This window comes from Hemibagrus wyckioides, linkage group LG06, assembly GCF_019097595.1.
Source record: "Hemibagrus wyckioides isolate EC202008001 linkage group LG06, SWU_Hwy_1.0, whole genome shotgun sequence".
Taxonomy (NCBI): Eukaryota; Metazoa; Chordata; class Actinopteri; order Siluriformes; family Bagridae; genus Hemibagrus; species Hemibagrus wyckioides.
In genome coordinates, this window is record NC_080715.1 from 18,118,724 (window position 1) to 18,259,572 (window position 140,849).

Sequence of the window (140,849 nt, forward strand, 5' to 3'; positions counted from 1 at the left end):
AAGGTACGTATGGTTAGATATGGTTCAAATCGTTCACAGACACCACTTTGTAACTGGAACATTAATATGAAAAGGCCTACATTTCCTTTGGGTTAAACAAATAATTTCTCATTACAGACTCCCTGAATCTGCAAAAGACGGCAAAAACGAATGCATTTTGTTGACAGCATGGTGCACAGAAATACAGCTTACATAAGCTATTCTTCCTGCCAATGAACAAAAATAGTGTTTGCTGGACACCAAACCCAGACTGCAAGAATAGCACTTACTGCTCAGCTTCTTATTTCTTTCCTCTGTGACACACTAGCTTCTTAACTAACCCTGAAGCTGGAAAATGAACATTAAGCACATTCACGTTTTCCTTCCCCTGTTCATTTGGTTTGCCGTGCATGGAGGCCATTAAATGCGCCGAATATCTGTGGCTGACGGATGATGATGACCATCAAAATGCTAGCGCAGCAGGATGTTTACAAAGCTCTCACTGTGCAATTTCTTTCTTTTTCACTTTGAACCTATTTTTAGCAAGGCCTTCCAACATTGTACCTTGCCTTTCCTCTGAGAGCTACTTTCTCACTGGTCGTTATTTCTGTTGCGGGTGTTCCTGTCTCCATAGAAATTGGATACTAATGTGATGTAGGTAGGTATACTCCATCAAAGTTTCAGCTGACATTATGCATTAATGTACCATAGTTTGTCAAAAAAAAAAAAGTACACTAGTAAAATAGTGGCAGTAGCAAGAGCAGTACATTACATTATTTTATTTATTTCTTTTTTAATCTTTAGACACTTGCACAGCCTTTTATTTTTTTTAATAAAGATGAAAAGTCTGAGACATTCTTTTGGTCTGTCTGAGGAAGTCTATGGAAAGAGCTGAGTTTGTAAATGAGGTTTCCTGAAGTCATCTATAAATAAACCGGGTAGGAATGGGAATACAAGCAGCATGAGCTGTTTTAATCTCTCCTTCTGACAGTAGCTAACTAATTAACTCCAGATTTGTTTATGAATTGGGGAAAAACAAGCTTAGAGTATAGCTTATATCCTTCCTCTGTACAGTGACTTTCCTGCACTGTGCAATTATTTCTGCTACACTGTTAATCTGTATGTAAATTATTATTACTGCTCAACATCATCAAGACACTTAATATTGTGTGGTGGGAACTACAATATAAGGAAAATAATATAAGGAAAATAATGAACGTTTGAAGTACGACGTTCATTATAAGAGGTTAGTTTTATGACGTAAATGTTCTCCAAGGCTGTTCTAACTGCTTCAAACCTGTCTAGATAATCTGAACAGTGCCAGGACATTCAACTAGTCATTTTTAGGACATAACTAACAAAGCTTTTGGCAATATTTTATTTTTCATAAGAGTTTAACAAGTCCATCACAGCTCTTTTCATAAGGACTCAAAGGACCAAACAGAGCTGAAAATATAGGTCAGAGTTTTTATGGCTCTGAGTTTTTTTTTTTATGTGAAATGGAATTGAATAAACTAACAGATGTGTGGAGTTCAAGGTGGCACTACACACAACCTAGTTAACTTTGCGTATATTTTGTTGTTCTTTCGGCTGCTTCCTGTTCAGGGTCACCACAGCAGATCATCTTGTACACATATTTTGAAATTGGCACAGGTGCCCTTCCTGACACAACCCTCCCATTTTATCAGGGCTTGATACCGGCACAGAGTTAACCCATCGGTGGCTGGATTAGTTTCCTGCCAAGGAATTGAACCCAGGCCGCTGCAACGGGTTCACAAGATCACGAGATCCTAGGGGACCACTAGGGGACTTTAGTCAAAATGATTATGGCATTGTCTCAATAAATGAAACCATATGGAAGCTTATGTTCCATTTCTACAGATAAATGTGAATAGTCTCATCTATAAGGACTGAATAGTGAAGCTCGCAGCATAAGTGCTCAAATATCACACACACAAACTGGCCATTACTACAACAGCAAAAAGAGATTACATTGCTTTTAGCTAACCAGATGAAAAACCATTCAAAACAGCACATCACACAAGATTACTAGCAACGCAGGTAAAAATGCAGTACAGGCTAATGCTAAGAAAACTGTACAAGCCATTATAGTGAGTTTTAAGATATGAAAAGATGTTCTTTAAAGAGCTGTCTCTAAAGCTTGGTGAAATGGAATACATCTTCTCTGGACAAGTAAAGGCATGAAGAAAGCCTGGCTCTTTTATGTTAGAATAGCTAATGGAAATGCACCATGGTGGAGAAGGACATGCGGAGAGCAGGCTTGTTCAGAAACTCCATGCAGAGTTCACAGCAAGTGCACAGTCTGAAAATAGCTGCAGTCACAGGAGGGGTCAGAGCAACAGAAACCGACAGGGCAGCCTGAGTGTAACACAGCTTCAATCAGGACAACAGCAGAACACTCACCTCTGATATACTTACTGTACACATGCAAGTAATCGATATCAGCTACTGCATCTAAGCAGGGCTGGGCCAGGAGAGAAAAGCTGACAAAATCCATGCATCAGTGCTAGACTGTGAGGAAGGCAGAAGAAGGATGACAATTGTTTTGGTCTGTGATTTATATAGCAGCAATTTTACCTGGTGCTTGCATGCTCCCTGTTGAGACTGAATTTTTTTCCACGACATATTCATTCTGCTATTCATGGTCTAACTTTGGACACTCAAACAATTGCTTGTACATTCGGATTACCATTTTTTTCTTAGCACCTGTAAACATTTCCAAAGATGATGCTCACATACAATTATCCACTTACACTCACTATTATTAACCACAAGAGTTTATTCAGTATTATAAATAAAATTGTACAGGCATTATTCCGACTAGCTAAGCTTTGAGCACATTTGTACATGTCTTTTTACATTCATGGACTGATGTTTGTGAACAGACATATCAAACCTAGAGCATTTAAAATGCAGCTTCAGTACAAAGCAGCAGTAAATGTGAATGCTTCCTATCTACAACATAGGTCCTTCAACATGAAAGATCCAGGTCTGATGCCCGATTCAGATTGATGGAAGTTGAGGTTTTTGACTGACAAAACAGTGATGCAGAGTCCTCAGAGTTGACTGGTCAGAGCAGGTGAGCATGGATGAGAGGATCCTGGACGGTGAGCAGAACAAGTGGAGGAGAAACAACAGGCAGAGGTTGGAAATGAACAGAAAATGGCTGAGTGAATGGTGCTTTGAAGAACAGACAGCTAACTCCGATGGCCAGACTCAAGAAGATCTTTCGCTTCATTGATCTTCGCTGCCAAATATGGAGATCCACCTGCAGAAGAAGCATCAATTACCAGTCATGTTTTGTGTGTGGGGGTATTTTTTTTCCCCTTTCCTCCTCCACTTCATGTAGTAAAGCAGCTACAGCTGGAGCTTTACAAAGCATGCTCACATAAAGGACCTAATAATGTCTGTCTGAAAACACAGCGCTTAATTCATATTCACAATTACATGACGTACATTTGATAACATCTACCAAATGCATGGAACACTAACAGAAAGATGAATGTCTGGTGTAGATTAAATATAGATCAGCTGCAGCTTTCTGATTCATTATGTTTCCTGGGCTCAGGGTCCAGTTCAAACTAATTGCACTTTCCACTTGAACGTTCTGCTGCTACATATTACTTAGCTAATGGTTTCATTAACCCATAATAACTTCAAACACAGGCACTAGGCTCCATGAGGGCTCTGTAGCTTGAGTATCCCAAATACTTCAGATTTAAAGAATCTATATTTAGGCCTAATTTAAGAGCCATGTTAGATGTGCTTTGCAAAGAACATCTGCTAGACAGACAGTGACAGCCTCATTCTAACACTTGCCAATTTTGCTAGGAATAATCTTTATTTCTAGCTGGTATTTGTCTGATTTCTATTTAAGGGGCTCAAGACACCCACTTTTCAGTGGCATGATATTGGTGAACTGGGTAACTACATACATTCTATAGAAAACAGCCAACAGGAAACTTCAGTGAGTTGTGCTGCAGGAAGAAACACTATCATTTTCATCAAAACACCAGGATCACCTTTATACTTGGGCTGTACATTTAGCATGCTGCACATTTTTCTTCCAAAAAAAAAAAATAATAATAATAATTTTATACGAGTGTCATGTGCATAATCAGCATTAATTTACTTTGACATCTTCATCTTCAGAGTTGTGTAGAATGTGACATGACCTTGTCCACCCTTTAGGCTATTCATCATGGAAAATTTCACACACACACAGCCCGCTCTCACCAATGTGTCGGGAGCAGTGGCGGTTATAAATTGGAGAACACGCTGGAGAGCGAGCAGGTATCAGGGAGCACGGCCGCTAGCGGCTGCTAATCTGTCTGAGTGCCAGAGGGGGAGCGGCAAAAGCAACGCAGCTTGCAGTGACAGACTTAATTACACATGGCTCTTGCGAATGTACACGCACGTTCACACACACACACAAGGACAACTTAAATCTAAAAGTTTAAGCTCATCTTTAACTACCTCATCACAACACGGAAGTCATCAGTGCCTGGAGCTGCTATGACTTCCCAGGTACTTTAAAATTTAAAGAGATTTAAGACTTCAGTTAAACTAAACACAGACAGCCATCCAGACAATGCTCAAACATCCGCATGGATTCACTGATAGCAAGCTAATGAAGGCTAATTCAACAATCGTTCCATGTCATTACACTGGCTGTGAGAAATAGTCATCACTGCAGCACCAAGAGCGATTACTGGAAAACCGTACGAACAAATGACATGAATATTGATCTTGACCTCATCACCTGACTAAAGTGAAATTGTGACAAAAAAAATAAAAAAAATCATACAAAGAGCTGCATGCCATGTGTGCAGAGCAAAGTACAGAGAATCCAATCATCTAATCAATGTAACGGAGTAATTTCCCCATTTAAACCGGGTTTGACATCGGGTTAGCAGATTAAGATAAAAGATGGGATGTGATCACTCTTCATGATGATTTATGAAGCCTACAGTGTCACGTTCTGTCAACATCTCATGCCAGGAAATGTTGTAGACGCTCATAACTGGGGATCTGTTCTTTTCTGTGACAGGATTAGATACTCACTTTGCTTGCCTACGCCTTCCGCATAACAAAAAGGATGTTACTGCTACATGTGTATTTGTGGTAGCGCTTTAATGAGCAATATTTCTCTGCAGAACAGGTCTCTCCCTCTCTGCAGGGCATCTTCCTCATGGTTAAAGGCCTTATCTTTCAGCCACAGATAGGCATCACAAAGCACACTGCTCATTTCACACACTGTAACAGCGACCTGGAGAAGCAGAGGACCGCTGCACTGGCAGGCTTCAGACACACACACACATTTTAAGTCTGTGAAAAATGCAGGTGGTGGAAGGAAAAGCTAGCCATGAGGGGAGCCATTAACCTTGAGCAGGGAAACAAATTACTGGCCAGCTTTTTTAAAACTGGAGTTGATTGGGTTGGACAAGTCTAAATGACCACAGACGAATTCAGGGCACAAGAAAATTCACTGAGGAGAGACCATGGAATATTATACACACACCTCCAAATGTGCTTAATCTTTTTAGAGCACATAAATGTCAAAAATAACAAGGCAATTAACCTTACATTTGTGTGGCTAAATAAAACCAAAGGTAACACAGAAGAAAAATGAACACACAGAAACACACATGATTTTATACACACATATGTATATATGTGTATATGTATATGTATATATATATATATATATATATATATATATATATATATATATATATATATACACATATACATACACACACACACACACACACACACACATATACATAGTCTGGGAGAATAAGACACTGACCTTTATCTGGATGATTTAGGACCATGATTCTCCTATGGGCTTCTCGCACCTTTGTCTTGGTGGTTGTTGGACTGTGCAAAGGGAAACATGCATGAAACTATTACTGATAAATGACAGCACACCTCCATCTAGTGGTCATATAGCAAATACAATGCACACAAATTATTCTTCCTGCATTAGTATCTTGTGCAGTACTCTGATAAAACCAAATCATAAATTCATCCGCAAAATGAATTCTCCAGACAAGAAAATGTCTAATATAAAAGGTGTAAAGGCTGTTACACTCTCAGCTTCTCATTAGAGCTTTCCACTGAAATAATAATAATAATAATAATGATAATAATAATAATCACCGTCCCTAACTAGACTCATACTAAAGACATATCATAAGTTGTGACGGACAGCCAACACCCGAAAGAAGAGGTTAAAGAGTCTACTGAAAACAAAAGTCGCAAAAGAAATCTGTGGTCATTTACATACGTAGGAAGTGTACCATCAGGCCAGACTGCCTAAGTTTGATTCACAGCATCCTAGCTCATGAACTGAGTGCTCAGGTTGGCTACAGCACTCCAGATGGCTTTATAAGGCCAGACAGATGGGAGTGTAAATCAGTCCAATCGCTTACCCCCCCCCCCCCCTTTTTTTTTTACAGAGCTCTTTTTTAAGATGATACAGAAAAAGACAAACTGATGCAACTCTTTTGAGAGCAAAGAACAGATGTAGAGAGAGAGAGGGAAAAAAAAAATCATTAAGGAATAGCAGAGAGCTAGATACAAATTGGATGCAAAGACCTAAAAGGAAACAGTGGAATTGTAAATGTCTTGTAATGATAATTTTTCATCTCATTCACTAGAAGCAGCTTTCTCCCCTTACTGAATAGAAGTGCTGATTAAATGGTCTCTCAGGGGACATTAAAAGCGTGCCTCCAGCGGACGTTTTAGCTGTTGTCATGCACCATCTACATCACTGGATGCTGGACACCTTGTAATAACTATGAGGTGGTAAGAAAGCTAACCATAGAAAGACTTTCCATGTTATATACTTGCTAACAGAACATACAGATTGCTGGTTATTTTTAATGCTCAAATACCTAACAGACAAAATGAGAAAGTCCTTAAACTCCTGACTTGATTGTGCTTGTGCCCTTAAAAAACACAGGCAGTGCCTGTTCTGTACAAAGCAGGCAGTGTTTCGTTTCTCATCTTTTCTTTTAAGATATACATGTTTAAACACTGTAAAGTTATGGTTGCACTGTAGAGGTGGAAGTAACAGACGCCTGTGCATGAATTAAACTTCAATCCAGCTAACAAACTTTATCTGATAGTATACAATGGTTAAGTGAAATGAAGCAATACAGCCAAGCAATGCTGGTCATTGTGTGATACAGTCGAAAAACAACAGAGAAAAGGACAAAGTGAACAGCAAGCATATGATGCAAAGTCCACCACAGAGAGAGTAATAAAGCCAGGGTGAGTCACAGCTGATGTGAAACCCTGACGACACATCCTCACTCCTCCTGTACTAGAAAAATTTCGGGTGGTCCTTGACTGAGCAGATTACAAAGCTAAAGACAGGAATGTGGTTTACAGTCGTCACCCCCGCCAGGATCAAAGTTAAGACATGAAACCAAAAAGACAGTCTTTGAATAGGACCACAGGGCCTGCTGGGAAAACTAGTGAATCAGCGCATTCATGTGTTGTGAAAGAAATGGCATTTGTTCTTATAGACCAATGCACAAAGGAAGCATTAAAACAAGGAACTAATGTGAGAGAAGGATGTGAACCCCACACAGGAACTGCATTCTTACCTGATCCCGAGAATGAGACTGGCTTCCCGTTTAGTCATCTTCTGCTCAAATCCACCTTTGTAATATGCCGAGAATGCCTGATGAAATACATTAAAATAAACAATGTTCAGACAGAGGGAGATCCTTTACAATAACACAAAAACCCTTGAAGAAAAAGCAGAGGCTGTTTCCATGAGGGTTGATCAATAGTTAATAAGTTAGGGCCAGAAGGAACAAATGAATTCCTATACGAATGAATACCTAATTATTTGCCCAATTTAGGTAGAATATCCAGCAGTAAGATGCGGGGAAGTCAATAAAGATATACATTTGACAGGGCATCATATGAGAATTGGTGGGAGTTGTGGAACCAAACATAGCCAATAGAGAAGCAAAAGAATGACAGATAATCATGTATAAGTGGAGAAAGGTTTGCAATTGAAAAAGGTGCAATTGAGGTTTAGCATTTTGCAGAACCATAATTGGTCTCTACTTTAGTGGCTAGCTAGTGAATGAGTCTCACTCAACACCATTATTCTCATTTATGTATTTAGTGTGTATTATTTGAGTTCCACGCAACACAACTCTCTGTATGTGCCTCACTGCATTTAGAAAGGCAGAAATAAGTCTATGAGACCCTATGCACTATATATAGCCAAAAATATATGGACACCTGTCTCTTACAGCTATATGTGGGTCTTCCCCAAAGTGATGATGACAAAGATGGAAGCACACAATTGTAAGGAACACCTTTGTATGTTGTAGCATTACAATTTCCTTTCAACTGGAACAAATGGCCTACCCAAATGTGTTCCAGCATGACAATGCCTCTGTTCACAAAGTGAGAGAAGGCAAGGTTGGTGTGGAAGAAGTCGAGTGGCCTGCACAGAGATCTGACCTTAACTGCACTGAACACCTTTGGAATATATCAGAATGATGACTGCACCAGGTCTTCTAGGTTGACATTGATGGCTGACCACACCAAAGCTCTTGTGGCTGAATGAGCACAGATCCCCCAGTCACGTTCTTCACTGAAGAGTGGAGGCTGATATAGCGGTAAGATGGAATATAAGGTGGAACAGTTCAATATTACCCGGGGAACAACTTAGTATGGGATGTTCACCACTCAGGGGGCCATGCAGTGAATATGCTAAATGTGGTGCTTTAGTGTACTGCAATAGCTGCAACACATACACCGTGAATACAGAAGACTGTTGTGCATCAGTAGATTGCCACTTGACCTTGTGCTACCCTGATGTTTGGCATTTCTCCCCACATAAGGCAACAAAGCTGCCAAGAACAGGAAAGTGCTCTAACATTCAGCTGGTTGATGCATCCTAACTTTACAAACACACACCACTGTGAAACTCAGTTTATAAGAGATTAGTTAGCTGCTTTCACAGAGATCGGGTTCCTGTCTGTGTTGTTTGGGGACCAGCCCATTTCTGACATACCCAAAGCTCCAGCAAGTCTATAGGATGATATGAATACCATTATAGCATCCACTGATACCACATGTGGCAGACAGGCTGAATCTAATTGGCAGGTATAATAACATCAGCCACATACTGGGCTGGCTAGCATACTCCGTCTTGACTTCTGCAGACAAACTGTGCAGAACAAGTAACAAGTTTGCCAATATCCTGAAGCCAGAAGCTATAAGGGGGGAGACAAGTTGAATACAACACCCACAGTATTAGGAGAGGGCATAAGCAGGAATTTGAATTGGAAAGTCTTCCATCTGAATGCAATCGTTCTGGAGAGCATCACGGATGTGCACAGGTCCTGGGGCTGTACAGCACAAACTGTTACATCCACCAAGCTAAGCATGCAAAAGGGAAGAGTCTTTAGGGAGCAGTTCAACTCTCTGGAATCAAGGATTGGACAACAATCACCATCATTCTTATGGTCAAGAAAGCAAGTTGAATAGAACCCCTTCTTTTCATCTTAGCGTTGTGATTTAGAACCCTGCATGCTCCAATCTAGGTCTTTTATTTTATCTGAACTGTAAGTAAGCTCAGGATTGAACAGTGCATGTTATGCTGACAGAACACTGCTTAACTCTAACATCATATTACCCATATACCAAGGGTGGTGGTAAGGCTCTGGGTCGTTGACCGGAAGATCAGGGTTCAAGCCCCAGCACTGCCAAGCTGCCACCATTGGGCCCTTGAGCTAGGCCCCCAACCCACCCTGCTCCAGGGGCACTGTGTCATGGCTGACCCTGCGCTCTGACCCCAACCACCAAGGATGGGGAATGCAAAGAAAGAATTTCACTGTACAGTAATGTAAATGTGACAAAGACAACTCAACTTATACCCACATACAAAAGAAGATCTCCAAGTGTCATCACCCTACTACACTCACAATAGCAATCAACAAATCGACTTGCAACATGCACTGAGATTTTCTGGTAAATTAACAAATCTACTTAGTTTCCTAGATACAATTTGTTACCAGGTATAGTGTGATGTGAAAAATGAAAGAAAACCTTTTGAATTCTAACAGCTAATCATAAAGTAGTGGATTGTGGGTCAAATGAGATTTACAAGTATGGCACAACCCCACAGCATTAAAGAAAGTCAATATGAACTCAAGTCTGAGGTGAAACTGCAACTCCACAAGAGTAAAACCCCACAAGTGGAAGGTTAACATGCCAAAAATGCTTCTGGCTGTACAGCATGCAGCAGAATACTCGGAAAAACATCCCAAAACATTTAACAAATCATGATTTTGAAACTGTAGGATTTTATACACAAGATATTTGAAAAACAGTTGTTTTTTTTATTATTATTTTATAAACTACTGAGTTAACAAAAATCTTTCATTACTTACCGTAGAGGGAAACTTTTTGGCAGTTTCTGTGATGACTTGACCAAGAGGTTTCCACAAGTGGAAGGCATATCGACCTAAAAGTGTGTGTAAAGATTAAAGAGATTAATGGGTTAAATGAGATTGGCTGTTGGTTTAACCGTGTTCCATGGATCGAATAAAGTGAAGCATTAGAATAGCTGGCATGAAGGCAAAGCCAAATACAAAACCACATTTAGTCTAATGTGTTTTACAAATGGAAAAGTCTCCTTCAGTTTGCCTCTATATTTTGTGGTCACATTGCTGTTCACGGTGCTGACCATCATCTGTGTTTCTCTGCTGAACCAAATCAGCACCCAAAAAAATGTCAATGGGATTCTCAAGACTAGTTTGTTGTATGAAGAGGGAAAATGATCTAGAAATATAAATGGGCATGTAAATGTACATACGATTCCAGAAAGCTGTTCAAATACTGTATTTTAATCTCATTCAAAAATACATCATCCAAAACGAATGTGTTCACAGAACCAAGGCTGAAGGTACTGTGTGTCTGAATACCTGAAAAGAAAATCTAAATATTAAAATAAACTCCTTTTGAGTTATTTGTTTTTCCTAAAGTGAATATACTGCGGATAATTGTGAAATATTTTACGACATGCTGAAAGACCTTGTTAAGTGGGCAGAGTTATGTTACTTTCAACCTCAAAAAGGCTTGCTCCTCTCTGAGCCAAGGCCTTTCCCCTTAGCAGACCACACACTGCTTGGAAAGAGATTTTTGGCAAGAGAGCTGTGCTGGAAGAGGAATTAGGTAACTTCCTCAAAGCAACCACAAGTGCTGTTCCATGATGACCTCATACAAATCACAGTTGGATATCAAACCTATTAACGTCTATTACCTATTATATGAAGGCAGAGAGTCGGGCACAAACACCTAGAAGAAAAAAGAAAAAAAGAAAAAAAAGCGAACGCTCTGATGACGGGAGTTGAGATAATTTATCACCCAGGTTAAGGCTTTTTAAAGTTGAGGTCATTCATTTTATGGTAAAAAGGCTTTGGGGTTTTTTGTGCTAATGGCAGCCTTGACCATGTTAATCATCGTAAGGATCTTCTGAGGACTTGAACAAACTCAAAACGTTCAGGGGATTAAGCATCATTTTCTACTACACGTGTACAAATGTGGCCTGCTGCCACATTTCAATCGGCCAACATGGATTTGCCTAGAAATAATACTGAAAGTCCACGGTACCTACTATTTAACATTTACACTCTATCTAGAATTCACAGCACAGCTACAGCCAATCACTGGCATCTGTGAACTCAGGCATGCGTAAGCGAGCATGCATGAATATAGTTTTTCTTTAAACTTTTTCCATTTTCTAATAAAGCAATAAGATGGGAGAGGGAATGTGTTACAGTGATTTTACTAAATAGACATAACTGGTTTAAGTATAAAGTATTTTAAATCTGCTGCATTAATATATAATTCAATACTGCAGTCACAGGTGTATACATATACTGAGGACTTTATAAACATAATTACAGCGGTCTTAAAATTATTACTTGTCTCTCTATTATTTTACATATTTATTTATATTTTTCATTCATTATTATTATTTCATTTTCATTATTATAGTACCTATTTTAAATACATTTATTTTGTAATGATGACATATCAATTCATTGTACTGTAATAAAAGAGCAGGATTTATTATACCAAGTGCAATTTTCCCCAATTAATAACATTTTATTTTTAACCTTATTCAGTGTCATAAATTTACTTCATGGCAATGCTACTAATATAAAAAAAGGTTGTTTGGTACTAAATTGAGTTTTGAATAATTAAATAATATATTAGTGTCATCACAATACATAACTTGCTTCTGCATCATTTTTAGAGAGTAGTGTGATTTACACAGGTGTTCATTTTAAACCACACTTCAGAGTGAGGTCAAGCCAGCCTGTTATAAACTGGTCACTTGGTAAAAATACATAAAATTCTGTCCATGATTATGTTTAGGTGATGTTCTACCTTTGCTGCCACAGTATTTGCAGCGGTTCCATGTGTTTTACACAATCCAGTGCTTTCATCCTATGAGGGTTGTGTGTGTCCTATAGTGTAGCTCAGTGGTTAAGCATGTAGGCTACTGATCAGAAGGCCATGAGTTTAAATCCCAGCACTGGCAAGCTGCCACTGCTGAGCCCTTGAGCAAGGCCCTGAACCATCAACTGCTCAGCTGAATAAATTAGACAAATGTACGTTGCTCCAGAAAAGCTGTCGGCCAAGTGCCGCAAATGTAAATTGCATAACAGCGACCACTCTGTGAATTTACTAAAACATCTCTGACAGTACCAGAACTTCGTTGTTGGCTGTCTCTAGCTGCACTGGCACTAAACTAGCTGCTGGTGAGCACATCAAGTTCTCAGATATCTATTTACAAACAACAAACACTTTTACTATGTAATAGTTAAGCCAGTGATGGCAAAAATGGGCTGATCATCATACAATGTAACAAAATGGCATAACATTATGACCACCTGCTTAATATTGTTAGTCTCCCTTTTGCTGCTGACACTCTGACCAGTCATGCACTATGTATTCTGACACCTTTCTATCAGAACCAGCATTAACTTCTTCAGTAATCTGAGCAACAGTAGCTTGTTTGTTGAATCGGACCACACGGGCCAGCCTTCGCTCCCCACATGCATCAATTCTACTACGCCTTCTCTTTCATTTGTTGGTTTCATTCAATTAGTCTCCAAAATAAAACTTGTCTGCAGAACACAGTTAAGGTGTTTTCCAGAATAATTGGACTATCAGTCAGAGCTCTCGCCACCCTTTGTGAGCAGCAGACACTGACGTCAGCTGGCAGGATCTTACAGGACCCCTCTCATGTCAGGTTCCCTGCATTTGAGTGGCTCCCATCAGGACAACAGCTACAATGACCCAGCTGTAGGACTCAGAGAAGAAGAACAACCTTTGTTCCCAGGGCTGTTCGACTCCTCAACTCACAACTATCCTTGCCCCTCCTATCAACTCAGTAACCACCATTCTCCACATTATAACCCTCTTCCACCCCCAACCCACACTCCTTCAAATAGACTCATGGACTCTCATACTCACAACCTGTGAAAAACATTCATATAGAGATCTGGATTCTGCTGTGACAATTACTCTAATGTTGCTGCTACATACCAATGTTAACATACTGCACAACAATATTCTCACTAAGTTTAATTAATATATGCATCCATCTATTTCACCTTCTTCTACTTTCTTCTTCTTCCTCTTCTTTTGTTTCGGCTATTAAGCAGTACCTATTTTCACAGTTTCTATTTATTTACAGATATATTATACAGATGTTTACTCAAAGCTTTTTGCACTAACAGACTTATTCCATTTATCGTCATCATTACAACGGTTGTATTTTATTTGTTATTTATTTATTTTGAATCTGCTCTTATCTTTTCTATTTTTTAACTACTCTGCATGCCTTAAATTGCCCCTTGGGGATGAATAAAGTTTTGTGAATTGAATTGAAACAATGAGCCTTGGCCACCCATGACCCTGTCGCCAATTCACCATTGTTCTTTCTTTGGACCACCTTTGATAGATATTGGCCACTGCAGACCGGGAACACCCCACAAGAGCTGCAGTTTTGGAGATGCTCTGATCCAGTCATCTAGTCATCACAATTTGGTCCTTGTCAAACTCGCTCAAATCCTTACACTTGCTAATTTTTCCTGCTTCTAGCACATCAAATTTGAGGACTAAATGTTCACTTGCTGCCTAATATAGCCCACCCACTAACAGGTGTCATGATGAGGAGATCATCAGTGTTATTCATTTCACCTCTCACTGCTCATAATGTTATGCCTGATCGGTGTACATAAACTTTTTTTTTGTATTAAGAATTCTTTGTAGATATAACATTAATGTGCAAGACCAGAACAAACACTCCTGCGTTAAAGAATACAATGACTAAAGATTTTACTACTGAAACTGGCCAGACAAGTCATGATGATTTGAATAATATCTCAGATCTGTATGCTTGGATCAGAGATAATTAATAAATAAATAAATAAATAAATAAACAAACAAACAAACAAACAAACACATGTATACACACTTCCAAAAATTATTACCAGATCTGACTTTGCTTTGACCTTTATAACTCAGAGGCACTCTTGGTTCATTCATAGATGAGAAGTAAGTCAGTGAGAGACTAGTGAAGACAGAGAGATGTGAAAACTCTGTGAAACTTCATTTATCAGATTACCAAAGAATTTGTCACAACCAAAGAAATTCTGAATCTTTCTCTTCACATGAGTTTTGCTCACCTGCGAATCCTGCTGCAGCGACACCAAGTCCAACTGCAATCAGTGTGCTGCCCTGTGAATTACACAACACACACGCAGAGAGAGAGAGAGAGAGAGAGAGAGAGAGAAACAAATCAGCTTTTAACCAGGAAACAGAATTACAATGGACTGCCAATGTTAATGCTCAAAGTGTGTCCATGATTCAACAACTCTGCCCTTCAAAAGCTACTAGGTCCTGACATGACAACTTCTTCTAACTAAGACATGCAGTGAACCTTATTTATCTATTTACCTTATTTATTGAACTTGACTGATTAGTTAAGTTTCGTAAAGAAAACAGTTGCCAAACCCAAATCTAGACAAATCGCAGCTAATGTATATGGAGCTAGCTAGCTAAACACAGTCACATGCATAACAGTTGAATACCCGCTAGCCGGCTAGGTGCTACCAGGTGTTTCAGAGCTAACGTGGTGTAGTATGCCACTAACATGTTCTTTATGAAGACACTCTTTAAAGGCCACACAGGACAGCTTACTCACAATGCGTTTGTCAATATCTGTTTCACTCCGCTGGTTAGATGTGGATGTATATTCGGCGTATCTCAGAAGGTCACTATCCGGAGCTATATGACCGCCTGCACGCGCCATGTTTCACAAGCTGAAGAAATCTACGGGTCGCCAATTAGGACAAAAGAAACGCACGAACCCGAGAACGGGAAAACGGTGTCATTGTTATAGTGTAAAGTGTTATAATACTAGGTTACTACTAAACGTGGTAAAATTCTTTAACTGTGTAGTAAATACACCCCACTTACTGTCTTTAATCAGTCTGTTATCTAGCCTTCTTCATTAATGTACCTAAGAGTAGATAGATAGATATACTTTGTAGATCCCATAAAGGAAATTCTTGTGTTACAGCAGCTTAGACAGTTACAAGATACAACACACACAAAAATCTAAAATGTAAAATTATATATACATACATAAACACACACACACACACATATATGTGTACTCTGAAGGGGCCAAACCATCACTTCCAGGACTTCTTGTTCTTCTCTAAGCTGAAGATAATTCTTAATGACATTGGCTGTATGTTTGGGGTCGTTGTCCTGCTGCACAATAAATTTGGGGCCATTCAGATGCCTTCCCGATGGTACTGCATGATGGATAAGTCCTCCTACACAGCTCTTTCTGTTTTGGTTAATGGCTGTGTTTCATCCATATGTTTCATACATAAGAAACTGATGATCATTAGCACCTGCTTGGTATTATTGGTTAATCATACACCTGACTCAGAAACTCACACACAATTTTTATCTTGGGCACTCAAGACACACTGACTGAAAAAGCAATTTGCATACTACTGAATACTGCTCTAATATTCCTCAAATAGCATATATTAAATGATAATTATCATTTAGTATGTTACACATTTCATCTACATGTCTACATCTACACATCTCTCACGTTATGTGGATGTAATAAGCTGCTTTATTTTATCACCCAAGATGTCTTAATTATTGATGCTTAAAGCCAAAACAATTGAAAGTACCAGATAATGGAGTAATATAAAAAACACTCAATCAATCAAAAAAATTCAGGCTTAACTGAACAGATGTCTAACATAAATGCAGTAATGTCACAACTGGCATAATTAGCAAATGATCTGTTCTATGTTTTCATAGCAACAAATGACAATTCTTACCCTTAAATCTGCTCTAATTTGCATTTTCAGTAAAGTGGTAAAGCTGATGTGGTTTCTGTTGATTGCTTCCCTTCTGCTACAACAGAAATGTTAAAACATGTGACACTTTATTTATTGTCAGGCTATCATTGGTGCACCGCACTTCCCAGTACTTTCACTGAAAGTATGCCGATATTCATGCTTGATGTTGGCTGTTGGCTGTTTGATAAGCTCTTTGAAAGCAGCATTATATAATAGCGTGCAAACTAATAAACATTTGACCTAATAAATTACCATTTTTAAATATATATTTTAAAGAGTACATGTTTGACTTTATTCCAGTTTGGCCATGCAACCCTGTTACAGCTGTTCACAAGTACTTGATAATGTAATTTAATGTAAGTAACTGAGATAAATGATCTTGGGGAAAAGCTGTTTGATTAATATATGATGATGATTCTTGGGATTTGTGTCACTAATACAGGGCATTATCCAAATTGTGCTCTAGCTATCCAACACTGTATCGTTGTCCCTCACTATGCCACACTGTTTTGGGTTTATTGTATTTACATACACTATATTGCCAAAAGTTTTGGAGTTTTGGGACACCCCTCCAAATCACTGAATTCAGGTGTTGTTTTTCAGGGGTTGGGCTTGGCCCCTTAGTTCCAGTGAAAGGAACTCTTAATGCTTCAGCATACCAAGACATTTCGGACAATTTCATGCTCCCAACTACACAGAGTGCTGACCTCTACCCAATAGAACACCTTTGGGATTAATCAGAGTAGAAACTGTGAGCCATTGCAAAACTGAAACATCTGCCTTTACATGCACATCAATTTAATATTGAGTTGGCCTGCCCTTTGCAGCTATAACAGCTTCAACTCTTCTGGGAAGGCTTTCCACAAGGTTTAGTAGTGTGTTTATGGGAATTTTTTTACCATTCTACTAGAAGCGCATTTGTGAGGTCAGGCACTGATGCTGGACGGGAAGGTCTAGCTCGCAGTCTCTACTCTAATTCATCCCAAAGGTGTTCTATCGGGTTGAGGTCAGGACTCTGTCAAGTTCCTCCACACCAAACTCGCTCATCCATGTCTTTATGGACGTTGCTTTGTGTACTAGTGAGCAGTCATGTTGGAACAGGAAGGGGTCATCCCTAAACTGTTCCCACAAAGTTGGGAGCATGAAATTGTCCAAAATGTCTTGGTATGCTGAAGCATTAAGAGTTCCTTTCACTGGAACTAAGGGGTCAAGTTCAACACCTGAAAAACAAACAAACACCTGAATTCAATGATTTGGAGGGGTGTCCCAAAACTTTTGGCAATATAGTATAGGTTTTTATATCTGACGTTATATAACCATTATAGCTGAGGTGCTTTGAATTCCTCCACTTTGGGATAATTACCTGTCACAGCACAGATGACATTGCAAGTGGACACGCCTTATAGAGAGACTTACGAGCTACGGGTCTGTCTCTGCTGATTTAGTAGCAGTCAACGGAGGACTATCTGTCAAGGCGATCTTATTCCTTAATACATAACTTTGAATCAGTACCAAATTATGAATCCTAATAGGTGTGATGACATACGGAACACTGGAGCGGACCGCGGAGAGAACGAAACGCAAATGGATGGTAATGAGAATTACTCCAGAAACCAAAACATCCAACCTCAAGATTCTCGGAATCCGAGACAGTAAGTCTTTACCAGATAAATAAAATACCTTTTCCACATTAAAACTTAATAGTGTCAAGCTTTTTGGTGTTTTTTTTTTTTACATGTGGCGCCCCATAATTAAACTGTACGACAGTCCAGCGGACATGCTACATTGGGCTTGCTTAATAGACATTTGACAGATTAAACTGTTGCCTATAGCCTAATCGCTAGCTATATAATTGGAATTCATAAATACGCTAGAATTATGGGTTTTAAGTTTAATATTTTGTTGACAGATACCCGTTTCCTCAAAAATTATTGTCCGCTTAAGTTTTCGTTTCGTTTCCGATGGTGAGCAAGGGGAAATAGGAACTCTGTAAACAAACTGTTCACGCATGCGCAGAGCGGTAGCGCGCTCCAGAACAGGACTGAAGTAATTCAGTACCATCCCTCTCCTCTCTTGTAGCTGAGCTCAGAGAGATATATATATATAGCTGATATCACAGGAATCAAATGTATTACAGCAATTATAACCAGTGAGAGCCTGATATATACACAGTAGATTCAGGGCAAGTATGAATTATTGTCGTTAGACATGATGGCTTTTTGTATATGCAGCTGTCCATATCTACAGTAAATGTTGTTGTTGTTGATGTAGACGAAAACCTCAACAAAATTATATCCTGTATATGGACAGTAGACACACATACTATCCACATTAAAGGAAAAATCCCCTCTGACCAACTTGCATACTCAGAATTGTTTTCTGAAGCTTTAACTTTCATCATCATCATCATCATCATCATCATCAACATCAATAATCATCAGATAGATTGCTATCTGAGCGAGTGTCCGTAATTCAGCACTAATATGTCATATAGCTTTATTACTTTCTGGAACATGGAATCCAATAGATTCTCTCTCCTGTACTTCATTGTTGGCTTTTCAGTTAATCATAGCTGAAATATGGTGAGTCAGAACTCTTGCTCTTTTTTAGGAGCTAACAGTGATATCTGTCCATTATTCCCTATGTTTGAGATCACTGAAAATATTCAACCTACTGAAACACACTGTAACTGCACTAACAATGTCCATGTGTTGGTCGTCAACCAATAAATTCTCATCAGAATCACTGAATTTCAATCTAAAACTATTTAATGCGTTTCAGTGTTGAGTTTTTCTTTAACTCTTGAATTTGCTCCCATAATGTCACATGAAGTTAGATGACACTCAAAGTTCAAGTGGTCTAAACATAGAGTAGCTAATAGCTGGGGGTTTATGCTTTATGAAGCTGGTTACAAATGGATATATGTGTAAATCAATTGCATGAGCATTTACCGCACATGAAGACTAGCTAACCTAATCCTTGACTGATTCTGCTTTGAATTTTATAATTTGCAATATGTTAATGTATTTTTATGTATGGATTACACTGTCAAGTTCAAATCACTTATTTATTTATCATATACACCGATCCAGCATAACATTATAAGCAGTGACAGGTGAAGTGACACCTGTTAGTGGGTGGGATATATTAGGCAGAAAGTGAACAAGTGTAAGGAATTGAGTGAGTTTGACAAGGGCCAAATTGTGAAGGCTAGGCAGCTCTTGGGGGGTGTTCCCGGCCTGCAGTGGTCAGTATCTATCAAAAGTGGTCTAAGGAAGGAACAGTGGTGAACCGGCGACAGGGTCATGGACGGTTAAGGCACATTGATGCACGTGGAAAGCGAAGGCTGGCCCGTGTGCGTGTCTGATCCAACAGACGAGCTACTGTTGCTGAAATTGCTAAAGAATTTAATGCTGGTTCTGATAGAAAGGTGTCAGAATACACTGTACATGATGGGTCAGGGCTGTTTTGGCAGCAAAATGGGGTAAAGTCTGTATAAACATGGTAAACACTAACATATTTGAACACATCACATGCTTTTAGAAAATTCCAAGCCAGACAAAGATGGCTTTGGTTAATAACATGAAACAGGTGATCAGTTGAATCAGAAATGTTGAGCCACAGACTAGAGAGAATAAGGACTGTGGGTGAGCAAGGGAAACATCAGGAGGGGTACTACATGGCTAGCAATGTAGTAAATGACAATATACTGTATAGTATTATCCAAATTGTATGGGTATATTAACTATCTAGATGAGGGACATGATGGGAATATGTAATCATCAAAAAGTATTGAGATATCATAAGACACCTTTTAGACACATATTTAGAAGAAATTTTTATGTTAGTTTCACACTATCTGTTATATAACCTCCATGGTTATGGTGCCATGAATACTCTCCTATGGTGTAAGATTTTGTGTATTCTCCTGTGTGCCTCTGTAAACAAATTGTGCATGACTAGAAATTCTTTGACAAAATGACAACAAATTAATATAATTGATTTTGTGGCTAGTTCAAAGCCGTTTTTCAACACTGCTTTACATAAACCAAATTAGGTTATGAGTAAGTCTCCAGTGGGGATTATGTTTGAAATATCGTCAACATCTTATTTATCTGTGTAACTAAACACTAAATTCTATATTAAACACTGTACACAGAACACATAAGCAAAGCATGCATTAAAATATAAATGAGTAAGATGGCTGTAAACCAGCAGTGATGTTGATGTGTTCTTTATGGAGCTTATTACTGTGATTTTCTTTTCCCTTCAGTGTCTTTCTAGACAGACACATTTGGGTCAAAGCTCCTATGGTGGGTTTTTAAGGGAAGTTCCAGATGATAATTTGTGGGAATGTATTTGGACTTTGTTTACCATAAAACTACTCATGCCCCACCTTTGTTTGGGACATTCTTTGCAAATGAGCCAATGGAGTTTGTTAAGTTCAAGGCATGGATGGAGCTGGTGAGTAAAAGCTACCTGCTGTAACTAATTATGTTTATGCTCACTCAGCTCAGATGGATACACCATGATCCCACCGAATGAATCAAGACGGAGCAAACTGCTGAGAAGTAAGTCATGATGGGTTACTGATTTTTTCCATATCCTTGTTATCCACACATTTCCTCTCTTTATTTGTGTCTCACAGGTGCAATTTCAACATGCATACTGCTTGGCTATAAACACAAGCCTGCCACAAGTGTAATTTTACTCTCCATTACATTTTGAGCATGTCTTGGATTGAACTTGTACTGAACTCATTTATTCACAAGTAATATAAAATAATATCTATCTGTCCGTCCGTCCATCCATCCATCCATCCATCCATCCATCCACCTATCTATCTATCTATCTATCTATCTATCTATCTATCTATCTATCTATCTATCTATCCATCCTCCATCCATCCATCCATCCATCCATCCATCCATCCATCCATCCATATATCCATCTATCTGTCTACAGTATCTATCTGTGTGTGTGTGTGTGTGTGTGTGCATGTGTCTTTGTCAGGTCAGTAAGTGTTAAATCATATCTAGTTGTTATTCTGATATAGATTTCTTACTGAAATCTTACTGAAAATAAAAGTTTTTCATGTAAAGCATTTTAACTATAATTAAGTTTATTAGTCAGCAAGTGAAATATTTAATATGGTTAAATGCTTCTCACACCGCATATATGTTAACAGTAATAACCATAAAATTAAAGAAAAATACATGAGAATGAAAACTACCCAAACAAATGTTTTTTGTTTTACTTCATACATATAGTTAAGATTTAAGGAGATATCGGGAACCCACAGGGAAGTGTCTGTACTTTATCTTTCCTTCTGCAGTGTCACAGAAAGAACAGGATGATCTGCAGAGATGGAAGGAGGAACATCGTCCTGGCCCGATTCAACAGGCCCCAGAGAGGCTAGGTAATAGAGATATGCATAACAAATAAGTTCTGGATTATGGATAATTAATATAGACATAAAAGTATAATTGATGTTTTCTGTGTCCTAGGTGGTGCTGTATCATTGGAAGAGGTACGACAGAGACAGCAAGCAGGGAGCTACCGGTCTAAACTCCAAAAAAAGGTGCCGACTTTTTGTTTCAACTTTAAAATGAATTCTCCAACGATCAGGAATATTTAGGTGCATTGCATTTCTTTGTTATTTGATGGGGCCTTTTATAGCTCAAACAAGAGGACATGAACCGATGCAGGAGACAAGCAGAAGAAGAAGAGAATCAGAGGATGAAGGACAAGCAGAGAGAGAAGGTGTGACAGGATGACATTCATAAATTGGCATTTTCATATCATACATGTTTGATATGCTTACACTGTAGATTTTCTAAACTGAAATTTAGAAAGATTTTCTAAAACTAAAATTTTCTAAAGTCAATGAAATGAATGTTCTGTTTTAGATCTGCTTTTATTACACAGTTGCAGTGCTGCTTTAACACTCTAGAGGTCATTGCTGAGACCTAGTCATATAGACATCACTATATGCACTGCACTGAAATCTATAGACTTGTATACAGAAACTAGAACTTGCTAACTAATGTATTGGATCATGTTAACTGTCACAAACCACAATGTTCTAGACACCTATTAATTAATAATTATTACCAATTAAGGGCACATAGTTTGTGTGTCTTTATAATAACACTACTATTAACTATTTTTAACTATTTTTGCTTTGTGTTCCGGTTGAATCTAATTCTTTTCTTACCCAAAGATTTAGGTATATTATAAAATCATCTACAAAAGTCACCATAATGAGGTTATGCAATATTACAAATTGCTTTCCAGGCCAACAAACATGAATTGAAGAAAAAGCAGGAAGAGGAACAGAGAAAGGAGCTGTACCAACATGATCTTCTAATGTATGTTCACATATTTTCATTAGATGTTGTCACATCCCCATGGAGTTAAGAATGCAGTGTTCAGTCATTAAGAGGAAGCTGGTTGCTGTTGCTCTGCTGGCTTAAATCCAAAAATAACAAATCTGAGAATACGGTTTCAAAGAACTACAGCCTGTTTCCATTACTGTCTAGTAGTCACAGTAGTGCTAAAGCAGCAGCAGCAGGAGTTCCAGTCTGTTTGAGATGTGAGTCGATTAAAACAATAAAATGAGACGTCCACATTATCAGTGGCACCCAAAAGTGTAAATTATTCACAGTCATGGGAATGCTCCAAACTGGCAAAACAGGCCATTGCAGTTATCAAATAACAATGTTGAGTTTAGAGAGAGTTTGTGGGGCATGATTATTCTTTGTATTCTTACATAATTTTGTTACTTGGGACACACCAGTATCAAATTTGATTTAAAAGTGTGGTCATTAATTAGCAAAAAAAAAAAATCAATGTTCTTGTAGACCTATTAATATTTAATCTTGTGCCTTTCTGCTCTGCAGGAAAAGAGAAGCGCATCTTCAAAAGCTCGAAAGGTCCAACACGGTTCCTATGGCAGCGAGCAGCTCCACACCCACGTCATCTTGGGTAAGATGACAGCCAAAGAATGCACTGTGTGTTCCATAGGCCTGGGTTCAAATCTTTGCTGCATAGCTGTGGCACTGAGGTTACAGCCCAAGGCCCTGGAGTAGTTCACACCAACTGATCTGACTTTGATGCATGTTTTCAGAATAAACAGTCCCCTCTTGAGGGCTTTCATCAACATGGTGCATTCATCTGCAGACAAGAATCATTCTGCCAATGGGCTCGACTTCCTCTCTGAATTGTCTCCTCTATACCCGCACACTGGAGAGGGCTATCTGAGTCTGTCATCTGATTTTCTCTGAATATAAATACACAGACTTTCTCTTCATGGCCAGCCAATGTGAGGATACAAGTGCTGCTTCTGCACAATGAGATGAACAGAGTTGAAGGGACTTCCCAGAGTTCACAGAATGCAGAAGGAAGTGTGAGAGTGCAGGAAAAGGGCAGACTGGTGTGGTATAACCTGCATTGTTCTAGTGAAAGTACCTGGACTGTAGCCAGTGTTTCAGCCAATGACATAAGCAGTCTATGATGATGGAAGTGGGGCTATCACTACAGCATCATTGTCACTGCCTCAGTGTCATTTAATCTGATGAAACATGTCAATGTCCATTTCCAAATACATATATCACAATGGGCATAAAGGGAAACTGACAAGCACTGATTGTCTGTAGCTTCTGTGAGACAAGAATTTTTTGGGGTTGTTTCTTTATTAAAAAATTCTTCAGATTAACTAGATGATTGCTAGTGTATATTCCACAGTATCCATCCACGGTGGCAACTTATATGGTATGTAACTGCCATTCATGCAACACATTCAAAGTAACTCCTAATTCCTGTTGATTGATTGAGCAAATTGATCTCCCCTGCCTGCTCTTGCTCCTTTCTTCCTAGCTCCAGCCTAGAGAGTTTTCCTAGCCACTGTCACGCATGGTTTACTCACTTAGCTAAGCAGACAAGGCACAGCTGCTCTGGGATGGTGTGTATTTTTAAAAGGGCTCTAAAAATAATATTCTTTATAGTAAAATAGTATTCTATCTCAGTCCGTGCCTCAGCAGGCCAGGGATGATTCTGCAGACAGGAGACTGAGACATGAGAAGCGTGGGGCCTGTTTTACTGTACGAACCACTTGAATGTGGCATCTGACGACATTGCTTTTGCAGGTCCTGTGGTGAAGAAGAAAAAAAAAGTTTTTGTGTGGCTTACTGTATTGTTGTGCAAGCTTTTCTTCTGTGGACATCCATTTTTTTTTCTCCATGGAGGAACATCCTGCTAACGGACATATTAAAACATCAGGGGTTAGTTCTGTATAGGCATACAGTTTAAATCTGGTCCCATCAGTTTTCAAGAAGAGGAGGCTTTTTGAGTGTACTTCACATGATATTGATTCAAGTCTCTGGAAGCCCTCCAAGAAAAGTAATGGAATGCTCCAATCTAAATGTCGTAAGCCAGCTGATCAAAGTGTGTGTGGAAAGACGCCGCCTTGATGTGGTTTTGTGGCCACTGAGAAGACAAGACAGATTAATCTCCTCCATATCCTCTGTTTGTGCATATGATCATTTGAGTTGACTTCCCAGGGTGCCAGACCCAGGTCGTCCCACCTATTCCTCTTGCTCTCAAGCCATTCCAAACAGAACAGCCATTCCCTGGTGTCTCTATGCTATCTGACCAAACGCACAAAGGATCTCTTCATCTTTTAAGCACTCTTGCCTCACCCCTCCTCATAGCACCTCATTGTGTTAAGAATCCCACGATTATATCACATGATTATATCACAAAAGCCCATCTAATACTCCCTGTTCAGGGCTCTGCCCATCTGTGTGATTTTATCACCTTCGGTGGCCTGATTCATAATGAGGAGTTTCTTTACAGGCTCGAGGGCACGAATACAGGGAGGCCAGGAAGGTCCAGGAAGAAGTTAGCCTGCAGCAGAAGAAAGATGAGCAAAGGAAAAAGGTACCAGAAACAAACACATAAAACATAATTTGCATAACTGTTTCATGACTGTTTCATTTGGTAAAAAAAACATGGGCCTTGTCCAAGAAAAAAGCACCAGCTTATGTCCTTGATTAACTTACTAGCCTTTCGGGCATAATTTTTCCAGGATGCTTTACCATATTTGGTACTGGTTTCAGTGCAGGTAAACATAAATTGAGGTGAAAGATAAATGGTACTTGGACAACAAAGATAATGCCAATGTTCGTTCCCCTGACCTGCTGATTCAACGTAAACTGGGCAGAAACTTGCTATATTTGTGTTTTTCTGACATGTACAAACATACGTCTCCTGAACCCTAGAGTGTGAAAAGCATATTCTAATATACTCAAACCAGTGTGAGCTAATTCTCTAACTTTCACTGATATTAGTAATATTTGCTCCTGTGATAAACTTACTAACTTGACATTGAGGATCCGCTGCCCTTGTGTTTGTTGAAAATTAGGGCAGTTGAATATCAGTATGAATGAAAATGAATCTTCTTAATGAAGCACAGATGTGATAACACTGATAACAATCAGTCACATATTATACGCCAATAATCCAGTGAGAAGTCATATAAAAACATGAGAAGGATATAATGATTGATTTCTAGCATTTCTCTGTTCAAATTCTAAAAAAAAAAAAGTCTAAAAATAGAATTTTCGAATCAATGAAAATAATCAAGCACAGAAAGGACTGAATGAGTGTTACATGCTTGATATTGATTACGCTGTAGTGACAACTATAAGTAACTGAAAAATAACTGCTCTCTCATACAACTCACTCTGAAAAACAGACGAGTCATTACTATCAGGGATTACGATTCCATTAATTTATCATTTCCAGAGTCAACTTTTGGAAGAAAAACATAAACAAGAAGAGGAGGACAGGAAAAGACAAATGGAAAATGAACGGCTGCGGTAAGGACATCTCATTCTAAAAGAACTTTACAACCCCATGAATGTCACGCTTAATCAACTAGCCAGGGAAATATGAATGGCTTCAAAATAACTCTCTGATGTATGGGTCAGTCTGGAAGGTTGTTATAGGGTGGTGATATATTTCCTCCAGGGTGAACTCGGCCTTCCTAGACAGACTGGAGGCGAGAGGATCAGGTAGAGCGTCTGAGTCGCTCTCCTGCACCCCGGAGCTTGGTAATGTCTGGCAGACGGAGGAACCGCAGGACCCTGCCTCATCCCCTGTGTCCTTCCCATCACAGCTCCACACTGACAGCGCAGCGGAGGAGGGTAACTCAGATTTATGTGCCAGACATCGTGCGTGTTTAGTCTTAGGCGTTTCAAAGCATTTTTTGTGATTCTTTCCACTGCAACGTCACCTTGTATCAAAAGGCAATTTGTCTCAAGTGATTGATGTTGTGCAGTGCTCTGCCTCCCATTCCCAATATTATTTTTTGTCAAGCACCGCTAGGCAATGTAGCATATTATGTAAATAAAAAATAAGCCTCTAAATCCTCCTTGTGAGACAGAAATGTGGCGCTGAGACGCCGTTTTAGTGCGGCAGAATGCATGAGGTAGCAGTAAAGGCTACAGCTAATTAGGTGCACCCACTGAGCGAGGCCAATTCACTGACAGACATAATCATATTTGACGTTGGTTTGACTCACATCCAAAATGAATGCTGGAAAAATTGTTTGACAGCAGTCTGATTAGTATGATGTCTGAGAGTCAACACCAGAAAAACCGGCTAAGCGCTCTATATCTCGCTTCACAGCTGTGTCCTTACTTGTACACATGCTTCAGTTTTTGACAAGCTACAATCAGGGTTCATTCAGGTCTGAGTGATGTAAATAACTCATGATTTCAAACATAAACAATCAAACCTGCCTTCAGTATCTCAAGCTACATCCTAAACTTGAAATATGAAATCATCTCCTATACGCTTGCGTAGTTAATGTATTGAATGTTATTTACATATGTTGTTTATTTAGGTGAAGGTTCATTGGGAAATCCTCAACGTTGCTTCATAAAAACATTCAGATTTAGATGATTTATAGTTTGATTCATTGTCTGGCCACAGCCTTAAACCATCTCCACATTGAAAATTCCTCACTTTTTTGCCAAGAGGGGTGGCTGGAGCTGACTTTTCCGTGAGCTAGCACTGTTTATGGAGCACATGCCGCATGACAGTGCAGGATTAATGCGCTGTTCACCTTCTGTCTGTCTGCATGTATTCTAGGATACTTAATGATACATTACGCATGTACATTCTGCCTCATTTGAATCAGTGAAATGTGTTTAAATCCCTGGCAGGGTTCTGACCCTTAGCCAAGGTTTGGGATGAGCCAGGACCAATCCAAAAGCTCATGGCTCTGCCTCTGACTGCTAAAGACATTGAATGTCACTTATAGCTGTAGTTGTCTTCAGCTCTTCTGTGGTCCTTGTCAGTGTAATGCTAGACTCACAGGACATTTCCTAAAGGCCTGTGGACATCTGGTGTTTATACAGTATGGCTCATACATACTCCATAGCGTGCCTATGGTTCCCTGGCAACTTCTGTTGCAATCCGTCACCGCGTGACATTCATTCTATCCATCTTAATTAGCACAATGATTAAGCTCGGAGAATGTCACCACTTGCCTTACTCAATTTCGTCTGCGGCTCTATCCAAGCAGAGGCTGCAGAGGCAGCAAGAGTCTGTGACGCTGGGACTGGGGACTCATGGACAGGACGTGTGTGCAACAGAGCTTGTTTGCCCCATTAGCATGTGGTTAGAGGACTGGGATGACACTGTGTGTGGAATGGGCTGGCAGGAGCACTGCGGTGGAGCACTCCCACCCTGTCTGTCCTGCTGCATGAACTAGATGAACCAGCAAGAAGATTCAGTTAAACTGCTGAGCCTCAGGCTCAATCTGGAATGGGATGGATTAGGATGGAATAGGATGGCTTGTGGGATGGGATATAAAGTCTTCCCACACTAGCACGCTGCTCTACTTTTCATCGTGCTTCATTTTCACTGCCAGTACACGAGGACAGTAATTTAACTGATTTGTTCTTCTTTTCAGTTAGATTGAATTGAATGTAAATTGTATATTCTCTATTTTTTCCATTATAGATACTGACAGAGAACGGGTTGTAATGAAGCTGCAGTCCATGTTCTCTTATTGCGATCGAGAGTATCTGGAAGACATCGTCTCTCAGTGTAACGGCAATTACCAACAAGCTTATGACCTACTCAGTGCTTAAACGAGTATGTTATTGGCATAGACCTTTAGTGTTGGGGCATTACTAGCTTAACAATTTTTTCTCTTTTCTTGGCATGATTAAAATTGTTTTTCCAGTAACAAGCTACTTTTTCACCAATTAAAAAGCAGTGAAGTTGTTTGTCACGCAAAACCTTTTTCCCTTTTCCCTACTAGTTTAATGCTAGCCTTAAATCAAGCAAATTGCAAACCATGTAAACCATAGCATCTTTCAGAAATCAAGTTCAATATATGTAATTAGTGTAACTGTATGTTGAGGCACAGGCATCCTTTACCACTGACCTGTGTGGACACTAACAGGATCAAATAAGACTTTCAAGGCCATGTTCATCAATGATTATGTGTGTAAATGATTCAAATAGCAATGAGTGCCTCTATAGTAGCTTGTAGTAGCTGTTTTTTAGTAGCTAGCTTCTTTGTTAAATGGGTAGTAGCATAGCTATTTTGAATCATGAGCTGATTGTAGCTGAAAAGTTACCATTTTAAAATAGTGTTTCCAACACTGAAAAACTTACAAAGAAACATTAAATTCAAGAAGGCTGCTCAAAAAAGATTCACTGTTAAGACTTCCTTCTTCTATTGTTCGACTACAATAATAAACGTTCCTCTTAACATAGCCGAGCATGCCAGCCGTTTCATTCTTCCATCCCAGTTATGAAAGCTCACTTATGAGCTTTTTAAAAAAAAATACATGTCAGTAGTTTGAGTAACTCATTCAATCTAAGATCAAAAAATATCCTAAGGGCATTTCCTGGTTTGTGCTCACAAGTCTAAACAGTGATGTATAATTCACATGAGTGAATGTTAAAGAGGGAAATCGAATAAGACTAAAGCAGCACACAGATCACTGGCCACATGATTGTTTTGTTGTATCCTGTACTGTGCATGAACTTACCACTTCAGCTATTGCTCAATCCAGCACATGCAGTCATGAAAAACTGGAAATTGATGTTTCATCTCACACCAAGAAGGGAAGAGTGCAGGTGTGTGTCGATGTGTGTGGTCGGGATCCTGATCCAACTATTACATCCTGCAGGATCAGGCTTTCCAACAGCATCAAAGTTAATGGAATAGGAGCACTGAGGCCTTTTCACCCGGCTCAAAGGAACGCACAGTGCACTTTGCAATCACCAATAATTTTGGTACCGCATGTTGACATTGAATCACGATTAATCATATTCAAGTGCAGGAAGGGAAGAATTTTGCACTTATTATGTTAATCTATCCCCCTATTAAATAGGCCATTTCCTGTTATAGCCAGCTTGCCTTTTGATCCGTGTGTGTGTGTGTGTACATGCTAGACAAGAGTAGAGTTGAGTGAATGTTTAATAGGGGGTTTCCAATGTCTAAACCTACACAAATGAAATGAATCTGTTATCACTGAGGACTGAATCTACAAGCACGTTTGACACATGATAAAAATGGACCTGAGAAATGTTTTTCTAGGCCACACAAAAATCTGTGTTTAGTGAGAGATAGTGAGAGAACCATCGGCTCTGTCATGACGATACACAAGCCCAATTGCTCCCAGTAGCTCACATCTTTATTCTGTAAAAACCTGCAGGACCCTGATTACCTCAGCTGCAGTAAGGGGGATTTCCTGCGGTTCCTCCCCTGAATTAGGTCACAGCATTACCCATATCACAAAAGAATTCTGAGGAAAAATAATAACAACTATAGACTGTTTTAAACCACTGAATACACCCTGAAGATCTGGAGGTTATTATCCTTTAGAGTCAAAGACAAAATATACTGAAAAAAAATTACTTCATTGGATTTTGTTTTTGAATGCTATCCAAACTTCATGAAAAGGAAAGGTCACGTTTTAAACTATGAGTAACACTTGTTGCAGTTTTTCCAAAATCATCCGAAATGGAACAAATAGGGTAATGAAATACAGCCTAGCCCTTTACAACAAAAACATGATTGAAAAGATTACCTGAGTTTAGTTAAACCCTAAAGGATATGTGCTTTCACAAAGGTCATACAATTTTACATCTCTCAAGCCTAGATCAGTTGTAGATAACTTTCTTTATTGGAAGGGAAGGATATTTAAGGTCGGTGAAGGACCTTAATGTGAACTGGAAAAGCATGCCTTTTGCAGGGCTGTAACATGCAGAAATCTCCACAACAACCACAACTGAGTCACTCTGCTTCCTGGGGAAAAATCGGCTCCATGAAAGAGAGACCATGCAGGCACGCCTTGGCTGCTGATGAACAGTGCTGACAGTTTGCTGACTTTTTTTGCACTCACACACACTCTCTCACACATACACCCTCACAAGCAAAGAAATTAACAAAGGATGGAACAAACCCATTCACTAGTATATATATATATATATATATATATATATATATATATATATATATATTATGTGTTACAGTGAATGAAGTTATTCCTCTATAGGTATTCAAGCTTTATACCTTTACAGTAATCTAAACCATGTATGCATCATTAGGCATTGGCATGTTGTCGTAAAGAGTATCAAAGCATTTTTTGCAATGATCAAAGTAAGACTGTTTCGTTCCCTCACAATTAACCATCAGCTTCACTACATATACACCACAAATGGTCTGTATGGCAAAATAGACTACAGATGGGTTTCAGAGGGAAGACATGTTTTTGTATTTGTTTCACATCCATATATTACATATAAGACATTATATACTGCTAAAACAAAATCAGTGCAGCATTGGTTTAACTCAAATTCTAACAATAATTTCATGCATAACGAACAAAAAAAACAAAACAATAATCATAAATATTCAGTCTGTAAAAAGTCAGTCCTAAAGTAAGAAGGTCTCTATCTAGGGCTTTCTACAATTGCTCTTTGGGCAGGAGATGGTCATTATTTTAAGTGGTGATCTATTAACTCTTCTGAAACTCAGCAGAAGAGTTTCTTACTGTAGGATTCCTGGCAGCACTGACATATGACATGCCTGGTTACAGCTAATGGCCTTCTAATTTGAGACATTATGCAACACACAGGAAACTGATAAATTAGTTGGAAGACATTAGACGTGGATCCGCCTGGACCTCATTAAGTATGACTTTTATGTGTAGTGAGATGAGCTTTATTGCTGATCATATAGCTTACACTCCATGTCATTAGTGGTAAAAGGCCGGAGAGAGGCTTTAGTGTGATTTTATGACAGATTTTATGATATTTTATGATGTGTTTATATTACCATTGTGGTGTGAAGCAAAATCAGTACACTGGATGAAAATCTGTCATCAGTTTGGCCGGCAAAGAGAACATGTGAGGAAAAAGAGGTTATGAGATTCCTTGACTATAGTTCAGTAATGTCCTTTGGTGTTTAAAGAATCTCCCCTTTGCATGAAATCAGTCTTAGACCAGGGTGCTGATGCCACTCATAGTCCATCACAGTGTGATTTAACATTATAATTACAGACAATTTTATTTTGCTGGGAAAGTTATTTATCTCAACTGTTTTCCCACCAAGGGCTGGCTTCTTTCCAGCCTGAAGTCTACATGGGACCTGCACAGCTGCGAGACAAGCAAAATATTTGCCTTCTCTGGTCTGGCACTGGCACAAAATCCAAGGCTATAGCAAAAGCAATAAAACTGCCTGCTGATGCCCACACTTTGGTGCTTCAACAGCCTTTTCAGGAAAAAAAAATGCCTCCTCTGACAATCCGCTTGCTCTGGACTCTCATGGGGAATAGCGGACACAGCTACACCCTGACCTGATGAACTTCCTCTGCCCTAAGTCTCCTCAGAACTGAAAATTGACTGACTTTCCTTGCCAGCATGTTTGAGGCATCACACTAACCTTCCTCCCATAGAGCAGAGAGAAGCACCTCATGCTGAAAACCACTAACGCATGGCTATGTGGCCACTTTGTGATGGACCCAGCATGCTGCTAGTTTCCAAATTAAAGGCTATGACAGTGCTGGAGACCAAGCATCAACAGCTTGCCACTGATCTGAAGAGTGACGCTGTCATTACCTATGTCTTGTTCTGCCTGGAGTACTGGATGTTAGGATCGGATTTTTCATTGCACACAGAGGATTTAGGAAAACGATCAGCATTATCAACATTTTGACAGCAAAACACTGCTGGGTTATTTTTTAAGAAACAAAACTGAACAGAGAAGCGTCTCTTGCTATTTATATTCAGTATTTTGTTTACAGCTAACAAGACATTGTAAATTTAACTAATCTCTATTGGGCATTTCTATTGGTTGAAAACATTTGCATGAGGTTGTCAGAGTGAAAATAAGAATAATATAAACAACTGCAATGAACCCAAAAGCAGAGGTCAGTTCGGTTTTACAAAAACATTCCAGCAAATAAACTCAGTGACTTAATTTAGAAGTTGCACAGGACAAAGCCCTGACCATGCTGTGGTCTTCTGTCTCAGTAATATCCTCAATGATACATCTGAACTCCCAACAGTATCCCAGTTTATTCACAGCGTAATCAGTTCAGGAGCCTGGGGGAGGCCTTTGACCAGAAGACAGTCCGACCACTTTCACAACACTGTAGCGAGTTATTGTGTAAAGTCCAATTTCAGGCAATTGTGGTATTCTACAGAAGTGAGTCTCTGAAGACCAAAATGGTCCAGCTATACAATACAAAGAAAAAGAATGTTTTTTATTCCGCTAGATACCCACAATTAATTTGAAACAAATAAAAATATAGGAAAGCATAAACCTTTTGAATTTCCATACAAGTGGTACAGCAGTGGCTGGAAGAGATTAAAACTGATGTTGAATTAGGGATCAAAACAGTGTAAATGTAAAAAAAAATCCTCTTTACTATAGATTTTTTTTGGCAATGTGGTGATCCTCTTCAAGTCCTGCTGTTTTGTTGGACTGGGCAGTGATAAGCTTAACAAATCAGATAGTTCAAAGCAAGCACACAGAGCAACCCACAGATCCAGCAAAGATCACGTAGTCAAACCAAGCGGTTCATTTTCCAGTGACTTGTTATTCAGATTATTCACATGTAGACCCTTATCTGCCAAAATGCATCTCTTTTTCTCTCTTAGAACAAATGTTACATTATTTTAGGTGGGAAATTGTGTTCGCAGTGCTGTCTGTGTATTTTCAGATTAAATGTCTTTAAGAGTACTATTAGGGTATTTACTATATTCACAGTGTGTATCATATATACACGCCATGTGTTCATAAAAAAGTGACAATGACAACAAAAATCTTAGAAATCTGAAAATGTGTACCAGAAAGATACAGAAATGATAGTGGCAGTTAACGTATATTATTAGACCATGCGCTTCAACAAGATCTTGACATATGGTGGCCAGACATGCTATTCATCTAACTCACCACAGTTATGACTCTTTTTAAGCAGCAATAGCCACTCCCTAGAAAGTACGCAGTCACTGAACTAATGCAAAACAATGTTGTCATGTCTGTGTTTACAGTCTGCCTGCTGATTCCTAAAGCAATTACACCAATCATCAGATTAATACCTAATATGTCTTCTCAGAAGCCATGTTTCAGCCAACCACCTGTTCTCGCCAGTCACGTGATACATGGCAAATGACTTCTTATTATTCAAGATGATCTTTTAATCTGTCCAGTGTCCATGTCCAAGTCTGCTGTAAAGCTTTTTCCCTGTTTGAAAAACCGTTGTGCGTAATGAGCCACGGTGCTAGATCAAAAGCAGAAAGTCCTGTGCCCAGCCCCTTAGTAGTCTGGTGTATGGTGCCATGTGAAATTAGCATTGTCTAGAGATGAAGAGAGAGTAAAGATCAATTAGAGAGTTTAGTCAACCTTAACCAAAGCTTTAGAAGAACTGCCAGCTCACCTAGCATGATCATTCAGCATCTGGAGCACAGTGTGGTGAAACAGGCACCAAATCTTGACCAGTGTTTAGCCTGACGCTCTCCACTCTGTGATTTGTTGAGTCACATGGGAGAAGGACAGGACCACCACCGTGACTGAAATGAACATAGTCTTCTCACGCTATCTCTGCATATTCAGCATCATATTCTTGTTTATTTAAGAGCTGCAATGAATATGGCTTGTTTTGAAATTTGCCCATGCAATAACAAAAGAAAGCTTCGTACTGCATGGCCTGTGTTTGGACAAATATTCAAAGGTGTGTGAAGTACTACAGCCCTGACACGTTAAGATGCTAAGCTGTGTTACAATTATACAATGCAACAGTTGAGGTGACACAGATAAGTGCCATCTGTGGTTTCATCTTTCCTATGTATGTCAAGTTCTGTGTTTATCCGCCAGATAAACATCTTTATGCACAGTAAGCAGTGTAAGTGGAAAGCATGTGGTCACTTGTCAGTGTCTCTAAATAAGCATTGAGTCAATTATTTTTATAAACACCTGAGATGCAGCGTATGTACGGAAACTAAAATGCTTATGAGAGTGAAATTGAGCTTAGAGTAAAGCAACAAATCATGAAACGTGGAAGGAAAAAAAGACGGAAAGGGGTTTGTATTAAAGTTGTATTGAAATTTTTATTCAATTCAGTATGCATGCAAAAGCAATCAGTCAGTCTTTTTGAATTACAGGTATGCAGTAAAGATTATGGAAACTGAACTATCAATGTCTGTGCTGCTTGCATGTATCTATCCTATCTATTCTATTCTACAGTGTCTACACTGCTTGCATGTATGTGTATGTGGGGGACAATTGAAAGTGGAACATTCCAGTGGGCACAAAATTACAAGCATACCGGGATGTCTGTTGTCAAATTTCAAAGCTTTTGTTTAGATCTGTTCTATGCATGTTGTAAAAGGACTTAGGAAACTTAAGTCTACTTAGGTCTACTCTGAGGTTTTCTCGCTCTTGCATGTCTGCCAAGAACACCGGAGAAGGCCAGTGATCTGTTTATGGAGGATGCGTGTTTGTGTGACCTGCAAGTGCAAGGCAGTGAATCATCTCATTTCTGTTTACTCTTTCACTGATTAATTTGCTATAGCACAAGCCTGGACAGTAGTTCAGCTGCAAGGTGAATTTATTAATGTGCACATTCCAGTACAATAATGTTTCAATAGTAACAGCTCATTCACAGGAGCTTCTATCAATCCATCCATTTTCTGTACGGCTTATCCTACACAGGGTCGCAGGAAACTTGGAGCCTTTCCCAAGGGGTTCAGATCATAAGATGGAGGACACTCTGGATAGGGTGCCAGTACATCGCAAGGCAGAATTACACACACACACATGCACACACTGCAGACAATATAGAGATGTCAGTCACCCTACAGTGCATATCTTTGGACTGAGGGAAGAAACTGGCAGAGGTGGGAATCAAACCCCTAACCCCAGATGTGCAAGGTAAATGTGCTAACTACTAAACACCCCGCACAAGAACTTGTGGTGGAAAATCTACATAATCTCAGGTTGATAATAAATGGAATAAACTGCTAAGTATGTAACCATTGATATGGTGAAAGTTTTTTGTAAAGACATGTTTATTTAGCGTTTATGATGCAGGCTACTTTTTTGTTGTTTGTGACTTGTACTATTATGTTTAGATATATGTCTATAAAGAATAAAAAGAACTGAAAAGAAAACTGTCCTGTACATTTTGCAGTGTTTTGACCAAAACTTGTAATGTAGGACATTCAAAACAACAAATGATTTTCTATTTGAGTTTCCACACAAGACTGATATGTTTGTCAAACCATGCAGTACAAAGGGAAACCATCTGAGCAAACATCGTACAATGCTCCACTGTATGGAAACTTATTAGACTCAATACGAACCTTATGGTAAAATGAATGGAAGATCTTTAACAGTGTAGTTAGAGGCAAGGGCAAAGAAACGTTGGAGTTACTGTTAGAACTCAGGGTTTGTTTTCTGTTTATTGATTTACTGATATAAAAGACCATAACTGCCCTCTTTTTCTATATATTATGAATGAGATGGGATTATTATGCTACTGTTAACCCTACTGGTAATGTTAGCTCTAAAGCATTAAAATAGAGTGGGCTTTTTCATTAAGCATTTGCGTGTTTGAATGTTGCATGAGTCCAGCTGCTGTCACAGAGTTCATTACACACTCTGGGTAATGACAAACAGATGTCAGCATCTGCAGTTGTAACATACACCATAATGCACCATAATGATACAGAGCTGTTATTGCTCTACACCAGAGGGGCATTTCAGCTAAATGCTTATGCTAAAATCTGTAAAAACTGTATGTGTGTGTATATATATTCACAAGTTCTTGTGAGGGGGGCTTGCAACTCTTGGGTTGGGGGTTTCATTTTCACCAATTCACACCCATTAACACACTATGGACAATTCTGAGATACCAGTCGGCCTACAAAATTTTTTTGTGGGCTAGGGAGGAACCCAGAGTACCCAGAGGAAACCTCAGAAGCACAGGGAGAACATAGGGACAATTAGGGATCCAACACTGTGGAAAACTGCATTTATCTTTATCAGGCACTGAAAAGTCTCCATTAATGATAATAAACTGGTAGGAATATGTCAAGTAAGATGCAAATCATAAAACTGTATCTGTCTAAACCAGCTGTGTTTTCAAGCATGTCTATTACACTGTCAGGGTAAATAGTTTCGGATTTAGGTTTGCAAGTAATCCAAGATAACCACTCGGCCATTGACCACCTTCATCAGTGCTGATTCTGTACTTTGATGCTTTTGCAAACTAGCAGGAAAAAAACATTGTGCTTCTTGTAAAAGGGCAGTTGGGTAAAAGGTTCTCCAAAACGTAAGGAAGAAAATGTGGTTTCTTAAGGACAGATGGATAGCTTAAGAAGTAATTCAGAGGATATTAAGTCAAGCACGAATATGTTTGGTCTATAGAAAATAAATGTACAGAGCTCTGTATGCCCAGAGTGACAAATTATGATATATTAAATGGGATTATGATGCCTTTTGTCCTAATGCAAAATAAAAAGGTGGGATATAAGTATTCTTCCTGTACAGGAAATGAGTAAGCAAATTCAGGTTAAACTAAACTAAATTAAACCAGTATTTGTATCTTATTATCTTTGACTCAACATTTCTGTGTTCAACAAGCATGACAGACAATGTGCATCATGGAAGCCCTACTAACCTTTATAGTTTTTGCAACAAGCTGTAAACCAGATGTTATCAGTCCTGATGCATACAGTAGATAAAAAATAATGTTAAATGGGACACAACGTCTCTGTTTGATTCAGATATAGTTAAGATGTGCATAATGCAGGACTGACTGATAATTCTAGTGTTCGGTTCAATGATACACTCAAAGATCAAAGATACCATCAAAACTGAAACAGCTATAATGTATGTTAACTGTAAAGATATGTTCCCTGATAAAGATACAGATACAGATAAGATAACAAAGACACATACAAGTCATATTTCTACAGGCTAATCTGTTCCACAGAAATGAATTTAGGATTATGTTTAAAGATTTTGAGAAGATGGTATGAAGTGGCAAGTTAAGGTTCTGAGACCATACTTGTCTACAGAATATTGGGAGCTTGAATAAAATATGCTGCGTCTAAATCATACGGCAGTTTGATGAGTCTGGAGGCTTATGTGATTTACATTATATGACTAAAATCTGAGCATCACACAGATATGTTGGTGTTTGAGTTTCAAAAAGGAATGTCTCCCAGCATAGTGGAAATCGGGATTAATTAACATTAAAAATTCATTCATTAATAGGCTGTACCTGGTTGCTTAATTATCATATGCTGCAGGAGATTTCATTTTTATTTCATGTATTTATGTGCAAGATATTGCAAAAAATCTAAGAAGAAACCAACTTTCTTTTTTGTCGACTTGCTTTCTGTTACAGGTTAAACTTTGCATTTGTAAATTAATTGATCATTCATTCATTCATTCATTCATTCATTCATTCAGAAACTGCATTACTGCATCAAGATTGCAATGGCTGGATTCACCTCGAATGGAGTGCCAGTATATCACACTCATTCACTACTAGGGGCAGTTAAGAGTAGCCAGTCCATCTACTGGCATATTCTGTAAGATAGCAGGAAACTAGGGAGACATAGACAAGGAGAGAACGTGTGAAACTCCACACAAACATGACCCTGAACTCAGAATGGGACGCTGGAGCTGTGAGGTGGCAGTACTAACCACTGCACCACTGGACTTCCCATTTGTATAACATAGGCATAAATATATGACATGGCAACATATGAGCATTTTACCTGAAACAATTCGATTTCCTTAATGATAAACACGAGCCTACGTCTTTAAGTCAATCTGCAATTGTGAGGTAGCTTTTTATGCATTTGGAAACAGAAGCAAATGTAAAATATTAGTTGCTACACTATCACTAAGTTCATACTAAGCTGCTCGGCAGCTAGTGTGATTAAACATGCATATGCAGAGAGCTTTATCATAAGCCTGCAATAATCTCTCTTACTCTGAAGAAGGAGGCCCATCATTTCTGGATTATTTAAAGATAACATCATCATAGATGAATCATCAGGGGATTCCCTCTCTATAACCACAGCATCCCTTTTATTTGTTACTGAAATAACAATGAAGCATCACTTTTAATTACAGTAATTCCATGCAAATCTGTTTAATGATGCAACTGCATTTATTTTTAGAATACTGTCTATACAATTTTCCTTTATTCTCAACGCCCAGTATGCATCCGTTGCTCCAATTTATATGCATATTCTTCCCTCACGTAACTACATGCCTTGTCTATTTAATATGTTCATATTTTCTTTCTATACTCTCTCTCTCTCTCTCTCTCTCTTATGTATGTGTAATATACTGGGGATAAAATCTTAATACAACGAATTTTAGTAAAAAGAAGTTGTTAGTGGAAGCTTACAGACTGCTCTCAGGGTGACAGTAAAGGAAAATGTAGATGTCTGTTATTTAGATTACTAGGAAAACAGCAAAATATCACAGAAGGTTACTCTAATTTAGCATAACAATGAAAGTAAATGATGTGGTGAAACCTACAACCAACCAATGTGGCTTGTCTGAGACGCTTAGTTATTTCATTGTGGTATACGGGTGCTGGCAATAATAAACCTAACCATTAAAGCATGACATGAAAGTTTACACAGCAAGCTAACCAGCAGGGTATTTAGCATCCTGGTTAGTCAGACTGGCTTTTTAATATGCTTTCATCTTATTGTTAATTATTCATTTTAAAATATATTATTCAGTAATTACTATGAATTATTCAGTAATGACTATGAATTATTCAGTAATTAAAGTGAAACTAATAAGATTTGTAGCATGTCCGGACGAATCGGACATCCTGGGAGTTTAATGGTTTAAAGTAGCTCGTGAATGGATTTACACTGAATGACTGTAGATCACAAACAGATGCTGTCACTACTGATGACATCATGGGCAAGACATAAACACCTTATAACAAATAAACACAAAAGAAACAACACTGGTAAAACAGCTTCACATACTACAGTTGCTTTACATTAAGAAATAAAGAATAGCAATGGGGTACAGCCAAGAATGTTTCAGAGGTGCCAGAAATAGTGGGTGAAAATTTGTTAAACAAGAATAGAAAAACTGCTTGCTGGCTACAGAAGGAATTTGCAAGCTGTGGTATCTGACAAAGAGGTTGTTAATAAGTACTTAGTAATGTCTCCAAACCTTTTCCTAGGCCACAACTGCTATTTATTTCCGATTTCTAAAATCCATCAAATATAAACTGTGCATTAACATTTACAGAACAATGATTTTTTTGTGTTTGGTTAGTTGGTTGATTGTTTTGTGACTTTGTGAAAACACAAAATATAGTACTTTTAAAAGCCCAAACTTTTGCATACATTATAAATGATGTACAACATTAATTGTAATTTTCTCTTTGTAATTTATTTGCATGCTTTACCTCTACTAATTTTGAAAATAAACACTGCTCAAACACTATATGGCCCAAAGTTTGTGGACACCTGGCCATCACATCCAAATTAGACCTTCACCAAACTGTGACCACAATGTTTTAATGTCTTGATTGTCTAGAATGTCCTTGTACACTGAAGCTTTATGATTTCCCATCAGTGGAACTAGGAGACCCAATCCTGTTTCATTATGACAATGTGCCTGTGTACAAAGTGAGCCCCATAAAGACATGGTTGCAAAGGCTAGTGTGGATGATCTCAAGTGTCCTGCACAGAGTCCTGACCTCAACCACCTGAACACCTTTGAGATGATAATTCTAACTGCGTGCCTGATTCATCAGACTCCTCAATGCTTGACCTCACTAATGCTCTCCTGTCTGAATGGGCAGAAATCCCCATAGTGATGGAAATCTCTGAAGACTAGAGATTATTATAACAGCAAAGGCAGACTGAGCATCTGGAATGGGATAAACAGACATATATGGGCGTGAGTGGTCAGGTCCACATCCTTTTGGCAATATAGTCTATTATTGCATATAAAACCATTAACAACAATTAGCTAAAATAACGTAAAATTGCCATTTAGCAACTACTGCCTATGCTTGTTGGCCTTTAACTTCACCGATACTTACCATTAGTTACAAAAATTGTGGTTTATTAGCCTGAAACCACAAAGGACCAGAAATGTAACTAATCAAAACATAACTAGTCAATAACTTATCACCCAGTCTTGGTCTCAGCCTTGATGGATCACACAGATTGGAACTGTGCTGTCCAAGGTCCTGAAGCCTGTGGGCACACAAGCCGAGGTCAGTACAGGGGCCCGTTATTTTGTTGTTGTTGTTGTTGCCAGTTAGAGTTCTTTTTAAAATGTGGCACAGAACAAAAATAACCATTGCTTAGTCAGCAAAGGAGGAATGTGTGAGCGTGCAAACTTCTAAGTAAACTTAATGTCCATAACAAGCTCACAGCTGCACCATAAATCCTACCTTAAAGCCATTTGCATCCCACCACAGAATCCCATAAAAAAGCTCACTAATCGTATAATGTATCAATGCTCCATGTTCTGCTGACAAAAGCACCATTTGCTTATAAAACATGGCTTCATTTCAGTCAGTGCCCTCACCCCCACCCTACTTCTGAACACTTTCTGGCAAATTGTTATAGTGAAATAGTCTATGTGGGAAATTCACCTCTCGTGACTGAAATCCAGCAGGGAAATATGGAAAGCATCACTTGGTGGATGTACTTGGGATAGTAAATCAGTGTTTATAAGCCTGAAACAGCTGGGTGTTATTACTGATATGACACATGCATTTCACATGTAAAAAAACACTGGAAAAAAAAGAACTCTAACAGCTCCAGCAAACCATATCCCTAATGACTTTAAGAGAAAAGGGAAAGAGGCTTTAAACTAGAGATCTGCATTGAGGGCCTGTAAGGTCTCATTCAATTAACAAAAGGAAATAGGAAATCTTTTTATTACAGAATTATATTTTTACTTACTTCATAAACACTTTTCATCAACATTGGCACAATAGAGGTTGAGTGTAAAGTTGACCATTGAAGTAGCATTGCTTGAAGACCAAGCAGTGACACTCTCACTAATCAGGGTTTAAAATGAAACATCCTTATGTACTGACCTACTGGAGGACTAAATTTATCATTTAGTGAAAGAGATGGATAACTGAACACGTTATTATTACTGAACAAAACAAGCTAAGCATCTAATTTTCTGCTTTCAGATCAAAACAAAACGAGAAATATAGCATTTTAGGCATATTTAGAAAAGTATTTTTATTAGTTAGAATGATATAAATAAACAATACTATTAAACAAAACATTTGTTGATATGAAAAATCCTTAAATTTTTAAGTTTGAAATTTAACTTGTATGTTGAACAGCAATAAATGCTGCTTTGAATGAGAAATTTGTGCACAGAATTGTCAAATACAAGATACATAAATACAAAGTTTCTTTACTGAGAAACCACTCAAAATAAGGTTTAAAAGGAGCCCTGTGCTTCCCCCATTTGCAAAAAAAAAGCGCATTTACAACTGACCTACAGTCAATGCGTGTCATCCAAAACCTGTGGAAAGAATGGAGCTTAGGCAGACCTACACACTGTACAAGAGTTTTAGAATAAGACAGAACATTTTACAAATGTCCATCTTTTTCATCATAAAAAATAAATAAATACATTTAGTGCATTTTCTCATCTCCTCCAAAAAGAGTGAAATGAAAAAGAACTCTTTAAATTAGCATGTACCAAACTCAGTTTGGTTCACTGTATTCATGTCAATCTTTTCTGCTCTCACAATGACTAAAAGACAGTCCAGCTATCTTTGATTTTGTTTCGCTTTGTTTAAAGAAATTTCGCATTAACCAACAAAAATCCCATTTATATAACTAACTAAGGCATGAAGCGGACCTTCGACTGCCCTTTCGTTCGTTTTTTTTTTTAACATTGTATTAATTGGGAGTTGCAAAATCAGTGCCAAATCTGCTCTAGGACTTCGACTTGCTAAACAGAACATAAGAAATATTTAGGTGAAAGTTTTAAGCAGTGGTTCTAAATCATGCAGATCTGAGAGGACTGTATAACATGTGTTTTACCTGCTTAATACACCTGCTTCAGCTCTGAAAAGGTTGATGGTTATCATACAGACACTGTTTATGTAGTGGCTGAACTGAGACTAAAACCATTATTTCAGCAATGCCAAACTCTGACCAGCCACTTACAGCAATTCCTCGAAGTTCCCCATATGTAACTACCCCAAGTGATTATCCGGTTACATATATTCAGAAGTGTGTTCCTAGATTTAATACTCACAAACAGATTTTTCACTCGGTTTGTTACTGCAAGTTTTGTACATAAGTATGGAAAGCAAGTGAAGTCCGTAATGAAGTAGCAATGCCATCTTAACCAACTGTGGCAGTTAATGTTAACATGCCAAAACTTTTATGACAAAAGTTAACAGTCTGATGTGCCCTTAATGATGTACAATATAAATCAATATTGAAAACAACGTCAGAAGTCAGTGATCTAAAATATAAGTGCTCAGTGGTTCTTGGTCATGTTGAAATTGTTCATAAGGTTGTAAAATGTGCATAAACCAGTTCAGTAGCAAAAATAAACAAAAGTCAGGTGCTCATTTTAAAAACACCAAAGTAAGTCCCCTCTGGCTCTGGATCCAACAACCATGAATTGGACACGTTGACAAAAAGGCCGTCGCTTTGTCCCAACCGGACACTTCTTCCTTGTTGCACACAGTACATGTTGTAGTTTGGGTCACTCCAGTTGAACGTCCCGCCGCTCTTTGAAAGCAGCACAGGTTTGAGTTTCGACTGGGTGTGACTCTCATGGAAAATATACTGAATCAGTTGGACGTTGCTAACATCCTGCTTCTTAGAGGCATGGTCAGGGGCATACCGGAAACAGGTCTTGGCATACACGTAATACAATCCTTGTTCCTCCATCACGAATCGTCCATCGTGGTATTTGACCTTCGTCAGCGTGCCATGAAACTGGTTCCAATGGATAGTCGTCACAACCTTGGAGTCGGCTGCGAATTCAATTTATGAACAGGTTAAAAATTTACATCAGTGCAACAGACGATAAGATCTAGCTGAAATGTAGTGTTTACTTACTGCTTGCAAAGTCCATGGGGGTCTTGACAGGGAGGTGTGCTACGGGTGTTTGATCTTTTTTTCGGGACCTTTCCTTTTTCTTGATGTCTCTGAACGCATCAGCGATTATGGGTTCAGAATGAACTTCCTAAAGAAGAACAGAATAAAAATGCATGGAACTTTTGGAAAAAACGCAGGAAGAATATGAGAGCAATCTGACATGGAGCCTGGTTTTAGACATTTCATAAGCATGAAGAGCAGAACTATAATTAAGACAGAGAACTGGAATCAGAATCACCATTATTGAAAAACAGCAGAAATAAGCTTTAGATGGAATCTACAGAACCACTGAAGACATTCCCATCTGTACGTATATAAATGTTCATGGTGCTTGATGGTCAAGATCATTATAAACATCAAGCATAATGTTAACTGGGATTACTGTAAAACTAAAGCCTCGTTTGTTGCAGTGTTAATATGCAAATTCTGTAGTTATTTCTACACATGGCAAGTACCGGTTAAGTAAGTACTGTGGAATAAAAACTTGCTTTTCACACAGCAGGGCCAAAAAAACTGCAGGAATGATAATAGATAAGTTTAGAGTGTTATTTAGATAAAAAAAAAAAGTTTTATCCAAATAATTGATTGAGATAGAAATTATATGATTATTCAATCAAACCAGAAATTTTACAATGTCTAGTTTCTCTCAGTTCTAGCAGTGATTTCAATTCACTGATTTCTACAACACAACCCAGATTTGACTAATACCATGATTGTGAATTTAGTATAAATAAATGACACTGTGAAAAAAATCTAATTGCAGAAGACAAATGCAATTAGTAATATTTCATATATACAAAGGTTACGGGCTAAATGCCGATTTAGCTACAGCGAGTGTTGTGTGTGTGTGTGTGATGGAAAAGGATAGTATGCGGTCCCATTTGGCTTGTGACTGAATTGTAATCATTTCCTGTAAGTTTGCGTGTTAATGAGGCTGGCTCTGGCCTTTGTTATGATGTCTCTTGGAGAAAACAAATGTCAAAAAGCACCAAAGCGTACGTGAAAACATGCAGAGCGTGTGCTTGGTGTTTACCATGGAAGACGGCTAATAGTGCGCCTTTGCCTTTACAAATATGGAAACAATGTTGAGATTTTCCGCATGAATGACTTTATTAAACATCAGATGGCAGGGAGGGATGAAAGAAATCTTGTTTTCTGTGAGTCCTAAAGTTTAGAGTGCAATCTAAACCATTTTGAAAGTTTGTTTTAATTCACGACCACTACCTACATCATCTGTTGTCTATGTGTGATTTCTGTAGACAGATATTTCAACATGGTTCCCTGCGCTGAGAGGACTGAAAACCCTGTTTACGCAAAATGCATTTATAACCGAAGTTCAAGAGCAGCTGTTAGGACACTCTGTCTTTTTCTGAGCACGGAATTTGTATTTGCATTACCAACAAATGCAGCTTAAAAGGAACGTTAAAAGTATATATATATTATAAGGTAACTTAAAAGTAACCTTAGTTTCTGCTTTAATCATCCATAGACCTAAAGAACCAACTAACTGGACTTGGATGTAGAACGGTTGCAGTTTTGTAATTTCAAACTCTACATTAATACATTTCAAATGTTTAGAAATGTAATCCATCAACTGTCCTAGGCTTTCATTAAGTTTCGACTAAACAGGTTTCCTTTTTTTGGAAACGTGTTAGATCACCAGTGTGATCTAGGTGAGATAAAGATGGCACATTCCTGTAACTTAATCTTAGAAGGGTGTTTAGCTAAGGAATGCTACAGTTTTTTTGGCTTGGGTGTTTGGCACATAGCCAAAGTTCAGTGTCACATACACTCTCTTAAAACAAGGTTGAAACTGAGAATAGTTGAACTGAGAATAGTTTATATAGAAAGATTAAGAAAATTGTGCATCCATATCTGTGTAAAAAATAGGTTTTTAAATTCAGGAAAGACACTTACACGGCTAAGCAGGATATATATATATATGTGCATTTCAAATATGATTATACTTGTTGAATTTGTTGTTTTGCATTTATTAGACAGCTATGATGAAAACTGGTACGTTAACATCAAATGTATTCAACATTTTTTTTTGTTGCTTAGAAGACAAAGATAAAGCTCAAGAAAATTTCATAAAATTTTATACATAGATTATTACATTATAAATCATATATATCTTATTGGCTTGGTTTTTTTTATAGCGTTAGCTTCATTTTTGGTCTTAAATTAATAAACCATGTGTATCAGCTACTACTGGGTTAAAACCGCCAGATGCACTAATGCACTGCTAATTACTTTGGATTACTGCATTTATTTTAAAAGTAACATGATTTGGTTTTCCCAGGGGCTGCAGTTTTCTGCATAAAATGTTTCATTTATTATTAAAATGTATTTCTGCATATGTTGTGCCCATTTATATTATATAGTTTATGAAAACAGTACAAAGCCTTAGAGTACACATCTTATAGAACTTGTATGTCCAGATCGACTTTGTTCATGCTGAAATGTTCTTCAGTGGCCACTTTTTCCATGTATGGATTCATAGATGTTTGATTTCTAGACTTTGTATGGTGAAACAAATAGAAAAAATTCAAATGAGAATATTTCAATTCAATATGTTTTTTATATGAATGACAGTGTGTGCAAAAGAAAAACAAACCAAAATAATCCCTTCTTTTCACATTTTCTTTTCAAAAATGAAAACAGAATGAAGTTTTAGTTCAAGTGTTTCCAGTGAAACCTGTTGGAAGTGAATGGTACTGCACTAAAGCAGACCTGCCAGGAAATTATTCAGATTTCAGTAAATACCACCTTTAACGATGTTGACTGTTGTAAAACATTACAGTCAGTTTTGCTGTTAATAAACTGATGGGGTGATGAATGAAATTTGGAAAAGCTGCACCAAAATCCACAGCTACAGTATCAAACATCAGCCATTCACAACTGAGTTCAAATACTCTTCTATTCCTCTACAGAAGAGTACAAGATGCCAAATGGTTCTGAAGTATAATACTATGTTTTTTTTCCAAATAGTAAAGCTATCATTCCACAGTAAACACGACAACTTCAATGGTGATTAAAAGCTTTGATTAGCCATCTTCTCTGCAGCGTTCTGGATGCTGTTCAGCTATGACCGTAAGAGTTTGGGCGGCCCACAAACAAAAAGCAGGCCACTATATACAACTTTGGACCGCACTTGAGAAACAAAAAACAGAATGAGACGTTGAGGAGTTAAACACTGGCTTTTTAGTTTTTCTTAGAAGAAACGTCGGAGACTATGCAAACTCTCAAGCTGACAGTTCATAGTGAAAAGAGCATGACCAAGAAACTCATTGCTCAAATGCTTATAAACATAATGAGATAATAAACTACTATTCCCAGGCCGTGTGGGTGGTTTGAGTCAGTGCTACTACGGGCCAAAAATCTATCAAATTATATCGAGAGTGTCATAAATACAAACTACAAAAAAAGTAACCTCTAACATTTTTACTGTTGGCCATGCTGCACCTGCACTGACGATTAGTGTTAGTGATTATGAGGTCCATTACCAAAGCCACATGCAACGCATTACATTTCATCCCATCAGTCATTGAGAAGGAATGAGAAGCAGCAGCGAGGACAGAAGCACTGACATGCACCTCATAAGTTCCTGTTTCGAAACCAACCCCAGGTTATGTAAACATACCCCATGTTATAAATCTGCATGAGGAGACGGATGACATGCGTGTTAATTCCTCATGGTGGTTATCCTGACAGACAGCAGGCCCAAGCTCTCTGGCTTGACCTTTACACAGGCAGCCCCAACCACCACAGTTAAGGAAATGGTTTACAGCAGCTGCGGTATGTAGCTCAATGTTTATCTTCTGCTTTAAACAAATTATGAGAAAACAGTGGCTCCGAGCCCGTGCGAGAGCAGCAAGAATATCCTTGATGTCAACAAAAGAGGAGCATTATTTCTACCAAGTTAAATACCATTATATGATCATTTTAAGTTTACTTGGAATTCAAGAGCACTAGAGTTACATGGAATTGACTCGTAAGCAGACTCGAGGAGAACTTAACACCGAAGCTGCAGAGCACCAAATAAAGATAAGAGCCCCTTTTGTGTAAGAAGTAACTCTTCCGTGGCGTAATCAGTAACACAGCAGTTAAATCTCAACACACAGACACTCACCTCTATAGGCTGAGCTGAAGGAAGGTCGACCTGAAAAATAACAAACAAGATTCAGTCCTGCATCTGTATTCAATCACTTGCTTGTAAAATGGCTTATAAAATGACTCAATACGGGGCAGTTGCATACTTCGTAATTTGTATGAACTTATAAAGCAGACGTTTTGTTTACAGGGTAAACCTGAGACAGATGTGTAGATATCTGAAAGTATGCACTGATGGATCTCAGGATATTTAACCAAACAATTACATTTCTAATGGAAGCACAGGTTATTTTCCCGTCTATTCTGAGAAAGCAACATGACTACAAATTCGTTTTCACACCAGGGCGCATTTAATTGCTGTGATTAAAAATATGCGAGCCAAAGCATGCTCACTATACAGGTGACAGTGTCCGTGACTCATTCCATTATACGTGCAGGTGAAACTGCAATTTGACTAACATAAGAGTGATGTATGCAGATTAGTATTTGTTATGATACAACTGATCAAATTCAACATTTTCTTGTGCCACTGACTCTCCCATTTCCTGGATATTACAAGAATGGAGAGAAGTAACTTCTATCCATAGAAAGAAAAAAGGAAAAAAAAAATCAGCAGTTTTCTTCATCTGATTTTCTCCCTGCATCCGTTTTTTCCAAAGCCAATCTGAACTTTTTTTTGCCAAGTACAACTGAAATTCATCTTGTGTCTGTTCTTTGGGCTCTACCACAGGACATAAAAGCCTCTCACACACTTACACACTAGTATTCATGCCAAAGCCTCACAACACAGGATTCACAGTAAAGACTCATAAACAAGGGAATCTGGCTTCGATGAAGATTTCTATCATGTTGTGATGCCTGTGTTTGTGTGTGTTAAATGAATGATCAGTTCAACCTTAAACCCCTAAATAAGCAAATGAGAGCTGGGAAGATCTCGAACATGTTTACTTTACAAATCCTGCTTTCTGTCCGGGGATGAAAAGCTCAATGCAAACAAAAGAGCTTTTGTCCAGATTTATGCATGTTAGGTTTAAGGGTCAATTAAGTCATCCTCAAGCATGAAATTCTCTCTTTCTCTCTCTCTCTCTCTCTCTGTATGTGTGTGTGTGTAAGCAGACTGTTTAAAGCAATGTGATTTCCCAACCTTTCCTATCTTACACCAGCATCCTTTAGCACTATGAAAGCACAGCAGCCTCCAAGCATGAGAAATCAGAGCGGAGAGACACCTCTGGCTTTTTAAAATCACACAGAAACCTTTGAACAGCTCCGAGCTGTGAGCTAGCACACTGAGAAACACCGCTAAACACCGCCAGATGCGATTATCGAGTCGGAAAATCAAGCTCGTGCTCTTGTGCGCGTGCCAAAACACAAACCAGTGAGGCGACATGCTGCGGGATCTAGCGTTGTGAAAGTTGTTGTTGTTGTTTTTTTTTTGGTGTTTTTTCTTTTCGAAGAACTTTAACAGCGCGAACACGTTGCTTGAAGATGAACTTCAAAAAAGGGCGTCTAAAAGCGACACATACAGGCTGAGATAAGCCCCAACCGCCATTTCCAGCTCTGCAGTCACGCGCTGCGATTTACAGCGGACACGCAGGTAAAGAAAAGAAGAAGAAGAAAAAACCGAAACCGCGCGCGCAGTGAAACTTACAGCACTTGTGCACTAATCTCGAACTTTTTCTAGCAGTTCGTACTTTTGAAGAAAAAACACACACACACACACACACAGAAACAACTTCAAGGTCGCACTGAGCTCACGCGCGTCACGGGCATGCTCGTGCTGTAATCGTGCCAGTGTGTAGCAGAGAAAGTGTGCTTTCGCATGGCTCACCTCGCGGAGATAACCGGTCAAGTGCAGCAAAATGGTGACACTGGACGCGACCTGCAGCAGTCCCATCACGGCCAGCGTGCCGAAAATCAGGGGCTTATGGGCGCTTTGGGTCGGTTGCTGGAAGCGCGATCCCCCGTGCTCCATGTCCATATGGTTCCGCAGGTAACCGCGATAATCATTAGCTGCCATGAGCGCGCACTTCTAATAGTCTCCTCGGTGCAGGAAGTCAGTAATGTGCGCGGATTGCTATATAAACGGTGGGTGGGCAAAGCGGCCGCGCTGCCGTTCAGAGACTCAGCCAATCAGATAATAGCGGACTAGGGAACCGTCTCGCGCACCAGCGGCAGAGCAGTCACTTTACAGCCCAGGGACTTCTTAATGGACTTTTGCACTTAGAACGACACCAAAATATATAACTCTCCTTGACACTGCAATGGTACCCACAAGAACACATCTATTCTACCTGTAGTGTGTATATTATTTTCTATGTAACTTTAAACTGACTTGAAGGGCCACTGATGTATATTTAATTAGCTTTCACTTGGTAAGGTACTCTTTATGCATCATGGCAGGTAGAAGATACACTCTAAAGGTACCAAATATATAACCATGAGGATACAAAGAAGGGTACCTTCAAGGGTTTCTCAAGTTTTCTCCGTAAAAGATACACTCTATAAGGGTACATTTAATAGTTCCATCTCAGAGATGTTGAATGGTTCGGTTTAGTACTCTTTCTCTCAGATTGTAGAGTTGCAATATTAAATACTGTTTATTACAATAAATGCAAATGACACTGTCTTTGTTATGCGTTTTGCAGGTTTTAGTATGTATTAGTGTTAACAGTTAATAAAATGAACACCCCTAATGTTAGGGCTGTTAAGAAAAAAAAAGGAACTAAACTGTAGCATTCCCTGTCTCTCTCAAATGGACACCTTTCAATCCTCTAGTATATATCGTTTACAGAGAAAGTGCATATTGTGAATCTTGAAATGTTACAATAAGAATGTAATTACAGTCCAAGTACGGACCTTAAGTCTTAATCTAAATATAAACTATATCAGCATTTCCAGCTGAAAGACATATATATTACAGTTACAAAAGGTAATGGTACCAAACCAAAAAGAAGGGAAGATTTTAAGAGTATGATTTGACGGCACAATTATTTTGTGTGGCATCACTAAAGCTACATTCACACTGCAAGCCTAGGTGTTCAATTGTGATTTACTGAACTGGCATCCTATTTAGTGTGTAATTCTGCTTTACAGCCATTGAATAGACCCCTGATCCATTGTGAAACTGACCATTAAAGGCCCCCACCCCTAATAAAAACATGTCAGAAGGTGAAATGGCTACTGTAAATTGTCTCTTGACATAAATGTGTGTGTGAACTGACATACCATCTGGGGTGAATTCCCAGGACAGGCTCTAGATCCGCTGTGACACTGACCAGGATGAAACCGTTAATGAGGATTAATGAATGAATCAAATCAATGACGATCAATTTCATTTTGTCTATATTATCTTTTTTTAAAGTGGCCTTCATCCAGCGCAGCTTTGAATACTGGCACATAATACACATTTTGGTATTAATTAACACAAATCGATTTAAATGAACACAGGTGAATCTTCATATGTCTGTTCGTATTGAAAGTGCTCAGTGATTGCACATATGGAAAGAGTCAGCGAGATAACCTGTCTTGTTTTACTCTGTTTTGTGGGTACTGCCAGAAATCACAACAATGAAAATCAAAAGAAACACTGTGATCGACTGGCGTCTGATTCAGGGTGTGTCCCTGCCTCAGGCCTGGTGTAGCTGGAATAGGCTCTGGATCCAGGACTAATTCTGACCGGGATAATGCAGTTACTGAAGATGAGTGAATAACTGAGAAACACAGATACCATTTTCTTTTTCCCATTTTACAAATAATTTAATCAGATTCAGCATTTCCAATGTAAAGTATCGGTCAGTATTGTGTTTGTGTGTTCACGCTGTCATAAAGAAAAAAATATACATTGGAAACAAATATCTGATTTTGATCCACTTGTGAATGAAACTTCCCTGAATGATGCTGGATTTAGAGGCTTGCGGGATATCTTCATTTCTCTGTGTGGGGCAGAATGATTAAGCAGGTGTTGCAATGGTGCAGCGTTAATTGCAATTCAGTTGCCTTTGGACAAATGATGAGACATGATGAAGTCATTTGAACAAACCCTGGGGGTGGACACAGTAACGGAAATACCTAACAACATATTGCTTTATAAGGAGTGGGGTCACTCAGTGCCTTCATCCTGCCTACCGCTTTACTTGTTTTTCCTTTAAGAAGATAAACCCCCAGGTCTTTGAGGCATCAAGGAAGTATGTTAGAGTCTATTGCAAAACATACAGTAAAGGTAATACATTGTGCAGATCTGGTGATTAGAGAGTCTCTGGAAGATATACGAGTCCATTAACCGTGTTCAGACATCCAGGTTTGAATTTTTTTGCAGCGTCTATTTGGGAATTTCCTTCTTTGTACACAATATCATTAAGAAACTGTTGCATAAAGTGCACCTGGCCTTGTAAATTGCCTCATATCCTTTGGCTGTCATAAAGCCAGGCTGAGAAATTACTTGAGCTAATGACTCCCAAAAGATGGCTATCCATACAATTATACAACCCCCAACCTGTTAAACATTTAGCAACAAACATTGTGGATTTGGTTTTCTTGAAATGTAAACACATCTGAAAGTAGGAAAATTGGTGAAAGTCAACTCATCAGACCATATTCCATTTTTCCATTGCTCAGGGGTCCAGGTTTTGTGCTGCTTACACCAAGTTCTGTGTGTTTGTGTGTGGGCCTTGGATACCAAGCAGTTTCCGAATGGCAGCTCAGTCATAAATCTCAGTTTTGTGAAGCTCACCACATAGTTGTTCTTTAATTGTTTCAACAAAGTGCTGATCCAATCCTATGGTAATTACGCTCTGTTGCATTTTCATTGTGTTTCACAACTATCACATTGTCATTAAGCTTCAGTTCCACTGAGCTGCAGTATGTTTCTGCTTGGCTTACCTTGGAGTGAATTTTGGCATAGTTCCTTTTAACACATTGCATGATTTGGTGCAAGATGTGATGAACAGAGGCGCTCTGACGCAATTCGAGCACAAGCTTTTCGGGCACTTTGCATTTTTAGTTGCCTCATGATGTTTTTTTTTTTTTTGTTTTTTTTAAGTCCCTATTTTATGTGGCGTTAGTTATTTTGTCCACCCCACCCTGCAGTGGTGTGTCTTATTTGGAGTGTTAAATGGCATTATGAATTTTTTTCCTCTAAAATCATGTGTGTGTTTTACTAACGTGTTACAGTTGACATTCCTGCCAAGGAAAATAAAGTCTGATTGTAGTCTATGCCTCCAATCTTTTGTGGCAACAGTAATATTTCCACAGGAAATGCATTTATCCATTATCCAAAAATAGAACCATATGAGCATGTTCGAGTAAGATGCTGTAGGACGGAGTGCAGTTCATGTCTAAATGATAATCATTTACAGATGTTGGTCATATAGTTGATGTGCATCAAGTGAGCAGCTGAGGTTAATATCACAAATTCATGTTAAATATCACACACTGGCTTTGCTGTCACAGCTCATGTGTTTCGTAGTGGTAACTCAAATGTATTTCAAAATTCAGATTTTTATAAAGTTCCTCTAGTGACAGCAGAGTCAAAGTGCATTTGCGTAATTTCGAAGTGTCAAAAGAGTTCATGGGTAAAACTTGGCCTTTATGTTTTCATTCTAAATCCTGCAACCTCACTGCTCTGAAATCATTTAGTTTGCAGCCATTAAATTAGCTTCTTTCCCCCCCCCAGAACCACAACTCTCACTCTGGTTACACACTCTGTCATATTAGGCTACATTTGTAATTGCATTTTGGCAAAGCAGATCCGTGTTGACTGTCAGTTCACCTGCATTCTTTTAAAGGACGAAGTCTTCGCTCGAGACCAGCACTCTCTCTGACCTTTTGAACTCATCTGGGCAGCCAGGCGCTGTGGTGCTGTTATCCCACAATGCTCCACATTCACTCTGGAGTCATTAATATACCGTGAGAACCCCTTTTTTTTTGCAGTGGCTTTCTCGTGCCTTCAGCGATTTTCCGCAGAGTGCAGGCGCTAGGGCTGCGGCAGGAAGGTTTGGGTGGTATTTATACCCTTTTGTTTTGCCATGTGAGCTGTTCTTGCCCAAGCCAGGAGGTAGTTGAACAAGCTGAACCCAATGCTCCATCAGAATATGAACGGCAGCCAAAACCATACAGTGTCAAGAGCAAAGCAGCCGAAACCACTGGCAGGCACTTTTCTGCGTGCTGAGCCGGCCACGGGAGGGTATTATTAGCTCTCCTGTGAGCACAGAACTGTACGCACAGGATGAGAGCGAGCAAGTGCCAGAGCCCTCTGCATGTTTCACAGACTGTGGAGTCACCATGAGAGTGTTTTTTCTGCCTCTAGACTCCATGTGGCTGCCCTGCTGTATTTCAAGCCAACCACGTTTTTTGCATAAGTTTCATGATATTTCAGCACTTCGTGATGGACAGGAAGTAGGCCATGAATTATTAACACCCCTGGCTTCAACTAAACCTCAGTAAGGGAATATGTCTGTTGTAATAATGCCCAAAGAGATTTGTCTTTCAGACTTGTAAAGTTCTAGATTTCACTCTCCCATGCGCAATAACACTTGTGGTTATAGCTAACAATCCTGGTTATAACCATGTTACGAACTGGTAATGAATGTCAAATGGAATACTGTTACAGTTTAGAAAGCAAGACAGGGACATAAAAGAGCACACTGTTGTCTTTCCCTTCTCTCCCACATCCTGTGTGGCGCTTCCATCCCAGAGCAGGAAAAGAGCTTCTCCATCGTTCCTCCTCCTACCGCCCTCTCATTCACACACCAAAACACAAGAGGTCTTGAGGAGAACACGTATGGGTGTGTGTGTGTGTGTGTGTGTGTGTAAAGCACAACTCCTTGTGCTGGCCTTTGTACTTTAGACCTTTGCGAACTTATTACATAGCAACTCACATAGCAACAAGTGTGTTTACAAAGAACCCCATCTGCTTAGATGTTGCTCATGCGACACACAAAGGGGAGTCTGTGGTTTTAGCCTAAGCCCAAATTTTAAGAGATCATTTATGAGCTAGGTTTTGACCACACAATGCCCAAAGATCAGGATAAGCGTAGAACTAGGCTGAGACTGAGATGACCAAAAAAAAAAAAAATTAATGATTACAACAGGCATTAATATTTTGCGCGATGACGGATGAGCTGCAGCCGAAAATTTCTCCAACCCCACTTCCTGATAGGAATTCCTAACGCATGCATTACGAAACACAAACTTGTGTCAGCATGCTAAGGACCAGCCCACTTTCACTGTCAACAAGCTAAAAAAGGCACAAACAGTCCCCTGCACAACCTTTTACTTTGATATGTGATCCATTTGTTTATGACCTGAAGTATGCAGATCAAATAAATACTTGGCTGCGAAAGCTCTAACATGTAGAAAGTGTTTTTAATCTGCTCTTAGGAATGTGTCGTGGATTCCAGCAGTGCTCTGAACCACTGTGTGAAACCTGATCAATTACTGAACTGGGTAAGAATCAAAAGTAAATGCAGTATTGCAATTGTGCTAAACAATGGTGTTCGACTTTTTTTTTTTTTTTTTTTAATTTTATTGATTTCCTTCCACTTTAAACAAAGACAGAATACAGACTATGCTTGCTCTATCATTATAGTCATGTGAGCTTCAGAGGAACAATGCATAGTAGGGGCTGAAACACTGGTTTAAAACCCATAGTCTCTAATTATCCGTACATAAACTGTAACTGGCCCTCTTAGTTTGTGCGAAGCCATATCCACAACTCATCTTGATGGCTTGCTGTCTATCCACAAGGACCAAACATGCAATATGTCACTGCTTTAACAGCTCTTCCTCTGCTATCCGCAGACAGCTTCCTGCTTGTCTTTCCATCAGTTAAGACCTAATTAGAGAAGCCACACTGCTGCTCTGTTCAATCTGGCCTTCATTCAGCCTTCACTCTCCCACCGGACCTCTGAGTGAACTGCACAGGCTGGAGGTTTCCAGTTCCCAAAGAGAAATGCGCTACCGCACTAAGCAAGCTGCTCCTGGTTCCAGTTCCAGTAAAGGTGATACTGTACAATCATTTCTCCCGCTTCTGCTAACCACAAACAGGAAAAATAGTCCTGAGCTACAATCCAACAGACAGTCAGGGGAAACCTTGTGATTCATCGACAAATCCCCGAATCTAATCTCAGTTTCCTTCTTTCTGTGTCTCCATGTAAATAAGGAGGTGCTTGTACTTGGGAATTGAAACTGGATGAGTTAGAGGGAGGACTGATGTCATGGAAGGAGATGAAGGAGTGTTTGTGCTATCGTCATGACATGAAACATATGAGCTCATGAGTTTAAATCATCACAACATAAGATGCAAATATATCAAAGAGGCAAAGGCAATAAACTTGTGAGAAATTAGGTGTGACCTTATTGTCAATAATTGGATTGTGGTCAGAACAATTCTGTCAGTGTGTCATGAACAACACGGCCAGCGTCTCTCTTCCGCGGCCTCTTTGCCTGTTTTCAATCACATTAGTCAAAACATTTTCAGAAGGGGAAATATTGAACTCGGTTGCTGAGATGTTGTTGAATGTCTGTAAGGTCTTCATCCCCCCCCCACCACCATTTAATACAGCTATTTTGAAATGACTCAACTGCCTGAATAAGTGAAGGATCTTACAGATGTCTGAGCTTGAGCTCTCCCACGGTGGGACTTTTCCATGATAAACAGGGTCAGGCTGATCTGGCTCAAGGCTGTGGGAGAGCCCAAGCCGTGCACCCAGCCCACAAACACAACAAGGCCAACTGCCATGTGCGCCGTCATGTTGTCTAAGATATCCTGGATACGGCTACTCAATACTCCATGCGCCGAGGTAGAACAATGATCTGCGGTGGAATGGACGCGAACAGCTCATCCACTCAGCCGTGATGGGCACCGCCGCTCTAATCACGTCAGCTAACGACTGTCCCGCCAGGCTGTTGAATAAGGTGTTTGGTGACGCTTGTGGTGCAACAGCCAAATGTCAGTGAGTTCACGATCCAACAGATTGAAGCAAATTGGATGGTTAGTGGTCGGTGTTAGACATCACCAGCTCTCCATTATAAATGCCATTTTACTGTAATGAAAAAAAAAAAAATGGACTCAATTCTGTGGGATGTGAAAAACATTAAGAAAACGATTTTCTGTGGCAGAAATATTTTTTTATTTTATTTATGTTTAAATGAAGTGCTAAGTATGAGAGGAAATTTTGTGTGTTTCTGCACATTATGGACATTCAGGAAACTCTCTCAAGAATACTTCATAAAAACTTGCCCATTTATTCACACAAACAAGAACTTACTCAGCCAACGATTTGTCGAACTCATTTGTCAACAGTAAACCTGTTGCTTGGCTTCTCACTGAGCATGGCTTACAACAAAATGTTAAATAAATAGTTCATCGGATTAAACAAGTCCAGTATAAACGACGTAGGTGGAGATCCTTCTTCACATAAAATGCTCTCCACGCTGTAGGTCATGAATACCAAGGCCCTGATTCAAGCTTCTGTGTTTAGGGAAGTGGATTCACCCAGCAACACTGGCGTTTTGTTGGCGCTAGGAAGGGTATGATATCATGGTCTGGGCTGAATCATGGCAGTCCTGGGGTTGGAGGGGGGGATTCCAGTCCAAGACTGAGCCTGTCTGCTGTCACACCAACATGGGAGTCAGCCTTGTGAAGTCAACAGGGCCACGACATGCACAGGCTCCAAACAGCTGAGTGTTACGTTGTTTAACAGCACAGAGGGGCTGGCCAGCATGAATGATATCTCTGAGAGCTTCATCATCAACACAGTAATGAGCTTTGTTTAATGAGCTGTGTTAGAAGTGCCCGTTTTGTGAGACGCCATCCTTTTGCATTCTTTAGTCTTTGTGTCATTACTAAAGCCTGCAATTATCTCTTTCTGTTCTGCTTCTATTCATGTCTCACTGAATCCCCTCCAGACTCGAGCAGCTCTTTGAGGAGGATGTTGACAGGAACTGCACATATCAGCAAAAACACAGCAAAGATTATACCGCATCATGGCATGCTTCATTGGGCAAAGACAACATACAAGTTAATGAGAAGCTGTCGAAAAGTATCACAGAAAAACAGCTTTGCAACCGATGGTTGCTAAGTTGCAGGCTCTGCTAATTTGTACTCGTGTGTGAGCCACAAAACCACAAGTTGCATCAATCGTTAGAACATCATTATTACAATATGAAGGCATTCTCGTATTCTGTATGCAGCCAGTCTTCTCAGGTTCTTAACTCAGGAACTGTAAGAGCACAAGCCCTTATTGTTCTACACTTCACTTCCTTCTAGGAGGAGGGTGTACGCATTGTGTGGTAAAATAAAGATTTCACATTCAGACTCTTTTATTGTGCCATTCAGTAAATAAGCAAACTTGACAGCTTCACATGAAAAAGCTTTATTCTTAGCCACAGCTTTGACAGGTGTAGTGCTCTTACTTTAGGCTTTTAATATGTAAACTATTCAGCAACTTCACTAGTGTAATCACAATTATAAGTTATACTGACATAAATTATTAAATATCTTACTTTTCAAGAGAATACAAATAAGCAGGAAAAATAGAGAAGTCAGTGTAATATTGTCTGTCTACTTCACTGCGATGGGCATGACACTGCACATGTAACAAAATATTTACCTTTAAACTATAATGTCAAATCTGCAGTACACACAGCTTTAAATAACACAAATAGCAATAGATACACGAAATATAGGAATGTACAGAAAATAAAGTCAGTACACGAAGCCAGCACATTTATGCCTGTTTATACTTACAGCAAAAGCATATACAATCCCACTGTGAATGAGGCAAAAGTGTATATCTGCAAATACTGTACACCTTCAGCTGAATTAATAAATTATTCGAGGTTTTTTTTTTTTTTTTTAGGGTCAGCTTAAAATCCAAATTGTTCTTTTCCGCATTTAGATTTATATAATGCCTACAACAGCCGCCTCCAAATGTTTTTTTTTGTTTTTTTTTAAATGGCGAATTCAAAATCATGTAAACAAAATAGCTTCCTCTTCTTTTCCTTCAGAATTTGAGTCATGGCACCATGAAGAAGAAATTTGTCACCGTAGCGATTCACATACAGATAGCACGAGCAGCCACAGTGCTGTATGACTTCGGACCATGCTCATGAGTAATAATCATTGATATGATGCCACAAACTGAACATCCACACCACATTAATAGTAATACAGGTAATCATGAAGGGATAGAATAGCATGCATTAGTGTTCATGTGAAACAATACGTTCTAGATCTGTCCTTACTACCTACAACACCATACACACCTCTCTCGAAACCATACTGTGAACTGAAATACGTCATAATACATCAAATGATTTAACACGTATGGCAAGATGTCAGTTTAAACTGAACGCCTGCTACCTAGAAGCCTCTTGGGGTTCTTTCACATACTACTGGAATCGAACCCTGATGTGTTTTTCCCCTTGGTGTGGTGTGTCTGTGCATGTGAGAACACAGCAATCACAGGTGCAGACCAAAACAACCGGTTTGAGGTCTTCTGACCAAAATAACGTTTTTCATTTCTATAGCTGCGAGAGCCGGGAGGCGCAAGGGCAGAGCTGTAGAAATGCTCTGTGAAAAACTAGAAAGAACTGTCAGGTGTGATGCACAAAAAATGTTTTATATAATTATCTAGTAATATATTGATGTATGTGATTTCAATCACTTGACAAAGCTTTGTTTGGCTTTTCTCACCCAGAATGGACGGATTCTAAGTATACGTGTTCAGCCATACACAGTTCTCCGTCAATTTTTATTTTTATTTTTTAGGCTTTTTGGTTTGTTTTAATTATGTACAGTGTGAAACTAAACCAAACCAGGTAGCAAACAAACCAAAAGTATTCATTTTGCTCTGCCTATGATTCAGCAAATGGAGTAATAGTTACAACAGCATCCTTATACTTAACCACAGGGCACTCATATTATCAACACTCAACTACACAAGCTTTCGGTGGTTTTAATACCAGGTGGTTTTGGTGGTTTATAATAATGTGTCGTGGAATACACTGTTCTGAGATACTGAAATAATTTGAGAAGGACCTACACGGCCTTTCCAGGGTAAAGTGCTACCTTCATGGGGAGTGCACAGTAAAGTGCAGTCAGTGAGGGGAATGGGATAGTGTGGGAAAGATTGTGGTGGTTGACTTCCTGTTGGAGTGTAAAACATCTCCAGGAGACGTAAGGAGTGTGTGATTAGTGACCGAGTTATGCAGGCACTGGCAGCTGCGGTTCATTCGTGGTTCAAATTAGAGTGCTGCTCCGAGGAATCTAAGCAACCACAAATGTTATGAACAGAACTCTAAGAAACCTCTATATCAAAGTCTAGGTATGGAAAAACAAATGACCAGCAGAATTTAACACAAAATGGAACTGACACGTTTTTGTCTTTACAGGATGTGTCATCTGCTGTCATTAACATTCCAGAAATAAGAATCAGTTCATTTAGTACAGTTAATCCTGCCACAAAAACAGAATCAAAGCGGAAAAACAGTTTTACAACCCTAATATCCGTCTGTCTCAAGCTAAAATCTGTCCGTCTCTGGGGCAAAGTGAGCATAGTCTCTCACTATTACAGCAATTACAGAAAACTGTTAACGCAGATCACTGGCAACGTGGTAAAACGGCCCTACTTCCTCCTTCATACTACGGAGCTTCTTTGCCTGTGTAGCAGCTTGTCATTTACTGACTGTTTGAAATGTTAAGTATATATTTAACTTAAATGTATTCTTAAAAAAATATTCATTTGTGTACCTTAATTTTTGGCAACAGTGTATTTTATACAGTTTCGGCATACTAAGTGCACTCAGATGTTAAGGAACCTCTGAGTGCACCACACCATCTGACTATTTTTAGTCATACAAAAAATATATTTTCTTTATATTTATATATATATATATATATATATATATATATATATATATGCTGTAGTGTCATAAATACTTATCCATAAGGGCCTTTTAATAAATTCAGCGCCATCCTGAGATCTGAGATGACACATCTCATAACCAAGGAAAGAGATGGGATTATTGGAATATTATTAAAATACATTTCAATGGAGTCTTTCGACAGCAGCTGTTTTTAAAGTGTCAAAATGTTTACCATGAAATGGTATTTTGATATCTCCGGCAGCTGCATGTGCATCTGTTAGTAGTTAATAATTGACCTATAATTCCTGTGCATTACTATTTTTCATTCATTTGTACACCAAGTGACAAAATTCTGCACTGAGCAGGAACTTAGATATGGGAGGTGTAGTGGTTCAGCTGGCTGGTCCCTTTATCATGTATATTACCCTTAAGAGAGGTGATCTAATGTCCATCTCTGCTCCAGGGATTCCATTTGACAAAGCAATGCCATCACTGAGCCCTCTGTTTGTTGTTTTAACACTGGCTTAGGGCATGAAAGCAAAACACTGAGAAAAGTGCAAATGATAACATACTAAGTGTGCGATATGCAATCCAATATCAAATGACACAGAAATAAGTGACAACAAAAGGTGGAGAACAAAAATACCTTCAGTCAGGCATGCAATACACTTCAAAACACACACGCACCTGATCCATCCCACTGGCTAGACCTCAAAATTGGCAGCTCTTTTGAACATGAATGTGAAAGTGATGGATATCTTCACCTCAGTACACTGCCGTTAGTGCTTACTACTGACGTGTCAGTCACTGGTGTAAGCACTGGGTAGTGATGGTCTATGGGTGTTCAAGAAGCCAGTGGAAAAGGGACCTGTGTTCATGTCTTCTGTCCTCGGCACGTGGTTCCTCTTCGGTTGGACATTCCTCGTAGTATCTAAGCAGAGCCTGGAGAAGCTCACCGACTCTCCACTCTCTCTCTCTCAGCCTCTGAACTACACGCAGAAACTACAAATGTAAACACAGCAGCCAGAGTTAGAATGCATTTGAAATAACATGCCCATATTTGTATGAACCTGAGGCTACAGAGTCAGAAATCAAAATGGCCTGCAGTGTTCCTGAACTTTTATAAGGTAAGAAGAGTCTGACTAAGTAAACCTGGACAAACTGGACTGAATTCTCAGGTCTGATAGGTCAGAAGGTTTTGATTAATTTTCCGTGACAGAACAGCTTAGAAATCCTATTTACAATCATTTTCATTTAAAATTGAAATTTATTTTTAGTAATAAATAGCATTACTAAAAACCTAAAAATATTTTGTTTATTACTAAATTTGCAGTGTATATTCCCAGTGTAGATCTTAAAATGGGGAAAAGCTGATAGAACTTAAGCTAAGTTGACTAAAAAACTTTTTTTTTTTTTAAATTGTTGTATAAAGGTTTAGTTGTACAACAATGTGTTTTTGAACATCAATTTTTCCAAAATTAAAAAATATATTTAAAAGCATCTATATGGCCAAACAGTTGTAGACACCTGACCGTAACACCCGTGTGCACGTTTTCAAACTTTTTCAGATTTAGTCCTCCAGTGCTCTTACACTGTCCTCTAATATCCTCTTCTGGGAAGGTTTTCCAATAGATTTTGGAGCGCAGCTCTGGGGATGATTTACCCATGAGCATTAGCGAGGTCAGGCACTGATGTCTGTTCAGGAGGCCTGAGGTCTTTATTCCAGTTCATACAAAAGGTGTTCCATGGTTTGAGCTAAGGTCACACTGGTTCTTACACATTGACGTTAACAAACCATGTCTTTATGGGGCTGGCTTTGTGCACAGGAGCATTATCATGCTGGAACATGTCCGGCTCTCCAGTTCTAGACAATTGTGAGATTCCAACTTTGGGTTTTCCAGCAGTTTGGGGAGGGGCCACATATGGATGTTATGCTAAGATATCACTCACACAAACTTTTGGCCATATAGTGTGTATTTAAAAAATATTTTTTGGAAAATCATACCTGCTGCATGTCTCTTTCTGATTGCTGGCTGAACTGCATGACTGGCAGCTCGGTGAGTGAGGCTGCCATCCACTGCAGCACCGTTCGCAGTTGGGGATCTGGACCTTGGCCGCATACATCTGTACTGACCACCAGCAGAGCCCTGTCCCCTTCTGTGTGGCCCCTCTCCACTCGCACCGTCCCTGCCAGAACAAACACACAAAGGCCTGTTAAAAGCACACATACATCCCAACTGCCATCAGCACGATCACAGCAGATAACCCCTATTTCAGCAAGCCCATAGCATAAATCCGTTTCCCACAGTCTTTCAGTAAATGGGGCCAGACGGCTCAGTCTGAAATCATCTGCAGACCCGCAGTGCTTGGACAGTTACAGGAGACAGGGATATGAAACAACAGCAGCGCAGTTTGGACAAAGTAGCGGAACACTCCTACTGCCAAGTATGATCGTTCTGAAAAATGACGGGGTCGAGCCCGGCTGTAAATACAAATATCATATTTCACTATTTACCTTTACCCAAAAAAAAAGGGCTTATGATGAGAACAAGAAATGATCCATTACCACCCATGAAGTTCCTGGCCTCAGCTTCCTTTTCCTCTGTGTAGTCACTACAGGATGAGAAACATCACTAGTGTGAGCAAACAGATCAAAAAGACAGCATCAATGCATCAAAAAGCCAAAAGGTTGGAAAAAAAACATGCAAGAGGGCCATTCAGAACTGAAAGACAGAGAGAGGGATCACAGTTTTCAGCAAACCTAGTTTTCATACTGACCTGTTCCACTATAAATAGTGATATTTCACTATACTATACTATGAGTGATGAGGAAACCAGTTCAGGATTACTTTTAAAATGACTAGATATTAATTTGACCGAATTTCTTAAATTTTTTTTTATTATTGAAAAGTGTATGTGACTTGCATTCAGTTGTGCATCAACGAACAAATGGGAAGCAGACTGGGAAAACTTGTCAGATTTCTTCATGGCCGGATTTTGGACAAAAAAGATAAAATTGGGTTTCAACCGAAACTTACTTTGACACTACGATTTTAAGGAAAGATAAATATGTTTCAATAAAAACAATGTAGAAATCCTTTTATTCACTTTCGTTCTTGCCCAGGCTTGTTGTGTCTCTTCAAATAAAACACAGGATATCATTAATAAATGTGGAAATAACTGCTTAATGAGCAGAACTGAGCCTTTTAGTTCTGGTGTTTTTAGAATTATACATAGCCAAAGATTTAGGAAATCCCTCTGAGAAGGGTTTTCCCAGGCTGCACACAAATAAATCAGCCCAAAGGCAACAGATTCAATTGTACTTCATCTCATTAAAGAGTTTCACTGTGCTACATTCAGATAACACTTCCCTGCTCAGTGAAATGAAGTACTGACAGTGATCTCTATTGCCATTTGAACATCTCTGAGTCATTTTCCCAGTGGAACAGGATCCTTATGAGAAGCAGGGGCCAGAACAGTCTCCCATCACTCAGCCATGCAGCAGACAGCAAAGACAGATTGTTCTTTTGTCAGAGTCAAGATTTCACAAAGAACTGACAGAAGGAATTAACTCCCCGACTCTTCCTACTCCCACTCACACATACACACACATGATTTAATTTACTAATTCCATTTGTTAAAACCACAGAATGGAGACCAACAAAGAGCTGTTGTGTTCCCGGGTTTGTCTCTACAAGGCAAAGGTTGCTACAGTCACACAGACACATTTTCAACACTTGGTGATCAAAGCTCTTGCATCATGCAGACATTTGAGAAAGCCCACGCTGACTATACTCAGTTTCCTGCTCTGGACCAACCTGTCTGATGGGGAGAAGGACAAATGCTCTTCATAAACCTCTCCCTCTAACCCCAGACTGCTCCAGCTACTGCTGTTCCCATTACTGCTGTAGGAGAAAAGAGGAGCACTCAACACTGGGCAAGCACATACACTACCAGGTCATTGCCATGTCACTGTGGATCTTACATACCCACCTCGAAGAAATCTGCAAGATTGTATAGCAGTCTATCTATCACATTCATTTCTAGCCACACATAGTGAACACAAACGCCATGATTATACACCATTAGTATCCTAGAAACACTGCCCCAAGAGAAATAACTGCTTACAACCACACCTTTCAAAAATATTTTGATACCTACAGATGGCTTTCATTATCCAAAATAACTACTTGGTTATGACTACTCCCACCTTAGATACAAGTGTATGCCAAGAACTACTGTCAAATAATTGAAGCAATTCTTTTCTCTCAGCCTAGGGGAAGTCATTTAAATTCCTAATTGAAAAAGGAAATGTACTAACTCCAAAAACAGACCATTTGGTTTTGCTGTTTGTGGAATAAACAATTTTTTCATGAGTGAGTGTAGTATCTATAAAAAAAAGAAAAAGAAAAAGAAAAGAAAAAACACTCCTTGGCAAAGATGAATCATTGTTTTGGGGAAACCTTAGCTGTATAAAGGCCTCAAGTTAATGTGCAAGATACAGAAGAGCCAGAAATACAACACCAACAAAATATCACAGGCTGCATTAAAATGTAGACAAAGAAAACAGTTTGCTTGTCATTTACAATTACTTGACTGATTTATTTTGACAACTAAATTGAGCACCACTCTTCCAGCTCCTCAAACCATGACATTTATGCATTCACTTCTCTGTCAATTCATCATCTTTTTCTGTCAATTATGAACCGTGTGCAAGTGAAAATAAAAGAAAAAGTGTGTAAACTCGGGGGGAAAAAGCTGGTGAGGAGTTAGTAATCAAAGTGAAGCTAGTGAACCTAAAAATTACCTGTCACTTAGGTGATGGAAGCTACTACTTTCATCAGGATGGTCTTCTTCAAAGCTCAAATTAGACCAGCTGCCGAGACTGTCATCTCCCACACTTAGATTCAGCTGCTGACTGACAGTCGACTCTGTCACATTGACACTCTCACTGCCAGGAGCACTGAAACATAAATAGTAGATATCCACTTAAAAAAAAGAGTATTGCCATTAACATCTTTCTTTTTCCCCACTGATGAGATGTTTAAAGTCAGAGTGCTGGTTGCTTTGCTAGAACGTTCAATGTACATTCCACTGACGGATCGAATTTACACATAATTACACACACCATCATAGTGTAATTATACTGTACAAGTCCCCAACCAATGGAAATATCTACAAGGCTAAATTCTAACTTATAATTGGCATAAATTACAAATAACCACATCAAAGCGACCGAATATCTGTAACTAATTCAAATCACTCACCTAAATCTGTCCAGGATTACACCAACACAGGAAATGTTAATGACTAAGGAACCCACAGTATTTGAGTAACTGATGCACCACATTTCTTCCGATGTACAAACATAAGTTTTTACAAAAATTTTTATGAGACTAGTCATTTGTTTTGTTTACCTGAGGTTGATGGTTTGGCAGATGTTGGACAACGCAGACGTCATGATCTCTGTGGTCAGGCTTTCTGCAAAGCTTGCGCCATCGTGACCAATCCCACTGTCTGCATTTAAGCTGGTGCTGCTATGTTCCTTCTTAGCTTTCTCAAATGCTGCAGATACCATTTCCTCAGCAAAAACTGCCCTCTTGTCCAGATCTATGTGGATTTTGGGAATTTCAAGACCAACCATCGTGTCCACGGTGTCCTTCTGCATTCTCTTCTGCATTCCATGGTACTTCATGTGACAATTTTTGCAAAACGAGCAATCTCGTCCTTGACAGTACCGGCAAGCCTTGTATGCCTCCGTCAGCTTCTCGGTGAAAGAACTGAGGTCCAAAGCCCTTCTCTCTTCTGCTGTCTGAAGAGCTGTAGACCCCAGAGTCATTTCCAAAGTATCATCAACAATCTTCCTGGCATAATGCTCAATGACTTGCATAACACCATTATTGTAATTTCCATCATCTAAGCTGCTGGTGCTATGATATTGCCTGTTTTTCCCGGTGTACGGTAGCATTGAACATGAAAAGGCAGTTTTGATTAAATTTTCAGCCATGTCTTCAACATTTGACTTCCTGTAGAGACACGAGTCTGTGAGGGATTTAGGAAGCCTAATCGAGGACATTCTTAGCTTTCTCGTGACGTCACAGGTAATATTGTAGGCCAATGACTCCGCAAAGTTGACAAGTTCCATGTACTCCTTCCTACCAATGTTTTCGACATCTTGACAAACGCAAAGCATGGACTCGCTAGAGGACGCTTCTTGTCCTCGTTTAAGAATGGCAGGAGAGGACTCAGATGGTGGGATCTTACCAACGCTACGGCTGCCCTCGTGATGTAACTGCCGGGATGAGCTAAGTCTTAAAGGAGACTTCTGCTTTATTTTCTGTGCGGCATGAGCTAAGCCTGATTTGATAGATTTATAAGCCAACTGACTGGCATACTGATCCAGGATAAGTTCCCGGCTTCCTCCGTCTTTTTTAAGTACCTTGATAACATATCCTGCATACTCGTCAGTAACACTTTCACAGCTTGGGTACTCAGATTGGGCTGAGCTTCTGCTTGAAGTGTTACACTGAGGATTGGAAACTGGTGCAATGAGATCACCTGACCATGAGTTATTTTTGATGACAAAGTGGTAGTCTTTCCGGTCACCATGCTGATGCTTATCTGATTTCACAGATCCTCTTTTGACTGTTTTGTGACGGCAACTGCTGGAACTCATCATCCTCTTTACATCACTAATGACTTCCCCAGCAATCTCCCCAGCGTACGTCCATAATGAATTCAAGGTCTGTTCCGAGAACTGTGCACTGTGTAAAGCAAAGCTGTCACTGCTTTCTTCATTCTCTGGCTTACTTACATCACCAATGCTTAAAGTGTCCATCTCAGTTGCCATGGAAACAATATGGCATGCCAAACGCTCAGCATAACGCAGAGCTCCTCTCTCAATCATCTTGTTTCCCACACTGGAACTCTGCTCTGTGTTATGGGTCGCAGAGTTGAGACCATCTTCCTGCTCATCATCTTCATCTTCATTGTTGACAGCTTCCTCAGAAAGTGACCTCATGAGCCTCAGCATAAATTCCTCTTTCTCTGAATCGGAGCTCTCTTCGAGTCCTGGAGTTGGCTCGTAATGTGGGGTGGGTGGCGGTGTTGCAGGAGAGAATTCCTTCGCAAGCTTGCCCTTCAGCTTCTTTGAGAACTGTTTAAGCTTTTTCTCACTCGAGATGTCTGATGGTTGCTGGGGAGTTGAGGGAGGAGTGCCAGGACTTCCGCTGGATTTTATTCCAGTGCTGCCATTAAGCATCTCTTCTGAGATGACTTTTCTGCCTCCACGAATGCCTCCCTCAAAACTGGGCACTTCCAAAGTGTCCTTCATCACAGTGGACTGGACGTCTGGTGAGAACTTGTCGACCGTGCATACATTTTTTAAGCCAGATTGACATATTTTTTTATCCATGTTCTTTGACGTTACGTGAGGCTGAGAGTAACATGATGACGACTCTGTCAAATCTCCTTTAGGAAATAAAGACATGATTTTCTGTGATATGCATAAATCATAAGGTGGCGAACTCTGACATGCCACATCCTGGGATTTTGCCATACCAGTACACGTAGCTATCCGACTCCCTATGTTTTTACTAATGAAATCAGCACAGTCGTCCATTTTTTTCTTCATTTTATTTGTGGGCACAATGTCAAATGCTTCACCCACTATTGTCTCAACCATAGCACCAGACATTTTCTCAAAACTTTTTCCCACTAGAGGTTTCTCAACTGCACTTGTAGACGTATTCCCAAAATTCCCACAGACATTACGAATTTTGGAAATACCTAGCACTGACTCAGAACATGTTGCAGTGGATGTGTTTGAAGTGGAGGTCACTGCCCTTCCTTGAGAACAAATGCTTCTTTTTGGGCTGCTCTGGCAAGTATGACTAACACTGGACTTATACTGACACATTTCCTCTGGGTTCTGCAGGTAAGATATAGCTTTGCCAGCGGCAGGCACAGGAACACAACTGGCCATTCCAGAAACACAGTACAGAGCTTTCTTTACAGTGCAGCCATCTTCCTCTTCTTGATTTTCAGCTTGGACAAGCGATTGCGTATTCTGGAAACTTGACTGGGCATTGCAGATTTTTGTGGTCCGAGATGCATCTTCAGCACTGACATAGCAGATATTGTCCACTGACACACTTATGGCTGCCTGCGTTGTGAAAGTCACATCAGCTTGGGACAGTTCTATGAAGGCTTCTTGAAGAACTGACTCGGAAAGATCCGAAGCATAAGAACAAACCACTTCCTCTTCTTGCTCAAAAGACCAGTCCTTTGGGGTAAGTGGTGTAGAAGGATGTGAGAACTGGCATACCTCCATAATTCCCTCAAATACTAATTCCTCAGCAAGATCAGCTGCAAATCTGGTGACAGTGTTGTTAAAAATCTGCTTTTTTACAAACAGAAACTCTTTCAGAGCTCCAGAGACTGCTTCCCCAACAAGGAATCCAGCCAATCCGTTTATGGCACGCTCTTTTAACACGTATGCATGGCGCATTCCTATCTCTTGAAAGGCCATATGAAACACTGAGGAGGTAAGCCTAGCAGCTAAATGGCAAAGTGTTGTTGTGCAGGACGACACTCCTTTCTGTAAATCTCTTAAGGCACTGCCAATGCTCATTTCCACCAAGTCTGTGGCAAACTTCTGAATCCCGTCCTTCAGAGACTGCGAGTGTGATTTGGCAATAGTGACCGTCTCCTGAATATCGGACAGTTTCATCAAATGTCCATTAGTGTTTTTGAATTCTTTATGGCACACACAACTCAAGTTCCTGTTAATATTAATGTCAACAGGAGAAGAGTACCCACAAACAGTTCCAAGAATTTCTTTCGAGAGATTGTTTGCAAAATCGGAATAAGTTTTATAAAGTGAGCAAAGGTCTTGTGGTTTGCGCAATTCGGCAACGTCTCCATCTGGTTTCCAAAAACACTCCAAGGCTCCTCCTTCTCCCAGAGGACTAAATGCGGATGAGTGAACCGGGCTGAAGAGTCCCCCGCTCTCCTCACAGGATGTCCTCACTGGTCGTGGAGAATCTGGAGCGTCGGAGTGTATACTATACGGAGATCCTGGTTTGAGTGGAGTGGGCTTCCTGATATTGGCTGGAAGAGTCCTGTGGTCGAACTTGTGAGGGTTCATTGCTGTTCTTGAACCACTCTTTGAATCATATTTATTAACAGAGCTGTCAGTTGGCTTTTTCTTCTGGATAACGAGAACCTGTTCTTTTGGCACCTTCATAGTCGAATCAAAACACTGATCCAGATCATCGAATTGATCAAAACTATCAAAAAACTCACACACTTCCGAGTCAGAATCTTCTACACCCTCTTTAAGAACAGGGATCTTTGGAATGTCAAGCTTTGCTATTAGACTCTTCTGATAACCAACCTCATCCAAAAAAATGATGGGACTTGGACTAGAGCAGTCTGAATCATCAGATTCAGTGAAAGATGTAGCGGTAACACGACTTTGTGGTAGGTTACTCTGTGTGGATATGTTCCAGTTGTTCTCTGCATCTGCCGACCATGTTGGCGGTGACTTCTGTACTGATCCTGACACATCAGAAGCTGACTTCTGTCTACTCTTGGACTTCTTGGAGACAGAACTAATGATGATACGGGACCCAGATAAATCTTTGAAATGGGAGGGAAGAGTTTGGGAGGCCACATCTCTCTGATTCCTCTTGTTATATACAACTATAAAACGAGAAAGGTCATAATGGCAATTAATTTATTCAAAAATCTGTTCAATAAAATGTGAAGTTTTTCTACAGCATATGTAATACAGGCCGGGAGATGGCACTTGAGCCAAATATTCATTAATATAGTAGTGGCTCATTTACATGGATATTGTGAACATGTGTAAGTAGTGAGTAACCTGTATCCTCCTCTTCCAAATGTTCAAAAGCTGTGACAAAATCTTCCTCAATAGAAGAGACAGACTGATTGGTGTCATCATCCTCAGCTTGACATGACTCTGATATGCCCCTCTGTAGAGACTGTACCTCCAGAGCATATCTGATCCCCACTGTATAGCGGCTCAGTAGCCCCAGCATAGTACAAACACTGATCTGTTGAGGGCTGCCATGTCTCAGTATGCACATGGCTCTGGATGATGAGTTGGTCTGCAATTAGAAAAATCAGACAATGCTTGTAAAAACATGACACTGTGTGGGCTAAAAATGTTTGAGAAAGCATAGACAATTTTTTTGTCAGGCTTGCAAGTGATATCAAGGTCTGGGTGCCTACAGAATTATCCGTATTGTTACAGAAAGAACATACCACACACATAGAAAACCACAAATCACCACAGAAGACACTTAATATCCAAGAAATGCAATAATCCACCATCAAGCACACACATGCATGCATACTTTTTAAACACTGAGCCTGAGATTATGTACCTGAGAGACTCCATCTTTTCTGTCCAAGGTTCGCTTTGGATCTTTGATGAGCAGCACTTCTTCATCTTTGAGAGTATGTACATGTAGGGGTCTCAACAACTCCAACAATTCAGCAGAGAGAGAAATCACAGCCTATACGAATTACAGTTAGATTTATTATGAACAACATCATACTAGTGCAGTTTTTTTGTAATAATAATCTACGTACCATAAACGTCAGCAAAATGTTATCGGCATCATAACTGTTGTTTAAAACGTATACATAATCCATCCCTCTCTATTCTCTACATTGCTTATCCTGCTGGGTTGTGGGGAACCTGGAGCTTAACCCAGGAGGCTCTGGGCATATGGACACAATCGCACACACACACAAACACACCTAATCACACACTACAGGCAATTAAGTGATGCCAATTAGCCTACAACACATGTCTTTGGCCTGGGGAAGGAAACCGGAGTACCTTGCGGAACCATGAAGGGAGAATTCTGAGGCATGGAGAGAACATGCAAACTCCTCACACACACATGGCAGAGGCAGGAATCGAACCTCCAACCCTGGAGGTGTGAGGCAATGTGCTAACCATCAAGCCACTGTGCCCTACACCCCATTTTTGGAAACCGCAGGAAAAGAAACACTTCACCTGTAGTGTGAAATCCTCCCCTACTGCAGAATTCGGCAAGCATATGAAATGGATCTAAAAGACAGAACAGTCATGTAAATTTACAGATGATTAGTAATATGACTGCACAATTCTGACGCAGAAAAACTGTTCCACTGAAATTTAATCATATTCTTCCTGTGTATAATTCTCACATCATCTTGTGACTCAAAGAATCCAACCTGAAATGCATTTCATATATCTAACAGGAACCTATACCAAATAGCTGACAAATTTAATCCAAGTGCTAGCATACCCCTTTTAAAATAATTAAGGCACACGGAAGTACTTAGGATAAACTCTGACGCAATTATTTATATCACAATACTCGAGTTGAGGAAGTTATTTCAAAATCATTCAGTTAACCAAGCCTGTGGTTAAAACCACCAGTGCAAGCTTACAGCAGGCCAGAATTATTGACACACAGAATGACTGTATCAAGTAAATGTTATAAACATCTGCCAAGGCCAAAGAGATTTTAAGAGAAATGAAACAGATTGTTGACCTACACATGCCAAGTGATGAACAGATCAAATACACAAAGCAGTTAAAATACAAGTAAGCACATTTATGGCCATAATAATGTCATGGACGATGTTTTGTGAAGAGAGCAGTCCCTTCTGAAATCTGTATCTAGAAATAGCAACTGTGATGGTATTTTTGTTTGTTTGTTTGTTTTTATACATATTATCCTTACTTGTTGCAGACTCTGTGACTCCCTAGTGCGCTGCTCTGGCACCACATTGCTCAGCTCTTTCCTGTTCTTTAAAAGGCTCCTCAGGGACAGGGCTGAACTCTCACGGACGGTCTATTCATATGAACACAGAACAAAAATAGGGCTGTTAGTTCCTTCATTCAAGTTCATAAGCTGCTAAAACAAGTGTAATGACAACCGAGACACATTTATCCATCATTTAAAACTCCATGGTGCAGACTAGGATGTTAATAATAATAATGAGTGGTGCAGTGTAGTGAAAGCTGACGTTTAAAACAGTAAACAATTTAATGGCTTCCCCAGGGTTGACTTAATGCCAGCAGTATCAAGCAGCTGGACAGAACTGAACTGTACTTCATTGCTGGATATTTTGGCTTTAGGAAACTAACACACACACAGACAAAAAAACAAAGGCTATAGTTCCATTAATGTGCGTCATGCTATATCATGTATCAGTTAGACTCTAGATTTAATGATTTTTCCTGAAAAATGAGATGCTCTGTGGGTTTCACTTTAATAAGGTACCGGATTTTACTATAGAAAGCCTCACTCATGCCAGACCCTGGAATACATGTCTCATTTCCAATGTGTACAAACACTTTTTACCTGACTACACTGGTGCTGTCTGTGGTTTTTTTTTGTTCTGTGTTAGTCAATATATTGTCATCGTCTTCTGTCCTTAATTAGAGGTTATACATCTTAAAAGTGCAATGTTCTTCTTTTCTGAACTTCACCAAAACCTCACATGGCTGTTGTCATAACAAATAAACCAATAAAACGTCTGGTTTAAGATGCAACATCATTTCAATATATGTTCTGTCCCAATACCATTACTACTCATTTGCTGACCCTTGAATGAGCTGAATAGCCTAGTTAATCTCCCTGAACTATTTACCCATGCTTGGGCCGAGTTATTTTGGTGTCTTGCATGTACAATGCTTGTGCTGCCATCTGCACAATGATTTGCATTTCAGAGTGATCACGATTTTTTTAAAAACTGTATTTAAGACCTTGTAATACAATTAAATAGAGTTTTAACTGTCCATATGATTGTTTAAATTGAGACACCGTCCTCGTCCACATTCATTCATTCATTCATTCATTCATTCATTCAGAGTGTTTATATTAACACTATGAAACAGTTGCAGGCTTGTGAAATGTCTTTTTTTTTCCAAAACTATTTTTTCTCAACATTCATTTCAAATCAGGATTTTTTTACTTCAAAATGATATATTTATTATCCTACACCTTGTTAAATAAATGCTTGCGGAATTTAATTGTAGATTTCCACTCCAGCTAGTATATCCTATTGCAAACTGAAAGCCATGGACTGACCCACTATCCATTCTTTAACACACACTGACCACAGTTTCCTAAATACTGGGCTGCCCAAACCTCCTACTTCTCCCCTGTCTCTGTCAGCAGCATCAACCAGAAGCTGCAAAGCACTCTACCACTGCACGTTTTCACTTCTTCTGTTACCTCTGCTCTTCACACACCCATCAGGCTTCCAACAGTGCATTTCTATCCTGAACACCCTGTCCACATTCTTTCTATTTTTACTCCCGCCGGTCCATTCTCTATCGGGGAAATGAGCATGAGGTCGAACTCATCATCCTGTGGGTTACATCCTGTCGCCACCTCTCTCCTGCAAACCTGTCAGATATCTCTGTTCCCATTTCCAACCTGACGTCTTGCCTCTGCCTCTCTTTGTGTGAGATAGAAAGAATAGAATACCCCCCCACACACTTTTTAATTTTTTTAAAGAAAAAAATTTGCTAAATTTATTTTACCATTCCTGAAAGAGCTGTTGGCCATTTAGCTGAAGTTAATATCTTGACGTCTTTACAGATTGTTGTGCTTAAAATTCTTATCTATTTTTTACTGTAGCTCAGTTTTTAACACAATCTGCCCTGAAAAGTGTGCCTTTGTGCCTGCCTTTCTGTAACTGACACTACTGGAACAGCTCTCTTCTGCTTTATTCTTATTCTTTTTTTCTTCTTAATACCAGACAATATCTCACTGGCAGAGATCTGGGTCTGTACCTCTTATTTTTCTATTTGACATGCTATCCTCTGGTTACATTATCCCACATTTTCACTGCTGCAGATTTATGCAACCTCCTCAATAAGTGCTTATACTGTAATTTAAAGATTGCATGTACTCTAATTTTCTTAAATCTGGGACTTAAGCCCTTACATTTTGTCCCACAGAGATTTCATAACACTTCCTCTATTACATCCTTCAAATCCCAGTTACAACTGATCCTTTTTCTTTCAGCACGTTTTCTCAGCTCGCTTGTTGCTTAAGTCTAATCACGCTACTGTTACTGTGTTCTCTAGTGCCTGCTTCGCATTGTGCTTTATTATGCCGTAACGCTTTGCTAGCATGTAGTATCTAGCAGTTGGTTTTCGTCTACACCAATATACACTTTATTGCCAAAAGTTTTGGGACACCCCTCCAAATCATTGAATTCAGGTATTGTTTTTCAGGGGTTGGGCTTGGCCCCTTAGTTCCAGTGAAATGAACTCTTAATGCTTCAAGTACATTTTTGGACAACTTTGTGGGAACAGTTTGGGGATGACCCCTTCCTGTTCCAACATGACTGTGCACCAGTGCACAAAGCAAGGTCCATAAAGACATGGATGAGTGAGTTTGGTCTGGCCTGCACAGAGTCCTGACCTCAACCTGATAAAACACCTTTGGGATGAATTAGAGCGGAGACTGCAAGCCAGACCTTCTCGTCCAACATCAGTGCCTCACAAATGCGCTTCTAGAGGAATGGTCAAAAATTCCCATAAACACACTACTAAACCATGTGGAAAGCCTTCCCAGAAGACTTGAAGCTGTTGTAGCTGCAAAGGGCGGACCAACTCCATATTAAATTCATGTCCCAGTTTTGACCTGGTTCACAGTCTCCGCTCTAATTCATTCCCAAAGGTGTTTTATCGGTTTCCCACAATGTTAGGAGCATGAAATTTTCCAAAATGTCTTGGTATGCTGAAGCATTAAGAGTTTCTTTCACTGGAACTAAGGTGCCAAGCCCAACCTCTGAATTCAATGATTTGGAGGGGTGTCCCAAAACTTTTGGCAATAACTTTTGTACATGTTAAGTTTTGTTCCATCAATACTCCTACTAATAATATTTATAATATTAAAATATGTTATTAATAAACTCACCACTAAAAACATGAACAACTTTATTAATACTAGTAACACCAATACCACTACTAACGGTAAGAATTATTCGTGATAATCATAACAATACACAGGGCTTTTTTTTTTAAATACTGAAGCTACCTCTTTCCTGATGCTGGCACGGTTCTTGAGTGGAACACCTCTGATCCGGGCGCAGGCATCCATAGCAATGCAGGGCTAGGCTGGAGGCCACACCTTCAATAAAGAGAACAAGAATAAAAGACATTGCCAGATCAATTGTATAGGTCTTGATGACAGCAACAAGCCTGAAGCAGACCCATAAATTATAACCCAACAACAGCACTTTGATACTTTTACTGGTTTCCCAACACAAAGAAAAATAATGAAATATATGGCATGGGTAAGGTGATATAAATATCATATAATAGTGTTTATCAAATTTAAATTTTATTCATCACATACACAATAATACAGACTATGACATGCGGTGAAATGCTTTATATGACTTTCTGTGTATCAATTCAAGATTCAAAAAGGTATTTTAAAATAAAACTAAAATACAAAAATAGAATAATAAGGAAATAAATGAAAAAACAGACAAACTATGGGGGAAATCAAAGAAAAATTTAGATGGCATGTGCATACAATGAGTGATATATTGTTATGAGTACAATGAGGAAGAATATACTAGTAAAGTGTGAAGTGAGTGCACGGAGTGTGAAGTTGTTGTGTATTCTGTGAAGTGAGCTGTGCAAAAGTATATATATTATATATATATATAGCTCTGGAAAAAAATAAGAGAGCACTGCCCAATCTCCAGATTTGAACCCTATTGAAAACATCTGGAATGTCATGAAGAGGAAGATGGATGGTCACAAACCATCAATCAAAGCTGAGCTGTTTGCTTTTTTGCAACAAGAGCGGTATAAAGTTCCCCAACAGCAATGTGTAGACCTTATCTACAAAAATTCTAGGCCCTATCTGAGTTCATCACGTTCTCCAATAGGCTAAAACATACGCAGCTGCCTGATGCAAGATATTATCTACACACTGCAAAACACAAGCCTACGTGAAAGAAGAACTAGATAATGAGCTGCTGATTTCTGAAAACCAATCTGACACCATGTGAATAAAAAAAAGGATATATATATATATATTTATTTTTATTTTTTCAGTTTTAAAGTAAAACCAAATATATTACACTGTTAGATAATTCGAAAGACTCTAAAATAATAAAAATGAAAATCATAAAATAAAGCAAAACTTTCTGTGAGAAGGTGTGTCTAAACATTTGCTTACTAGTAACAAACTTTTCTTATCCTAGAAACTACAGCAGAATATTTTATAAAGAAAATGTAAGCGCAAAAACCTTGTCAGGGAAAATGCACTGACGAAAATTTCCTAAGAAGGCTAAAATAGGTCAGACTTTTTAAACATGAACATGCGTTGGTGGGTAAACAGTGACCACAAGAGCAGTGTCTCTCTCTCTCTCTCTCTCACACACACACACACACACGGAATTTATTTTACCAGTGAACCGGTATTAAGAATGGATTCTCAATCATAAGCAAGCTCATGTGGGGAGACGTGACACGTTGAAGCTCAGGGGAAGAATTTCTCAGAAGACATGAACCAAACAACAAAATGATGTCCCATAAATTTTCCAGTATCAGACCTGTGTTTTGCAGCTGCCACCCAATTATTGTAAGTCACAACCCTATATTATTATATACTCTATACTATTATTACAAGCTCAAGCTCCAGCCTAACACTACCACTAACATCACCACAAGCATTGAGAACAAACCCAGAGTGAAAACAGAAATGTGCCTAGGTGGAAGAGACAAACTGTGGAAAACCTTTCACAGGATAAAACCATGGCCTGTTTGCTTAATTCTATTCAGATTTTGGAAGGCAAAACCAAAAAAAAAAAAAAGTTCAGATATTTTTTATATTTTATTTCTGTTCCAGAAAAGAAAGGTACTGTATTTGCATACCTTTAGCATGTAGTGTAACATTAAAAGCATTACACTTGATTGAAATAATCCAATTATGTACCTTAAATCATTTTCTAAAGGTACACCAGTACCACCTCAGCAGCAAGGAAAGCTGCAGCTGATAAATACAAAGAAGATAAAACATTAGATATTCCAATACTTGATTTTGTCTGCTGTGAATATACTTTACTACGACGCGAGAGCCAACAAATGAATTTTAATTCAAATGACAAGGAATCTAATAAATGTCCTGCAAAATGACTGATGACTCCTCCAGAATTTCATGATTTTACAGAAATTAACACGAAATCAAGTGACATTCAGAGGAACTTGCAATTTTCTGCAGAATTGGGTCAAGTCGTGTCGGATGATGTTATCACAACACATTCAGCCATCATCGATCCATATGCATGAGTACAGTAATGAGTGCAGCTTATCATAGAAAGTAATTACATATGTCATCACTGGTATGAGTCCTGTGCTTGCAATTTTACCAATTAATACTTTCTGCAATAATTCAATAAAAAATTTTTTTTTTTAAAAATCAAGGGAGTGTATTAGATTACAGTTATTCCAAAAAAGCATTCGAACCCCATTTAAGCAAAAGATACTGCTTAATTCATTGTGGTTTATGAGAGAGGATGCTGCCAATAGTACATTTTTCACTCGAACCATGACGCAAATGGGTGAAAAGTTTTCATAACTCCACTGCAGGACAGCAGGATAACTGACATCTTGCTTAGTTATGCTGGTTTTCTCAAAAGAGTGGTCTATGTTTATATTATTATATTCAGACTGTACCAATTCAACTCTCATTCCATTCCCAGTCCATACATTTACTACATGGAGACTGACATTTTAAATAAGCACTTCTAATATGGAGTCTGGGGAGCACCAGGGGTTTGTGAAACACAGCCAGGTGGTCCAGTTTTTAAAAGATTTCAAAAACATATGTCGAAATCAAGTCAAGTGGCTTTTACTGTCATTCCTCTATGTAACGTGGATACACTGGAACAAACTGTTTTTCCTCAGCACTAGGCTACACATAGCAACAGCAGCATAATACACAGGACTAGATAAAGTGGACGCTAACTACATCAATTCCAATCCACCATTATCAAAGGGTTTATCATTATTTACCTATTTGAACGGTCACTAGTCTGTACTGTGTTTAATCCAGACTCATGTATTCAGGCAACAAATAATGTCATCTTCAATCTAATGACATTTTTATTTACAAATGTTTTCCATCAGAGTAAAGTTAAGAAATTTAAAAAAAAAAAGAAAAAAAAAAGCTTGATGTCTCCAATAAAAAGCCAAAATTATTACTAATAATGTCTAATATTTAAATAAATTTGTGCAGGTCCAAAGAATCTCTGGGAGAACCAAACCTTAGAGCAGGGGTCCCCAAACTTTTTAATGTGAAGGCCACATAATTTTTCCTTTATTTAATGAGGGGCCGGGTCAGTCTGTACCAGAAAATTACATGGGCCGGAATGACAACTAGTATTAGTGTGGAGATTTTATTAGGATGTAAATGTATTTATTACACCTCCTGATACTAGAAAAGTTCATTATTCTGTACAGACAAATAATCATTACTTTTCAACATTTGTCCTTGCAAGCTAGCATACTTGTCTTGTGTCTTTGGCGGGTACAAAAGTGGGGGCGGCCGCATTTGGCCCCTGGGCCATAGTTTGGGGCCCCCTGACTTAGACAACCCCTGTTATAAGCTAGCGATCACTATCTAATATATATATATATATATATATATATATATATATATATATATATATATATATATATATATATATATATATATATATATACACTGTACTATCTGGCCTTCTTATATATGAGCTAAAGGTGTGTAAACATCTAAACATTGACGTGCTTTTGGCAACCTCTAAGTGAAACAATCAAACAGTTTTTTTATTTATTTATATCACCACTGTGCACTATATTTTATATATTTATCACCTAAGATAGCTAAGTATAATGAGAGACACTTAAGAAAACGCATATTTTTCAAACAGCCAATACACAGTAATAAGGAGGGCAGGCAAGCTCAGCTCCTTGTTAACAGGCAGCATAGATGATGCAATTTCATTAGTAGCATAGCTAAAGAAATCTGGTGCCTAAAAAGATGCGCTGAACAGCAGTTAAGACAGTTCAACGACAAACACTCAGTGCTCGCGAGTCCACAGTTCCATGACTGCTGGTTATTGAAATTGCAGCATCTACCTTGCCTGCTAACAAGAAGAAAATTTTACCTGCCGACGTCATTGCTGCATATTGTCTGTTTGAAAATTATGCATTTCCTCAGCCACACCTTATACATCATTCAGCCATAACGTTAAAACCACTTGTTTAATCTCATGCAGGTCCCACTTGTGCCACTAAAACATCTCTGACCGTTCGACACATGGACTTCACAAGACCTCTGAAGGTGTGCCTTGGTACAAAACGTACACCAAGACATTAGCAGCAGATCCTTTAACCCAAGCATTCCCAACAGAATATTGCCCAGATCATCACTCTCTCTCCTGGCTTGCTTTCTTCTGCAGGTAAGCGACACACACACCCATGATGCAAAAGAAAACATGATTCATCAGACCAGGCAACATGCCCATTGTAGGTGTTTTTGCGGTGTACAGAGGTCAGCACGGGCAATCTGAACAGTCTGCCTCTATAAGCTGTGATGCTCTGTGTGTTCAGATGCCTTTGTATCAAGATTCAAGAAGCTTTATTGTCATTTCAACCACATATAGCTGACGCAGTACATAGTGAAATGAAACAACGTTTCTCCAGGACCTGGTGCTACATAAACATACAACATAAAGTTCAAACACAAAAACAACACAGAGCTAGGACCGAAAGTTTGACCAAGCCACATAAAGTGTAAAGTGTGCAGCTAGGTATCACAGCCAACATTAACTTTTTCAGCAATTTGCTACTTTTGTAGGATTGGACCAGACAGGCTATTAATGAATCAGTGATGGGTTTCATGCATCACCTTTCTTTGGATCACTTTTGCAGGGATTAACCACTTGCACATCAGAAACACCCTACAAGACCTGCTGTTTTGGAGATGCCCTGACCCAGTCATCTAACTAACACAATTTGGCCCTGGTCAGAGTCATTCAGATAATTATGCTCGCCCATTTTTTTTTTTGCTTCCAACATATCAAATTCAAGAACTGGCTGTTCATTTGCTGCTTAATACATTTTGACAGGTGCCATTGTAATGATATAAATCAATGTTATTCACTTCACCTGTCAGTGTTTTGAAGGGAATTAAGCCGATCGTTGTAGGAGGTAGACTGATAAACAATGGCGTTTGAAAAACAAAATGAAGTGCGTTATTGTGTGTTACTTCCTTACGTCACACGTTTTGTTTACATACAGCTAGCTTGTCTAGGCGCTGTTCATGTCAGGCCTGAAAGTGACATGCGTTAGGCTTTGCTTTATACTCTGCCTTCGGGAACTGATCCGGTCGCAGGAGATTTGCTGACACTACGGCCTAAATCATCTAATGACGCTTGTTAAGGATGACATGAAGCACTTACCAGAGTATTTATCTGAGATTGTTAGCCCACAGCTAGAGATGTCATTTTAATGCAGAGATTACAACCTAGCTAGCTTAGCCAGTTAGCATCGAGTCAGTACAGCAGATAATGCTAAGCGAGTTTGTCCAGCGTTCAGCAATCTTAAACCGATTACATCACGGCCGCGTTTATAATGATACCACGGGATCGGTGTTACTGGCATAAAAATACATTATTTTCTAAACGCGTCTCTCACCTTTGTTTCGACAGCCACGCAATAAGCTGTTAGATGTTTCTGTATGCCTCCTCTTCATGAAATAAGTCGAACAGGCCAAAGTAATCAAACCCGGAACGGCGGCTCCGACAGGATGAGCGCAGAGTCAATGATCGACGTTTCTCAAACAGATCTCTCTCCTTTCTTATTGGGATGTCTTGCTGCTCTGTCTCTTTCAGATGAGAAAAAAAAGTAAATTTTTGTAACATGTCAGTGCAAAACAGACAAAGATCTGGTGGGGGGAAAAAATCGCAGGAGTGGGCAGTTTTGAAATCTGCTTACGGCCATGCCATGAAGATAAGAAGATTGTGGAATAAAGAAAAGCCAGTTTGATTGACATGGGCTCGTCCTGTACATAGCAGGGTGATTGTGTGCGCTAAGCATTTACTGTGTCTGGTGTAAATCGGATTTAATCATTTTTTCATTTTTTCCGATTCATCTTCGGTTATGTTTATGCTTGTCAGGGTCACTGTATTTACTTAATTTTTATAGTTTAGGAAATCAAACCAAGTAAATAAATTAGAAAATGAAGTGGGCAGGTACAACAAAAAATAACCATGGTTAAACTTTAGTTAAACTTTTTGTGGGAGCTGGCAGGATTGTCGAGGAGAGACTGTGGAAGTAGACAGTATTGGTGAGGAGAGACTGTGAGAGCCGGTTGGATTGGAGTGGAGAGTCTGTGGGAGTGGATGTGATTGTTGAGGAGAGACTGTGAGAGCAGGTGGGATTAATGTGGAGAGACTATGGGAGTGGAAGTGATTGTTGAAGAGAGACTGTGAGAGCATTTGGGATTGATGAGGAGAGACTATGGGAGTGGGTGGGATTTGTAAGAAAAGACTGGGAGCAGGGAGGATTAGTGAGGAGAGACTATGAGAGTGGGTGGGATTGGTAAGGAGAGACTGTGGGAGCTGGCATTATTGGTGAGAAGGGACTGTGGGAGCTGGCAGAATTGATGAAGAGAGACTGTGGGAGGTGTCCGGATTTGTAAGTAGACACTGTATATAAACAGTATATGGAACCAAGTAAGTCCATTACATAAATATTGTGGCCAGTTACAAGCAAAAAATAACCATGGTTAAACTCTGCTCAAACTTTTTGGTGAAGAGAGTCTGTGTGAGGTTGTTGGTGGGGTAGGTGAGGAGAGTCAGTGGGAGTGGGTGAGGTTAATAGGGAGAGTCTGTGGGAGTGTGTGGGGTTGGTGAGGAGAGACTGTGGGGGTGGGGGTGGGGTTAACAAGGAGAGTCTGTGGGAGCGGATGGGGTTGGTGAGGTTGGTTGGTTAGTGGGTGGGGTTGGTGAGAAGAGTCAGTGGGAGCGGGTGGGATTGGTGAGGAGAGACTGTGGGAGCAGGTGGGGTTGGTGAGGAGAGTCAGTGGGAGTGGGTGGGGTTGGTGAAGAGAGTCAGTGGAAGTGGGTGGGGTTGTGAGGACAGTCAGTGGGAGTGGGTGGAGTTGGTGAGGAGAATCAGAGGGAGTGGGTGAGGCAGGTGAGGAGAGTCAGTAGTAGCGAGTGGGATTGGTGAGGAGAGACTGTAGGAGCAGGTGAGATTGGTAAGGAGAGACTGGGAGTGGGCAGGATCTTTGAGGAGAAACTATGGGAGCAGGCAGGATTGGTCAGAATTCCTTTGGTAGCTGGTAGGAATGGGATATGAAACATTCCAGGTATGGAGGTACATGCCCTCACTTGTGATGATAAGTATCTTTAATCTTCTCCTTATGAACTCCTTATAAAGCCCTGTTATAAAGCCCAACTAATTTATTAGTTGGATTATGTATATTAGACTAGAGGAAGACCGAAACTTTGCAGTGACCTGGGTTGCTGTAAGCTGGCTCTCTTCCTGGAGTACTGTACTGCAGTTAGAGTAAACTGTGAACTGCAAGTGGAACTTAGGTCTAGCAGAAACTTATATAGACCTTTTATACATATTTTATACAATTGTATAGCAAAATAAGCATAGTATAATTTTATACTGCTTTATAGACACTTAGAAAGTGTCTTTTTTATAGAAAGTGTTCTTTTTCAGTCATAGTAATCATTAACTCCTGGTGTTGTGTATATTTTGTGTATATTTATCATGCGTCTTTGTAAGAATAAAAATAAGAAGATATTTTTACAGATTTTTTTTTTGATGAAACCAGCAAACAAAGAAAATTCTAAATATTTAATGTTTAAAGACTATATACTTAATGTTTGGCCAGTCAGCTGTGGTTAAAAGGTAACACTGGAACAGAAAGATGTCAATGATTTTTTTCTTAACTTGTTTAAACCTACTTGGGTATTTGAGTTAGGCATGTTACATGTGATCACATGACTACTACTATCAAACTACTATCACATGAATCATTTTGTGACTGAATGCAATGTATACAGATCAAAAAATGAACAATTAGGGTAGTTTATGTATATATATACATCTTCACTTAATCTTTCAACAGGGTAGAAAGAAAAGGGCCAGGATTTAATAGTTTTTATAAAAGTTTTTATTTAAGTTTTCTCTCATATTTCCAGTGTGAGGTTCATTTACCACAAAGACATTTTATGTGAACCTTTACCAAAGGTTCGGTGCTAATAATTCTGGAGCTGGCTTTATATCTTTCCTATTTTGCTTTTTACTTGTTCCTGTTTCAATATTTCACAAAACTCACAAGACAACTCAATAAAAAATGAGACTAAACATGATACCAAACATTGTGTATGCATTCGGTTTTATTGAAGAAGTAAGATATTAAGTGGCACCATTTTACCACTTGAAAATGTACAACAAAATTGAGACATTTATTCAATCAGGATACAAAAATACACATCTCAGTGACTTTCATATTGTAATAAATAGTTAATCATGCACCTACGATAAAAAGGCACAGAAAACAGTCACTTAGTAGTCATAAAAATTACCAACTACTTTACCAAAAGATCATCCAGATATCAATACAAGTGACTACTGTAACATTATATCCCAATGGTGAAAACACATACACATCAGTTTAACCTTAATAAATATGCAAATGTTGTATATAGCTATACACATAGTTTTACAAATTAAACTGTGCCATTGTAAACACAATGTAAACAAATGAAACTCACATCGCACTTCTCATAATAAGATCATGTCAGCGATATGCTCTAGAGCACTCCTGCTCTAAAAAAATTCTCATGTGAATTGGTTTCAAAAAAATCAGGCAGTATACAGCTTTATGTACACCATCTATAGATAAGCCCGAGCTCGCATGAGCCTGAAATCTTATCAAAAACACACTCAGTCTTGTGGATACACTCTTTAGAGCTTGTTCAGAGACAGATACGCATGAATGTGTGCAGACGAAATAACTGCAGTTTGAGAGGAAGACTGCACTTGGGGGGAAAATGAATGAAAATGAAAGCACATACGAGGCACTGTTAATCTGAGGTCTGTTAACCTGCTACAGTTGTGAAATGCTAAATCTCTAAGGCCAAATTCTTTTTCTCAGTACTCTCTTCAGGAGCTATCAATTCCCTAATTTGTCAAGGTGCTAAAATCAGAGGTCATGACACCATTACAGGTGTCTAACAGTTAGCATGTATGGCACTGCACATTGTTAACACTGCACTGTAGTAGTTTCTAGAAAGATATGCAGACAGCAGATGGCATGTTCTACTTGCATCATTGGCAATGACTCTAGATCAGTGTGGGTTAAATCACTTTCTCACTGAAAATAGAAAACAGTCTTTGACTCCTTTCCAGGGCAATGCATATCTGTTTATGAAAAGTGAAAATAAAAGGATGGAAATTAAGACTACATTCACTATTATTACATGTGACACACTTTGAAAAAAAAAAACCCCATTAGGTTCCATTAGCACCCTAAAGAGTTCTTCAGGTTGACCCTGTTGGGAAAGGCTCTACCCAGAAACCTACAAAAGTGGGGTTTCCTTTAAAAAGTTTCAAGTAGAAAACCTTTGGAAAGCTAAAGAACCCTTGAGGAACCTTTTTTTTTCTTCTAAGAGTGTAGTGTGAATGCTTATATTATCCAAAAATAACCATGTTGGTTAAAATTAGAACCACAGAGAGTCAGGCCTCCTCCCATTTCTCCTAATAAATCTCGTGTAACTAACAGTTTTCTACTCTCTTAGGCACATTGACACACTCGGATTCTGGAGGTTCTCAATACAGCACTGAGTTCGATCATAAGACGTAGCCTGCCATCTAATCTGCAGTCAAATGTGTGGCCAATTTTTAATTTTAACCTCTAGGTCTATTATTATTATTTTTAATTTGATCATTTTGGAGATTTTTATTTCCATAGAAAGGGAGTGCAAAGTTATTTAATGGATATGAATATGTCCTTTTTAAAAAAAATAATAAAAAAAATAAAAAAAAAATCTAGAGAATAAATATATAATTTTTGTCATTATTATTTTGATTATTATTATTAAGCATTTTGGGATCCATGATTTATTTATTTATTTATTTATTTATTTTTATTTTTTTTTACCAAACCCACATTCAGTTCTCTGCTACCCCCTAGAGGAAAATTGTAATATGACATAAACCCCCAAGTGAAACCTAGATAAAAATCTTTAATGACATGATTGCAGATGGAGGGTGAAAATCTCCATTGTAATGAAAATAAAAGAGGCACAGCAGGCAATTCTGCTAGTTCCATAGTGTGTCTAATAGAACATCCAGTTGTCTAGCAAATTATCCTGGAAGCACAATTGAATAGAAAGAACCAACGATTTGCTTAAGGAAGATTTTATGAATCTGGTGAGAATATGGCACGTCCACGAGCCCACCTTAAACTTAAATAACTAAAAGAACATGAACTGATTCAGGAGTGCATGAATTGATTTCTTGTTTTCCTTGGAAAAAAAAAATATATATATCGCATAATAAAGCTTCATAGAGAAGAAAACGTATCAAAATAAATACAATATTGCACCTTCAATAGAATACAACAGCACTTAACATAGAAAGGCGATTACTAAACATTATTATAAATCACATCTGTATTATGGTGCACTATACACAATCAAGTGTGCAAGCTCTATAGAACGTGTTAGCCTTAATCTATACAAACCATTTCCTTACAGCTGGAATTAACAGTAGAGACTGTTTCGACATATTTACAGTGCATATATTAACCAACAAAAACCTCACGTATACTTGTATACCCTGTAATGCCAGCTAAGAATACAATTTAGTTCTGGGTGTCTTATCAAACATATACTTTATCCTTATTCGAAGGAAAGATCATTATGAGAAACTTATGCAAAGTTGCAGATCAACTGCGATATCTTATGACCAACACAAGATTCTTATTGCAAGTAAAATATCTTAAATGTTCCAAATAGGCCTACAGTCAAAATGCAGAAAAGTGACTTCATTAGTTCCTACACCTAATAAGAACTTCCACTCTAATATTCTGATACTTAAAATGATATTTGTTTGTCTTTTAAATTTGCATGCTAATGCAAACTAAAGAAAATGTATGGGGAACATTCGCTTTTCTAGTCGCTTCAATGTATTCTTCCTTACTGATTATTTTAAAGAACTGATATTTCTGTGTTACTCGATGTCCTAATCAAATAGAAATCATAGATGTCCTACGATAAAGCACACTTTTACAATAAACATGGTACATGACACTGCTATTTGACACAGAAGTCTCATGCAAACAAATATATAGAAATGAAACAGCAGTCTAGTAAGACCACAGGGATGCTTCAGTAGTAACAAATGGTATCATACTAAAGTCATAGAAAACTTGTTCAAGTGTTAGTTTGTACAATTAGAAACAAAAAAATAAAATGACACTAATCATGCAGTGAAACACGTATCCAAAATCAAGCAAATTCACCATGCATCAGAATGTCACTGCTTCAGGAAACCCCTTCCTTCACTTTCTTTCTGAACTGAAAAACCATTTGCTATGATTGCAGTTTGAGTGCAACTCTTCAGCAGCCATTTTCCCGTCTCCTTAAAATGTAAACAGTGCTGTCGAAAGAAGAATATTGCTGACACATCACGTCTCCGTCCTATTGTAGCCATTCACCACAAGGCGAAATGCCAGCAAGCTATTACCCGGCCTTGCTTCACCCACAGTGAACACTTTATGGAAGTCCTGTTTTGCTACTTGACTCTTTTTAAGATGCCAGAAGTTGCCTCTGCAATGAGAGTTGCATACCTGATTGTGCCATCAATGCAATAAGAAATGGCTTTTTTGTTTTATTTTGTTTTTGTTTTTTTTGGAAATCTTAAGAACCACCTGAAAATTTTCGACCACTACAATTCTTTTGGCACCAGCACTCGTACTGAAACAACACATTCGCAGGTACTCTAAAGCTATGCTAAATCACGGGGAAGGAAACCCCTTCATTACCGAGCTCATCCAGACAATGCAGCTCTGTAAAATGTGCACATCTCCTGAAGGAAACGACTCCTCGAGCCTCACAGGTCCACCATGGCGCTCTTGGCCAGCTCTTTAGTTCCCTGGAGAATTCTCTTCATATGACCCACCTTCGAGATCCCCAGATCCTGTGCAAATAATAATGGCATATTTGCAGTTTGTATATTGTACATACATCAGTTTGACACAGTACTAATTCCTTTTTATAATAACCAATAAGTTGTGTAAGCAGATACAGACTTAAAAGTGATAAAATGTTGTTGTTATGCCTGTTTAAGTAGATACATTCATTACTTACTAAATATATGGACTTATTAATATGGACTTAGTAATATGTGTGTTGCAAAACTATATACTGTAGCAACGCTCCATTCTTTTACAAAGCAAATTTGAACGCTATTACTATATAACACATTTTGATCAGAAGCTAAACCTAAACAGCAAATTAACTGTTGTAACACTTAAAAACACTATTAACTATTAATAAATAAATAAAAATAAATATCCTCACCTACATAAAAAAATAAATATAAAAATGAAAATAATACTTTAAGAAAAAATAAATAAATTAATAGTAATAAAATTAGTAAAATTGAAACTAATAACATTTTTAAATAATATTATTTTCTCAAATCTGCACAAACTAATAGAAAGCACAGGTAATTTCCAGATAAATGACAGGGGCATGTGAAATGAGGGGGAACCTTTTCTATAATTCATCATCCTTGAAGGAACATGTTATATGCATTACACAGGGGTTGGACAATGAAAATAACACCTGTTTTTAGACCACAAAAATTTGTTAGTATGGTGTAGGCCCTATGTTTGTAGCCAATACAGCATCAATTCATCTTAGGAACGATAGATCCAAGTCCTGCACAGTGGCCAGAGGGATTTGGAGCCATTCCTCTTGCAGAATAGTGGCCAGAACATTATTTGACGCTGATGGAGGAAAACATTTTCTGGCTACAAAATAGCCTCAATAATATCCAGATCTGGTGACTGTGCAGGCCATGGGAGATGTTCAGCTTCAATTTCATGTTCATCAAATCACTCTTACACGTCTTTGTGCCTGTGTGTATTGGTGCATTATTATCCTGATACATAGCACCACCTTTAAGGCTACAATGTTTGAACTATTTGTTGCACATGGTCCTCCAGAAAGGTTTGGTAGTCCTTGTCAATGATGTGCCCATCTAGCACAAGTAGTGGACCTAGGGAATACCATGATATTGCAGCCCAAACCATCACTCATCCACCTCTGTGCTTCAGACTGGGCACACAACAGTCCAGGTAGTAAGCTCCTTTGGGGCTTCAGCACACCGTAACTCTCCCAGATGTGGGAAAGACCGTGAAAGTGGACTTAACAATACATGTTACACATTGTCCACAGCTCAAGGTTTCTGCTGCTGGCACCATTGAAACTGACTATAGCAGACTGACCATGAATAGTGACCCTGTGGTGCTTTCGACCAACAGTTTTGGTGTAAACAGGACAGTTGAGGTGTGCATTTAATTCTGCTGTCAGTTGTGGAATTTTTTAAAGTTAGTACTCGAACATCTCTTTCCAACAGCTTCCTCTTACACTGACAGTTACTCCTGTCGGGTGTGGTTCATCCTTCGTGGTGGTATGCTGACATTACCCTGTGTACTGTGGCTCTCGATTCACCACAAAGACTTGCTTTTCTGCTCACAGATGCTCCAGCGAGGCACACGCCAACAATTTGTCCTCTTTTAAACTCTGATTATGTTGTGTGGATTGCAGTATTTTATGTAGAGCTGTACTACTGCTCTTATTTATGCAATATGAAATCAGTGAAGCGCATATAAGTGTGAAGCATCTGACACTATAATTTCCATTGTTTCGGTTTCATTGTCCAACAACTGTATATGAGTGAAGGTCTGGGGAAGCCTGCCAGATGTCACCACAGCTGAATTCTGGTAGCCAAACACATTTTTTTTACTATGCTATAGGCAGAAAACCTGCTTCTTTTGGACTAGAAGTTAGCCGCAGCAACATGTGATGGGTTTTTCCAAGGCTGGCATGCATGTCATATATGATTTTCTTTTTTTTTCTCTTTCTTTTTAATCATGAAGACTGTTGATACATTCAGCACAGATAATAACTGAATAACATACAACTGATGCTACAATAAAGACACTAGGGAAGCCAGGTTGCAGATGAGGTCTTAATTACTGGATGTATAAGCGCTATATAGAAAAGACTTGTGTTTGTGGCGTAGTTCTGCTGGTGTGATTTATGTGACATTTGACACAGTACAAGTATGAAAACCTAAATATACTCAACAAGTGCAAATGATAAAATACAATGATGTGGAAATGGTCAATGATGTTTTCAGCTACTGATTTAAATATTAATTCAAGGATATTCTTCATGGCTATGAAATTGTAGTTCGGTTTGGCAGCAGATTTGCACTTGTTAGATACATTTCATCTAATCTCTTCTTGTTTCTGCCACACACACACATTCACACACGTACACCTTGCTGTACTCAAAAAATGACACAAACAGAGGCATGCTCATTCACATCTTAGCAAATGACACCGGTGAACTTATGTGTCTATAACAAACAACAGGAGCTGATGCATGTGTCACACCATGCTGCAGGTGCAGTCACACTTTTAGCTGCCCTCAATGTGAGCGCATTTCCCCTCTTCACCCTTTCACCTCTCACTGACTCTATTCTAATCTCAACACTTTCCAAAGCCTTATCATGGCAGGGCCACAAACAGTTAGTTAGCATGTAAGTAGGTTCAAGTCCAAAACGACACTCGCACAAAGGAAGCCAAGCAGAGCAGTGCAGCACAAAACAGCAAACAGGGTCAGGTAAAAAAGGACAGAAAAGATACAGAGACAGAGTCAGTGAAAGCTAAAGGAAGAGAGATAAAGTTCTGCTTATTCTGAGGGACATTGTGAGGCACGAAAGGGGCGTGTGTGTATACCTTCAGGTCCCTCCTTTCCAGATGCAGGAGCTCGGAGCCGCGGATGTCGTGGCGGATGAAGGTGTCTTTGTATTCCCCCAAGCTGAGCTGCTCCAGCCAGGCGCCCACCTCCTCAGTGCCCCACCTCTGAACTACACAAGTCAAGAGCAACAAGGCCCCTTCAGTCTCCAAGCCCCGTACAGGCCGCGAAGGACATGAGCAAATGGAGTCAGGGGGCCGAGGTAAAACAAAATAAAACAAAACAACAACAACAACAACCACAAAGGAGGGAAGGAATCAAAAAACAGAAAGAGAAGACACAGAAAGGAGTGGCGGCAGCAGCTGGCAAAAAGAGGGTTAAACAGGTTTTGGTTTGGTACGAAGTCTCTGGTCACTGGCACACACCCAGAGGGTAATTTCTGGCATGCAGGTTATCAGAGTGGGACATTCACCACTGCATTCAGAGCAGACACAGGAGACAGCAAGAGAGAGAGAGAGAGAGCGAGAGAGAGAGAGAGAGAGAGAGAGAGAGAGAGAGAGAGAGAGAGAGAGAGAGAGAGAGCAGGGAGGACGGGAGGTTTAAGCCTGTGCACCCTAATGATCTATGTCTGGACCCTGAACCATGGTTTCAACTGTCATCTCCCATCCAGCCATACACTTGCTCATCCACAGGCAGGAAGCCATGCGTCAGAGATACATTATTAAACTTATATGCTGACATCATCCCACATCACTACTGAAACACCAGGGCGATTTCTGTTACTGCATATGCACTGATTTGTAATAGTAATATAGATGTTATATAAGGTATCTAATCGTTTAAAATATTTTTTTAGACATTTTCTATAATTATAACTCGCTGCATTTTATACATTTCAAGAGTCTAGTGGTTTCAACCTGAATCTGCTGGAATTATGGATTTTATTTTGTGTATGTATGTTAATGGTGAGTTTAGTCATAGTGGTTTGTGCCTGCTGTTCACGTGTGGACACATGAGACTGTATCTGACTCACAGGACAACATCATGTACAAAGGAAGTGCAGGATGCTCATGGATGGTTGGGTTGTATTGAGGATGTCACAGAACAGAGAACTCTTGGGAGGTGGGATACAGATGCTACATGAAGATCTATGGCACCAAACACGCCTCATAGCACTGCCGTGATGGATTTAAGAGGTCAGACATGTTATTTCACGCTGCACTATGGCATTAGGTGAGAAATCGGGATTGCCTCTCAGTACGGTTTTGGCATTCCTCTCAGCTGCAAACCAAACTCTGGCAACACTATGATCCATAAATGCAATCTTCTAATGTCCAGTGAATATCTTTGTCAGAACAGCCATGTGATCTTACCTGACTGTGGGCTGGACTTCTTCAGTGCTTTCTCCTTCTTGAACTTTGGCACAATACGGAACATGCCACTTCGGCTGTTTCTCTTGCCATACTCCAGGGAGTGGTCCTATCACAAACATAAAATTTAAATAAAAAATATCGTTCTCAGGAAAATGCTGGACATGATGGAAATATTGGGTATGCTGGAGATGAGCATGTTGGTGTTTCAATGCTGCACTCATCAATAAGGGAAATGTTGGGCATGTTGGTCATGGGTATGCCAGGACGGTTGGTAATGAATGTGTTTAAGATGATTAGGTGCATGTTGGTGATTGGCTTTTCAGTCACCTGCGTTGGATGATTCGCTGACATGTGATTGCCATCTTTGTAATAACTATTTTGAAGACGTATGTGTTTGTTATGTTGGTAATAATCATGTTGGGTATGTTGGACATATTGGTGATGGACATGTCTGTCATTATGAGCATGTTTAACACTGATGATGGTGCATGTTGGTGATGGACATATCGATGATGGGAATGTTGAGAATGGGAATGAAGATTTGTTTTATGTGATAGATTTTCTGCGGTTATTTATTTTAGCAGTGGGCAGTGATATGCATGTTGGTGATAGGTGTGCTGAGCTTATTGGTGATGAACATGCAGGTGTTGGGTATAATGGCAGTGGGTATGTTGGTAATGGCCATGAGCATGCCATAAGTGATAAGTATGTTGGATGGGTGTGTATAATAGAATTCTAGCTGTCAAGGATTATTACGCATCAAGTTTTTTTTAATATACAGTCACAGTCACACTTACCTCCTCATCATTGGGCTGGAGAATGTGATAAAGCCACGGGATCTCAGTCAGCTTGCCCAACTCCACCTCAACACACTGCAAAGCACTGGACAATAACTCCTCATCAGGAGGCTCCAGTTGCTGTACAGACATAATTACACAACATGAAACAGGACCCACCATGACAGATATAGAATACAATGCAAGCAAATGTAAAATTTTGCTTTCAAATTTGCTTTACCAATGATACCCGTCCCACTAGAAGTGACTCAGTCTCGTTGTGCAGGGCCTTCACTGTACTGGTCACCTCAATGGCTGTGTTCCTGGTCAGACTCTAAAGGAAATATATACAGTAGATTGCATCACAACAAACCTTTAGGCAAAGCATGTGTGCATATGATATGGGTCAACTGCAGTGTATTATGTTAGATGGCTATCTCACCTCAGGGAACTTGGGGTGAGTTTTGTTGATGGCATGAGACGCTGCATTTACAGCATGAGCAAGCTCTTGTTCCAGGAGCCCATTTGTCTTGGCTGCCTCACAGATCCTGGTGATGAGCTCTTCAGCTGCACGGGCACACATCTGGACAAGTGCAGCTTCTTCCTCAGTGGCTAGATCTACAGAGTGTTGAGAGTACAGGTGTGGCCTCAGTGGAGGCTTGTCATACTTCAACTTGTCCTCCCAGGACTTCAGCGTGTTCTCAAACGCCTGTGGGGGAAAAACAAGGACAGAATGTTCAACTACAAGCAGCAGCACTTGGATTGTGTCCAGTCTGCACCTGCACACTATCACTCACCCTATCTCTGGTCAACATCTGGGCTCTATTCTTGTGTTGGATCTTAATAACTCCAGGAGGCTGGATCCAGGCTTCTCCGTCCACTTGAATAGGCACGCCTTCATCTCCCAGGATGGTAATCTTTACTGTACGACACTATGACAATGACAAGAGTTTAACAGCATGTGAGGATTTCTCTACAATCTTGGGGACTAGTACAAATGATCTATGCCACATTTTTGAATGTAAAGTTCACCTGCGCAATACGGTGGTGCTGGAGCTTGATCACTCTGGACACTGCCATTTGCATACTCCCAAATACAGCCACTACCTCCAAGATTTTATCATCGAATGATGGCGCACAGAATATCTAAACGGAAAAGAGCAGAGTGCTGTTATTCTTTTTATTCATTCCATCTGTATTGTTGCAGGAGAAACATTGGAAGAAAAATAATCAAACATTTCTTTTGGCTCACTTTTACAGGAATGAACCACTTTCAGAAATTGAGATTCAGTCGATAATTTCCATAAACCATGTAGACCATGTTTGTAGTGTGTGTATACATTTGTTTACTCGACAAAGAATACTGTGTAATAAATTATTATGGAAAAACTGGCTAAATCCATGAAGCCAGTTAGAGTTACTGCAGCAAAAGAACGGGGCCAATACAAACAATTTACTTGTTTAAATCATTTATTTCAGATGAAGGTTCATTGGAAGTGGAACCTCCCATGGAGACTGGGCAGCCAGAGCAGGAAACAATAAATATCGCAAATCAACAAATTTAGTGTTAGTGTTATAACTGTCCTCAGAAGCAGTTAAAGGTAAGTAGGAGAGAATGCCTTCAGTGTGGGTTTTCTTATCCAGATAAATACTGCACTGCCAATACACATTCTTATTATATATTCAGATATTTACAAGGGAGATCAAGTGGTCAGTGTCTGCTGTAGTGTAAGATAGATATGTACACACAGCTCTGAGTGCATCCTTTCTGAGTGTTTGCTTTTATGTTTAAAAGCAGGTGCCAGCGTGGTTGGTGTTGTGAACACAGCATCAGTCTGTGGCCAGAACCATCAGTTTAAACCACTCTAGACAAGTCTGAATTGAGTATAGCCAGTTCTGTGCTAGGCTTTGGATCAGCAAGTGTTTATTTGCTATGAAGATCTGCCAACAACAGAAATATAACTCGGAACAGGCTGGGATTTGTGTGCTAAAAATATACGGACAATGAAACGCAAGTCCTTTTGCTTAAGAACTGCTCATAAGCATTTGGTCATGGTCAGCTCATATCTGACTTTAGAGAATGCACATTGTCAATATTCAGCACCTTTTCTAACACTGTACAAAAACCTCTGAAAAGTCTTGTGTGATAAATGCTGACCTGGAGCTGGTTGCGAGTCCTGGGTATTGTAACTGTTGTAATTGCACACTGGACTGGATGCAGGTACAGAGACATGACAGCCCACCAAATACATCACAGAAAGATTGCTCCTCTTAGTGATATCAGCTGCTCATCAGATTCACATTAGGCTGAATAATGCTGCCGTCACTTGATGAGATTCCACTGAGAAGTTGCACATGAATGACCTCGCAAATTGTTATTACTACCAGGAAATTCCGATATTTTTGATCCAAATTTGATTTAGACTTTCAACTAAAACTTTCTTTCCTGAATAGAGAATATATTTGTAAATTTCATATTGGGATGAATAAAGTATCTATCTATCTATCTATCTATCTATCTATCTATCTATCTATCTATCTATCTATCTATCTATCTATCTTTATATCTATCTATCTGAATGACAGGTTTTGTTCATTTTTCTAAATGCAGCTAATTCTTCTCAGAGCCTATTCTATTCATATTGTTGTTGTTGTTATTCCTTCGGCCGGCTGCTCCCTGTTTGGGGTCACCACAGCGGATCATTTGGTCCGTATGTTTTGATTTGGCACAGGTTTTATGTCGGATGCCCTTCCTGATGCAACCCTCTCATTTAATCTGGGCTTAGGACCGGCTGGATTAGTGCCCTGCTTGGGAATCCAACCCGGGTCACAGCAATGAGAGCACGGGATCCTGACGCTGGACCACCAGGAGGCTCATTATATTCATATTTATGTATTTATATCAGCAACCATTCTATACATGTTTTATATTTTGGAAAATTGCTTGTATTTGACCAAAATCCCTTTATCATTAGCAAGAAAATAAAGAAATATGTATAAACATATATGAAATATGTCCATGTTCTACAACAATGCATGTGAACATGACATACTTGTAATTACCACTTAGTAGGATAAATTCCAGTGGCAAATGAAGGCAACGTTAGATTGACAGATACAAAAAAAATTAATAGGAAATACCCATAGTGAAGTATTAACATTTATTCCTGGGCCACACTCCAAGATTTCAACAATACCAACAATGCCATGAACAATGAACGTCAAATTCATAGCTGTAGTACAGCCATTTCCACACAGAGAGAGGACGAGAGATACAGGAAGAGAGATAAGTGATTTTTTGGGACTCTTACATCATCCTCTTTGGTCCCACCCCAGAAGTTGGTTCCTCCTGCGTAGCTGGGGATGTTCAGCACAGCAATGCCCTGGAGACTGGGGAGCGGGATGTACTGTCCATCACACTGAGGAAACCATCACACACACAAACACACAAAAAAATTTTTTTTTTTCAGCAAGCCATGAATGAAGATCAGTTTCCTACTGATTCTATATACAGAACCAAACCAATGCACTGAGAGGGACACATATAAACATCATTTGAGTCATTAGTTGATTGTAGACGGTGTATTATAATGTAACGTAATTTATAGGCCCTGTCTTCTCTAACCTCTAACTGCACTTTTTGCTCCAGGTTCTTGTAGGTTCTCTGCAGTAGCTCTTTAGTGCCTAAGACTCCGTACCACATCATATTTTTGGTGCGACTCCTATCACAGGGGAACATAAAAAAAAACATTCACATCACCTAAAAATGAATAGAAAATAGCCAGAGAGGAGAAGAGGTTCTGACCTGCATTTCTCAGGATGTTCTTCACGCTTGTTGTTAAACTCCAGTGAGATCTTTGCATCCAAGCCGATCCCAAAGTAATTGTTCATGACGCACTTCTCCAGATACCCCTCTCTACAAAGATTTATAAGTATAAATAAGCATAAATATAAATATTGTATAGAAGCATTTGAAGTTGTTGCCATAATTATTGGCACCCTTTGTGAAGATGGAGAAAGAGGTTATGTGGTTAATTACATTACTTTCACACTTTTGAATATTTAAGAGAAATCAATTTATTCCAAGAAAATGTAAAAAAATAAAGTGTAAAGAAGATGAATTTATGTGTTTACTTAATAGGTACTAAGTTCACAAAAAAGTGTGTGTGTGTGTGTGTGTGCAGGGGTGGGAGGGATCAGTGGGGGAATTAAGAGGTGTGTCAGGAGATCTTACAATGAATCAGGGTCAGGGTCAATGAATGGTGTGGCTCCAAATGGATCAATGTTGGCAAGTAGCATCTTGCTGATGATTGAGCTTCCAGCTATGGAGGCAGCGAGGCCTGCACGCAAGCCTGAAATCCAGCAGATCAGAAAAGTGTCATTAGCAGCCTTAAATACCTCAATATAATTCCATTTACTCTATTAGAGCCTTTTAATAAATAATGAATCTTTATTCCCTCGTGGATCATAACTTAATATCAGAGTAATCATACCTGGACAGATGATGCGAGTGTTGAGGACAGGCAGGTTCTCTTTACTTGTTGTGAATGGAGGAATGGAGAAAGAGCCGCAGGACTGTGTGCTGCGACTCACACGCCTCTCTGTAGGCGAACAGGGTGACTTTGCCGCTATAGGGACGAAGAAAGATGGCACGTTAACATATAAGCTTAAGACAGCACAGGAGAGTCACAGAAGAATCTTCTCTCTGTGATAGCCATTTTGTGATAAAAAGAAAAAACAGAAGACGACAAATATACCAGCAAGTATAAATTCTACAGTAAGATGAAAAACTAAGATGGAGGACAGTATTGATGGGGTGCAAGGACTGGAAGCTACGAGGGGATGGGATAACCTACAATCTGCATCTATGTATAGAAGGCGTGCCTAATAAAATTGAGTGCAAATGAGTGTAACTACAAGGCAGCTGTACCTTATAAAGTGACCACTGACTGAATACAGTGAATACATCTGAGAAAGAGTGAAGGTAAGATTATCAAACTGGCACCCACAAACAGTTGATTGAATGCTTCATCACAATGTTCGTAGTAATTATTTTTACATAATACAATCATTTTGATTCGATTATAATCTTTTTTAAAAAAAGGTTAATATTTCAAATTAATTTCACATAAGTGACCAATAGCAGATAAAGACATTGTAATGTTTTCAGGAGCCTTTTATTCAATCCTGGGCAAGTAGCTCTGTCTAGCTCACAATCGCATGGTCCTTATAGAGACAAATATATTGCTTTGGAATCCATAACCTAAATGTAGAAGCTTCCAGACTGTGAGCACAGCAATCCATCAAAGGTTTAGGGTTAAAAAGTAAATTAAAAAATAATACAGAGCCAACAATAAACCATATATATCACATATATCTCTCTTTAATATATATTCCATATATATTAAAGATAAAAATGAGTTATGTGAATACTGCAGAAGGAAAAAATATACCCAAACAAAATTTTTTTTACTGTTCAGCGCATATTTCTTTCTTTTAATTTTGTATCACACACAGAAACAGATTATTTATACAACTGTTCATAGTTTGCTTTTGCCACTAGAGGGCACCATCATCACTCTTTCAGAAATCAGACACCTTCACTGCCAGACTTTTCTCTAAAACATACTGAGAGAAGACGCATTTAACTTCCCATTCTGATACCACATACCACATACTGCATATATATACGCTCATTAGTTGTTGACTGAAGACTTTATATTGCGTGAGTGCAATTTGAACTCACAGGGCAGACTCTCCAGCTCTTTAGTGTCCTCGTCCTTCTCATTGTCCTTGTTTTCCTCCTCTATGTCCTTTTTGGTGTCTGTAGGAGACTGCAGGTCCTGTTCATCTGTATGAGCATTCTGTTCATCCACCACTAGGGGGCAGAAACAAGACAATATCAATTTTTAAGATGAATTTTTACAATTAATGAACTGCACAAATCCTAAAAAGAAAGATCCATTGTGTTACAATGGTACGAATCAGAAAAGGAGGATACTACACATCCACTAGTGCTTGCTAAGATGCAAAGGTAAAGCTGATTCTAGCAAATCATTATAATCATCTCTGGCTTGTAATTATTACTTTTCTCAGCCTGCTCGATGATCTGCCTGACCGCTTTCTTCAGGCTGTTTGCACGCAGCATGAGCTGCTCACGTGGCCGGAAAAGCTTGTGTGGAGAATCTTTCTCCGTTACGTTCTCCTCCATTTTCTCCTTCAGCTCCGTCAGAGACTCTTCACTGAGATCCTCCTCCTCCAGCTCCTCTTCCTCCAGCTCCTCTTCTACAATAGGGGGAGTGGTGAGAGAGGGAGGACTTATGGCCTGAGCCTCTGTGTTCAGGGTCTGCAAGAGTGAATCCAGCTTCTCATTCAGCACTGCACACTGCACAGAGAGGAGACACGAGTCAGTATGCAGCTCAATTAAAAACTATTCCTATTAAGATTCGAAATAAGCCTGAACTGACAGGTTTCTACTAAACAGAATTTAATTACATAATATACTTCAATGTCAATGTCTCAAACCAAATTTCCTGTAAAGTCTAGACAAAGTATGTTTGTGTAACAGTGATTTGCTCATGCAGCATGAGTTACACAAAAATAAACGTCTTAAAAATGGCTTCAAGTCACTTGCTGGAAGTATATGTTTTAAACAAACAGCCTTCTGCTACATTCCCATGGTAAATAGTGACAAATCTCTCAGGTATTGTTATTTGTTTTGTTGATAAAGAAATAAGTCATGAGAGGGAGTAGGGCACTATAACACATGTCCCTGTGTGGCTTATTGAGTTTATAAAATGGAGACAAAGGCAATATGATAACTGCAATATAATGCCCAAAAAATAATTTCATATATTCTTAATTAGACTCGTGGTTAAGTATTTTTCCACCACAAAATATAGTCTGTCAAAAATAAGCTTAGTTTGCTAAATATCATATGGAAAGGAATAAATTAGGGTACTCTATCAACAGAACAACAGAATAATGATAATGTTTACCGGCTTAAATTAATATAAAATTCAGTCATTGTGTTACAGTCACAGGTGTACAGATGTATATCAATTACTCCCAATGACTTCAAACCAATTTTAGTGCCATAACTATAGATTACTGCTACACTGCTTAAGAAGAATTTCACACAATGTCAGCAGCCAGATTACATCTGGAGTACTATATACTTTACACATACTGCATGTACATTATACTTTTTGTTAAATGTATTTTTAAATTGAAACTGCAGCTCTACAAGCTCTACTTTTTATGCAAACACTAGTGAATAGGGTTATTCATTCATTATTCATTGAATAATCACAGGTAGAAACTCTAATTACGAGACTAGACTAGTAGCCTACACCGGTGTTCCGTTCTTTCGGCTGAATGGAAATCGATTTATCGGCCATTTTCAATCAGTATCAACAACTAAATTATTTTATGGCCACAAACCTGATAAAAAATTAGTAAGGACACTATTGGTTTTCAGTGTGAGATGCTTTTACCTTTGTTAGGATAACCGTATTATTATTATTATTATTATTATTATTATTATTATTGGTTGAAGGTTCGGGTTTTAGCACTTGGGGCATCTTAGAGAACAGAAATGGGTTTGATGTCACCACTTACTTATAATATAAACATTTCTGTGAAAAAACAAACTGTTTTTGTTTTTTTGTAACTGTTTATGAATATTTGGCATCTAGTAGGCTAGATCAAAGTAATATTTATGAAAAATTGCAATTTCTTAAACTGTCTACTTTCATATGAGCCATTAATCACCACTGTGGAGTGTGACATGGCAAAGGGGCACACCCAAAACAGGCACAAAATCCATTTTTTAGCCTCTGGGAAAAAGAGATAAGAACTTTATTGGAGCTAATTTGTATTTATTCTTAGCTAACTATTGTGTCAGAGGTTGTTAGCCATCATGCTGCTTGACAGTGTGGCAGGACGGCAGTCACGACTCTGTGCTGCATTGAAAATGCAGGATTTCAAATTCTTCCACAAAAAGTCAAGCCGAACTCATATAGAAGCAAGGTACAGTGCAAACATACCTTCACAGCCATGCTTTCTGCTTCTTCTGTGTTCTCTGTGCTCTTTTCATAGGACTTCCCAACTCTGGCAACAAAGTCCTTCACTGTTTCACACAGGATCCTGAAGGTGAGAGGAAAAGATTCAGTTTCAGTTTAGTTCCACTAACTGTGTGTGTGTGTGTATGTGTGTGCACTACTGGATGGGTTGACTTACTTTGCTGATGATATGACCACTGAGTGCTGATCTGAGTTGAGGATCTTTGTGAGATGAGCAGCAACTGAATCCTCATAATCTGATATCTGAAACTACAGCAACATGGCAGCATTACAGGAGGGTTTCTCAGGACTCTCAGGTTTACTAACACCCCAAATAAATGAATTTATATTCAGATAAATGTTTTGCCATTCAGCAATGAGGTTTGTACAAATTTACTACCTGCGCTATGGTGCATAGAATCACTGTGCCGAGAAACACTGAAGATTGAGTAAATAAAACTGCAAATGCTAAATGAATTTATTTCCATTGATAATGTCCTGCATATTGCACTCTTAGATAGAAACACGGCAGATCTATTAAGGCAAATGAGATTTCGGGGTTGGCTTTTTATGTACCTGGCAGTCCTCGGCCTCCTCGGGTGTGGCGGGACAGCTGTGTTTGGGAGGTATTTTAATCTCATACGTCATTATACTCCACCTGTGAGAAGCAGAGAGCAGGTGCATGCTAGCAAAAAATGCACACTTAACAGAGATGCGACAGAGATTGTTTGTCGAGTCAGCTGAGCTTCCTGTTTACTCAAGTGACTGGCACTGCAAGAATTTCACTTGGGTTTGCAACATAAAGAGTCTGTTAGGAAATAACCCTGAACTGTGTGAAAATCAATGTGTGTCAGAAAGAAACACTGCTGTCCCAACATGTGGTTGTAAACCAGCCTTAAACTGCTTTCAGTGTCTGTGACTGTGACTGTGTATAATATACGCAATATATATATATATATATATATATATATATATATATATATATATATATATAAACTATTATTCAGATATCTGACATTACATGTTATCAATATTAATATCCTAAAGAAGATGTTTGAAGGACAACTATGAAATCTTTAGGGAAGTGTTATCTCAGTGGTTAAGGCATTGGCCTTCTGATCAAAAGGTTGTGCTCAAATCCCAGAGCCACCAAGCTGCCACAGCTGGACCCGTGAGCAAGGCAATTAACCCTTAACTGCTCCGCTGTATTAAACATGCACCAAAATGTAAGTTGCCCTTGATAGGAATGTCAGCCAAATGCCATAAATGTAACAGTCTCATATATATATATATATATATATATATATATATATATATATATATATATATATATAGTGCTATATTTCCTCCCAACAGAGATTTAGACTGATGGTATCCTTAGACTGTGACCTAGTGTACCAGTATTGATGTATTCATTGATAGAGACTTCAAAGCACTTGCTCTGGATAAAGGCATCTGCTAAATGCTGTAAATGTAAGTATAAATGTAAATGGATGAACTCCGTATCTGTCCTGCTCATGATTATACATGATATATGGCTCATGGTTTTGTGATGGTCATAAGACCAGATGGTCTAATAAATGGCTGCACAAAATTAATTTGAATTTGTTGCCATATAGACTATAGATTTATCAAGTAACTTAAACTGTATATGTTCACCACAGCCTGTAGCTAAGGCATTTTCTGAGGTTTTCTACGTAGGTTTGATGTGTCTATAAAAGTGATGTGTTTGTACCTATCCAGCATCTTGGTGCTGGCTCGCTCCAGTTTCTCCAGTATCTGAGGGAGCTGCGTGTCATCATCACACGACGGCCCCCAGCCGAGCACACGGGCCAGGTCATTTCCCGTGCCCAGAGGCAACACACCCAGCTGGCACTGGCAAGAAAAGTAAACATCTTCAGTCGTCTTGTTCATACAGAACTTTTCACTTATTAACTAATCTATCTAGGAATAAAGACATACCTGTTTGTGAAGATTGAGTTTATCAATTTCAGACAGGACCCAGCCGACACTGCCGTCTCCGCCACATACAAGGATTCGGAAGTTATCAAACTTCTGAAATAAGCGGAGGCTGAAAAACATCATATCACTGATGTTAAGAACTTTACGGTTTGCATAATGAGACAAGAACAGCTGATAAAATGACAAATCTTACTGTCTATAGTCCCCGGTTTCAGCGGGACTCACCCTAAATGAGGTCCACCATTGATTAGGTCGAAGACCTGAGCGGGGTTGAGTAGCTGTTTGAAGCGGCGCAGAAATTTCACTCCTTGGTTGTCTCCACTTTTGGAATTAACAAAGACAAGAAGTGGACTGGCACATGATGGGGGACAGGTGGCTTTCCAAAAGCCTGTAGAGAAACAGAAAATACTACACTCAGTACAGTGTTTTCACAAGTATGAATCACTGCAGGAAAATCTTTATACATGCTTTTATACCTCAATGAATGTTACGTGAGAGTTATGCAAGGCCAATGACTAACAACCTATTAAAACAAAAAAAAAAGTCTGAGTCACATTGATTTGCACTAAGAGTATGAGTTCCCTTCCACTGAGCATTACAGTGCTAATGTCTGGAAGGATACAGAACAAGGAGGGGAAATAAAAACCATGTGACTGATATAATCCTTTAATAGAAATATGATATAATACATGGGATGTTGTAGCCCCAGCCCTGCCCAGCTGCCACTGTTGGGCCCTTGAGCAAGGCCCTTAACCCTGACTGCTCCATTAGCGCTGTATCATAGCTGACCAAGTGCCCTGACCCCAACTTCCATAGTTGGACTATATGAAGAAAGAATTTCACTGTGCTGTAATGTATATGTGACAAATCAAACCTTCTATTCTATTCTAAAAGGTGGTGTTTTGCTGTGATACCAGAACAAAGCTGATAAAAAGAGCACTACAGTGAGGTGAAGAGTGTATGGTTTGGTCTTATGTGGCGGCTTCTCAGGGTTTATTTACACACATGGCTCATCACAATATTGATTTATTTGTCAAAACTGAATGTTACTGATAGTGTTACTGTATATGGTATTCATGACAACTGAAATACATGTATATATCAAAATGTTTATTCCAATAAGCTCTTGATGGTTTAGGACATGGGTTCAGGATCCAGGTTCAATCTCGTATTTCAATTTAAAATGTTATGACAACCGACTCGGCGCTCAGTGTACTCCTGATATGTCGGGGGAACATCCCGGTGATCCTGTAACGTGTCAAAGATCAAAAACAAGCACATTCTGATTTATGGTAAGGAAAAAAATATAAATACCCCTGTCATTACAGTGTCTTAACATGGTCATAAATATTCATAAAAGTCTTGTAAGCAGAAATAAGAAACACACTTTACTTAAGGGTCAGCCAAATGCCTGCTGTAATAAATCAGATATTCATGTTAATGTTAGTTCAGGAGACAATGCAGAGCCTCTTTTGTGAAAGTGACCTTTATTTAACTTTCCGATGGAGCTAGAGAGTCAGATCTAACGCCAGTCAGTCCAGTAAGTGTAAAAACACAACAACAACCGAGCATTTGAAGCAGGTATTATGTTAATATCAGTAATACTGAAGGTGATCTTTTTACGTGTAACCAGAAAAAGACTTTCCAACTGTGCATGTTTGTTTATGTCAGTCGTCATTAAGGATTTATGTAGGTGTCATGTAGCTCCGTGAACATTATCCTTAAGTAAAGTAAACCACATAGGGTTTATTTTCCACCTCCAGCACTCACAACATGCAGATGCTCACTTAGTTACACTAATGGATCATTTTCAAAAATGTCAAGCCTGACTCTGAACAATACAATTAAGCCTGAATCTGAGCATGCCACAGACTTTGTACAGCGGCACAGAAGCAAAGATAATAACTAATCAACAATGAACAATTCTCTGGAACGCAAGAGAAAGTAAAGAGAAACAATCCTGAGCCTCTAAATCCCTCTATCTATTAGTATCACTTTGTGGTGTATTGATCTTTAAATGGATGGTTTTATTGGAACTTTAGACTTCAGGGTTCCCCTGTGTGTGTGTGTGTGTGTGTGTGCTTGTGAGTGTGTGTGTGTGTGTGCTTGTGAGTGTGTGTGTGCTTGTGAGTGTGTGCATTTGAGTGTATGTGTGTGTGTATACATGCATGTGTGTGTGAGTGTTTCAAACAGCAGGGCTAAGTGAGCTTCCCCACAGCATCTGACTGTCTGAGAGTGGAGCAGGTCACGTGTTAGCAGCATGTGCATTCAGCACTGTGGAAACACTTCAGCGTACACAGACAAAAAACTGATTTACAACAACATCTCCATGTACACGAGCATCTGTAGAAACATTAAAATGTGCATGTGTATCTACACTACACATGCGTTTTATCCCTCTCTTCCCTTCAATCATCCCATTCTTCATCTTTCCTTTACTGTTTCTCTCCACTTCTTCTCTTTTTCTTGCTTTTTCCTCGCTCTTTCTACATTCAGCAGAAGACTGAGTCACGAAGCTGTACATGTGCCGAAGGCAGTCAGTGACCAATTATGATGCCATTCTACTACCCACTACCCATTTAGCTCTGAGGAGGAATTCCTTTGCATGTGAGGGTCTGAGGATAGAGGGAGTACTTTATCCACCATAGTGCACACATGCGCACATACACTCCTTAAAATTACACAGTAAGTCAATGCTTTTAATGCTGGATTCAACTAAAACTCCATCCATCCATCCATCCATCCATCCATTTTTTGTAGTGCTTATTCTACACAGGGAACCTGGAGTCTATCCCAGGTGGGCTTGAGACAGAGCACAATAGTTCATTGATACACGATGGACAATTTACAGATGCCAATCAGCCTACAACACGTTTTTGGTTTGGGGAGGAAAGCAGAGTACCATGAGGAAACCTCTGAAGCACAGGTAGTACAAGGCAAATGAACTACCAACTAAACCTCAATGACCATCCCTAATTAAACTCAAAACTAAAAAACAATTTCCAACTTCTGAGTAGGAAAAACAAAGAAAACACCCCTTCAACTGAAGCTCTCCTGAGCCCTGAAGGCCACTTTCCTTTCACTCGTTCCCTCAGTCCACTCAGAAGTGAAGAACCCTATGTGCAGCACTTCAAATGGATGCCATGCATTATGTGTCGAGATAAAAATCATTCAGCTTCTAATAACGCGGTTCAGCTGTTACAATCATCTCCTCTGGAGTGGTGCTGGAGAAACGTTGTCTCATTTCACTACGTACTGCGTCAGCTATATATGACAATAAAAGCTTCGTGACTTGACTTGACTTTATTGTAAAGTTTGTTGCCACTTTCAATCTTTCTCTCTTGCTTTTTTCCCTCTTTCTATATCCTTTTTCCTAACACTCTTTCATTTGTTCTCTCATTCTTCTACTGTCACATTTTCCTGCTTTTCATCTCACTGTTTACTTTTTTCTCTTCCTTTCTCTTTTTCTTTTTAACATTTACCCATCTGTTTCTCCCAGTATTGCATAATCTCTCTCTCACTCTCTCTCTCTCTCTCTTTATCCTCTATGTTCTTTTGGTCTTTGTGTTTACTTTTCTTGCATCCCTTCTCCCACCCAACTATTTGAGTTACTTACAAATAGTGTATTTTCTTTAGGAAAATCAAATTTAGTTTCTATTGCCTTTGTGTTTGGCTGCAAACTAACATTTAGCTCTGATACACATTCCTGTAATAAAACAAAGCTCTTTCCCTCATGGGCTTTGAGGCCTGATCAATAGAGGGTTTCCTCAAAGATCAGGGCACACGCCTGCTGGCACGAAAACACCAAAGGTAACCTCCCAGCATGCAGCTCGATTAATAGATCTTTGCACTGCTACTTTTCGAAATAGCATTATATTTCGCTATCAGTAATGAGGGGCATGTAATTTCCTGGAAAACACACCTCTAGTGGCAAATGCACTAAGATGGCTGGCTGAGTAAACAGTCCAGCGATGAAGCCTCCGCATCAGGTTAGTAATGCATCAAGGAGAGGGAGAGGGAAAAAGAGAGAGAGAGAGAGAGAGAGAGAGAGAGAGGAACATCTACTGTTTGCTTTCATCTTGAATTTTCCAAGCTCATGGCCTATCACAGCCGATTATGTTTACATACACAGAAGACAGTTTGCTTGCAGGAGAAGTGACTTTCCATGTGGCACAGGCACAAGACCGCGCACTCGAGGAGAGAATGGAAACATTGTAAAGGGATATCACAACACAATGTGCTACTGTATCTTAGATGACCGAGAGAACACATCCTCCACATCCCTGATCTAATCACAACAGGTCAGAAGGCCAAGACAAGAGGTATTATTCTTTCTGCTGCTAGAGGGATTAGCAAACCAAATGCGCTCCATCTACTCCCAAAAAAAAAAAAAACCCTACACACAAATGCACAAGTATACTCAATCAGAACCCATCAATGCATCGCCTTCTGCAATTACTTTCAATCAGACCTCGGGTTACTGTGAAGAAGACTGATATAACCTTTTTGTTTTCATCTGCTACATCAATATTATTTATCTATTCTGACGGTCATTCAGAATACCTTAAAAAAGAAACCAATAAATGTTCATATAAGAGCTGGGCTAAAAATCAGAAAATTGTAGAAGTGTAGAAAAAAAAGGTTCTATGAATGAAACAGAGAAATCATTCAGAGTCCTACCATCAGAGTCAATACTGTTGAGGGCGGTGGGGGGGATGATGGATACTTTGCACTGGCCCAGAGGACACTTGCGGGGATAGAGATCCATGCAGGCTGTGTGTACCTGTTAAAGCAGAAACACATTCTGAGAAAGTGCTCACAAAGTTCAATCAACTAATAAAGAACAATTCTGTGTCCCACCAACTTTAATGCTTTAAACCAGGTGTCTTCAATCTTATCCGCAAAGGGCCGCTGTGGCTGCAGGCTTTCATTACAGCCAAATTGGACACACACTTTATCTTCGATTGGAGACTAAGGTGAACTGATTAAACAAGTCAAATCAGGAAATCTTGGTGAAACCCTGCAGCCATATCAGCCCTTTGTGAATAAGACTGCTTTAAACTGAAACTATAAATCTGCTGGTCTGTGTCCATTTTAAGAATATTAAGACCTTACCATAGCTTTGCACCATAGACAGCGCCAGTCTTGCAAGCGCAGCACGCTACCACACGTTTTGTCACACACAGCACACTTGGCACTGACTGGAAGGTTGCCCTCAAGCCACTGATGTGGCATTGCAATCTACAGAACAAAAACAGACACTGCATTATATTTGCTGGGTTCGTCTTCCTTTCCTTAGTTATTTTCAGTACTGTTGTCTCTCTCCTGGCGGCTTTTCTGAGATTCTGTTGTTAAGGCTGCTGCCCTCATCCCTCATGCTTCAATCCCTGCTTCAATCTCTCTTTCTTTCTTTTCCGCCGTCTCAGAATCCACTGGGTTGACCTTCCGTCACCTTCTCGCTCTCAAACTCTCTTTTTCTTCTCTTATATTCTTTATATAATTGTATTTCCTCTTCTTCTAGCTTTCTGATCTACCGTTGTCCTTCATGATAAAAAAAAAATGCATGATTTCATGCCTTCAGCTGTCACTCACCCCATCCTCATCCTCAATGATGTCTCTCCCAATAGATGCCAGTGTGGTCCATTTACAGTTGTTAGTGGCCCTGACAGCACACCTTTTGTGGGCTTTAAATTTACACACTGCAAAGAAAGAAAGAAGAAAAACAATTATGAGTTCCTTTAGCTGAAAGCCTGCTGTTTTGTTGTGGCAGTACAATTCAATCTTTCTATATATGAACGTGAATAACTAATAATAGAATCAAGCCTTAACCAAATCCTCTTCATGTATAGATGAAAATGGCCCAAAATCAATTTCAAATCTAGGAGGTGGATTTACATACATCAGGAGGTGTAGTGCAAAACTTGATGATACACAATTAGATAGATAGATAGATAGATAGATAGATAGATAGATAGATAGATAGATAGATAGATAGATAGATAGATAGATAGATAGATAGATAGATAGATACTTTATTAATCCCGAAGGAAATTGAACTCTTACTAAATACTAAATACACAGTGTGTGAGGCATAAAATGCAGTTTAAAAGCTGATGTAAAGTGCAATTAGTCCACCACAGACTTGTGAAAATGCTCATGACTAAAGAGGAACTTCTTTAACAAAGAAGGAACAGAGGAACAGAGGAAGTTCAGTAACAAAGACAATGTGGCAATAATAAAGGATGCTCGTCTTAAGTAATAATTCATGTAAAAAGAGAGCTGTGAATTAAACTGTATATTTAACGTGTTAAACTTCTTAGATATGTGAGGGAATTGATGTGCTGTTCCTGAGGCATGTCCGTTCGACCAGGACTATGGCTTTCCTAAATATAGTTTCTTCAGAAATATCCTAAAATATTCTTCTGTTATTATACATTTTGCCACAAATAGAAGCACCTGGTTCAGGGAGGTAGACAAAATCAGATTTGCAAACTGGCTACCACAATGTTTATTACAGCAAAGCGTATATATGTAATCAGTCACAATTCCCATTTCTCTGCCTGTATTTGTGCAGACTTCCCACTTTTTCAGAGCATTCTCCCTCACACAGTGCATATGAATGAGGAGAAATGCAGGCTGTGTGTTGACATGTTGACAGGATATCGTAAAAAAGTCCAAAAGAAAAATCCTGTGCTTACGATTTCACCAAATTAAGTGTTTTTCCACAGGAAAAAAAAACTCTACAGGTTGCATCACAATTTTTCTGGAGAAAAAAAAGCTGTAGCAAAATTAAGCAATTTTGGCCAGAATAAAAAAAAACCTCCAGGCTCAAACAGCTTATTGCATCAGGCCCGAAGAGTCCACTGTTTTATCAGTCAGACAAACTCCTGCACACACACGCACAAAAAGAATCCTGTGGGGATAAACTGTGTGTAGGTCATTTTAATCATTTGTATGGACCACCCAGGAAAGGTGTGAAGTGTGTGTATACCGTTTAAATACTGGCTTTGAAACTTAAGTTGCCAACTTAATCTTGAACTTTGGGCTTTATCTTTTGACATCAAGTGGCAGGCTCTGAATATACAGAGAGAATATAAGAGTAAATTGAGTCAACAGATCAACTTCCATATACGTACACACACGCACACACATTTGCAGGCTCTGTTCCACTACCCACGCTACTTGTGTGGGTGAGGAGCAATAAGCTAATGGCTGGCAACTCTCTGATTTCCTCTACTAAATTGCATTGCAGGTTTAATCAGATTAGAACTGTTCATCTGGCTGGGTCCACATTGAGAAATAACTGGCTGATTGATTGGCTGCAATCTTTTAACAACAGTTTGCCTGTTTCAGCCAATGAACCCAAAGTGTACAGTAAGCCATTTTTCCAAAACACCTCCTAATCAATGTAGATATCAGTCCTGATTACTAACCAGCACACTGCACAAAGACTAATCTCCTGCTGCTGGTCCTTGTTTTAAAGCCAGGCTCTCATAGCACAATGTATCCAGAAACCATACGCCTACACACAATGCGACATGCAAACACTGTGTCTGTGCTGCTGCTGTAAAGTTCAGTGAAATCGTCCTAGTTTTGCACCTGATCAGATCACTCATCTATTCCGCCATATGCCGCTGGGTCTCCAATTACCTGCTCAATTAGTCAGATTTGTAGTAACGATGCTAATCACGCTGGTGGGGTAACCTTTCTCTCACTGCATATCACACCCAGTGTTTCTGGTCGTTTCCTTACTGTAAGCTTCAATCCCAGAGAACTGTGCAGAAGCGATTGCAGAAAATGGGGCACAGGATTTGGAACATGCTGCGCCGACTTTGAGTTTTCACTCTCTGCTTCACTCCCTCTTAATAATAAATGAGGAGAGTCTCTGATGTAAAGTCTCAGAAAGCCCTCTCTTACCAAAGCCACATTAGCGATAAGGAAATGCCTCATCTCCCTATAGTTCTACACTTCAGCTGCAATCTGAGCTGATCATCTGCCCAAACATTCTCCATGGCTCTCAAAACAAGGTTCGAATCAATAAGGCTAATGTCATTCTCAGAGCTGTTAGCAAACCATTTGCGGAACACTTGGTATCGTTGAGCGATCGTGAGACTGTATACGACGTGCAGCTAATGGACAGGATGTCTCTGTCAAATTAGACAGTGAGAAATATTGAGTATGCCTCTTTTGTTGGGGCCCATGTCGCACATCAATCTTTATTGATTTGCTGGTGCAGGAAATCGAAGAGAAATATAAGCAGCAATGATTGCTTCAAACTCACAGGCTCTCCAGCCACTCTAGATGTTTGCCTTTCTGAGCTGGCTTCTTTACTGCTCTTACTTCTTCAGGTCACTACGATCAAGGACACAATACAACTAGTCCTGAGATACCAATGATCCTGTGTGGCTCTCTGGAGCTGCATGATCCAGCCTGATGCTCTACTTCTAGTTGGAGTCTCATGACTTGGAAACGGCTCACTGCTTCTGAAGATGGCTCCACATGGACAGCTTAAAGATACACAAGATTACTGCGGATAGAACTACTTAGAAACCGCATAGACGGATTTGGACTCCAGTTGAAACAAACAGCTTTGCTTTGATGGCAAAGAGAACTGCAAGTACCACAAACAGTTTTAAACTCAAGTCTCCATCAGTGAACAGCTGATAACTTCATGTTGAACCTAGAATGAACTTTCTGCTTACACAATTGTACTTTTTGACCACATTGTACACAGTTATAGGAAGGGGATGATTAATAATCTCACTCTTAGGTGTCACCCAGAGGAGGATGGGGATTCATTTGTTAAAAAGCATCATACAAAACAAAACTGAATCAAATTGAACACTTTTTTTAACCAAATGTTTGGATTTCTGAATGCTTCATTTGAACTGGAAGTATTTTCTTACATCAAAAGTCATAATAAGATATTATGGGATGTACTGGTATTCGTATATACACTCAGTAGCAGTATCAGGGCTGATGCTGGGGTGAAACACTGCTTCTGTACTTGGATTTGGTGTATGACTTTTATTATATGTAAATGTTTTGACTCGCATGACATGAATGTGAACTTGTCATGTCGTGTCTTTAAAATCTTGCATAAAATTTGCAGCAAATTCCTAAAGCTTTAATGCTTACAGAATCAGTAACGAATCAGATAAGAGATTTGGATGAGTATTTGCTCTCATGCAAATGAGCCTCAAGCAATGCAGCCTCAAGCAATCAGACTAGGAGCCATGGAGCCTCTTTTCTGGCCATAAAGCATCAGGATCATGAAAGCTGCACTCTGATTGGCTGTCTGCACTTCTGTCTATACACTCTTCCATACACACTGTACGCATATGAAAACATTCACAGTATTAAAGCAGTGAGTAAATGAAATAACGTCATGTGATTGCTGATGAACTATGGGAAAAGGTCTGGGGTAAGTCATCTGTGAATTTAGCCAAATTGCCTCTTTCTGTGGTTCTTGGCCAGGTTTATTGACAAAACATACCAGGGTCTATAGCAAATTGTAGTCTGGCATGCGAGAATAGCAGCAACCCAGAACTCTGATATTGGTATAATATAAAATAAAACATTTTTTAGAAACGAAAATTCTATAGACCGACCATGGCAGACTGTATATATGTATAAATAAAACACATAAACACCTTTGGCTGAGTAACAAAGCAAACGCATTTTTTAAAAAAGAAGAAGTCGGCGGTTTTGGTTCTAGACTAGAGATTAGACACACTATATAAGATTATCTGCTCACTGTAACAGAATAAATATGCATCATGTGATGGAAAAAAAGGCAACATCTTTTAAAGTGTCCCTTAATTATCACTTCTGCCCTGTTGGTGAAACAAAAGCTCTATCTAACATCAGGAAAGATGAAGAAGATGAAGAAGTTCGCAGCAATTAATTCTGGTCATTTAACAAAGCCACTTTAAGCCTGTTCGCATATTGTGTAACCCCATAAAATTACAACATTTACTGAAAAGTGTTTCGTTTTTTCCACAAACACTAAGTTATTGATGGGAAATCGTTCATAATATTGCATTCATAGGTCATAATGCAGCCATGGAAACCTTGTAAATTCCCCGTAATAACCGGTCCGCACATTCACCTACTTCAGAACGGGAATTAATGTTTAATGTTTAACTATCTTTTAAACAAAATTAGATCACTGTGGCAATAACTTTGCGGATGACGGAAAAAAAATCAGACTCCTGCTGGAAATTAAACCAGGCTGATTCTCAGTCACAAAGTGTTGGTGTGAAGCTATTTTTACTTCCTGGTTTTGTGGGATCCAGTGACGTGCAGAGGTGTTTAATGAGCACCATCTGCATGTCTGTGAGCCTAATTAGCGCTATCTTTCCACATGATTTCAGTCCATTAACATGCATGATACTCAAGAGGATATTTTTAGGGTGAGTGTTTTAACCTAGCAGGACCTTATATGAGATATTTATTCATGTATCAAGATCATATAGACATAAATACCACACACACACACACACATACACACACACAAAAAAACTAGCACTGGAAGAGTGTTGCCATGCTCATCATCTGTTTCTCTGTTCAAGATCATTCGTTGAGATAAGCAAAAAAGCTCACATTTCTCAGCACTAAATAAGCAGATGGAAGGAACCAACAAAACATGGCATCCATAATTCAAGAGGGATTCAAATATACCGAGCTGAGTGAGCTTAAGCAGGTAAAGAGAAAACGTAGACAGAGGAAGTGGACTCCTACCTTCACAGGAGAGGCCATGAGAAGTCACCCCTGAGAGGCTGTCACGGCAGACGTTGCAGAAGGTGGGGCGAGCATGGGAGCAGGCATACCAGTTGTGCATCCCTGAGAAATGTTCCACATTAAACTGTGCCGTCTAGCAAAGGAGAAGTTAAAAAAAAATGGCAGAACCAGGATAAGACTTCTTTAGAAAGTAAATACACTTTAACATAGTTAAATTACTACTTTAAGTTACTTTGGGTTATTTTTTTAGCAAATGCAAGCAGCATCCTGACACACACACACACACACACACAGTACATCCCATATACAGCAAAGTAACACATGCAAAGCGCACATCCTTTTCTTGTACAAGAGAAAAATCCTTTAGCGTGCTCAGTGTTTTTTTTCCACAGTTTGAGTCTTATTTAAGCTCACCACTGATTTCTGATGTGATTTCATTCATCAGAAAGAATGAAGGAACGGATTGTGCCCCGCTTGGCAGATGTGTGGGTGCTGACAGAGGAACATGGGCTCAGGGTGTGGTATTGCAGAGAATTAGGGCTTATGTAATCTCCCTCTCGCTCTTATTTCAAAGCAATATAAACTTCACATGCTAACTACATAGAGTGATCTGTCAACAGTTTGCAGATTCGAATCATTCACGTTCAAACTTGCAGAAACCTACATCCGTGTCGACTTTTGTTAAGTGTAAAATATTTATAGAACTTCATTAATAATTAATCAAATCCTTTCAGGAGTAACGGCAAGAGAAAGTCCAAGAGAACAGGATGGAAAAGCAAGCAGCAGAATCTCCAGGACTTTGGGATCTTCCACGCCGAGACAGAGAGAGAGAGAGAGAGAGAGAGAGAGAGACAGAGAGAGAGAGACAGAGAGAGAGAGCAGTGATTCTTTTGGCAGGTCCATTTATCTTGAAATTTACAGCTAGAAAATTTAACAACCCAGCCCTCAGCGATGCAAAGCAAATATCACATCATACATGCCCAGCTTCACATATTACATCACTGACAGAAAGCTTTGTGTGGCTCCAAGTTCAAGACTCCGATGAGATCAGGATCAAGTCGGACAGATGACAAAAACCACAAGATGTGCTCACTAAAAAGGAGAGGAGGAATGCTTACCTCGTAATGCTCTCTAGACTGAACCGATTTCAAAGAACTGATCCAGTCCTCCATCTCTTTTCTGTTCTCCGCACAGAGGATGAGCCTTCGAAACGGAGTAATTACCTGCAAAGAGAGAGAGAGAGAGAGAGAGAGAGAGAGAGAGAGAGAGAGAGAGAGAGATGCAGGGAGATAAATGTCTCCTGTCTATCTGGCTCGTTGCCTGTCTCAGCTCAGAGTAAAGCTGAGGATGAGTCTCCGCTTCTTAAAGATGAGAGTCAAGATGACCCCCTACCTCCCTCCCTGTCCTCCCCCTCCCCTGCTCTCCTTTCCTCTCTTCTCCTGCTCCGCTAACCCAGCATGAGCAAGATCCAGGCTGACAGGCAGAGCGCCTCAGAAAATGCTAAAAGCCTGTTTCATAACAGAGGTAGTCGCTGCACTAGAGATCCACGAGCAGACATTCCCTCTGCTTTTCCTACTCGCATCGCATTATCTATTGATATTATATCAATCTACATTACTACTTAACTGTTACCGGAGGAGCAGCGTGACAAAGGAAAGGTTGTGAGCGTGATTTAACATGGTAACAGAGCATCTGTGTGATAGAGAGGAGGAGGAGGAGGAGGAGGAGGATGAGGAGGAGGAGGTTGTAAGTTTTGCACACATCACTTCTATCAATATGAGAAGAAGAAGCTCCTAGAACACCTCGTCCTCGAAACAAAACACCCTTGTCTCTAGAACTAATTAACACATTAGTTACACAAACAGGATTATCCCGAGAACCCTGTCTACAATAACATAACAAGGGAATAATAATAGAGGGCATTTGCCAAGCAGACTTCTACCAGCTATTTAGATAGAGGGTGTTATGGATTTTGAAAAAACAGCTGAAATCATAGATACGCATCTAAAAGAAGCAATAAGAAGTTCATTTTGTTCAAAAGCACATTATGCAGTTTTCCCCTGGCACAGTGAAAAAATAAATCGCCTGAAATTAGCGTCACTTCGCATCACCCAGCAAGAATTGGCGCAGTTATGAACTTCCAGTACTCTCCCAAGAAATACTGCATTATGCAAACAAAAAAAAATATTTCGGCTTGCACAGAAAAGTTCTCATTGCTATGACAGATTTGTTTGTGGCTCATGAGGCTCCGGATCAAACAGCAAGTGTGAAGGAGGCAGGGTGAAATCTGAACTCCACAGAAGCAAAGGTGCTGGCAGGCAAGAACAGCACACAGGGGACAAGCCGGATGTGTCAGAATCAGAGAAATGCAAAGAAGGAAAGGAGTCCAACTCCAGTAAGATTACACGAGTCAGCACAAACCTGTGTGTTACGGCTTCCTCTTTCTTAGCTGCTGCTTAGGTGAGGCAAATTCTGGGGCTCTTATTATGCTGCTTCTTTTCCCTGTGCTGCTACTAATGTTGCTTAGACTTCAGGCAAGAAGACAAATTATCTCTTCAGTTATCAATTAAAGTCAATTACGGAAATTATTTATTGTCCTTCATTGCCTGCTCAGGATTTGCAGCGGATCTGAAGACTATTCCAGAAACACTGAGTCAGTGTGGAAGTACACACTGGATGGAGCCCCACCCTGTAATTGTTTATGAACATTTATGAAACCAAAACAAGCAAAAGTAATACAGAAACCGAACCGTGTGTCAGAAATGAGCTGCTATTGATTCTTAAAATTGAACTCTTTTTCCCAGAGGCATATTTTGTTGTCCACAATGGTGCTTTATGGCTCATATAAAAGTAGACACTCAGGTCTTTAACAATTTTTCATAAGCATTTTTGTTTTTATCTAAACTACTAGGGGCAATATATGCATAATAAACTTCTAAAACTTTTTTTTCCACACAAATGTTTCTATATTCAAAGTAAATGGTGATATCAGAGCCATGTCTGCTCTGAGATGCCCTAAGTGCCTGTTATAAAGGTCTAAAATTTGAAGGCATTAACTTCAACCACTCAAAGTTTGTGTAAGGATATCTAAACAGAGGTAAAAACATCTCACACTGAAAGCCAACAGCGTCCTACTTAATTTTATATCAGACTTGTGGCAGTAAAGTGATTAATTTGTTTATACTGACACTGATAAAATATCTGACAAGTTGATTTCCATTATGCCGGTGGACTGGAACACCAGTGTAAGGGTTAAACATGTTCACAAATCACATACGCTAAATGTCTAGGCTTTTAGTCAGAGACTCAGCTGCTTTCATTCTCCTAATTAAATTCTGAGGAGCCAAAACTTTTGTTAGCTTCTAGAAAAGGCAAAATATCCCACTGTTGTCTGTCTCTGAGCAAATATTTTGCCATGTGTTGGATTATTCCAAATGGTGTTCTGACTTACTGACCCCACCGTGTAAAACTGATCTAGCACACTATGACAGCTCGCTCTCCTGTTTCATGTCTCGTCATTCTGAGCAGCAGAAACACAGGAACGTTGTTATGAAACAGCCCGTCGGTAAGTGGGAAATTTTTCAGCAAATGTTCTTTTGGCAGGTGTCCAGTAAGCCTTTGACCGGCTCTTCTGACAGGCTGCTAGCGAGACATCGGAATGTGAAAAGCCTCCTTTGTGAAATGCAAACCAGCGTAAGTGTGAAGTACATCTGCTGTGTATGGGATGAGTTTCTCTTTACTGCCTTGTAAATGACAAGGAGTCTATAATACTCTGGTATTAACAGCGGGAGTGCGGAGACGTAAAGGTGCAGCTGAACGCCAGGCGTGTGGAGGAGGTTAGAACAAGCCCACACACCTAATGTTTATTTATATTCTCTCCATAGATACTGCAATCCTCCACAACACGGCCTGCAGCCAGAGCTCCTGTACCCTGCAGCTATTAGAAACTGTTGAACAAAACTTTCCTAAAGGTCACAGGATATTGTAACATGCTTACTAGTATATTTTTGCAAAGGATTTGAAAGATTGTCCTTCCATTCCATAATAAAAGTCACTGCAAACTCTTTGGCTAAACCATTCTGAGCAATTTCCAGCCCTGCCTTGATGTACAAGTCACATTAGCCATTCATCTCCCCATTACACAAGCATCCTCAAATCCCAAAGCATCAGACCACAGCCATCCTACCTCCTCTAAAAGTCTTTTTAAAAGCTCTAGCCCGAGACTAATGTTGTCACGATAGCAGCATTATGGCAACGTCAATACCGCATTAAACAATAGCAGATGTAGGCCTGTCACAATTGTACCATTTTGGCTGACAATTAATTGTCATTCACATCACTGTGATCATGATTTCATTTTCTTTCTAATGATATTATGCCATTTTTCTAATATTTTTACATCTCATTACATCCCTGTTTGCATTCTGGATTAAAAAAAGACAACTCATATCACAAATAATAACTTACTTATAATATTAAAAAAATGATATCAGTTACTGAAATTCCCAGACAGGTCACCTGACTGTACGTCATGAATTACAGAAAAGCTACACAAATATACAGTATAAATGTTTTTTCTGTACTAATGCACATTTTGTGAGGTAAAAAAGTTCTCTGATTCCTGACTTCTGGTAGTTTACAGGCGTTTGTAAACTTGTTAGACTGAGGGGGCTTTCACACTTTAGGTTCAGTCTGAAACAGCATGGTTTGCATGAAAAATTAGTAAAGTGAACCAGGAAGTGTAGCCGGGTACCAGACCCGAGACCACCTGTAGGAGGTGGTGTGAGTTTGGGTTGCACTGAAAATGTGCTGTATTTTCTGTAAATGTGAACTCGGCTCCGGTGCTCAGCTTCGCACTTATACAGGAATGTAACCTTCACATGTTTTAGCCGATGATAATTTCCACTACACATGTGTAGCATGAGTGGCAGGGGAACCTTGTGAGACAAAGAAGAGGTGAAATGCCTTACTGAGCAAAATAGCACCAAAATACACATTGTAAAAACAGTAAAGTTATGGTGAGCGGTTGTGTTATTGTGTTGCTTTCTCCTCGCACATTTCTGATGGAGTAAGATGGCACAAATCAAGTCTGAAAACAAACCAATGTTTGGATTTAGACCACAGCAAACATGCCCTTGTGATAGACTGCTCATCTTAACAATGTATAGAACAACTGTCTGTAACACAAAATAAATGTGCATCACATACCAAACATCCTATAGATTTGAATGCATTTGGTCTTTCAATGATATGCAAGATTACTCTAATGATCAAAATCCCACTATTTACTCTCAAAAGAAGACGAAGCATCGTTCTGTCAAGGTTTTCTGCTTATTTCACATTAAGGAAGTTTTGCCTTGACACTGCAGTCTGTCTTCCTTAATAAGGATCTAGATCTAGACACAGAGTCTGTAAAGAGTTCTTTTGTGCTATATAGATATAAAAGTAACCTGAATTCGACCAATTTTAAACTGCTTTCAAAAGCCACCATGTACACCGATCAGGCATAACATTATGAGCAGTGACAGGTGACATGAATGACACTGATGATGTCCTCATCATGGCTGTTAGTGGGTGGGATATATTAGGCAGCAAGTGAACATTCTGTCCTCAGAGTTGATGTGTTAGATGCAGGAAAAATGGGCAGGCGTAAGGATTTGAGCGAGTTTGATGAGGGCCAAATTGTGATGGCTAGAAGACTGGATCAGGGCATCTCCAAAACTCCCGGTCTGCAGTGGTCAGTATCTATTACAAGTGGTCCAAGGAAGGAATAGTGGTGAACCCACAACAGGGTCACGGGTGGCCAAGGCTCATTGATGCACGTGGGGAGTGAAGGCTGACCTGTGTGATCCGATCAAACAGACAAGCTACTGTTGCTGAAGATGTTAATGCTGGTTCTGACAGAAAGGTGCCAGAATACACAGTGCATGACGGGTCAGGGCTGTTTTGGCAGCAACTGGGGGACCAACACCATATTAGGCAGGTGGTCATAATGTTATGTCTGGTCAGTGTAGTTGCAGTGGATGTACAGCAGCAACTCAGTCACTCACAGCACACTGTCCACAAGGGGGTGCTGTTAAAACCGAAGTACAATAATAAAATCAAGTTTTGTTTGTAAGCATGACCACAGGCACAGCACAGAGTGTGCTAAGTAACATGGATGCTTTGCTAATATCAGTTACAGAATCTTTTAAATATGATTACACTGACTGGCCACTTCTGCTCCTATTCAATTTGAACGTAATCATCTCAGTCTGAAAGATCTGTCTGTTTTAGCTGCTTGGATACACGAGTTGCTTATTTAAAAAAAATAAATAAAGAGATAACAGATAGCAGATTTAATCAGCAATGAACATAAAAATACAAATGTGTTATACAATACAGGGACTAGACTCCTTACTGATAAAAAGCTGATAAAAGGCAAGAGGTTCGTGGAAAGCAGCTCCAAACAAACAACTTATTACATTAAATGGCATTAATACGTCACATGAAACAGACGCATAGTGCAGCTTCTGAAATATCTCAAGCTTTAATAAGGGGTGCCACTGCAAAATGTGTAACTATTTAATATTCTGATATCTACTTTGTTTAAATAATATTATATAACACAGATCATTCATTCATTGTACGTTTCATGTTCAGGGCTTATTTCTTGTTGATTTATCTGTTTTATTCCTCATCAGATCTGGTGAAACTAATATTGTTCTACCTTGAAAAATAAAAAAAATGAATACACACGTTACACACTGACAGAATCATTTACAGCATCATTTACATTACATTATGATCAGCTGTAATATAACATCCATTTAATTGAAATGTCTTGTCATATTTGCATTATACACAGCTACAATACATGTCCTTGTGCCTGCATTTGTTTATATTAAGACTGCACCAGTATTTCCTCCGAGCACTCAGTTTCACTAGTCATGTTAAGCGCGATTTTTGGCTTCTCTTTTAAATGTCATGAATTGCTAAATTAGTGAAAGCAGCAGGAGGGATGTGCCGGGCTAATGAAGTTCGCTCCTATAACATTCAGAAAGGGAGAAGAACATAATAATAGCTATTGTGTCATGATGCTCTGCCGTACAGCTGAGTGCTAATGGAGCACCTCAGTAACCCGCAGTGGGACTATCGCTGCAGATTTAAAAGCCAAGAGGCAAATCGTGACCGAGCCCAAGTTATTAGCCTTGGAATGCGGATTCACCTTGTGTACACGTTCATCCACATTACAGACTGCAGAAACCTTTCAAACTGTATGTCATATCTACCAGAAAGAAGAACGCGTTTTTGCTCGGTATTTAGAGGACGCAGGCTGCAAATGTAAGCAACAGATCAATTTCCTCGCAATCAGCTAAAAGCTCTCAGTAGCGCCGCACGAGCTTAAATTGAATAATGGAATCCTGCGTCTTGTCAGAATCCCAGCCAAAAAAGCGCTCGCTGGAATGTGCTTGAAGGTGCAACACTCTGTTCTTCATCTTCATTTCAGAGCAATCCCCTCCTTAAAGCACGCACACACACTTACACACAAAATGCAAAACACACACAAACTCAGACAGAGCACCTTCCTTTCATTTTAAAGGCAAGTTTCTTCTCTGAAGAATAACATTAACACTTGTCTGTTGAGAAAGACACGCAACGTTCACACTGTCACGGTCCCGCAGCTGATCTCTCATTCCCTGCGCATGTGTGTGTGTGTGTGTGTAAATCTCAGAGCGATGCACTCACCAGCAGCCTTCTCCTGACTGCAGCGCTGTATCCTCTGAGGATGTCTGAGCTCCTGTCCCCTTCCACATGTGTGTGCATATAACGTACAGACGGCCAAAGCCCAATGTCCCCATGCCTTTTTTCTCACTACCCCTCCTAGACTCCCTGACAATATGCTCTAGCGTCCTCTAGGAACTGAACACACATGCAACGAAAGGAAAAAAAAATCAAAGAGGATATTGCAGACCACCCTTAGTGAGTATCTTAAAGAGACAACAGCCTCTTTAGCAACGAGTCGGACGCATGCTCTGAAGAGGCAAATCTTAAAGCGTTTGCCCTTCACTGTGCCGAAACGTACATTCAAGCAGTGACATTAAGAATCAAGAAGAGTGTGAATTCGTTTCAAGTTATTCACCTTCCATCATTCCTTCACCTCTCTCTCGCTCTCTCTCCGTCCTCTGATTTCTCCTTGTATCTATCGCTTAGTCTCGCTTCAGCCCGCCACTCAGGGAAGTGTTCGCGCCGTGACGACACTCCGAGGATTTCCTTTTGTTCCTTAGATAGACCCCAGCTTCTCCATGCTAGCTTGATCCCTCTCTGTCCCTCCCTCTGTAGCACACTCAGAGCTGTGCTATTATTAGAACCGGAAAAAAAGCCTAGCTACAATAAAGAAGGGCCTGCAGTAAAATTCTCCTGAAAGAGGCACAACTGAACGAGTACACACAAGAAGATCACCTTTCATCAAGAGAGCAGTAAAAAAGAAGATGAAGAAAAAAAAAAACATTTAGCTGGAAGAGCAATTAAGAGCCCCTGTAGCGTCATGCTATAATAGCAAAATGGCTATTTGTCCTGAGGGAAATGAGTCTAAATTATTAAAGAGGAACTGTTGTAAAGCCTACACATCACTGAGACACCATTAGTGTTTTCACAGCTTTCTGGCTCTTGAAAGAGAAAACATGCGTCGAGATGCAGCCGTAATGGTTTGAGTTGGACTGGATGAATATTATTACCATCAACAAAATATAGCAGAACAACACAGGAAATCACAGAAGGAGGTTTATGTTTTTCGAGGACGAGACCACAAATTATGCGCTACACACACACACACACACACACACACTAACCCAAAGTCATTGTTAGACAATATGCCATCAGCCAAGTGATCCAAATCATCCTCAGTGAAACACTAACAGCACTGCTGCTATGAATATCCCCTAATTCTGCTCTGAGCTTTCTTGGTCTTTCTCCATGTCTTTTTATAGCCATGCCTGAGGAGCACTGCAGTTTTTAGAAGGACACAGCCACGCTCGCTGCTCCGCCAAAGTAGCAAACTTCTCAAGCTTGTTCGCACTCATACACCCTGACGCTCCCTGACACACACTCACGCATGGGAGAGCACACTAATGGATACGAGGAAAGGGGATGCCTGAAAACAAATCCCAGTTCCAAAGTAGAAAGCAACCTTATCCCTATTATAAAACTATATTTATTACATAGCTAGATAACATCAGCTAGCTAGCGTTCTCTGTTGACTGTGTACTGTGTTCTGCATTAAACATAGTTTCACCATATTGTCAGCAGGCAGAAAAATCAGAGCAGAGTTCACATACAGTGACAGCAGGAATGCTAGCTAGCTAAAAAACCGAGCTGAAGGCAAGAGGATTTGACAATTCACTTCCATCTGGAAACCCACATCGAGCTACATTAATACACACAATAAAGGGTTTGTTCTTTAACATTTCTTTATGGCAGATTCAAATAATGGAGCTTGTATTATTACCGTCTCTATAGGCAGCAATTTGGATGAAGTTAAATGATTTTATTATATTTCATACTATATAATTATTTATTAAATGATTACATTAAGAACAAGAGATTTTAGTAAAAGCAAACAAAACAATGTCTCAATCTCACGTCATTACTGATACCAGCCATTCTGTGTTAATACAGTTAATGGGCAAAAATATGGACACCTGACCATCACATCCGCATGTGGATCTTCTCCAAACTGTTGCCATAAGGTTTGAAGAATACACATGTCTAGAATTATTAGAAGCTCAGGGGTTCACCCTTAACCCTCTCTGAAATTCACTGTGTTGTATTGTATATAGAACAACTAAGATTCAACAAAGGCTTCTTCTTTATGCCTCTGTGCACAAAATGAACTCCACGGATGGTGTGGCCTTCACAGAGCCCTGACCTTCAACTCCACTGCCTTCTTTACCCGACCTCACTAATGCTCTTGTAGCTGATTTGGATATAATTTCCCAAATGTCGCGGAAAGCCTTCACAGAAGATATTACACCAATGAGGACTAAATCTATAATGGGATTTTTTAAAAAGTGAGTGTGATTGGTCAGGTGTCCACAAACATTTGGTTGTAGAATCTGTGTCCAGTGTTTTAAGCTGTATTCCAGTGCATGCAGTGCTCTAAGTGGGAGAAAGCATATTTAGCTGTGTGTATGCTGCATCAATGCCAAGCCTCAGTGTATAGAGCCGATGTTTCTGCGGTGTTGATGTAATCCACTGAAACAGCTGCTTACCGTAAAACTGTTGTTGACATTCTTTGTGCTTGATTCGGCAACACTGGCATCTGAGAGGTCCACCTCGTCGAAGATAAGGGACTGTAGAGGACAGTACAGATAAACATTAAACACATTGCATTACTGTACTTGCGACAGCTTGATTGCTTATATTCCAGTTTAAAAAGTAATTAATAGCTTAAGAGCTGAATCAACCTGGCTTCACTGAAAGCTGCAGCTTGTCAACATGCGTTATTCTTATCCTCTTCATGGACATGGGAGTACATGATTTTACAGCGTGAGTTCATACACGGTTGTCTTCCTAACAGCGGTGGAGGTTTGAAGCGCGGAAGAAAAGCAATGAATAGAACGAGCGTGGAACATGTGGGCATTCATACGACCTTCAGTGCTTCACTGTGCTACAATATGCTTCAGAGCAGCTCAGAAATCTCCATGAGGCAACAAGGAACCACCTGAAACATCAAGCTAAAGGCTTGCAATTAAGGCCAGATCACTTTACAGTGCCTAATCTGTATTCAAGTGCTGATTGGCAGATATTTGACTAAGTGATGACTGTGTACTTGGGAAGTGTAAGCAGTGTGACATCCTGTTTATGATATGATCTGCAGTCTTGGCTTGCATCTTGTATGGAGAATGCTGGCTCAGTGTTGGCTGGCTGGACTAGGTTTGCAATGTCTGTTGGAGAGCAGGGTGTTATGCCAACACAAACAGAGCCCCCCAGATGCTCAGCCACTTCATTTGTGCCTGTGAGGTCACTGCTAGGACTCTCCTCTCTTTTTGCATGCACAATTGGAGCTCCTTCTACATGTAATCAGAATGTTAAGGAATTTTTCTTTTAATTGCATATAAGAGCCTTAGAAATGGAGGTTGTGAAAAGCCTTTCTTTCCTATTCAGAATTCAAGCCGGTGTTTGAATGCCTTCCTTAACCTGTGGGTCAAAGCAGAACGCTGATATTTCCGTATGAATGACATACATGGTGGAGACAGCGAGGACACACTGAATGGCTGACTGTCTTTAGCCTCTTCGTGTTGAGGGCGTCACACAGAGTGGATGCAGTTTCAAGATTAGTTTAAACAGTCTCTCCTTTCAGACACAGAACAGTGACACACAAGGCCCAAATCTCCACAACACTTCTCTTCTATTGCTTATGTGGACATGACGACAGCGATGATATGATGTTCTCAACCATTGCGCAGCTCACATCCCAGCTCAGGCACAATGGGGAGAACAGGCATCCTAAATGATGCCAGAGTGTACGGGCCAGCCAGATGAATGGAGCAAATAGCAGTCAGTAATCTCAGTTATAAGGAGGAGAGAGAGAGAGACGGATATCCAGTGCCAGAAAGGAGGCTCCTGCTGCAGCTGCTGCTAACCCGAATCGCCACCAAACCTTCCTCCGATCCGCTGGCACCCAGAGCGGGAGGCGGGCGGCGAGCACCGGACCAGCAGACGGACAGAACCCTCCAACACACTCGGCTACGTGAGACCCGGTACTGCCAGCGGGCCAGCACGCCACCCGTCTGCCACAGGGCAATTACACACACGCACACAAATACACATACACACATATACACCATGGCATTAAGAACAGTGATTGGATATAAATCTGTTTAAATCTTTGTCTAATCTCACATCACTGTTTACTTCCCCTGGATCAGATTCTACCATAAAAATGGTTCAGCAGTGGGAAAAGAATGGGGGCTTAATGCGTTTTCTAGTTTATGCTCTCTTTTTCCACTAGAAAGTATGGTATGGCACGGAAATGGTCACTAAACCAAAATCCAGAACTCTCCATATCATGGCCAAAGCCTAATTCATACAAAGTGATAAAAGTGGTTGGGTTGTGAAAGAATTTCCTACATTATTGCTATTAAACACTAAAAGCACTAGTGAAATGTATTAATATGAAAACATCACTGTGCTGTGCTGTGCATACTCACTTCTTAAAGGGAACTGATCTGAGTGAATATTTCAGCAGCATACACAATATTGCAGTCATGCTTTCTGTGTGCACCATTATCATGAAAAAAACAGATAAAAAATAAATAGCAGATGAAAATTAGGTAATACAAGAAAAAAAACCTCACAGTGGCATTGATCTGACCAACTGATCTGATCTGACTGCTGCTCTCTGTACCCTGGTTTACCAAATCCAGCACAATACATTTCAGTTAACAATGCAAATAAGAGCAAAATGCAAGAGACCATTACCGTGCCATACAACACCAACCGATGGAAAAGTGCTAATAACACCAGGTATGAGACTAATGTAATGTACTAGTGTAATGTAAGTAAATGTAATGTGCCTACAAGTTTAAAAGCAGCCTCACCTTGGCGTCCTTGGCATAGTAAAGTGTCCGGCCGCGGAGTTTGAAGTATCTTTTTTTCCAGCGCTGGAAAGAGCTGGTCTGTTTTAGGAGCAGGCCTTCCTTCACACTCGTCTACAGAGAGAAAGTAAAACAGGATGAGGACATTCATCTATTCCCAGAATCCACAGGCGCATTATGGCAAAGACAAAGTGGTGCAAAAAACAGAACTGTGAGGAGGTGGGATCACTGAGTTCATGAGAACTCTCTATGTCCTTGTTGTTGTTGTTGTTTTTATTTTTATTTTTTACCATGTCAATGCTTTTAAATGTCAGCATTTTACATTTTTTTAAATGAAATGTGTCATATGTTGTGGTTTACCCTGCTTAAGTGAGGTGCCTTCTCATGTTTCATGCGTACATGCCCACACTAACCAAAAGCACTTTGCTTATCAAATTCTTTGGTTTGTTATTCAGATGCTTTGGAGAGACACGAGCAACAAAATAAGCATTACTCCACAAACCAGACCACAGACTTTTAAACAAGGAACAAGTACTTATAATTCCTTCCCAGCCAAAATATTGAGTCTGCTATACTCTGTGCATTACACATCAAATTATTTGTACAATTATGGAGGAGTATGAAGCTGTAAAGTGATGCAGGGCTTAAATGTGAAGGCATGTCACATGGGGCTGTCAGTGTCAGTGTGTCGGTCTGCCCTTGAGTCGAGACCACGCCTCACTGTGTATCTTTGCCAGCGTCTAGTGTGTTCCAACAACAATTTTATGCTTGAGAGCGGAGAGACAAAGGCAAACGGCACGCAATAAAGAAAGCTCATTACTCAAAGCAAAGCCTGGGTGAGATGAACAGTTCCACACACATACTATCACTCACAGAGGACCTCAGAGGACAGAGCTCAGTTGACAAAATTATACGGCTACAAAGTTTAAGGCTGCAGATGCTTGTTGAGCATAACCATGTGTCTGTGTAAAAGCCCTGGCGTTACATGGCAGGGTTTTGTGTGTGTGTGTGTGTGTGTTCAGGGATGACCTCTGGGTCACAGTGTCAGCTAGTCGCCTTTAGTAGAGCTGTACTGTCATTTCACATTATCCCAGTTTCTACCAACAATAAACAAGAACCGCAAAGCTGGAAGCGGTCATGCTCCTTCCTGTCCATTCAGCTACAAATATAGCATGAACACTGAAGAGAGAGAGAGAGAGAGAGAGACAGAGAGAGAGAAGAAAAGAAAAGAAAACAAGAATCCACAGACATATAGGGGTGGGAAGCTATTTTTAGCAGAGGAAATATGCTCTCTGAAGGGATTGCAAACAGAGAGGCAGGCTTCGATCTGACATCCTGGTGCCACAGCTGTGTCAACTTAAACAGAAAGTCAGGCCACCGGTGTGTGCGCACATACACACACATACACACACACACACACTCCTACTATATAGTTGTTAAAGTCTTTGATACTCAAATCAGACTTGTGAACTCTTCAGTACTGTTCATGCACCTCTTCTGACATTTCAGTGACACAGTTTTAAACTAAGTTAAATATTGAGTACAAAAATAATGAGATATTGATTCTTAGTAATATAAATATGATCCATACCATTGAATCTCTAATAACTGAGACTGACCCACAAGAATTTTTTTTTGTCTGTTAACAGCTTCTTGAAATTGTAAGAATCAAAATAAAATAAAATAAAATAAAATAAAATAAAATAAAATAAAATAAAATAAAATAAATGATGTGCTTGAAACGACGTAATTTATGAGCTAGTATATTTCTTTAATTTATGTAGTTATTTAACCAGCATTTTTTAATTGTATTGCTTTATATTTCATTTAATGCACATAAAATTTACTCCTCACTCTTTAATCCTGCATTCTGCTGCAGTCAGTCTGCAAATGTATTAAGAATCCTTTTTAATAAACGCAAACTCAAACAAAGCCTTCGTGCTAAGTTTCTATCAGATGTTCCCCTCACGTAGTGCAGTTGCAAAATCAAATTCCTGCAACAAATTAAGACGACTTTAGCTTCCTTATAAGGACTTTCATGTGCTCCATGAAGTAAACATTAAAGTAGTGATGCAGATGGATTGGTAAACACAAACCTCACGTCATTCACTGTGGCTTCCTCGGTGTTACATCTACCTGGAGCATTTTGTTCACATAGCTATGTACTAAGACGGCTTCCCTCAGAAACTGACCGTTATTCCCTCACATTGTCCAGCCGCCTAACATTTCTTTGTGTAAAAAGGTCAGGTGATGTGTAGCAGATGGACAAGAGGTGCAATGCCATCAGCGGGCAATTTGCCTAATCCTATTTCAGCACCAAGAACTCGCCTGACTGAGAGGATTCATGAGAGCTGCATGACTGTATGCTGCTTTGTTTCATTTTCTCTCTCTCATTTTTTTTCTTTTCCCAGCTTAGTAACTAATAGCACAGGGAACTGAAGAGACTGTATAAGACACTGGGTTTGAAATTCAGTGCTTATGGCAAAGGAGGGAAAATAATCTATTATTATTATTATTATTATTATTATTGTTGTTGTTGTTGTTGTTGTTGTTTTTATTTCTGTGCATGCAAAAAAAAGTGCACTGAAAGCACAAAGACAATACTTTTTTCAACAAGTTTAAGGAAAAACTTTACTGCTCTACTTTAATGTTCCATTTCAGTGCCCCTTTTTCGGTCTCTATAGACCCTTTCCTTGTCTTTAGTTCCTTTCCTGTTGCCAAGTAGGACAAGCAGCAATCTATTAATAGAGCTTTTCTTCACGAAACACTGACAGGGAGAGCTGCTCTGTGCCAGACAGAACTGAGTAACCTCACTGTGCCATAGAGTACACCCACACCTCAGTGCGCAACACACACACACACTCATGAACACCACACCATAAATGTAACCCCATATCTCCCAGTGTGACACTTGACACACAAAAAGTAGTGTGTGTGTGTGTAAGTGTGGCTGCATGTACACAATAGACTGAGGCGCCAATGAGGGCAGCAGCTGTGTTCGGGGGGAGCACAAAGCAGGAGATCGTACAGAAAGTGAATGAAGAAAACAGGCCTCCATCCTGTCCCTGAGGATATCCAGCTTCTCTATCTAACTCCCTGGCACACGCCTGCTGTGCCTGCACCACAAACACCCACACACACACACAAACAAACACACACGCACACACACATACAGGATGTGCCTAGTGCCAAGATGGGCACTCTGCTGCAGTAAACACAACTCCTTGATGATTTTCGACTACGAGCACTTATTGCCTGACAACCTACAAACAGAATTAAGGGAAGAATTTGCAAAGCGTTCACTAGGAAGAGGAAAATGTGCAGAAACAATGGATATGAAAAGTCTGCACACCTCTGTAAAATGGAAGGATTTTGTGATGTAAAAAAAGATTGTGTCAGAACTGTTTCCACTTGCAATGTGAAATTACAACGGATAAAAATTAACTGGAAAAAAGGATATAATAACCTAGTTGTGTGCATAAGTACATAAGTGTGCACTCCCCACTCTGTTGAAGCACCATTTGATATCATTACACCACTCAGTCTTTTTGGGTAGGGGCTGTAACCATGACGCATCTTGACTGGCAACATTTTCCCAGTCAGAGGGCAGTATTTAATATTTAACGATTCACAGAAATGCTGATTCCTGCATATGTCACATACGCATATGTGCAGCTAGGTGGCTTCCTGTTCCTTCTTCTGTAACCAAATCTGTGAAAGAATTCACCTCGGAGTCTGTCTTTGGAATAAGCTCAGGAAAAGATGGAGCACTCCGTCCTTCTGGTACTGTGTAATTCATGGCAAAATCTATGATTAATTCATTGTAAGTGTCCATAATATCTGTGTTGCTTTCACTTTCCTCATCCATAATACAGCGTATACAGCATCCAATACATATCCACACACTCGCTTACACAACTATCTTCCAGATTCTTCCAGAAAATTATTATTATTAAATAACTTTATCTTTAACTTTATGGACATTCATGTCACTTTCTGTAGAACTGTAAGTACTGTAATAATGCATGTGTGCCTCATGTAGAGTCATAAAATTCTAAGAATCATACTATATATTGATGCTAAACTTCTCATTGTTCTAGCAAAAAAATATTTTTTTAAATAATTTTGAATAATTGAATGTAATGAAATTCACAATTACAATAATTTTACTACAGCATTTTACTGTAACAAAGATTAATATAAAAATGAACACTGCTATTCTTAATACTATATTAAACATAGAATATAACAGACACTGTTTATAAATAATTTTTAAAAATTCTTTGTTTGACTAAGAAAAATATTTTAAATATTAGGCATTAATTATCAGTTTTAAAATATTGTTTGTAATAATGCAGTACATTCTATCTGACCGTGAATGGACTCTAATAACCAATCCTGACCTATACGTGTGAAGGCAGCTCAGACAAGCCTTATAAAAAAAAAGAAGAATGTACTTGAGTTAGGTAATTAGGAAAGTTTGGGCTTGTCCTTCCTTGATTCACTGCATACCTAATCTCAAATTTAACAAGAAAATACTAAATATGTCCAGCAACATCATACAGCAATTAAACGAATTGAAAAAAAAACAAATACAATGTGGCAGTGGCAATCTGTCCATGCTTTAGACGGACGTAAGTACCAGCACTGCATAAATAAAATATGACCAAGCCTTTTTAGAGTCTTAGTTAGCGGCTGGAGTGCTGTAAATAAGATCCCTTTGTGCACTCTGGTGATCTTTCTGTCTAGAATATTGGACCTGTGGGGTTTGTGGCATAAACTGCAATCAAAAGAATACATTTTATCGTGTTAGCTACATCCCAACTTAATGGCCTGTATATCAAACCTCACACCAAGCTTTCATACCATTGTTTACTGCCGTTGCAAACAGCCTTCGGTCTAATTGAGGATCAGTGTCCCATTTGCTCTAAAGTAAGCCAGAGTTTGCAAACATGATCTAGAACAAGTCAGAAAATGTCCCTGCTTGGAAGACTGGATCTGAAACAACGCTATCACTGTGGCAGATGGTTCTGCTCTGCTTTAAAAATTGAGTCTCACCTTTGCGTTGATGGTGATGCTGCCGAAGCATATATTCAGACATTCTCCCTATTAAACCATTACAACATGAGACTCTCCAGTTTCATGGATGGCACAAAGTAGCAACTGAAAAATAAATGATCTTTGATGAAATCACAAAGAGCAGCAGGGACACGTTGCCTCCCCGGTGATGACTTTTCAGGCTTTGTGTTAGCAGAGCATGATCAGAGCCCCACATTAACACAAACATGCCGCTGCCACCCTGGAAGTTAAAAATACCACTTTCACTAAAACTTTGCAGCAGGGTTTAAACTGGTCCAGCAATTACACCTTGTCAAATGTTGCACATAATTTTCCCATCTCCTGCGACACAGAGCCATTGTGTACAGAGGAGGCAGCACACAAGGTAACAATTACACTGGTCAGGACGCTCAGGCGTGGGGAGGCGGAAGGAATGACAGCCACTGAAACACTGCTATACAGTCAGCAGGGGAGGGAGGAGAGGAGAACAGCCATTAAAGCTGCTTAACAAAGAAAAGAAGCTAGCTCCGGCTTCCTCCCCTCCCCCAATATACACAAATAATGCAAACATATATCTTCCAGACAGCCTATGAATATAGTCTTTTGGCCAAAACGTGGCACATGCAATTACCAACTGTCATCTTATAACTAAATGCAGTGGCATTTAGGGTCAGGAGGATATTAGGGTTTGACACAGTCACACACCAACTGATCAATCATTGCCAATAGAAATCATGTGAGATTGGAAATACTGTACATCAACTGGAGCCAATTAGGAGGGAAATAGAAATTACATAATGAGGGGAATATATTGGCTGTTTCAACCTCCTCCAAGAGCAATTTCCTCTGTAATGCTTCGTTTACAAAGTCCTTATGAAAGAGCAGGGAATCATATTTGAAAAGAGAAGCTTGGTCTAATTTTCTGTCTCCAACAGGAACCCAGTAACTCTGGATGTAAAATGGGTTTATAGAGGGCTTTCTGTCTTTACTCCCTGTATTATCAACAGAGCTGATCTGTAAAATCCCCACTGTAAATCAACGAACATAGCCTGTGATATATGGGAAAGACTTTTAGCCAGAAGACTATGGAGCCACCATTTCCCATGAACCTTATGGTTTGTGAGGTAGATCACAAATATAACATCTGATTACTGTGCTATATGTTGTTTAATTCTTTAATCTGATTGGTCAGAATGGTTTCATTTGTTATTTTTTAACAGCATGGATATAACAAATCACAGGTTTTTATTAACAAGCTTGTTTTGAGTTCATTACCATTTCTATGGCACCGGGACTGGACCAGTGGAAGATCCACATAAAGATATTTTTAAAAAAAATTGATATAGTGGAGCTTTCTGTAAGGAGATGCTCTTTTGGAGGCAGTCACCACAAATGATAAATCAAACAAAAGTATTCAGGAGGGCTTTGTGGTTTCTTTGTAACATGACAAACTGCACTTTTTGGCTTATTGACCTCAAGCAAGAGAAAGAAGAGAAGCTGGTGAGGGGATGCCTTTTTTTTATAGCTATTATAATGTAAGTGATAACAGGAACAGATTTATTTGGCAAACATTCCACAACATTAAATGTAAATGCATTAAAATGTATGGAGTGGCATTCTTTAATCAATATTGCTTTGGTGTAAGGGGGGTAAAGAATTTAGGATGTGATGTTATTGGATTATATTCGACTTCAGGGTTGCAACAAAGGAATCACACAACCCCATCAGCGACTAGTGATTTATAATAGAATCTTATGCTTTATACACCTTTGTGGGTTTTTTCAGCTTTACTGACCAAGTATACCTGAGCATATTTTCCCTTAAATGAATAAGTACACGGCAATAAAGACAGAGGCATTTGCAGTGACATTTTCCTAATGGCAAACATATAAATATCATTTATAGATTTCACATCATTGACATGTTTTCTCATGTGTTCACACTCTATTCTGTATGTTTATAGGGATAATCAATTTTTTGACCCTGGTATTAGATTCATTCTGCTGATGTCATCAGTAACGCAAGAGCAATCGTGCAGCTACTCGGCAAATCAAAGCCGTGCAGATGTTCAGTATAACCACACTCGAGCTCATGCGGTACTGCTTAAATACGTGACAAGTACGCTTTTCAAGGATGTTCAAGGATGTCTTTTTGCAACTATTAAATAAATGTATTTATCTCATGGTACATGTCATGCATTGCAGAAATGTCAAATATCATAATATAATATTTTTTGTCATAGTGTCCACACCAAGTTAAGATAAAATAATTCGCTCTGATGTATTTAGTTAGTAGTTCAGAAGGTTGGTTAGTAGCTTATTAGCATTAAAGTATAGCACAATAAATAAGCTGCATTGTTGGAAATAGGCAAGAACTTTGATATCAGGATGTTACAGGTTTTCTGCTTGCACTAAGTGGAGGTCTGGACAGCTCTGAGTGGGTGTTTTAAGATTACTTAATTACTCTACTGGCAGATTCGAACAGTCTAACTCCTGTTGTCAGTGCAGGAAGTGTTAAAATTTTGTCAAGTGAGAGCAAAAAAAAAGAGGAAAATTTGCTTTTGCCTAACCTAATTAGAACCGCGTTGGTGTTATTCCAATAAAATTATTTTCCTGCACCTGCATGAAATTAGAGCCCTATGTATGAAAGATGGATGATCTGATTGTATAGCAAACTACACACACAGACGGTGTGTATTCTGCTTCATGCCGGTGGCAATTCCACTCTTCCAGCTCCACTGTCTAAACAACAGTGCATCTTATTCATGCATTAGAGCACAGGGCACAGGACACACAGACGAAGCAGATATCCCTAACTCAATAAGAGGACATGTCAGACATGATTGCAGACCTCTCTATCAGTCTTATCATGGATTTCCCCGCCTTATCTATAGACCTGGATCTGAGTTGTCTGAGCTGCACTCGCTCTTACATTAGGAACACCGTAGGACGGTACAGTGGTCTCTTGGTGTCTTTCACTGTTTTGTCATTTTTACTGGTAAAGCAAATCAGATAAGACTTAAACGGAGTACATAAGGTTTGTCTAACACTTCTGACTGTAGTATCTCATTTCATTTGTGCAATTTTATCTAGGCATTATTAATGACATGTCTGATCAACAATATTGTGATAAGCTGTGTAGGTAATTGTCTAACACAGCACCATTGAGCTCTAAATGAAATATCAGCTGTGTGCATTTCCGGTTTTAATTGCACTATCAAATTCCCCCAGTCCATGGCTAATCGCATCACTGCACATGACAACAGAGTAACCTTAGACTTTCAGAGCACTGAAAGTACAAAGCGCTGATATTCATTAGGAAATAAAGACAGTCACACTTTTTTTTATATAAGTTGATTTTACAGCATTAAAGAAATCGATCTTCCTCTATTTAATGGTAAAAGCATTTCATGGTATAACAAAGCATCTTGGATGGTCTGTAACTGATAAGCTCTGCAATTTAAAGGAAAGGAAGCAAAACTAGATCTCACACAGCTTTTCTGAGTATATGCCTCAGCTTAGGAGTCAACGGAATTACTGCAAAAAGAGAAGTCTGTCTATGTGACAGGTTTACTTGTATCACAGGCATGAAGTAAACAGTCCTGAAGTAAACAGCTGAAATAAATGTTGCATCATACAGAGTCAGCGGAAAATTACAAAAATTCTGTGTGTTTCTTGCAGACACTTTAGCCATTAGACAAATTATAAATAATAAATGCATCTACCTAAAGAATCAAAGAGAAGTATGAGAATTAAATCATTAAATTATTATAATATACAATTAAAAATCACTGTTTTTAAAAATGGTTCTTTTCAATTTCATCAGAAAAAATATACAAATATTTTCTGTTCTTTATTGTCTGAAAGGCTGCAGTGTTGCACAATTTCTCACCATGCTTTTGTAGAAAACCTGCAAACTGGCATCACAAATAGCCTGTGAGTGTTGAGTGGGAAACCTACTGAATAAACACGGAGAGGTGTGTTGCTACGGAAACCAAATCTACACATCATAAGACAAAGAGATTAAAACAAGTCTTTCTTCATTTTGTTTGCATGTTTAAAAGCTTATTCTGTCCAGCTTAACTGCTGTTGAAAGCCACTGAGCATCCTGCTCGAAGCTATCTGCTCCTACACGATATACTGATGAAGACGGAGGCCTACCAGCTGGTCGCCATGGCATCAGCAAATCAAGGTGAAAAACTGCCATTGCACCCCTGCAGTAAAAGATCCACAGCATCTGGACAGCTGTGTGTGTGTGTGTGTGTGTGTGAGTGTATATGTGTGTGTGTCAGTGGACGAGGAGCAGGCAGGAAGCCATAGACAGTCTCTATGATGAGCCAAGTTGTGCAAACAATGAGGTGGAACACTCAGAGGCTGTGTGCTCCATTACTGCTAATCTGCACACATCACAGCCCAGTGCGCAGTCTGCTTCGGCAGAGGTCCAGTTAAAACAGGTCCAGCAGCTATCAGAAAATAACTTAATTCTTGCTCATTTTTTAATGTTTCTCAACTTTGCTCTTATTTAAAAGGATATACAGATAACAGCTTTGCAAACTGATAATATCAAATCATTAGCATCAGTTATATCACTACACATTTCAGACAACACAGAAGACTTATATATATATATATATATATATATATATATATATATATATATATATATATATATATATATATATATATATATAAAATTACTAGAACTACAATTGTGCATTTTTGTTTTTAAAATGTTCCCTTCATCCTTTTTGCAGATATTAAATTAAAGCATGAAGTTGTTTTTTTTTTTTTCATTTTGTTGTTATGATACATATCGATCATATCTATTGTGTTTTTTTGGTTATTTTGGTCATTCAAAATTGAACAAAATAGGTCAGTTCCCTTATTGCAATGAGTGATTATATTGTGTGCACATACAAGCCATTTGCCTCTATTCTGCACACACACACAACTATTTTGGAAAGACACATAAGCTCATACTGTATAGAACTATATACTGTACACATACAGAAAATCCATATCGTGACCATACTCTGCTTATGTTTCCCACTGGGGATGCAGATGTCCTGTTTACGGCTATTCAAGTGGATGAAAGCAAACTGCGCTCTTAACATTAACAGAGAAACTCCAACCTCAAGAATTCCAGCATTATTTTAAAACAAAACAAAATAGAAATACAATTTCCAAAGCCTCTGTGGTTGAGGTCAGATTAGTGACCTATTACAGCAAATATATAATCGTCTATCATCATACATCTCATAAAACTCTCTACTGATTGGTTTTAATATTTATTTTAATAATATAACTGTTAACACAATGTCATATGCAATATGCAAAGAGAAAAGTTTTGCATTCATGTTGTAATGTCACGAGGAGAACACCTCACTTATAAACGGTACCGATACAGTCCTGTGTTCAGTAAAGAAATGTGTAGATGAGGGATGGAATGACATTTTGAAAGAGCTCTCTCATTCCTGTTAACATTTTAAGGAGTCTCTATTTACCCATCTGGTGTGTGTAATGGGCTCTTAATTAACATGTCAAAAGCCTTCTTGTATCGGTTCATGATCCAGAGCAGCAAGCCTCTAAATATAGCCTTCTTAAATAATGTAGTGAGGCTAGAGAGCAGCAGTCAATAATTGAGGGGATCTCATACTAGGCAGAAAAAGAGGAACTTTTTTTAATGTCACCAAGTTTCTGTGCAGAGTCATTTCACCTAAGCTGGCACCATTATTGAGTACTGGGCAGTATGCTCAAGGAGCAACAAGTAGTCTGTTTGAAATGAGTTTATTCAAGTGATGGAAATGTTGAATAGGAATGTCTAGAGATCAGCAAAGCTCAATACACCAAAAAACAAATTATATAGATATTTTTTTCCCACCGCAGTAATAGTTCTTGAGTATTTAAAAGCAGTGATATGATGACGTTATGCTGAATGACTGAACCGTGAACCGTGGTATTTCAACAAGTAGCCCGTCAACAGGTTTGATCAATTTACACGCGACGTTCCTGGCCATTTATCATCATCATCATCATCATCATGTTAACAGTGAAACAGTGCACAGCTAAAAAGATCGAAAGAAAGAAAAACCGTTTCTACAGTAGCCAATGTGTCATTTAGGCCATTACTTGAACGCGTGTGCTGATTGTGGATGTATAAGCTATCATACATCATAAGTCACATCCCGAGTCATGCACTGATCTAATGACAGCTGCCGGTGCAGCGTTTTGGTCGCTTACCTTGCTCCGGATCTGGCCGGACGTAGACACTTTCCTGATGAGCTTCTGCGGCCCTTCCTGCTCGCCCTCGCTGTCCGACGACTCGTCTCCAGCTCCCGATCCTCCGGCGGCTCCGGACCCCGCGCTGCTGTGCTGAGTGGCGGCTGCTCCGCGGGGCTCCTGGTGCGAGAGAACGGAACCGCGGTGAGCGCGCGCTGCCGCTCCCTTCCGTTCCACGAGCCACGGAGAGCCGCACAAGGGCTCCACAGCGGCTCGCTTCGCCGTCATTCTCCTCGCTTCTTACTGCCCCATGCACTGAGCTCAATCCTACTCACTCTGTCCTATAGCGCATACTGTCACGATGTAAGCAGCGCTGCCTGTCGAGGAGGCTTTTATTTTAAAGACACGGCTGGTGCTTACACACAGCCTGAGAGGCTATACACCACAGACACATTATTATTATTGTTGTTATTATTATTGCAAGAGAGCCGGGAGGAAATCTCTGTAGCAGACCCTAGCGGTGGCTCAAACTCACACTGCAACAGATGGCTCTCTACACAGCCTACTTAGGGCACTAGGCTGTGTCTACTATACTGTACATCTCGCTATAGGCTTATATAAACAAAATTACAATCAGAATGTGCCATATAGGCTTAGTCACGTGAATTGTTATACTGATTTTATATAGAGCTAGACATGCATATATTTCAGCACATTTTTGCTCTAGGTGATTTTATTTTAATGTATATTAAGGGGTTCATATATCAACTTGAAATGCTTTTTTACTGTGAATCATTTCTGATAAACACTCATTTCTGGGGGGAAAAAACACTCATATCTGATAAACACTCCACAGAACATTTTTATGGCTCCCCCATGAGGGTCATCAGTAAAACCCTTAAACACTGTCCAGTATTCGGAATATTTTCTTGATTACTTTCACCTGAACTATTGGCTGTCCATTTTTCCCAGTACTCTGATTTACAAGATAATACAACAGACATGAGCATGATATTATTATTTGACACAAAGAAAGACCTGAACAGCTGATATTTCTATCATTCTTTTTTATTTGTTAACAAATGTGCTTATAACAGTGAGCCACTCACATTACTGTGATTCTAGTCTACCAATCACGTGACAATATTCTCTTCTGGGTAATTCTATAACATTCTATCCTGTTCTATTTTTCTGTTCAAATTCATGTGGAGTCTCTTCAAATATACCGCACCCTTTACCACTCTATTCAGTTTAATTCTATATTACTGTATATAGGATTATGTTGTTCTATTCTATTCTGTTCTATTCCATATTCTATTCACTTCAGTGTCATTTGATTTGATTCCTGTCTTTTATATTCTATACAGAAATCTATTCAGCTCTATTAAACATTCTCTTCTATACAATTCTATTACATATCTGTTACTCTATTCTTTATTATTGAATATATCAGGTATATTATTCTGTTCTATTCAACATTCATTTCTATTCTATACTCTGTTCAATATTATTTTCTCTTCTCTATTCTGCTCTGTAATATTCTATTCTGTTCTACTCAGTAGTCATTTCTAATCACCATTCTGCTCTGTAATATTCTATTCTCTGTTCTATTCTGTACTTTTTCATCTTCTATTCTACTTCATTCTGTTCTGTTATTTTCTTTCTTTCCTAATTACCCTAGCCGTGTGTGTTCAGTGACATTAACTCGAGTGAAACTCTCTGAATGTACTTCACTTCGACTTTTTTTGTTTTGTTTTTAATCCAGCTCCAGAGTAACAGCGCCCGAGTTAAAGGGATGATGGAGCTGTGTCACTGTACCAAATCTATGAAAAGCTTATCTAATCTAACCATCTAAGCAGGTTTGCTTCATAAGTGCAGTTAGCCTTACCGCCGCCCCCCCGCCCCACCACCACCACCACCACCCCCATCCTCTCTCCTTTCCTCTGACCGCAACAAAAGCAGGAAAACGCAGAGCTTCATAGAGGCACTTGATTTTTCTGACCATTTCTAATCACCGCGCTAGAAACCAAACCAAAAGCTCCTCCCAGTCTTACACAATCCAGCCTTAATCAGTGTGTAGAAACCTAGAGAAATGTCTTTCATCCTAACTCCGGTGAGGAAATCAGTGAGCTCGTACTCACCAGTTCTTCCCAGGCAGGGCTCCGTGTGTACTGGTACTCATCGTCCATATTCCCAAATCCCCCCGCTGTCCCGCAGCCGCAAACACCAGCGCTTTACACACTTTCAGACTAATTTTTCGGTGAATATGTTTAGCGTCTACCCCGGACACCGTGGGTGGATTCTTCAACTCGCTAGTAGCCTGTGACGGCTTCTCCACTCCGCCACTTATCACTTCCCTCCTCCTCCTCCTCCTCTTTCAGGGTCTCTCCAAGGGCTGAGCCTCCTCGCCACGTGATAAATGTCAAGCCGTAAAAGGAAGTGGAGTGATCACCATGGCTACGTCCAAAAACCCACCACTGGTGCTTGTCCTATTTTGCCACACTTGAGAAGGGTAGCTGCGGTTATATGGACGGAGCTCATGATGTCATTTGACCTGATCCTTCTACTAATTCTCCTAATCCTTCCCAGTTTCTTTGTTGAGTTGATTGAAAGAGGCAGAGTGAAAGGTTTGAATACATTAAAGATATAAGATCAAGTGAACACACAGCTCTGTTTCCTATTCAGCTCAAGCCGAGGGACTAGTCTGGGACAAGATGAACTTCACCTCCGTGGACATCTGGGTTCATTAGGGGTGGCCTGCTGAACAATACACCCCATCGTTTATTCATGTAGACGACATATACAAGCATGCAAGCTAGATTACAAACCGCTGAAGAAAATTACATCTAGCATTTTTAGACGATTCTATGGTT

The 140,849-nt window shown here is 39.4% G+C and overlaps 5 protein-coding genes across 17 annotated transcripts; 1 reads left to right on the forward strand and 4 right to left on the reverse strand.

Moving 5' to 3' along the window:
- Positions 1-2,759: 2,759 nt before the first annotated feature.
- Positions 2,760-15,393, reverse strand: dnajc15 (DnaJ (Hsp40) homolog, subfamily C, member 15). The gene is made up of 6 exons (XM_058391812.1): positions 15,266-15,393; positions 14,748-14,799; positions 10,434-10,507; positions 7,620-7,696; positions 5,813-5,883; positions 2,760-3,268 (listed from the first exon to the last, which is right to left on the reverse strand). Exons 1-6 carry the CDS (start codon positions 15,371-15,373, stop codon positions 3,198-3,200), a joined length of 453 nt encoding a protein of 150 aa, XP_058247795.1. The 5' UTR covers positions 15,374-15,393; the 3' UTR covers positions 2,760-3,197.
- A 2,433-nt stretch (positions 15,394-17,826) lies between these two features.
- epsti1 (epithelial stromal interaction 1) lies at positions 17,827-30,914 on the forward strand. The gene is made up of 11 exons (XM_058391811.1): positions 17,827-18,106; positions 20,967-21,025; positions 21,790-21,873; positions 21,962-22,035; positions 22,134-22,217; positions 22,752-22,825; positions 23,357-23,441; positions 25,311-25,394; positions 26,262-26,335; positions 26,487-26,662; positions 28,488-30,914. The coding sequence occupies exons 1-11, from the start codon at positions 17,973-17,975 to the stop codon at positions 28,616-28,618; spliced, it is 1,059 nt and encodes a 352-aa protein (XP_058247794.1). The 5' UTR covers positions 17,827-17,972; the 3' UTR covers positions 28,619-30,914.
- An 11,072-nt stretch (positions 30,915-41,986) lies between these two features.
- On the reverse strand, positions 41,987-50,735 carry tnfsf11 (TNF superfamily member 11). 2 transcript variants are annotated; one of them, XM_058393168.1, is made up of 4 exons: positions 50,095-50,531; positions 48,286-48,315; positions 44,115-44,241; positions 41,989-44,029 (listed from the first exon to the last, which is right to left on the reverse strand). In XM_058393168.1, the coding sequence occupies exons 1-4, from the start codon at positions 50,281-50,283 to the stop codon at positions 43,608-43,610; spliced, it is 768 nt and encodes a 255-aa protein (XP_058249151.1). In that variant the 5' UTR covers positions 50,284-50,531; the 3' UTR covers positions 41,989-43,607. The 2 variants fall into 2 exon arrangements, with proteins under 2 accessions (XP_058249152.1, XP_058249151.1); XM_058393169.1 differs by lacking the exon at positions 48,286-48,315 and having other exon boundaries at positions 41,987-44,029; positions 50,095-50,735.
- Positions 50,736-58,623: 7,888 nt separating this feature from the next.
- akap11 (A kinase (PRKA) anchor protein 11) lies at positions 58,624-82,031 on the reverse strand. 4 transcript variants are annotated; one of them, XM_058393165.1, is made up of 12 exons: positions 81,880-82,031; positions 76,220-76,312; positions 72,902-73,012; positions 72,187-72,240; positions 71,546-71,677; positions 71,020-71,266; positions 66,551-70,838; positions 65,941-66,096; positions 64,952-65,035; positions 63,700-63,746; positions 63,139-63,320; positions 58,624-62,135 (listed from the first exon to the last, which is right to left on the reverse strand). In XM_058393165.1, the coding sequence occupies exons 2-12, from the start codon at positions 76,280-76,282 to the stop codon at positions 61,968-61,970; spliced, it is 5,532 nt and encodes a 1,843-aa protein (XP_058249148.1). In that variant the 5' UTR covers positions 76,283-76,312; positions 81,880-82,031; the 3' UTR covers positions 58,624-61,967. The 4 variants fall into 4 exon arrangements, with proteins under 4 accessions (XP_058249148.1, XP_058249147.1, XP_058249149.1 ...); XM_058393164.1 differs by having other exon boundaries at positions 64,952-65,038; XM_058393166.1 differs by lacking the exon at positions 72,187-72,240 and having other exon boundaries at positions 64,952-65,038.
- A 4,217-nt stretch (positions 82,032-86,248) lies between these two features.
- On the reverse strand, positions 86,249-140,341 carry dgkh (diacylglycerol kinase, eta). Of its 9 annotated transcripts, XM_058391875.1 has the most exons (31): positions 140,118-140,341; positions 137,998-138,156; positions 126,704-126,814; positions 125,747-125,893; positions 124,373-124,453; positions 115,241-115,345; positions 114,123-114,255; positions 108,972-109,078; positions 108,495-108,620; positions 108,060-108,162; positions 103,605-103,767; positions 103,380-103,488; positions 103,153-103,292; positions 101,994-102,075; positions 101,596-101,687; positions 101,403-101,502; positions 99,442-99,739; positions 99,101-99,232; positions 97,848-97,982; positions 97,589-97,706; positions 97,160-97,270; positions 96,980-97,076; positions 96,666-96,773; positions 94,387-94,500; positions 94,152-94,286; positions 93,797-94,063; positions 93,596-93,688; positions 93,376-93,495; positions 92,579-92,684; positions 91,247-91,377; positions 86,249-88,410 (listed from the first exon to the last, which is right to left on the reverse strand). In XM_058391875.1, the coding sequence occupies exons 1-31, from the start codon at positions 140,163-140,165 to the stop codon at positions 88,324-88,326; spliced, it is 3,858 nt and encodes a 1,285-aa protein (XP_058247858.1). In that variant the 5' UTR covers positions 140,166-140,341; the 3' UTR covers positions 86,249-88,323. The 9 variants fall into 9 exon arrangements, with proteins under 9 accessions (XP_058247858.1, XP_058247862.1, XP_058247857.1 ...); XM_058391879.1 differs by lacking the exon at positions 125,747-125,893 and having other exon boundaries at positions 140,118-140,340; XM_058391874.1 differs by lacking the exon at positions 140,118-140,341 and having other exon boundaries at positions 137,998-138,519.
- Positions 140,342-140,849: the final 508 nt, after the last annotated feature.

Coding starts and splice junctions, on each gene's coding strand:
- dnajc15 (XM_058391812.1), bottom strand. CDS start 15,373: ATGGCGCGTGCAGGCGGTCATATAGCTCCGGATAGTGACCTTCTGAGA. Junction 7,697..10,433: donor CCAAAAAGTTTCCCTCTACG/GTAAGTAATGAA, acceptor GTATTTCATCAG/GCATTCTCGGCATATTACAA. Junction 5,884..7,619: donor AGTCTCATTCTCGGGATCAG/GTAAGAATGCAG, acceptor CCCTTTGCACAG/TCCAACAACCACCAAGACAA.
- epsti1 (XM_058391811.1), top strand. CDS start 17,973: ATGAATCCTAATAGGTGTGATGACATACGGAACACTGGAGCGGACCGC. Junction 21,874..21,961: donor ACAGGCCCCAGAGAGGCTAG/GTAATAGAGATA, acceptor TCTGTGTCCTAG/GTGGTGCTGTATCATTGGAA. Junction 26,336..26,486: donor ATGGAAAATGAACGGCTGCG/GTAAGGACATCT, acceptor TATTTCCTCCAG/GGTGAACTCGGCCTTCCTAG.
- tnfsf11 (XM_058393168.1), bottom strand. CDS start 50,283: ATGGCAGCTAATGATTATCGCGGTTACCTGCGGAACCATATGGACATG. Junction 48,316..50,094: donor TGACCGGTTATCTCCGCGAG/GTGAGCCATGCG, acceptor GTTATTTTTCAG/GTCGACCTTCCTTCAGCTCA. Junction 44,030..44,114: donor CCCCATGGACTTTGCAAGCA/GTAAGTAAACAC, acceptor TTGAATTCGCAG/CCGACTCCAAGGTTGTGACG.
- akap11 (XM_058393164.1), bottom strand. CDS start 76,282: ATGGATGCCTGCGCCCGGATCAGAGGTGTTCCACTCAAGAACCGTGCC. Junction 73,013..76,219: donor GTGCCAGCATCAGGAAAGAG/GTAGCTTCAGTA, acceptor TCATATGAATAG/ACCGTCCGTGAGAGTTCAGC. Junction 70,839..71,019: donor TTTGGAAGAGGAGGATACAG/GTTACTCACTAC, acceptor CTCGTTTTATAG/TTGTATATAACAAGAGGAAT.
- dgkh (XM_058391874.1), bottom strand. CDS start 138,264: ATGACGGCGAAGCGAGCCGCTGTGGAGCCCTTGTGCGGCTCTCCGTGG. Junction 94,287..94,386: donor AGCACCACCGTATTGCGCAG/GTGAACTTTACA, acceptor TCATTGTCATAG/TGTCGTACAGTAAAGATTAC. Junction 94,064..94,151: donor AGATGTTGACCAGAGATAGG/GTGAGTGATAGT, acceptor TTTCCCCCACAG/GCGTTTGAGAACACGCTGAA.